We start from the raw sequence: 115,000 nt of genomic DNA, 5'->3' as shown, positions 1-115,000 counted from the left end.
CCCTGAAGATAGGTCCAAATCACTCAGCCTATAAGCAAAACCAATCTGTCGTGGCCGCTGAGACGATATCTGTCCCACTGTATAGCGTACTCGTGTCAAAATGCTTTAACCACTTTAAGGAAATATGAACACAGTACTTAGACACGATCCATTCAAACTGATAAAGTGTAGCCCCTTTATGACAGATGTCCTTCCTTTTTGACTAAGCTCACAGGATTAACCAGGGGTGGCTACGATTAACCAGAAGTTAAATCCAGTCTCCTCTCTCTCTCTCTCTCTCTCTCTCTCTCTCTCTCTCTCTCTCTCTCTCTCTCTCTCTCTCTCTCTCTCTCTCTCTATATATATATATATATATATATATATATATATATATATATATGAGTGGCTGCTGATGACTCAGCAGATAGACAAATAGGCTCCCCCCAAACACACCCATATCCTTAGCTCCTCTCTCTCTCTCTCTCTCTCTCTCTCTCTCTCTCTCTCTCTCTCTCTCTCTCTCTCTCTCTCTCTCTCTCTCTCTCCTGTTAGTCTTGCCGAGCATATATATTTCATAAGGTAAGGTTTCCATTTCTATAATGATAATTGAAACCGACATTTTTTTTCGAAATTTTAATCCCAGCCTCTTTGCCAGTTTTATACTATTGTCGTAATAAGACTCTGTCAGATGGTGAGTTTTAATTCTGATTAACCAGTACATCTTGGAGGTCGCAAGGGTAAATTTATCAGGCAAAGATCAGTGAGCCATATTTAATCCCCGGAATGGTTGATCTTGGAGTATAAAATGCAGTGTTTGAAACTGCATAAGCTATCACACGATTGGAAATTTAACCAACACGTGGAAACAGTACAAAGCATCATCCTCGGACTATGACTGCTCTAGATGGCTTAATTATGTTTAAAGGACAGTGTTAAACTTTTATGCACGAAAGGAAATCCCCCATCTTTGAAAAAAATACTGGTGGAAGGTGGAAAAAAACATTGCATTCAATGGATGCAAAGAATCTCTAAGGAAAATCTACATGATAAATAAATAAATAAATATATATGTATATATATGTATATATATATATGTGTGTATATATATATATATATATATATATATATATATATATATATATATATATACGTATAACTATATGTATATATATGTATGTATGTATGTATATATATATATATATATATATATATATATATATATATATATATATATATATATATATATATATATATATATATATATGTATGTATGTGTGTGTTTATCTATAAAAGATTTTGACGTTATTTAGGTGATCTTGAGCCAGCAAGTACATTTGTAAAGAAAAGGTGAGGGTAAAAACGATGCTTGTCCCAGTATTACTGTTAATTTCTTAATCTTCCTTTATTGTTGTTTTCAAAGGTTTTCGACTTGTCTCTAAAGAGAGCTTCCTTCAAGGAAAAATGAACTAAATGTTTAAGCTCAAACACGATAAGTTCTGCCAAAGAGCTCTTTTCAGCGGCCACCACCGAATGGTTTGACTTTAGTATTTTGTGGTTGTGAAAATTAGATGGGGATTTTTCGTTCCATATATTGTGGAGAATTGACAGCCCCAACAGGCATTCTTACATTTCCGTATTTTCTGTGAAGTCGGTTAGTATTTAAGCTAATTTGTGTATTAGTGTTCCCCTCGTAACATCGAAATATCACTCTTCTACTAGTAATAAGCTAGCTAATTCAAACAATGATGTCTGCCTTGATGTTTTCATCAAAGTAAAGTAGTCTATCTTTACAATGTCTGCCTTTGGCGTTTTTATCAACGTAAAGTACTTTATATTTACAATGTCTGCCTGGGCGTTTTTATCAAGGTAAAGTAGTTTATCTTTACAATGTCTGCCTGGACGTTTTTTATCAAGGTAAAGTAGTTTATCTTTACAATCTCTGCCTGGACGTTTTTATCAGGGTAATGAAATCTATATTTTCAAATTGTTTTTAATAACAGTGTTTTTTTTTTCAGAAAACAAACCACGAATTCAACCTGTTTGATCAAACGTCATCAACTGCTACTTGCCCAAGGTTTGAACAAGTTTATTATGGTATTCAATTCTTTTCCCATCATTGTAGGCAATTTCTTCCCGTATGAGTTTGTAAGGTTCAACAAAGCCCTTAAGATTAAAGCTTCCTTGTCGGCGAATTCAGTACTTTATGAAATTTTAGTTATAACAAGTTATCCGAAGGACATTAATTATCTTAATATTACATATTTCAGAAGATAAAGTAGTCATTGACAAGTGTCATGTAAATCATTTTGGTAAAAATTAGTATATCACGATATACAAAACTATAGATTTATTACTATCATTAGAATTACATTTAATTAAAGAATATTGCTGATCAACACCCCCCTCTAATCACCTTTTTAGAATAAGTAACTTTTTTCTGTAATTTTTTCCCAAAAATGCCATAAAAGAAGAATAAAAAAGACGATTACAAAAAAGAAAGGCAAACAAGCTGTTCGAAGGAAGAGCCAATCAAGTTTGACATGAAATGGAACAAAGGAAAATCGGTTTTAGCAATAATTTTTTTTTTACACATTTCAAATTCTTATTTTACCAGAATTTAAAGAGAGGATTTCAAAAAATTATTTTTTCTTTTCAAATTTGTTGACCAAACTATACTAGTAAAAGATAATTTTTTTTTAAGGGTAAATACTATAATCAAATTCCCTTCTTTAGATTTTGAAAATCCTTTGTAACGTCAATATGTGGAATAGCCGACTTTTTACTTTAATTATATAGTATATAAAGTATGTGGGATGACAATATTTGGCGATATTATTTAATAAAATCTGTTGGGATAACAATATTTGCTGATAATTTTGTATATATATATATATATATATATATATATATATATATATATATATATATATATATATATATGTGTGTGTGTGTGTGTGTGTGGGGATACCTTAACCTGGTGAAAGGGTTTGCGTGTCACCTTGATTAGCAAAGCTGTACTAATCAGGGCAACCCATACTAGGTTGGATGGTTGTGATCCATCAGACTAAGATTTCGCACCATCACCAATCCGCAGTGGCTGGCGTGGTGATGAAAATTGGCCAAACCCCTGGCATGACTATGGACATATCTGGGGCCTTAGTCCTGCAGTGGTCCAGAAACAACTGCATTTGTTTTTTATGTTGTTTATATATATATATATATATATATATATATATATATATATATATATATATATATATATATATATATATAATCTATGGGATGACAATTTCTGGCTGTATTCACATATATTACATAAAATCTGCGTGGATGATGATTCTTGGGGCTAATCATATATAAATATATATAAATTCTGTGGAGATTACAATATTTGGCCTTAATTATAGATAAAATCTGTGCGAGATTACGATATTTGGTACTAACTATACGTAAAATATGTGATGATAACGATATTTGTCACTAATTATATATAGGATTTGTGTGGATGACGATTCTTTGCGATAATCTTATATGAATATATACAAAATCTTGGGGAAGACGATATTTGGGAAAAATTATATATAAAATCTGTGGGGATGGTGATTCTTGGCGCTAAATATTTATATTTATACATAATTATATGTAAAATCTATGGGAGCGACACTTTATAAGTTATGCACTTCAAAGCTCCTAATGAAACAAACCTTAATTGTTTCAAAGTCTCAATTTAATCTGAACCTGTTTTAGAGGAGATATTTTTGCTTTGTAGAGTTTAAATTCTTATATATATATATATATATATATATATATATATATATATATATATATATATATATATATATACATATATATATATATATATATATATATATATATATATATATATATATATATATATATATATATATATATATGGGTATTTATTTATACGCCCCCACCCCCTTCTTAACACCACACGATAACCAAATAGGTCTGTTATTTCCTGTCTGTTAAAAGCAGCCATATAGTGTTCATTGTTTACTGGTTTTACGAAATATGTAATTTTGTAATTGCTGAGAGAGAGAGGAGAGAGAGAGAGAGAGAGAGAGAGAGAGAGAGAGAGAGAGAGGAGAGAGAGAGAGAGAGAGAGAGAGAGATCAACAATCCTTGGCAGACTTCGTTACTAAAACCGTTGTAAATTACCTTTTTATGGAAGTTGTTAGTTTTTCCCCAATTTCCTGAGCCACTTGGCTGAACAACAACTGAGAATAGTTGTTCCAATATCTGACGACTGTGATACTGCTCAATAAAGCACTAGACCTTTGAGTCATTCCCCTCAACATTAAGCTGTGTCAAGTTACAAAAAAAAAAAAAAAAAAATCGGGTTTCCAAGGATTAGAATTTTTCAGAAACAAGGTTACGTCTAGTTTGGTCAAGAAGTTTTAGTTAGGTTAAGAAGGGTCGGATTAGGATAAATTTTTTTAAATTATAGTTTACCTTATGTATCAGTCTATTTAATGTTGTGGTAGCCTGTTGGAAAAGTCCATACTTGCCAATCTGTTGGACGAGGGTTCGAGTTCCGCTCAACCTCTATAGGTTTTAGTAGTGTCTTCAACTTCACCATCCTTGTGAGCTAAGGATGGGAGTTTTGGAGGAGCCTATTGGTCTACCGGCCGAGTTATCAGCAGCCATTGCCTGTCCCTCCCAGGATCTAGGTTGTTGGAGAGAGGGCTTGAGCGCTAATCACACACACACACACACACACACACACACACACACACATATATATATATATATATATATATATATATATATGTGTGTGTGTGTGTGTGTGTGTGTGTGCGGTCAGTCTCATGAACTTTATCCTGTCCCTTATCTCTCCCATTTATGAGTGACCTTAAAATAGTTTTAAAGCTGTCAGAAATGTTCAGACAAATATATTCATGCAAACTTTATTTTTTAAATGAATGGAATTTAGTTAATAGGGGCAATTCCTTAATTAATATAGAACGTTACATTGGGATTTAAAATAAAGCAGGAATCGTTATTGTAATATTGCTTTTATTGGTCTGTTGTGAAAGGGGCCTTTTATTGCTTGGGATTACTTAAATGGGTCTTTTATTGATTGGGATTGTTTAAAAGGGTCTTTTATTGTATGGGATTGTTGAAATGGGCCTTCTACGGTTTGGGATTGTTTAAATGGGTCTTTTATTGTTTGGAATTGTTCAAATGGGCCCTTTATCGTTTGGGATTGTTTAAACTGGCCTTTTATTGCCTGGGATTGTTTAAATGGGCATTTTATCGTTTGGGATTGTTTAAACTGGCCTTTTATTGCCTGGGATTGTTTAAATGGGCATTTTATTGCTTGGGAATTTTTAAATGGGCATTTTATTGCTTGGGAATTTTTAAATGGGCATTTTATTGATTGGGAATTTTTAAATGGGCATTTTATTGCTTGGGATTTTTTAAATGGGAATTTTATTGCTTGGGATTATTTAAACAGGTCTTTTATTGATTGGGAATGTTTAAATGCATCTTTTATTGTTTAGGATTGTTTAAATGGAAATTTTATTGCTTGGGATTGCTTAAATAGGCCATTTATTACTTGGGATTATTCAAGTGTCCCTTTTATTACTTGGGGTTGTTAAAATTTACCTTTAATTGCTTGGGATTATTTAAACGGACCTTTTATTGCTTGGAAATTTTAAAAAGGGTCTTTTATTGTTGGGATTGCTTAAATGGATCTTTTGTTGCTTTGGATTATTTAGATAGATCTTTTGTTGCTTAGGATTATTTAAATAAGTTTTTTATTGCTTGGGAATGTTTAAATGGGTCTTTTATTGCTTTGGAATGTTTAAATGGGTCTTTTATTGCTTTGGAATGTTTAAATGGGTTTTCTATAGCCTAGGATTGTTTAAATGGGCATTTTATTACTTGGGATTATTCAAATGGCCCGTTTATTGTTTGAGATTGTTTCAATTTACCTTTTATTGCTTGGGATTATTTAAACGGATCTTTTGTTGCTTGGGAATGTATATGGGTCTTTATTGCTTGAGATTGTTTAAATGGGTTTTTTGCTGCTTAGGATTATTTAAATAGGTCTTTTATTGCTTGGGAATGTCTAAATGGCTTATTTATTGCTTAGGATTGTTTAAATGGTCATTTTATTACTTGGGATTATTTGAATGGCCCTTTTATTGCTTAGGATTGTTAAAATTTACCTTTTATTGCTTGGGATTATTTGAATGGACCTTTTATTGCTTGGGATTATTTGAATGGACCTTTTATTGCTTGGAAATAGTTAAATGGGTCTTTTGTTGCTTGGAATTGTTTAAATGGTCATTTTATTGCTTGGGATTGTTTAAATTTACCTTTTATTGCTTGAGATTATTCAAACAGATCTTTTACCGCTTTAGATTCTTTAAATGGCCCGTTATTACTTTGGTTTATTTAAGCAAATATTTAATTACTTGGGGTTAATGTATATGTCGTTCTGGGTGTTTTTTTTTAAAGTATACATGTTTACACTTAATTAAAGTATCTTATTTGCTAATGGCTGCCATGAATGTTCATGTCATAATTACCTTTTATATATATATATATATATATATATATATATATATATATATATATATATATATATATATATATATATATATATATATATATTATATATCCAAACCTCATTTGGTGGTATTTGACACACACACACACACACACACGCACGCACGCGCACACACACACACACGCACACACACACACACACACACACACACACACACACACACACACACAAACATAAATTCTGAGGGACATTAAATTGGCCTGCCGTATAAGGCTGTTCTTGTGTCCCTCTTGACAGTCACATCTGGAAAAACTTCTGTTCTCTCTCTCTCTCTCTCTCTCTCTCTCTCTCTCTCTCTCTCTCTCTCTCTCTCTCTCTCTCTCTCTCTCTCTCTCTCTCTCAAGATAACTCCTATTTCAATATTCAACTTGAAAATACCTATTAAGGTGATGTCTCGCTAGGTAGATTGAGGCTCTCTGGTTCAATGAAGATTTTAGCCAATGGAGACATATCATGACCTGACGTCGTGACCTATTCAGTAATCATCTCCAACGATCCCACTATTTATATGTTCATTTGTTTGTAAGACTTAGAAACAAACTGCCTTATATCATTGGAAGAGTTAGGTTTTAGAAGTGAATCCACATCACCCCTTTTGTATTAATTTAACACGATGAATATAAAATACAATATAATTTGACCCCTTTGAATAGTGGAAGATAAATTTTACTCAAGTAGAAAATGAATTTTCGGTATTTCATTCAAAATTAGTACAAAAATCAATAATTAATTGAACATGAAATCATTTCAATTAGAATAGGGTTGACATATAATCGCAGAGTTTAAATTTTAAATAAAGAAGAAGCACATAAAAAATGCCATGTATTTATTACCATATTGTCACTGCTAATATAGGACAAGAAAATTTAGCTTTCACTTTCGTGCAAGGACAAAGAACTTGAGAATTGAGTCTTGGTATCAAAGTCATAAAAACAACACAAAGAAACGAGTATTCTCTTTGTAGATAGTGTAAAGGCATTGAAGGCCTGCTATGTCTTCTTATTTAAGTAAGCATCATAAACTCATAGAATAATCATCATCATCTCCTCCTACGCCTATGGACGCAAAGAGCCTCGGTTAGATTTTTCCAGTCGTCTCTATCTTGAGCTTTTAATTCAATACTTCTCCATTCATCATCTACTTTGCGCTTCATAGTCCTCAGCCATGTAGGCCTGGGTCTTCGAACTCTTCTAGTCCCTTGTGGAGCCCAGCTGAACGTTTGGTGAACTAATTTCTCTTGGGGAGTGCAAAGAGCCCAAACCATCTCCATCTACCCCCCATCATGATCTCATCCACATATGACCCTGGAATAATCTCTCTTATATTTTCATTTCTAATCATGTCCTGCCATTTAACTCTCAGTATCCTTCTGAGGGCTTTGTTCTTACATCTAAATCTATTGGAGATTGTTTCATTGGGATACCATGACTCATGTCCATATAGTAACACTGATCTCACTAAACTGATATATAGTGTGATTTTTATATGTAATTTCAGGCGATTTTATTTCCAAATTTTACTTAACCTAGCCATTGTCTGATTTTCTTTTTTCAATCTTTCACTAAACTCTAATTCTAAAGACCCTGTATTGGAGATCATAGTTCCTAAATACTTAAATGATTCTACCTCATTAATCCTTTCTCCTTCCAATAATATTTCATCTTCCATTGCATACTCAATTCTCATCTTCTCTGTCTTTCCTTTATTTATCTTGAGCCCAACCTCGTGTGATATTTCATACATTCTGGTAAGCAAGCATTACAAATCCTGTGGTGTTCTGCTAACAAAGACAGCACCATCAGTTCCATTCTGTTCGTAATACTAGGCATACAGTTAATTCTCATAGTCAGGCCTTTTCCAGCATGAGGCTCAATACTACACAGTATTCCAGGAGTTTTATTCCAGCTGTGACCAAGTTGTGGAATGATCTTCCCAATTGGGCAGTTGAATCAGTAGAACTTCAAAAGTTCAAAGTTGCAGCAAATGTTTTTATGTTGAACAGGCTGACATAAGTCTTTTTTAATAGTTATATATGAATTATCTGTCTTAATGTTGTTAATGTTTTTTCAATATTTCATTTTGATTTTTCATTACTTCTTATATTGTTTATTTATTTACTTGTTTCTTTTCCTCACTGGGCTATTTTTCCCTGTTGAAGCCCTTGGGCTTATAGCATCTTGCTTTTCCAACTAGGGTTATAGCTTGGCTAATAATAATAATAATAATAATAATAATAATAATAATAATAATAATAATAATACTCTAGGTCTGCTAATTTCCTATCACCAATCCAGTCTAATCCTTCACCTCCATCTTCGACTGTTCTACGCATTACGAAATCCACGAGGAGGATAAACAACATAGGTGATAACACATTCCCTTGGAGTACTCCGCTGCTCACTGGAAATTCATTTGATAAGACTCCACTAACATTCTTTGCACTTTCTATGCTCATGAACAGACTTAATCAAATTCACATATTTAGGAGAAATTCTATAATTATGCAGGATTCCTCACAGAATTGGCCGGGGCACACTATCAAAGACTTTTTCATAGTCCATGTGTGTGTGTGTGTATATATATATATATATATATATATATATATATATATATATATATATATATATATATATATATATATATATATATATATATATATATATATATATATAAAGTTCTCCAAACCTGTAAAAACTTTTTTTTTAGTTGAACTTAAATGCAAATATCCTGCTTTATGTCTTTCTCGTCTATAGCTTGCCAATGTAATTTCATTTTAAACTACATTTTAAAAGTAACCCTTTCAAATCTACTAAGATATGTTTATTTTATTTTATCATAGCATTTAATACAATAATAAAAGAATTAAAAGTGAACTATGTAAGATTTTTTCTTTTCTTAGCAGAAACGTTAATATGGTTCTCAAGTAATATTTTGGTTACTCATTGATTTCTTAACCGTTTTCTTTATAAACAATTAAAAGAAAATTTTAGCTTTAACAATAACTATTATAAAACATTTTGGGTCAATTTCCCCCCCCCCTATTAATTGACTATATACACGATATATATATATATATATATATATATATATATATATATATATATATATATATATATATATATATATATATATATATATATATATATATATATATATATATATACACACATACAATTACACAGGTTTTTTTCTGATTTCCTGACCTTTCTTTTTAAATCTTACGCATTGATGCTTAAGAGGCTGTGTAACCGCTCATTATGCAAGAACAATATGTAAGGTTATTGAAATGGTGAAATCAGTAGAATTACCTGGAAGTAAAGTCGCCGCAAAGATTCCGGATGAAATAAGCCCCACCCCCTGATGATGTCCTAGCCAATCACGTGGTCTCCCACGTTAGCAATGGTCTCAATATATCCCCTTACAAATTTCAAACTATGCTAACTTAGAATCACTTTAAGGGGATGTGTTGTGACTGCTATTAGACAACAATTTAGGCAACATGATTGGCTATGACGTCATCAGTGGGTGGGGCTTATTTTGCCGGGAATTTCTGCTGCAACTATAGGCTACAGAGGTATTAAAGTAAGGGATTTGTATGCTATTAGGCCCCACAGGGTATTCCGAGGATAAGAACCCAATCCTACAACCCATTAGGTTTTTTTTTCATAACATTCTTTTTTTCTCTTTATCTCTTATGGTTTAAAGTTACGGTAATTAATTACGAACCAGCTCCCATAAGGTATTTAATATGGAATCCTTGGAACCCAATTATGAGCTATGGCAATTGGTTCATTGATACAATGAACTGCTTGCCAATGCGGAGAGTAACTAAAGCCGCAGAGTAGTGTGTTATTTTAGCAGTAGTTTACCATCTTTGTTTACAATTTGATTTCGGGATTTCAGTACTGCTCCTTTTGTGGGGGGGGGGTGATATTTTTGTGCCTTTTTGGTAATGTTCCTACTTGGTAATCGCCAAACTGAGGTTCGAGTCCCACTCAGACTCGTTAGTTCCTTTAGTGGCTCCAACCTCACCATCCTTCTGAGCTAAGGATGAGGGTTTTAGGGACCCTTTAGGTCTACCTGCTGAGTCATCAGCAGCCATTGTCTGGCCCTCACAGGTAATAGCTTGGGTGGAGAGGGATCTTGGGTTCTGATCATACCTGTATATGGTCAAACTCTAGGGCAATGTCACTGTCCCGTGCCTCTGCCTTTCATGAGCGGCCTTTAAACCTTTAAACCAAATAAAGCCATATGTATTACAGGAATTGATATAGACTAGTACTTTATATGTGTAGGTACACTGCTGTACTGAATACAGGTATTTGTATGTATTAGTGTAAGCAAATTAGGGTTGAACCTGGAAGAAATTAGCATAAAGACATGTTTGGTACCATTAAAATCATGTTGTTTTGTAGCTTAACCCATTAAAAGCCTTTTTTTTTCTTTACAAATATAAACGTAATATGTTTTCAGGCATTTTTGATTTTTTGGCTGTATCATTATTTGATCAAATGTACTACTTTTAACAGAGATCCTTATATAATTTATATGATATCTTGAAAATAGGTTTTACAGTTTCTTAATACCAACATATTCAAGGAATAACAGATTTTTATTGTAGAGATTCTGTGATTTTGCTGTTTTTAGTGAATCATACCTTGGTGAGAGGGGGTGCATGTGCCTATCTCTGAATATTTAGCAGTAATTTTTTACGGATCGCGTACACTAGTTACATGAATATTGCTGCACTAAATGCAAAGATCCCCAGTCACAACATGAAGATCTCATGACTGTGAAGAAAGTAGTGGAAAAGCTTGTTGAATATAGCAAATCAATAGGCAATTATCAAATGACCGATACGCTTCTGACAAGGAAAGCAAGTGGAGCAATAATTCTTATTCACAGAGATTGCCAAATAAGTGTATACAATGAAATAAAATGATAGTCATGAGACAACTGAGAGCAAGATGGAAATGCGAAAATTGACACCATACAATCTGAACTACCCAAGTGGATATATGAGAAAGATTGTGTTTATGAAAGGAACCTCCCAGATTGCACTGATTGGTGGCATGTTCAAGTACAGTACAGTAGTTTCTGTATGGGAAACCTCACAATCTGCTCTTCTAGAAAGGATCAACTCGCAGAAAATTGGAAAAGGAGGCTATTGGATTTTATTGAATTGGTAGCAGCTGAGGAATGATATCACTCTGAATATCAAAGTGAAGGCTATTGGATTGCATTGATTTGGTAGCAGATGAAGAATAATATTACTCTTATTGTCAAAATTAATTCAAAAGAAATATATCAGCAAGTTCTGCACCTGAAAGACCAAATAATCAAAATAGGATTACTTATTTCAATGTAGTTTGCACTTTATTGGAATCTGATACTAAAATGAAAAAAAGTATGGTTGAGAACAAAGTCAAAGGAAAGGTATGGAGACCACATTACTGTTTTTGAAGGGGAGGTTAAAGGTAGCAAGGTTTGTTTCTGTAACTTGTTGAAATACTTAATTGATGACAGATAATACCCTAATCAAAACTATAGTACTCAGGAGGAGGCTGAAAGAATAATATCAATGGCTGCAAATTTGATATTAGATGATATTCAATCCAGCAATTTCTACTGTGAGTGTCACCAAACAACAGAAAAAATGCAGAGCGCTGAATTGCATTAAAATGGATTCCTTGGAAAATGCAAATGCAGTGTATTTATAAAAGTACATTAAAACACAGCAGCATTGGTCAAGCATTATTTAGTGCCACCTGTCCACAATCATCTCTCCCATCCATACTTTTTGGACTGGGTGTAAATAGTAATGTTGAACATGTCTTACGATCAAGGTGGCTTATTGATCGGCTTTACGAATCAGGGTTTTGTGTCAGCATGGATGAAGTAACAAGATATGAACAATCAGTTATGGAAAATGACAGCTATGACAAAGAAGTTAGCAAATTAGCTGAATCATTTACCCTGTGGTCATGTGACAACGTCGGTCGCAAAGTCGGAACCTTGGATGGTAAAGAGTCTTACACGATTCCCATAACATTCTTGACCACTAGTAAGATTAATTCTTCATATCCTAAAAGTCTACCTTCAATCAAACATAACAAATTGAAGAGGTTAGTAGATGTCTTTAAGCACAAAGGCATTCCAATCATAAACTATTTGTCATCATCAACAAATGGACTGTTGAAACTAATCATCAAGGAAAGGCATATGCTAGATCTCATGCAACACATTCATTCTCCTGTCCAACTACATTTACTCTGGAGCAGTGATATATTCTTGAAAGGTAAAGGAACTCATCCAAACTGGTCTGGCTATAGTTGTTCTAAATCCTTCAGATCTCATGTATATACTCAACATTATTATTCATCATAGACCAACCCAAATGTCTTGAAAGTTCAAACATCCATGGTAACTTTTGATCAGCCAATTTGGTTAAAAGCAATGGAGGTAGTGCAAACAAAATTAATGAATGTGGTTCTGATCTTGGGGGATTTTCATTTCATGATGAGTTTCCTTGGAAGTATTGGTCACGTTATGAAAACATATAGAATTTCTGAGGTACTCAGCGCTGGGTATGGTAACAATGCAGTGGAACACATGCTATCTAGAAAAGCCATTTCAAGGGTTCTTAGAGGTCACTTTAGTATCACCTTAGGACTTTAGTCCAAGCTTTTGTCTATATTTTTTTCAGTTTAGATTGATAGAATTGAAATGAGTACAGAGGAGGACAATTATATAAACAAGATAGTAATATGAACAGCACTAAAATGGACATCTATTAAAAGGGACCCTGTATTTAAATTTGTAGAACCTTTAACTACAGAGCAATTACAAAATCGGGAATTAATTGACTGGAAACTTCATGAGGATCCAGCTACAAAACCAGCTGAAAAGATACAAATATTCCCTTGCAATAAAATCTAAAACAGCAAACTTCTGGCTCTAGTACATTCATTATATTGATGTCCTAAAGCTGTTCCGATGTCAGGATGCCAGAAAACTCAAAATCAATCGGTCATACATGTAGAAAGAACAGAAAACCATAAACAGCATCTAAGTACATTGAGCAAGATGATTGTATCAGTTTGCTGTGACAGGTCACTACAACCTATGCTAAGTGAGCAAGACTTCATTTACAACAGATGCTTGAATTTGAAGCAATATACCCTAGGGTGCACACAAACTTCTTGAAGCACAGTTACCACAAGGTATGAAGAAGTGACCGTTTCTGGGAAGGATTGTGGAAATCTGGTGATAATTATTGAGACAAATCATCAGTTCAAGGAACTGGTATCAACATGTATGCACCTACACCCTGAAACTTTACCTCCAACTAACAATGCACTGGAGTTTCATACATATTGAGTCCACTTTCCAAGTTGCGCAATGGAAAATTCAGTCCTACTGCCTTAACCCTCTGGATTTGGGTGGTAAGAATGAAATTATGACACCTGTGATTCAGTCCTACTGCACTAACCCTATGGAGGCAAAAGAGTGGAATTATGAAACCATCTTGAGTCCTGCCCAAGAGAGAATCTTGTAATTTATGAAATGCAAATGCAAAATTTCAAACCAAAATGATTGTTCATGTGTTCGTAGTGGCCTAAAATGCATATCAGCATGTAGTGGCTGTCAAAGTGAATCATGTTGCAACAGCTCTATCACACCTGAGCTTCCAATAAACAATGCACTAAAATGAAACAAACAGAAATTTGTTTGACTCATTTGTGTAGGGGAAATGGCATGATTTTATTATACATTTTATTCATGTATTAGTCATTGTGATGATAATCACTATATATAATAGTAATCATACCAGGACTATATATATTATGACAAGCTCTTACTAAATGAAAATTTCTTGTAAAATAAGCTCATAAAGATTGTCTTAACAAATAAAAAGAAATTTGTTGAACCCGAGTCGCTACATGTCTATAATGCCCCCCAAAAAAATAAATTAGTGAAAATCTTCTCATGTTTGCTTTTATTATTTGTTTCTGCAAAAGCTATGAAGTGAAACTTTTAGCGAGTTATTCTACAGGAAATTGTGGATTTAATGGTACTAAATATGGCATTTTGCTAATTACTTCTGGGTTTGACTCATTTGTGCTAATTTGCTTAGACTATACAGTATAGGGTGCAGTAATTTATGAAGGGTAAGGATTGTTTTCTCCCCTTTTTAAGTCTATTATACATACAGGTATACAGTATGTATGTATGTTTGTATTTATATATGTATGCCGTAAGAACGGATCCCCGTCGTAACCCAAGGACCTCCTACGGGCAGATGTGAGGATATCATTATTCCAATTTTTAGGCTTGCTTTGCAGGACCTCTAATTGCAAAAACATGAAACCTATCCTTTCCTTTTGACATTTATCGTATTTTGATTTTCACCTACAATAGTACGTATCGCTGTTGCATATTCTCCATGAAAACAAAAGTCATTACATAATAGTTTGACTATCTTCCAATACATGTCAGCTTAGTAGACACAAGAGCTATTTTAAACTCAAGCTCTAGTTACCAAAATTCACCCCATAATCAATACAGTACATTATATTTAATGACTTATTGACATATATGACTGAAATACTATGCTACGAATAAGTACAAAATGCTAAAACAAAGATGCCACAGGATTGTTATTTATCAACAGGTCCATTATGTTTAGTATGAACACATTTGCCGAACACTTTTATTCACAGGTGATAAATATACTTATTTCTTTGAGCACCTTGTAAAAACATAAAAATACTGAGATAGCCGTAAAATGTGAAGTGTTGCGTTGAAAAAAGGTACAAAACCACTTACATACAAAATAACAGATACATGGAACAGGCTTCCAGTGGATGTAGCGAACAGTAAAATGGTAAACGAATTCAAGAATAAGTTACAAAAGTTCATAAAAGCTCTAAACGTTAAAACTAATTCCTCTATCCAAGAGCAAGTGGAGCCCTTATGGATGGACTAAAATGTCTTTGAGAAATCTCAAATCCTTGTAACTACTTGTAACTTGGCTGCACAGCACTTTATCCCTCTTGATAAATCCTATTGCTGATTATAACTAATCAAGGATTTTCTAGTCTCCTAAAATGTTTGACATTTACAGCTTAGTTTTTACTCTTTCCCAATTTCATGCCCTCTAAGAAAAGGGCTTTTACTGTACAGCATTTGCTTATATCTAATGCATCTAAAACCAAAGTGTGCAAAATTATACTTTAGTTAATATTTAGCTTTTATTTTACTGCATTATCTTTCTCAGATAATTGTTATTTATATTTAACTATTTTTACTAGTCATCTTTTACTGTTTTCTTTAATTTGCATCTTTTTTATGAAAGGCTAGTTAGCTTCTTTAGGCCCTTAGGCTTACAGCATTCTGCTTTGCAACTAGGATTGCCGTTCTGCTTGCAATAATAACACGTCAGAAAATGATGAACTCGTGAAGAACTCCATAAAGAGAAAAGCTGATATAAATATGCTTATGATGAATATCCTCCCATTTCAAATAAAAACTGAAATAAAGATGTAATTCAGTAAGTGTAAAACAAAATGAATAATACTATTCGTTGAAAAAATATATGTATTTACGTATATTAATAAAGAAATCTATTTAGATACATATATATTCATTACAAAATTACAGTTATGATGAAGAAGAGTCTGATGCCTTTGAAAATTTTATATCTTGGTGTCGGTGACTCAATCTTGTGGGTTCGCCTGTTCGTAAGTGAGGAACGGGGGGATCCACATCCTTTGGCTTGTCAAATATTGTTGAAATGCGAATAGTGGGCTCCTGATTCTGCTGATTCTGCTTTGCGGAAATACTTTTTCTCGACGCAGACGTAGATGGCATTCCCCAACCCTCGAGCTTCTCTCCATGGTAACTTGAAGAGAAAAAATGCATGTTGATACTTGAACAAAAATTTCATTTCATTTTTTGAGAGAGGGAGAGCAATGAGATATGTTTTGTCACTACTCTCGCTCATCACTCCTTGCATGCAAACACTTCCTGGAAGAAGGGAAATCTTCAATTAACAGATTAAAATCCATATGCTGTTCTTCCTTACTGGCATAATTTCCAGCTTTAAGGCCCCCCCCCAATTTTCAGTGGAAGGTGACTGCACTGTTTCGTGGCGAGAAATCAAACGCATTTGTTTCTATGGCCGAACACGAGCTTAGTTTTAGTGGCAGGGTGTTCACAGCTTCCCTCTCCGCCTTTTCCTTGCACCACGGAATAGTGGCAGCCACTGTCCACTGAAAATTGGACAGTGTAGGATTTGTGTGGGATACAAAATAAGTAAAACTCGTTTGTGTTAATATAAGGGTAAAAATGATATTTTAATTATAAAATAAATTTTTGAATATACTTACCCGGTGAATATATAATAGCTGCAACTCTGTTGCTCGACAGACACATACATAAAAAAACTCGCCAGCGATCGCTATGCAGGTTGCGGGTGTGCCCACCAGCGCCAACTGTCGGCCAGATACCACTCTCGATGTAAACAAAACCTTCAATTTCTTCTCATCCCACTGCGTCTCTATTGGGGAGGAAGGGAGGGTCGTTTAATTTATATATTCACCGGGTAGGTATATTCAAAAATTTATTTTATAATTAAAATATCATTTTTGGGCTCAAGCCATGTCGTCCTGATGGAAGTTCCTTAAAGGCAGCTTCCTAGGGTATATTACAACTACGGCGATATTCCCAGAGAATTTACCTTAAGGTACCCAGAATTCTAACTCCTGGAGCGAGTATCCCTAAAAAAGACCTTAGGGATATCGTAAATATCAGTGGACGTATTCTTGACACGCCTCATAGCAATCTTTACCCCGAATAGAGTTAACACTTCGTAGGGGTCAAATGGCAAGAAAACGAAAACGAGAAAGAAAAAGGGGAGAGCCGTTCGTAAGGCCCTCTCTTCTCCCGTTTCGTAAGCGTGCCCTGCGCCGATTCTGGCGCCATCTGCATTCCTTTTTGCGTAGCTTTACAACTCGGTGTTTTTTCCTGTGTTTCTACCAAAATCTTGGATTTACTCTCATATTATGCTTTCTCCAACTTCTTCTGCTTCGGATAAGTTGAGTACTATTTCTTTTATGTATAAATGTAGGCTCTTGTTTAAAATAAAAGTATTTATAAGAGTTTTCTTGATACAAGAGCTGTTGCCTGCTGGAGGCGTCATGGACGCTGTCGCTCGCTAGAATAGGATTTATTTATTAGCAAGAGCGACGTTCCCAGCCCCCTGCGCTTTAATAATTAGCTGCTTAGCTTATTTAGGAATTCTGTTATGATGCGTTAGTAGTGCGCCTGGCGAAAGTTTTGCCTAGGCTGACCAACACTAGTCTTCGTAGCCTAGTTTTTGGTCCTTGTACTTCCTGCATGATAATTAGTCTTCCAAGTGTGATTTTAGATTGTTTAAAGCGTTAGGCAACGTTATACATACAGCCCTTTTCGAGTAATTTCCAAGATAGTATTGGAGTGAGTTTCGGTGATTTAAGTAATCGATTCTCTTAGTGCCTAGGCTAGGTTGTCTTAGGTCTTGATAATATTATCTGTTTCCCCGTTTGCTCCCTTCTCTTCGGGGAAGGGGCAAACCCTTTCCCTCTGTTTAAGCCTTAGGCTTAACTCTAGTGGTTTGTTTGAATTAATTTTCAAATATAACTATGCTGGAGTAGTACTGTACCTTCCTGCTCCAACTGAATTGGTTCAGAGGGGGACAGTACAGCAGTGTATTAGTCTGAGTCCGTGTTGGTCTAGCATGGGGCAGAGTCTCCCTTGCTGCCTGACACGGGCATAGGAGGTTTATCCTCCTTGATTCACCTTGGAAGGTTTTGGTAATTATGATCCCTTCGCTCGGTGACCCCTCAGACTTGTCCTCTTTGCTGTTCCGGGTTCGGGATATGTTCCCTTTCCGGAATAGCAATTCCTTCCTTGCCTTGGTTTTAGGGAGGCAGCCAGTAGTGCCGGCCTCCCTCCCTGGATCTCTCTGGCTGAGATGAGCTTTCTTAGTTTGGAATGATCCTTAACCAAGGCAAGGTTGGACAGGACCCTCTGTCCTTCCCTTCTAATTTTCCGTTTCCCTTGTGTCAGTCGTCTCACATCCGTACCTAGCATAGGTTGGGATGGGGAGCTGACGTGGTCCCCTGTCGGCCTGCAGAGAGTGCCGACCGGCAGAGGCCCTATCCTTTGAGTGCTGCCCGGTCCTTCCTTGGTCCCTCAACCGCTGCCGTCTGTAGTTTCAGTAAGCTGTGGTTAGGAAGCTTGACTTAGTGTCTCCCCTTCCTCTCGGCACTCTTTCGGGTGTCGGGCGCGGAGGTACATAGCCTCTTAGCCCGGCACCCATTCTGTTGTCTTCTCTTGTGTTGTCCTTGCCGTCTGCCGGCCTAGTGGCTGGCCGCCGGTAGGGGGGTGTTCGCTAGTTCTCTTGCTGTCGGTCGGCGGTGGTCTTATGCCTTTGCTGGCCTTTGCTGGCCGGTCTCCTTGCTCACCTGCCGGCCGCTTTGAGTGGCGGCCGGCAGCCGGGCGCTACCCGGGGTGGATGCCAGCCGGCAGGGTTTACTCACCGCTGCCGGGCCGGCCTGCTACATCACTCGGTTGGCCGGCCACTAAGAGTGATGGCTGGCAGCTGGGTGCCAACCGGGTAGCTATGGATCGGCAACCACTACCGACCGGTTCAGGCATAGGAACTGGAGTTCTCCCCCGTCTGGGTGATCCTAAGTTGTATACTTGAGACCTACCCTTGGAAAAGGGGGGTGGGGGTGCTGACCGGCAAGAGCCGGCCGGCACACCACCCTCATGTACTGTATCAGTTCTTCCCTGTTTAGTGTCTTCTACCAGGGGAGAACATGATGTAGTAGGTTACAACACTGTCTTTTCTAACTTACTTGTGTTGCCTTGTACAATCACTTGGTGTTGCCTTACAGGGATGAAAAGAGAACTCTTTTCATCTTTAGCCAGAATGGTAAAATCTTACCTTAGGTGTGAGCTACACCTAATTTCCCTCGGGAAATATGATCTTTGGTTATTCTAGCAAAGACTAACCATTTGATTTTAATGGCTGGTGGGCTTCCACAGGTGATTGTGGGGGATACACAAGTATGCGTCTTTTCCTTATTCTTTGTGGTCTTGCACGACCCGTTGTTGTTGGCCTTACAGATAAGAAAGTGGGTTCTTTCTTGTCTACTATCCGGTATTTTAAAATCATTCCTTAGGGGGGGCTACACCTTCTTCCTTTGGAAATTTTCCATTGGTTAATCTGGCATAGATTAACTATACGATTTTATGATTTGGAAGGCTACAACAATCGGGTGTGCGGGAAATACAAGGATGTGTCTTTCCGTTTTGTTATGCTACTGTGCATATCCAGTGATACGTAGTTCACTTGATACTCATGGAAATTTCTTCTCTTTACAGGAGGACCATCCGTAGTGCGGATGTATTTCTGCAACGTCCGCAGTAGGGCTTCTGCGGACATGGTTCTGAAGGAGACGTGTGGCATGCGCTGTCTCCACGGATGTTCTCCGGTATTGGGTTCCCCAGGTATGTTTCATATGCACTAACCTATCTATTGAGGTTTTTTCTTTTCGCTTCGCTCAAAATCCGTTTTCGTCTCCCCTACAACGGTGGATTCAAGGGATATAGCTAGGGAGAAGCTTCGTACCTGGGTGAGGGGCTTTCAGAAGATTACCTCTGGACCTTATCTTCCAAATGAGAAGATGAGGGCTTTCTTTTTCTAGGGCATCAACTGTTACAGTGATTCCCCAACCTCAAGAGGAGGTCCCTTTATTTCAGATCCCGTGGATGCTGAAGTCACGGTCGCCTTGCTTAGCATCCAGTTGGACGACAGGATGCCAGACGTGTCCGAACGTCTGGAGGAAGACCTCCTGGCAGAAGGCCAGGATGAAGTTCGAGCTCCGGACAAGGTAGCGGAAGAGGCCGAGAGAGGTCGGCTGCTCCGGTTCAGGTCCTTCAACCTGCTCCCTCAACATCATCTGCTCTCGCAGTAGAGCAGGCCCTCCCTCCATTGTTGGCTTGATCCAACAAAGGCAGAGGGAGAAGAATGGGAAGGCAGCTGCATTGTAACTGCAGGGGCACATCCGGACTGCTAGGTCCGGTGGAAGGAGGTACCAGCTTCAAAGGAAGAGACAGAGCCGAAGGAGGTCGTAGTGATAGACCATGCTAGGCTCATGCCTTGCTTTCTTCTTCGATGAAAGATAGGGGCTTCATGAACTCAAAGGTAGCTGTGTTTGAGTAAGAGGCTCCCTTCCTTTGTGTCCTCTCCTGCCACAGCCTTCTCCCTTTTTCGCTGAAAGGGTTTGCGGCGGTTTTGAAAACAGTCGAGGCTGGCAAGCCTTTCCCCTCCCTGCTGGAGTGTAAACCCTTGTTGCTGGCCTTTAGAAAGGAAGATTTAGTAAGCAAAACAAGGACTGGAAGGACGTCCATCTTACCTTCTCAGTCCAGATGTGGGAGGCGGATTTTGCCGGATGCCGGTTCGGCGAGATCCTCTCTAAGCTGTCTGGCTTTCTTTTGCGGAGAGAACTCTTGACAAAAGAAAGACTGGCTGCCTCTTTGTCTCTTCAGTCCACGTTTGAGACGATGACAAGTGATCCCAGGGTCCATGAAACGTTCATGGTTGTGATCAAGACTCATCTGGCCACTGTGACGAAGGATCTCTACAGCTCCGTCAGGGCGAAGAGAACCTGTAGGGAATTCGTGTTCGCCCGGGCTACGATGAGGCACGAGCCAAGGAAACTAATCTCCTCCAACAGTTGGGACAAAGACCTTTTCCCTAGTGAGTCGGTCAAAAAGGTTGATAGGGCCACCATGGACGATAGAAATCTTCTCCAGGAGTGGGGCCTGTCTACCAAGAGAAATTCTTCCCCGGTTGGGGTCCCCAACCTTGGAGGAAGACTAAAAGGATTAGGATACTTTCTCGGCCAGCTAAGTCAAGTAGACATCAGCAGCAACAGCATTTGCTGATGCCCTCAGTGCCCCAGATGGTGGCAAAAAACCCCGACCACACTTCAGTGGGTTCCCCAATTCGTGTCGACACAGTCTCCGGCATTCAATCCATCGTTCGAAGGTCAGTCAACTGCCTGTCGAACAAGCCTAGAGGAGCAGCCAGAATTTCGTCTAGGCGCCCCTCAAGGAGAAGGGGTTTCATGGGTGGTCGCGGTCAGAGAGGCAAGACCTCAGGACAACAGTCCGAGCGAGATGATATTGGTAGAAGGGAGTCTCCAACGCTTTTGGGATCGGTGGACCTTCGATCCCTGGGTCCACAGCCTACTCAAGAAGGGACTGGGCTGGAGCTGGTACAGCACTCCATCCCCATACCCTCGGCGTTTTCCGATACTCCACCCCCGTTCTGGAGGAGTTCATTCATGAACTGTTAGAGGAAAAGTGATCCGAAGGGTAAAGTCCATCTAATTCCAAGGGAGGCTGTTTTGTGTTCCCAAGAAAGACTCGGAAAACTCGGAGTCATTCTGGACTTGTCGCCACTTAACAAGTTCATAGCGAACTACTGGTTCAAGATGCTAACAATACAACACATAAGGACCTTACTGCCCAAGAGGGCATTTACCGCCTCCATAGTTTTGTCAGACGCCTATCGGCACGTTCCAATCTATTGTCGATTCCCCTCCTACCTAAGGTTAAGGCTACAACGAAGACTATACGTCTTCAAAGCCATGCCTCTCGGGCTTAAAATAGCCCCAAGGATTTTCACGATGCTTGCGAACGTAGTTCTTAGTCAATTACGCCTAAAGGGAATTCAGGTAGTAGCCTACCTGGATTTTTGGCTGGTGTGGGTAGCACCCAGGACAGAATGCTTGCAAGCTTCCCTGTATGTGATCCATTTCCTAGATTATCTAGGCTTCAAGATCAACAGGAAAAGTCTCAACTTCCTCCATCTCTAAGTTCCGGTGGGTGTGAATCCACTGGGACCTAATGTCACACCGTTTTCTCCGTCATGGCGGAGAAAAGAAAGGAGATAGCTGGTTCTGTCAAGAGACTTCTAGATTCCGTATGGATATCAGATGCGAACTGGAGAGTGTACTGGGGTCTCTCCAGTTTTCTTCGGTGACAGACCCGGTGCTAAGAGCACAGCTAAAGGATGCAACCGGAGATTGGAGTAGTTATGCATCAGATGCGCGAAGAGATCTGAGAAGACCAGTTCCGCTTCGTCGAAATACTCTTCTCAGGCCTTGGTCCCAAGCCAGACTCCTTAGGAAGTCGGTTCTTCTTCATCCACCTCCCCCGTCGGTGACGAGTCACTCAGACGCCTCGAAGGAGGGATGGGGAGTTCACTCTCATCAGAAAAAGGCCCAAAGGTCTTGGTCCAGTCTATTCAAGACCTCTCACAGTCATTTTTGAGAGACTATGACAGTCCTTCTTTCCTTAAAGAAAGTCTCCCCGCATCGCTCGATCCACATTAGGTTGATGCTGGACAGCGGGGGAGTTGTGAGATGCTTGAATCGACAAGGATCAGGGTCGCCACCTCTCAACCAGGTGATGTTGGCCATCTTCCGATTTGGGGGAAGAAGAAATGGTACCTGTCAGCAGTTCACCTTTAAGGAGTCCGCAATGTGACAGCGGACGCTCTATCCAGGTTCACACCGATAGAGTCGGAATGGTTCCTAGACGCAGGACCATTCTCCTTCATTCTGAGTCAAGTCCCAGAACTGCGGCTAGACCTCTTTGCGACGAAAGACAACAAGAAGTTGCCCCTGTTTGTGTCCCCGTACGAGGACCCCTTGGCGGAAGCAGTGGACGCGATGTCCCTCGACTGGAACAGATGGTTCAGGATTTATCTGTTCCCTCCTTACAACCTTCTGTTGAGGGTCCTCAACAAACTGAGATCATTTAAGGGAGTAGCGGCAGTAGTGGCCCACAAGTGGCCGAACAGTGTGGGGTTCCCTCTGGCATTGGAACTACGATTGGAGTTTCGACCGCTACCAGATCCAGTTCTGACCCAGTGAGTCCAGAAGTCAATTGTCTGCGCTTCATCACAGAAAACCCGGACCCAGCAGCTCATGATTTCTTTCCTTAACAGGTGAGAAAGTGTTTCGGGATTTCGAAAGCCAGCATGGACTTCCTAGAGGATTATAAGTGCAAACCTTTTATAAGGCAATATGAGTCATCTTGGAGAGAATGGGTAGCCCTTGTCAGACGAAGATTCCGCAGGAGATCACGACGGACTTCTGCTTGTCTTTCTTCATCCATCTCCATGGTTATGGATCGGTAACTAACACGATTTTATCATGTAGGCCTGCTTTGACAAGACCCATTCTATATGCCTTCCAGGTCGACCTCGCTAACGAGATCTTTTATAAAAGTTCCGAAAGCCTGCGCTAGGCTCAGACCTTTAGCACCTCCAAAGCCCAATTCATGGTCTTTAGAAAAGTTCTTCATGTTGCTTCGCTGTTGAACAATAAGGAGTGTGCGTTAAAGGATTTGACCCATAAGTTATCCTCCTTTTTGCACTCGCGTCCGGGGCCAGGGTTAGTGAGACCATACCCCTCTCGAGAGAGGAAGGTCATGTTCAGTTCCTGGATGGGTGAACTGAACCTATTTCCGGATCCTACGTTTCTCACCAAGACCGAGTTACCCACCATCAGGTGGGGTCCCTGAAGAATCTGCCCTCTGAAAGAAGATGCATCTCTATGTCCAGTAGAATGCCTAAAGGTCTATCTTCGTAGAACTTCAGACTTCAAGGATGGCCATCTGGCCAGGGGAGAAACGTCAGGCTCAAAATTTATTACTGAAACAACTCAGGGCGAAAATCACATATATTATTCGCAGAGCGGATCCTGACTGTTCACCCACAGGTCACGATCCGAGGAAAGTTGCTTCATCCTTAAACTTCTTTAGTTGTAGGGATTTTGGACATCTTCGTTCGTACACTGGCTGGAAGTCTTCCAGAGTGTTCTTTCGTCACTATGCGAAGCAAGTGCAGCAACTAAGAGGTTCTGTGGTGGCAGTGGGTTGCGTCGTTAACCCTGCTGTTTAACTCTGCGAGGAACAGTAGCTTAATTGGGACAATTAATTCCAGGGTGAGTATGTAGTCACATGTTGTACTACAAACTATGTGAGGGTACTGGGTGACCCACGTTCACTGTTCCACTTTCAAAGGTGAACCCAGCATAAGTGCAAACATGTGTGCCGAGCGTTTCTAACGCTAATGTGACTGATTAGTAAAACAGACTTTGACTTTGATACTTTGGTATCTTAAAAGTGGCTCCAATGTTTTTTCTTTCAGACAAACAAGTTTCTGTTTACTATCATACTTATGCTTAAAGTTTTAGTTATCCTCCTCTTATATATAGATATATATATATATATATGAGTGTGGTTAACCTGTTTGTTTATTGTCTGTCAATAAACTGGTTCTTGAGAACCTTGCGTCTCCTTCACCTGTGAGCATTCATTCTATGTATATTTACCCGGGGATAGTTCTAATAGAATGTTCCCTTATGCAAGCTAATACTGCATTGGTTTATGCTTCCCCTTAGCTGGAGGACTCCATCCCATAAAGGGATGGTGACGGATTTACGAGTTTCCTCCTAAGCGGATATGAACCTTTGCCCAATACGTGTTTTGAGCGGAGGACTGGTCGATATTTCATATTGACACAGTGATTCTTTTCGAACTTCGCTTACCCAGTATGGGGTGAGACCACTATACTTGCTTGCCTGGGGTTCATACTTAGATATATGTACTCTTCGAGACTTTCCCAGAGTCTAGTAAGACTCTTCCCTGTTGGGGGCAGGAAGCTCTATCATGGTTTATGATTAGTTGAAAAGATGTATGACGGTAACATCTTAGGTCTCTAGGTCGCGTCGACTGGGGGAAATACTTCTGAGGAGTACGGCACATTTTGAGAATCCACAGATACAGTAATGCTCTGGTATACTTCCATCAGGACGACATGGCTTGAGCCCAAAAAACGGATTTTGAGCGAAGCGAAAAATCTATTTTTGGGTAAGATAGCCATGTCGTCCTGATGGACCCGCCCTTCCCTTTCAATGAAAGGGCCGTAGGACCCCTCCCTACATACAGTATCTGTAGCACCTCGTGTTTCGCTACAAGGAATGCAGATGGCGCCAGAATCGGCGCAGGGCACGCTTACGAAACGGGAGAAGAGAGGGCCTTACGAACGGCTCTCCCCTTTTTCTTTCTCGTTTTCGTTTTCTTGCCATTTGACCCCTACGAAGTGTTAACTCTATTCGGGGTAAAGATTGCTATGAGGCGTGTCAAGAATACGTCCACTGATATTTACGATATCCCTAAGGTCTTTTTTAGGGATACTCGCTCCAGGAGTTAGAATTCTGGGTACCTTAAGGTAAATTCTCTGGGAATATCGCCGTAGTTGTAATATACCCTAGGAAGCTGCCTTTAAGGAACTTCCATCAGGACGACATGGCTATCTTACCCAAAAATAGATTTTTCGCTTCGCTCAAAATCCGTTTTTTAAATATTTAACTTAGCCGGTGAATATATAATAGCTGATTCACACCCAAGGAGGTGGGTAGAGACCAGAGTTAAAGGGCGCAAAGAGTAGCTCGGATCTTTGGCATGGCGTCACTCCTGCTGACAGAAAAGAGCACAGAGACTCTCGTTTCTTAAGGACTCCGGACGTGAATGAAGCGGCAAGCTCGTTGGACCCATCACGGACCGCCTTGTCCATGCAGGACATAATGAGTAAGGAAACATCCCTATCGGCAGAAGAGATTTTCCTACTCAGGGCTCCTAAACACCAGTCCAGGAAGTTAAAGACTTCAAACGCCCTAAATATGCCTTTAAGAAGGTGGTCCAGGTCCGAGGGTGACCAACAAATCTTCGAGCGTCTCATGGCAAGGCGGCGGGGAGAGTCTACAAGACTTGAGAAGTCGCCCTGGGCAGAGGCAGGAACTCCCAAGCCGAGAACTTCTCCCGTGGCATACCAGACGCTCGATCTAGACGAGAGTTTAGATGGGGGGAAGGCAAATGCTGTCTTCCCTAAACTCCTCTTGGTCTCTAACCAATCGCCTAACATCCGTAAAGCTCTCTTGGATGAGCGAGAGAGAACGAGTTTAGTAAAGGCAGGCATGGTAGCAGGAACGCCTAAGACAAACTCTGACGGCGGCGAACGAGGAGCCACAGAAATAAAGTGATCAGGGAACAACTCTTTAAAAACAGCCATGACTTTTCTAAAGTCCAAGGATGGTTGAACTGCTTTAGGCTCATCTAGTTCTGAAGGCTGATCTTCAGGCTGTGGTTCAGCAACGTCCTCATCTGACAGTTCCTCATCCGATAACTGATGAGAAAACGGCAAAGGTGTAGGCAACGTTTGACTCGCAGAGTCCGGTCGCACAAGTGCATACGTGACGGAGCCGGACGCAGCGTCCTGGAACTGCTGAACAGTCTGGGAACTGTCCACAACAACAGGTGCGCGAGGACGCACAGCGTCCACCCGAGACTGTTTAGACCGTCTAGGTTGTGCAGTCAACACCATACCGGGTTGCGGAGGTTGACGCACCGCGTCAAAACAAGTCAACTCTGATGGTTGATGAACGTCCTGAACGTCACCAATCGCATCAGTGCGTTGCCTAACGTCAACGTGCGGCTGGAAATCCACATTGGGTCGCATCGGTGGAGGTACCACCCCAACTGGTTGACGCGAGAAAGCTACATCCACGTCAACAGGACGCACAACAGAACGCTTGGATGGCTGATGGCCAGTAGGTTCAACGGTAACCTTCTCAGCGTTGTAGTCCTCCATCAAGGACGCAAGCTTAGACTGCATGTCTTGCAGTAACACCCATTTAGGGTCTACGGAAGCAGGTGCGGTAACAGACGGGGTTAGCGAATGAGACGGCACAACTTTGCCTCTCTTAGGCGGCGAGCAGTCATCAGATGACGGCAACGGGTCCGAACTGTCCCAGTGGCTACATCCGGGATGTTGGACTTGTCCTGAAGGGACCGACTTACGCTTTAAAGGTCTGGAGACCTTGGTCCAAGGTTTCTTACGTGAAACACCTTCGGACGACGAGGTAAAAATGGGCTCTCTCGTCTTACTTAGGTAGGGGCGATCTTGGAGAGATACGCCTGATACCTTAGAGGGAACGTCTGTTCGCTGATCAAGGCCTCTCGAACCCATGAGTCGTACGACATTGCTTCTCCCCTGGGCTTGGGAGCTTGCAAGAGGTCCCGGACTAGGAGGACGACAGGCACGAACAGACGAACCCTCGAGCGCAACACTGTTCACAACACTTTGCGTAACACTAGGCACTTTGACACTATCCTTCGTGGCACTTTGGCACTTGAGTTCCTTTACGTCCACCATGAGTTGATTTCGGTCACTTGCTAAAGCCTCAACTCTCTCCCCCAAGGCATGAATAGCACGCATCATGTCTGCCATCGACGGTTCCTGAGTGCTAGGAGGGGGGTTAGGAACAACCACTACAGGGGAAGGAATAGGTTCAGGGGCTTGTGGAGAGGAAAAATCTACCGACCTAGAAGAACTTCTCCTTACCCTATCTCTCTCTAGTCTGCGTGTATATTTATCAAATTCGATAAAATCGAATTCCGAAAGGCCCACGCATTCCTCACACCGATCTTCCAATTGACAGGTTTTACCCCGACAATTGGAACAAACAGTGTGAGGGTCGAGAGAAGCCTTTGGAAGACGCCTATGACAGTCCCTAGCATTGCACTTTCGAAACTTGGGAACTTGAGAAGGGTCAGCCATTTTGAATTAGTCAAGGGAAAATTCCAAAAACTATCTAAGTCATCAACAATTAATCCGATTCAAAAAAGAGTTCAAGGATTTATTTGAAGAAAAACACCTGTACTGCGAAAGCTCAAAACCATATTAAAGTACTTCACCAAATATGATGGGAAAAACTCCAGGTTCAACAGCGAGTAAATTACGTCTTGTCGACACGTCGACAGAGAAGAAATTGAAGGTTTTGTTTACATCGAGAGTGGTATCTGGCCGACAGTTGGCGCTGGTGGGCACACCCGCAACCTGCATAGCGATCGCTGGCGAGTTTTTTTATGTATGTGTCTGTCGAGCAACAGAGTTGCAGCTATTATATATTCACCGGCTAAGTTAAATATAAGGGTAAAACAACAGATTTATCAGTGATGACTGATGTTATCATTATAAACAATACTTGAATTGATGTGAAAATATTTAGTTGAATAACTTTAAAAGTATATTAAAATCTGATTTAAAATACCTGTGTTGGTATAGTTTCAACTATAAAATTGCTTAAATAAGTTTATCACTTCCAATGTAATACAAAAATAAAGAAATTTACACAAAAACAACTAAAGTAAGTAACTTTGTCTTATTTAGTGGTGAATAAACCATCTTTGTAATTTTTTTTTTTTTTTTTATAAAACTTAGCTCCAACTCAAAGTACAAACCTAGTTCATGTGTGTTTCTTAATTATTTTCAATTTCATTTAAGAACTTTTCACTTCATCCATAATATTTGGGGAAGAAATAGTTGAACTAATGGCCAATTTTTAACATTTAATGGACACCATAATCAATTTTGTGTTAACTGAGCCTTTGTTTATATAGCAACATCACTACAGTAATATCCAATAAGGTAATGTACAGTACATTAGTATATAATCTGACCTTATTAAAAAAGAAGTCTTTACCCTAAACTTATGAATGAAAATCACTGAGTTAGTAAAGTGAAATGTCATTATCAATAAAAAAGCTACAGCTTACCCAAATCCTTTCTTATCAAAAGGTCGTTGACCGTCATTGTCCAGAGCATATGCTAGGCCATCTCCTTTTTTTCCTAGTCCAACTCCATCGGTCCAACCCTGAGATTCCAGCAGTCGTCGGCCAAAACCTCGCGTGTGAGCTTCAAATCTGCCTATTTCAGGTGGAGCACTTGGCCCTAGAACAAAGCAAATCATTATAATTATTACATTCATTTGAGTACAAGAGGCATCTTGAAGCTTTAATGCTAATTTCTATCTTGTACAAAATGTTTAACACAAGCAGTGATAATCTGAAAACTGTAATCTCAACAGAAAGTAAATGTTTAATGATCTTGTTGCACACAATTATTACTACTCTACTGACGTGTACACGACAATGTGTAAGCAGTGGTATTTCAAATGTCATTCATTAGAAATATAATAAAAATTTAAGCACATTATATCCTATTCTATACCTTTTCTTTTTAATTTTCCTTCATCATCCTTCTTCTTGTTTTGGTGACTTCCATCAAGTTGCTTTATTGGCCTTCTGAAAGCTGATTTTGTGAGAGTACCAGACCTAAATTCATTACTCTCTAACATTGCTACGCTATTTTTGGCATCAAGATCCCCAGCACCTGTAAAATTTAATATAAATTTAGTAAAGTTAAATATAACCACATTACCAGCTATTGCCTGGCCCTCCCTGGCTCAAACTTGCAAGGAGAGGGGTATTGGAAACTAATCATAAGGCTGATCTCTAGGACATTTTTCTGCCCTTAGTCTCTGCCATTCTTGAGAAACCTTTAAATCTTTAACGATATACAGTTAACAACTGAAACCTGTCATTACTGTTTATATTTAAAAGACTAATTTATACATATAAGACACCAACCAATGGTTTAGAGCCAACACAGTCATCCACCCACCATATTTTGCTTGTTTTCATCAAAACTATTTTATATCTAGTTACGCTGACAAAAAGAAAAAGCTAATTATAAGATTTTTGACATACTTTAAGATATGTATCAAAGAAATGGAGGCAGACAAAAATTAATGCTTAGAATTGCTACATTATGTATCACTGTCACTTTGGGATCTTTTATTTTCATTAAAAGTTTCATAAAAAAAAATGCCAAATTAAAAGTTTTGTAAAAATGCCAAATTAAAACAAAAAAAATTCATAATGTACAATATTTTGTATGTTCATACAACCCCATGTTGTAATTAATATGATATTTTAATTATAAAATAAATTTTTGAATATACTTACCTGGTGAATATATAATAGCTGCAACTCTGTTGCTCGACAGACACATACATAAAAAACTCGCCAGCGATCGCTATGCAGGTTGCGGGTGTGCCCACCAGCGCCAACTGTCGGCCAGATACCACTCTCGATGTAAACAAAACCTTCAATTTCTTCTCATCCCACTGCGTCTCTATTGGGGAGGAAGGGAGGGTCGTTTAATTTATATATTCACCGGGTAAGTATATTCAAAAATTTATTTTATAATTAAAATATAATTTTTAAATATTTAACTTAGCCGGTGAATATATAATAGCTGATTCACACCCAAGGAGGTGGGTAGAGACCAGAGTTAAATATGTTTACATCGTATAAGCTAAGAGTTTTTTCATTTTGACAGTTATCAATATAACAAAACCAAAATAAATAGGTACCTGGTAAGGAAGTCGACTTAGACGATTACTCTGCCTTGTAAGTACGTCTTCCTTACGGAGCCCAGCGATCCTCTTAGGATGCTGACAGACTCCCAGGAGCTGAAGTATCAAGGGCTGCAACCCATACAACAGGACCTCATCAAACCCCTAATCTGGGCGCTCTCAAGAAATGACTTTGACCACCCGCCAAATCAACCAGGATGCGAAAGGCTTCTTAGCCTTCCGGACAACCCATAAAAACAACATTAAAACATTTCAAGAGACAGATTAAAAGGATATGGAATTAGGGAATTGTAGTGGTTGAGCCCTCACCCACTACTGCACTCGCTGCTACGAATGGTCCCAGTGTGTAGCAGTTCTCGTAAAGAGTCTGGACATCTTTCAAGTAAAATGACGCGAACACTGACTTGCTTCTCCAATAGGTTGCGTCCATTATACTTTGCAGAGATTTATTTTGCTTAAAGGCCACGGAAGTTGCTACAGCTCTAACCTCGTGCGTCTTAACCTTAAGCAAAGATCGGTCTTCCTCACTTAAGTGTGAATGAGCTTCTCGTATTAACAATCTGATAAAATATGACAAAGCATTCTTTGACATAGGCAAGGATGGTTTCTTAACCGAACACCATAACGCTTCAGATTGGCCTCGTAAAGGTTTAGTACGAGTTAAGTAGAACTTGAGAGCTCTAACAGGGCATAATACTCTTTCTAGTTCATTGCCTACGATCTCCGATAAGCTAGGAATATCGAAAGATTTAGGCCAAGGACGAGAAGGTAGCTCATTTTTGGCTAGGAAACCAAGCTGCAGAGAACAAGTAGCTTTTTCTGACGAAAACCCGATGTTCTTGCTGAAGGCATGAAGCTCACTGACTCTTTTAGCCGAGGCTAAGCATACCAGGAAAAGAGTCTTAAGAGTGAGATCTTTCAGGGAGGCTGAATGTAAAGGCTCAAACCTGTCTGACATGAGGAATCTTAGGACCACGTCTAAATTCCACCCAGGTGTAGCCAAACGACGTTCCTTAGAGGTCTCAAAAGACTTAAGGAGGTCTTGCAGATCTTTATTGTTGGAAAGATCTAAGCCTCTATGCCGGAAGACTGAGGCCAACATGCTTCTGTAGCCCTTGATAGTAGGAGCTGAAAGGGATCGTACTTTTCTCAGGTATAAGAGAAAATCAGCTATTTGGGCTACAGAGGTACTGGTCGAGGATACGGAAACTGACTTGCACCAGTCTCGGAAGACTTCCCACTTCGATTGGTAAACTCTAATGGTAGACGCTCTCCTTGCTCTGGCAATCGCACTGGCTGCCTCCTTCGAAAAGCCTCTAGCTCTCGAGAGTCTTTCGATAGTCTGAAGGCAGTCAGACGAAGAGCGTGGAGGCTTTGGTGTACCTTCTTTACGTGTGGCTGACGTAGAAGGTCTACTCTTAGAGGAAGACTTCTGGGAACGTCTACTAGCCATCGAAGTACCTCGGTGAACCATTCTCTCGCGGGCCAGAGGGGAGCAACTAACGTCAACCTTGTCCCTTCGTGAGAGGCGAATTTCTGCAGTACCTTGTTGACAATCTTGAATGGTGGAATGCGTAAAGATCTAGATGTGACCAATCTAGGAGGAAGGCATCTATATGTATTGCTGCTGGGTCTGGAACTGGAGAGCAATAGATTGGAAGCCTCTTCGTCAGCGAGGTTGCGAAGAGATCTATGGTGGGTTGACCCCAAGTCGCCCAAAGTCTCTTGCACACATCCTTGTGGAGGGTCCATTCGGTTGGAATTACCTGACCTTTCCCACTGAGACAATCTGCTATGACGTTCAAGTCGCCCTGGATGAACCTCGTTACTAGGGAGATGCCTCGATCCTTTGACCAGATGAGCAGGTCCCTTGCGATCTCGTACAGAGTCAGTGAGTGGGTACCTCCCTGTTTGGAAATGTACGCCAAGGCCGTGGTGTTGTCCGAGTTGACCTCCACCACCTTGCCTCGAAGGAGATTCTCGAAGCTTATCAAGGCCAGATGAACCGCCAAAAGCTCCTTGCTGTTGATATGCATGCTCCTCTGACTCGAGTTCCACAGACCTGAGCATTCCCGACCGTCCAGCGTCGCGCCCCAGCCCAAGTCCGATGCGTCCGAGAAGAGAACGTGGTTGGGTTTCTGAACTGCCAGGGGAAGGCCCTCTCGTAGGCTGATATTGTCCTTCCACCAAGTCAGACAAGACTTGATCTTTTCGGAAATCGGGATCGAGACCGCCTCTAGCGTCTTGTCCTTTTTCCAGTGAAAAGCCAGGTGGAATTGAAGAGGTCAGAGGTGTAGCCTTCCTAGCGAGACAAATTGCTCCAGGGATGACAGCATTCCTACCAGACTCATCCAAAGCCTGACTGAGCAGCGTTCTTTCTTCAGCATCTTCTGGATGGAGAGCAGGGCTTGATCTATTCTGGGGCCCGACGGAAAAGCCCGAAAAACTTGACTGTGAATCTCCATCCCTAAATACAGAATAGTTTGGGATGGGACCAGCTGTGACTTTTCCAAGTTGACTAGGAGTCCCAATTCCTTGGTCAGATCTAGAGTCCAATTGAGATCCTTCAGACAGCGATGACTGGAAGAGGCTCTGAGAAGCCAGTCGTCCAAATAAAGGGAGGCTCGGATGTCCGATAAATGGAGGAATTTTGCCACATTCCTCATAAGCCTCGTAAACACGAGAGGAGCTGTGCTTAGGCCAAAGCACAGGGCCCGAAACTGGTACACCACATCGTCGAAGACGAATCTCAGAAAAGGTTGGGAGTCTGAGTGAATGGGGATGTGGAAGTAGGCGTCCCTTAGGTCTAGAGAGACCATCCAGTCTTCCTTCCTGACCGCTGCTAGGACTGACTTTGTGGTCTCCATGGTAAACTTTGTCTTTGTGACAAAGACATTCAGAGCACTGACGTCTAGCACCGGTCTCCAACCTCCTGTCTTCTTTGATACTAGGAAGAGACGGTTGTAAAACCCCGGTGATTGAAGGTCCGAGACTTTGACCACCGCTCCCTTCTCTAGCAAAAGAGACACTTCCAGTTTCAGGGCTTGTCTCTTTTCTTCCTCTCAGTACCTGGGAGAGAGATCGATGGGGGACGTCGCTAGAGGAGGTCTGCGTACAAAAGGGATTTTGTACCCCTCTCTGAGCAACCTCACAGATTGTTGGTCTACGCCTCTATTCTCCCAGGCTTGCCAGAAGTTCTTGAGTCTGGCACCTACTGCTGTCTGAAGTTGCGGGCAGTCAGACTCTGCCCTTAGAGGACTTGGATCCTTTCCTCTTCCCTCTCTTCCCTTCGGCACCAGCACCTCCCCTGCTGGAGGCTCTGCCACGAAAGGGCGGGATAAACCTGGACGCAGGAGTGTCTATCCTAGGTCTAGCAGACAAGGCAGGCAAAGGGGGAGCTTTGCGAGCCGAGGACGCAACTAGATCGTGGGTGTCCTTCTGCACTAAAGACAAGGCAATTTCCTTAACCAAGACTTCAGGAAACAAGCACTTAGACAAGGGCGCAAAGAGTAGCTCGGATCTTTGGCATGGCGTCACTCCTGCTGACAGAAAAGAGCACAGAGACTCTCGTTTCTTAAGGACTCCGGACGTGAATGAAGCGGCAAGCTCGTTGGACCCATCACGGACCGCCTTGTCCATGCAGGACATAATGAGTAAGGAAACATCCCTATCGGCAGAAGAGATTTTCCTACTCAGGGCTCCTAAACACCAGTCCAGGAAGTTAAAGACTTCAAACGCCCTAAATATGCCTTTAAGAAGGTGGTCCAGGTCCGAGGGTGACCAACAAATCTTCGAGCGTCTCATGGCAAGGCGGCGGGGAGAGTCTACAAGACTTGAGAAGTCGCCCTGGGCAGAGGCAGGAACTCCCAAGCCGAGAACTTCTCCCGTGGCATACCAGACGCTCGATCTAGACGAGAGTTTAGATGGGGGGAAGGCAAATGCTGTCTTCCCTAAACTCCTCTTGGTCTCTAACCAATCGCCTAACAGCCGTAAAGCTCTCTTGGATGAGCGAGAGAGAACGAGTTTAGTAAAGGCAGGCAAGGTAGCAGGAACGCCTAAGACAAACTCTGACGGCAGCGAACGAGGAGCCACAGAAATAAAGTGATCAGGGAACAACTCTTTAAAAACAGCCATGACTTTTCTAAAGTCCAAGGATGGTTGAACTGCTTTAGGCTCATCTAGTTCTGAAGGCTGATCCTCAGGCTGTGGTTCAGCAACGTCCTCATCTGACAGTTCCTCATCCGATAACTGATGAGAAAACGGCAAAGGTGTAGGCAACGTTTGACTCGCAGAGTCCGGTCGCACAGGTGCATACGTGACGGAGCCGGACGCAGCGTCCTGGAACTGCTGACCAGTCTGGGAACTGTCAACAACAACAGGTGCGCGAGGACGCACAGCGTCCACCCGAGACTGTTTAGACCGTCTGGGTTGTGCAGTCAACACCATACCGGGTTGCGGAGGTTGACGCAGCGCGTCAAAACAAGTCAACTCTGATGGTTGATGAACGTCCTGAACGTCACCAATCGCATAGTGCGTTGCCTAACGTCAACGTGCGGCTGGAAATCCACACTGGGTCGCATCGGTGGAGGTACCACCCCAACTGGTTGATGCGAGAAAGCTACATCCACGTCAACAGGACGCACAACAGAACGCTTGGATGGCAGATGGCCAGTAGGATCAACGGTAACCTTCTCAGCGTTGTAGTCCTCCATCAAGGACGCAAGCTTAGACTGCATGTCTTGCAGTAACACCCATTTAGGGTCTACGGAAGCAGGTGCGGTAACAGACGGGGTTAGCGAATGAGACGGCACAACTTTGCCTCTCTTAGGCGGGGAGCAGTCATCAGATGACGGCAACGGGTCCGAACTGTCCCAGTGGCTACATCCGGGACGTTGGACTTGTCCTGAAGGGACCGACTTACGCTTTAAAGGTCTGGAGACCTTGGTCCAAGGTTTCTTACGTGAAACACCTTCGGACGACGAGGTAAAAATGGGCTCTCTCGTCTTACTTAGGTAGGGGCGATCTTGGAGAGATACGCCTGATACCTTAGAGGGAACGTTTGATCGCTGATCAAGGCCTCTCGAACCCATGAGTCGTACGACATTGCTTCTCCCCTGGGCTTGGGAGCTTGCAAGAGGTCCCAGACTAGGAGGACGACAGGCACGAACAGACGAACCCTCGAGCGCAACACTGTTCACAACACTTTGCGTAACACTAGGCACTTTGACACTATCCTTCGTGGCACTTTGGCACTTGAGTTCCTTTACATCCGCCATGAGTTGATTTCGGTCACTTGCTAAAGCCTCAACTCTCTCCCCCAAGGCATGAATAGCACGCATCATGTCTGCCATCGACGGTTCCTGAGTGCTAGGAGGGGGGTTAGGAACAACCACTACAGGGGAAGGAATAGGTTCAGGGGCATGTGGAGAGGAAAAATCTACCGACCTAGAAGAACTTCTCCTTACCCTATCTCTCTCTAGTCTGCGTGTGTATTTATCAAATTCGATAAAATCGAATTCCGAAAGGCCCACGCATTCCTCACACCGATCTTCCAATTGACAGGTTTTACCCCGACAATTGGAACAAACAGTGTGAGGGTCGAGAGAAGCCTTTGGAAGACGCCTATGACAGTCCCTAGCATTACACTTTCGAAACTTGGGAACTTGAGAAGGGTCAGCCATTTTGAATTAGTCAAGGGAAAATTCCAAAAAACGATCTAAGTCATCAACAATTAATCCGATTCAAAAAAGAGTTCAAGGATTTATTTGAAGAAAAACACCTGTACTGCGAAAGCTCAAACCAAATTAAAGTACTTCACCAAATATGATGGGAAAAACTCCAGGTTCAACAGCGAGTAAAGTACGTCTTGTCGACACGTCGACAGAGAAGAAATTGAAGGTTTTGTTTACATCGAGAGTGGTATCTGGCCGACAGTTGGCGCTGGTGGGCACACCAGCAACCTGCATAGCGATCGCTGGCGAGTTTTTTATGTATGTGTCTGTCGAGCAACAGAGTTGCAGCTATTATATATTCACCGGCTAAGTCAAATATTTAAAAATATATCCTACATAAAGTATGACAAATAAAAACTAAAATGCTACAAATATTTAATACAATTTGTATTTTTTCTAGCTATATAAACCTTTGTCATTTAAATTTGGTCAACTCTGGTGTAGCCTGAGCTAACCTCATTTAAATGATGAAGGTTTGTATCCACGTAGGAACAAATTATTATTAATATGGATTAGTTTCCATCAATGTGATAAATTACCAAAACAATTGAAATTTCCACCAATTTGAGAAAATGTCCTACAGAAGTTTGATTTAATTCTGTTACATGTAACGACAATGCCATAAAATCAGAGAAAGGACTAAATAATTGTCTCTACATAGTCTGCTGTCCCTTTGTCCCACAAGCCCTTCAGAGGTATTACATATGAATGAAAGACTGTTCAGATACTCAGATTAAAGTTCATGATTCATACATATAGTACAGTGGATCTGAGTCTTTCACTGCTTCATACAATGGGTCAAGAAAATTCAGCCAGCCTGTAACCCTGAAATTATGTAGAGACAAAGTTAGGAACTATTGAACTGGTACTTCAGCATCATGTCTCACTTAACATGTCCTCTTTACCTTTGAAATTCAGACCCCCATGAAGATATAGCTGTCTATACCACACTCATCTTTTACTTCCTGTATCTGCACTTGGAAATATCTTCCTTTGATCACTTGGTGCAGTGGCTTTTCTTCATACCTCTCATTTCTAAGGTGAGAAACTCCCTTCTTTCCCACCGTTATCCTTAACATTAAGGGTTCGGTTGCCTGATATGCCCTCTCCAATGCCATCTATCAAAGGCATCTTCTTACACTCATCTCTCTATATCATTTTCCCCTTATCTCCCCATCTAATTCTCTGCCTCCCTCTCTAAGATCTCCCCATACTGTAACAGGTTCCTCTCAAGCCATCCTCACTCCCACCCCACCATCCATCCTCAATACGTGCTCACACCATCTCAGTCGTGATACTATTATCACCTTTGTTATCTTTACTAAGTCTGCCATTCTTCTCATTTCATAATTTTCCAATCTTTCAAGTAGGGACATTCCGTCAGCTAAATTATGAGCCATGCCTGATGCTATCAAAGGGAGGAATGCCCAATTCCTCTGCATTTCCTGATTCATCTACCAGTGCATCTTTTGAAAGCACAATTATGGTTGCATGATAAGAAAACATAAATATACATTTTAAGACTTTCCTTAACCAACTGACCTGACACAAGCAAATATGGCTATGCTCATTTCAATCTCTTTACTAGGTATGCAGTTAATTCTAAAAGTCATGCCATCTCCATCATGAAGCTCAATACTACACAGTATTCTATAAGTTTTATTCCAGTTGTGACCAAGTTGTGGAATGATCTTCCTAATCAGGTAGTTGAATCGGTGGAACTTCAAAAGTTCAAACTTGCAGCTAACGTTTTTATATTGAACAGGCTGACATAAGTCCCTTTTTATAGTTTATTTATGAAAGATCTATTTAAATGTTGTTACTATTCTTAAAATAAGTTATTTCAATTGTTCATTACTTCTCTTGTAGTTTATCTTTTTTCCTTATTTACTTTCCTCACAGGGCTATTTCATCTTGTTCGAGCCCTTGGGCTTATAGCATCTTACTTTTTCAACTAGGGTTGTAGCTTAGTTGGTAATAATAATACAATGAAAATAAGCACAAGGTATTTTTGGTAGGTCAGAGGGAGGCTTCCTTTATGGGGTAGGTTTTATCCCCCTTCTTGTAGTTCTTTACCCCCACTGCATCAAATTATTAGTAATGGTCATACATTTTCAATTTGCAAAAATAATTAGATACTGTACATACATTCAAAATCCATCAACCTTCCTGTTATAATTTTTCATAATAAGTCGATCACACGTCTTTATGTAGAATTACTAAAACCACAAGTCATTCCTTACCTTTATCATAATAGATGGACATGTCAACATCCCATTCATCTGTTGTTTGCTCATCAAAGTCCCCTTCTTGTTCTCTCCAATACTGTGCATCTGTATAAAAGACTAAGCCAGGCCCTCCTTTCTCCCATACAAGCTGTGACAATAAAAAAACTACTTGAAATGGCATAGTAAAAACAAAAATATCACACAGAATAATAAGAGATATTTCAAATATCAGTAAAAAAGACTTCAAATTAAATAAAGTTGTTAAAAAGAGTCATCAAAATTAAATACATTACAGTAATAAAATAGGCCACTTCCCCTAAAAAATAAAATAAATGCTTTAAAGTAAGCATTTAAGAAAAATTCTACACAAAATACAATTAAAAATAAACTGAAATTTAGTAAATATGTTATTTTTATAATAAAATAAATTTTTGAATATACTTACCCGGTGATTATATAAGCTGCAGCTCTGCTGCCCGACAGAAAAACTCTACGCTCAAAATCCGCCAGCGATCGCTATGCAGGTAGGGGGTGTACTTCAACAGCGCCATCTGTCGTGCAGGTACTCAGTACTCAATGTAAACACAGAACTCAATTTTCTCCTCGGTCCACTGGGTCTCTATTGGGGAGGAAGGGAGGGTCCTTTAATATATAATCACCGGGTAAGTATATTCAAAAATTTATTTTATTATAAAAATAACATTTTTCAATATTAAACTTAGCCGGTGATTATATAAGCTGATTCACACCCAGGGGGGTGGGTAGAGACCAGCATTAATTGTTTACATTATTATGAGCTAAGGATTTTGTATTTCATTTTAGCAGTTATTCAAAATAACAAACATAAAATAAATAAGTACCTGGTAAGGAAGTCGACTTGAACAATTACTCTGCCTTTTTTAAGTACGTCTTCCTTACTGAGCCTCGCGATCCTCTTAGGATGCTGAGCGACTCCTAGGAGCTGAAGTATCAAGGGTTGCAACCCATACTACAGGACCTCATCAAAACCTCTAATCTAGGCGCTTCTCAAGAAAAGAATTTGACCACCCGCCAAATCAACCAGGATGCGAAAGGCTTCTTAGCCTTCCGGACAACCCAAAAACAACAATAAAAACATTTCAAGAGAAAGATTAAAAAAAGTTATGGAATTAGGGGAATGTAGTGGTTGAGCCCTCACCCACTACTGCACTCGCTGCTACGAATGGTCCCAGGGTGTAGCAGTTCTCGTAAAGAGACTGGACATCTTTAAGATAAAAAGACGCGAACACTGACTTGCTTCTCCAATAGGTTGCGTCCATTATACTCTGCAGAGATCTATTTTGTTTAAAGGCCACTGAAGTTGCGACAGCTCTAACTTCATGTGTCCTTACCTTCAGCAAAGCATGGTCTTCCTCATTCAGATGGGAATGAGCTTCTCGTATCAACAGTCTGATATAATAGGAAACTGCATTCTTTGACATAGGCAAAGAAGGTTTCTTAATAGAACACCATAAAGCTTCTGACTGTCCTCGTAAAGGTTTAGTTCGTCTTAAATAGAACTTAAGAGCTCTAACAGGGCATAAGACTCTTTCTAGTTCATTTCCAACCATATTTGAAAGGCTTGGAATATCGAACGATTTCGGCCAAGGACGAGAAGGTAGCTCGTTTTTGGCTAGAAAACCAAGCTGTAAAGAACATGTAGCCGTTTCAGATGAAAATCCGATGTTCCTGCTGAAGGCGTGAATCTCACTGACTCTTTTAGCTGTTGCTAAGCAAACCAGGAAAAGAGTCTTTAAAGTGAGATCTTTAAAGGAGGCTGATTGTAGTGGCTCGAACCTTTCTGACATAAGGAATCTTAGTACCACGTCTAAATTCCAACCAGGTGTAGCCAAACGACGCTCCTTCGTGGTCTCAAAAGACTTAAGGAGGTCCTGTAGATCTTTGTTGTTGGAAAGATCTAAGCCTCTGTGACGGAAGACTGCTGCCAACATGCTTCTGTAACCTTTGATAGTGGGAGCTGAAAGAGATCTTTCCTTCCTCAGGTATAATAGGAAGTCAGCTATTTGGGTTACAGAGGTACTGGTCGAGGATACTGATACCGACTTGCACCAGTTTCGGAAGACTTCCCACTTCGACTGGTAGACTCTAAGAGTGGATGTCCTCCTTGCTCTAGCAATCGCCCTGGCTGCCTCCTTCGAAAAGCCTCTAGCTCTAGAGAGTCTTTCGATAGTCTGAAGGCAGTCAGACGAAGAGCGTGGAGGCCTGGGTGTACCTTCTTTACGTGTGGCTGACGTAGAAGGTCCACTCTTAGAGGAAGAGTTCTGGGAACGTCCACCAGCCATTGAAGTACCTCGGTGAACCATTCTCTCGCGGGCCAGAGGGGAGCAACTAACGTCAACCTTGTCCCTTCGTGAGAGGCGAACTTCTGCAGTACCTTGTTGACAATCTTGAACGGGGGGAATGCATAAAGGTCTAGATGGGACCAATCCAGTAGAAAGGCATCTATATGAACTGCTGCTGGGTCCGGGATTGGTGAGCAATATATTGGGAGCCTCTTGGTCATCGAGGTTGCAAAGAGATCTATGGTAGGTTGGCCCCATGTGGCCCATAGTCTCTTGCACACATCTTTGTGTAGGGTCCATTCTGTTGGAATGATTTGACCCCTCCGACTGAGGCAATCCGCCATGACATTCATGTTGCCTTGAATGAACCTCGTTACTAGAGAAAGGTTTAGATCTCTTGACCAGGTGAGGAGGTCCCTTGCGATCTCGTACAACGTCATAGAATGGGTCCCTCCTTGCTTGGAGATGTACGCCAAGGCCGTGGTGTTGTCCGAGTTCACCTTCACCACTTTGCCTTGAAGGAGGGACTTGAAGCTTTTCAAGGCCAGATGAACTGCCAGTAGCTCCTTGCAGTTGATATGTAACGTTCTTTGATTCGAGTTCCAAGTTCCCGAGCATTCCCGACCGTCTAATGTCGCACCCCAGCCCGTGTCCGATGCGTCCGAGAAGAGAACGTGGTTGGGGGTCTGAACAGCCAGGGGCAGACCCTCTCTGAGGTTGATATTGTCCTTCCACCAAGTCAGTGATGACTTCATCTTCTCGGAAATGGGGATCGAGACCGCTTCTAGCGTCTTGTCCTTTTTCCAGTAAACAGCTAGGTGAAATTGAAGGGGACGGAGGTGTAGTCTCCCTAACGAAACGAACTGTTCCAGGGATGAAAGCGTCCCTATCAGATTCATCCACTGTCTGACTGAACATCGTTCCTTCTTTAGCATGTTCTGGATGCATACCTGGGCTTGACTTGTTCTGGGGGCCGACGGAAAAGCCCGAAAAGCTTGACTGTGAATCTCCATCCCTAAATACACTATAGTTTGGGATGGGACCAGTTGGGACTTTTCCATATTGACCAGGAGACCCAATTCCTTGATCAGATCTAGAGTCCACTTTAGATTCTCCAGACAGCGACGACTGGAAGAAGCTCTTAGAAGCCAGTCGTCCAAATAGAGGGAGGCTCTGATATCCGCTAAATGCAGGAATTTGGCAATATTCCTCATCAGCCTCGTAAACACAAGAGGAGCTGTGCTTAGGCCAAAGCACAGGGCTTGAAATTGGTAGACAACCTTTTCGTAAACGAATCTCAGAAAAGGTTGGGATTCTGGGTGGATGGGGACGTGAAAGTATGCGTCCCTTAAGTCTAAAGAGACCATCCAGTCTTCCTTCCTGACCGCTGCTAGAACGGACTTTGTGGTCTCCATGGCGAACGTCTGCTTTGTGACAAAGACATTCAGCGCACTGACGTCTAGCACCGGCCTCCACCCTCCTATCTTCTTTACCACTAAGAAGAGACGGTTGTAGAAGCCCGGGGATTGATGGTCCCGGACTTTGACTACCGCTCCCTTTTCTAGTAAGAGAGACACCTCCTGCTTCAAAGCTAGTCTCTTGTCTTCCTCTCTGTACCTGGGAGAGAGATCGATGGGAGACGTTGCTAGAGGGGGTTTGCGTACAAACGGGATCTTGTACCCTTCTCTGAGCAACTTCACAGATTGTGCATCTGCGCCCCTTTTCTCCCAGGTCTGCCAGAAGTTCTTGAGTCTGGCTCCCACTGCTGTCTGAAGAAGGTGGCAGTCAGACTCTGTCTTTAAAGGACTTGGTACCTTTCTTCTTCCCACGTCTCCCTTCGGCACGAGCACCTCCTCTGCTGGAGGCTCTGCCACGAAAGGGCGGAATGAATCTGGACGCTGGAGTGTCCATCCTGGGTCTAGACAAGGTAGGCAAAGGGGTGGCTTTGCGGGCAGAGGACGCAACCAGGTCATGGGTGTCTTTCTGAATCAAGGAGGCAGCAATCTCCTTTATCAAGTCCTCTGGGAAAAGGCACTTTGAGAGAGGAGCAAAAAGAAGTTCCGATCTCTGACACGGTGTTACTCCAGCTGACAGGAAAGAGCAAAGGTTTTCCCGTTTCTTGAGGACCCCGGATACGAACGAAGCCGCAAGCTCACTGGATCCGTCACGTATGGCCTTGTCCATGCAGGACATAATGAGCAAGGAAGCTTCCTTGTCAGAAGGGGAGATCTTCCTGCTCAAAGCTCCCAGACACCAGTCCAAAAAGTTAAAGACCTCGAAGGCTCTAAACACTCCTTTCAATAGATGGTCTAAGTCTGAAGGAGACCAACATATCTTAGAGCGTCTCATGGCTAGCCTGCGGGGAGAGTCTACTAGACTTGAGAAGTCGCCCTGGGCAGAGGCAGGAACTCCCAAGCCGAGAACTTCTCCCGTGGCATACCAGACGCTCGATCTGGAAGAGAGTCTCGCAGGGGGAAACGTAAATGCTGTCTTCCCAAGGTTCTTTTTGGACTGCATCCAATCTCCTAAAACTCGTAAAGCTCTCTTGGACGAGAGGGCGAGGACGAGTTTCGTATAGGCAGGCGCTGATGACTGCGTGCCTAAAGCGAACTCTGACGGAGGAGAGCGTGGAGCCGCAGACACAAACTGATCAGGATACATCTCCTTGAACAGAGCAAGAACTTTTCTAAAGTCCAAGGAGGGTTGCGTGGTCTTGGGTTCGTCGATGTCCGTATGTGGGTCGTCAATGTGAGCAGCGTCGTCATCATCAGAGAGTCCATCATCTGAAAACTGAGGAGGAAGTGGCAAAGGAGTAGGAATCGGCTGGTCAGCTGAGTCCGGCAGCACGGGTGCACGCGTGACTGAACCGGACGCAACGTCATGGAACTGTTGCCCAGTCTGTGAACTGGCAACAACCATAGCAGCGCGGGGACGCAAAGCGTCTACTCCAGACTGTCTAGTCTGCTGTGGGCGAGCAGAGGTAACCACACTGGGTTGCGAAGGTTGACGCACCGCGTCAAAACAAAACAACTTAGGCTGTTGTTGTACCTCGCGAACGTCAACGGAAGGTTCCGTGCGTCGCTGAACGTCAACATGCGGCTGGCAGGGTACACTGGAACGCATGGGTGGCGGGACTCTCACAGCTGGAGTGCGGGAGAAGGTAGCCTCAGCGTCCACCGGACGCACAACCGTGGGTGGTTGTAGGCTAGAGGTTGGTGCAGCGTCAACCTTCTCCGCACGAAAGTCCTGCATCAATGACGTTAACTGTGACTGCATGGTCTGCAGCAAAGACCACTTAGGGTCTACAGGAGCAGGTGCGGCAACAGACGGTGTTACTGCCTGATGCGGTACCGCTTTGCCTCTCTTAGGAGGTGAGCAGTCGTCGGAAGACTGCAGCGAGTCCGAACTGACCCAGTGGCTACAACTGGGCCGTTGGACTTGCGCGGAAGGGACCGACTTGCGCTTAAGAGGCCGCGAGACCTTGGTCCATGGTTTCTTACGAGAAACCTCTTCCGCAGACGAGGAATAAATGGGCTCTCTCGTCTTCGTGTGGGTGGGGCGATCTTGGGTAGATACGCCCGAAACCACGGAGGGAACGTCTGTTCGCTGATTAAAGCCTCTCGAACCCTTTGGTCGTACGACATTGCTTCTCCCCTGGGCTTGGGAGCTTGCAAGAGGTCCCGGACTGGGAGGACGACAGGCACGAACAGACGAACCCTCAAGCGCAACACTATCCACAACACTACCACTCACTTTATCACTACCCACTGCACTCTTGCACTTCAGCTCCTTGACGTCTGCCATGAGCTGGTTACGGTCACTAGCCAAGGACTCGACTCTCTCACCCAGAGCCTGAATGGCACGCATCATATCTGCCATCGAAGGTTGTTGAGTGCTAGAAGGGGGATCAGGAGCAACCACTACAGGGGAAGGAATAGGTTGTGGGGCATGAGGAGAGGAAAATTCAACGGAGCGAGATGAACTTCTCCTGACTCTATCTCTCTCTAGCCTACGTGTATATTTCTGGAATTCGATAAAATCGAATTCCGAAAGCCCAACGCATTCCTCACATCGATCTTCCAATTGACAGGTTTTATCCCGACAATTGGAACAAACGGTGTGAGGATCGATAGAGGCCTTCGGAAGACGCCTTGAACAGTCCCTAGCATTACACTTCCTGAATTTAGGGACTTGAGAAGGGTCAGCCATTTTGAATTAGTCAAAGGGGAATTCAAAAAACTATCCAAAGTCGTCAACAAATAATCCGATATCAACAAAAGAATGCAAGGATGTATTGAAGTTAACGTCTGCAAAGCGAAAGCTCAAAACTAGAAATGTGTACTTCACCAAAAATATGTGAAAACCAATCCAGTAAGCAACAGCGAATTTAGTAGGTCTTGCCGGTGGCACGACAGAGAGAAAAATTGAGTTCTGTGTTTACATTGAGTACTGAGTACCTGCACGACAGATGGCGCTGTTGAAGTACACCCCCTACCTGCATAGCGATCGCTGGCGGATTTTGAGCGTAGAGTTTTTCTGTCGGGCAGCAGAGCTGCAGCTTATATAATCACCGGCTAAGTTTAATATTGAAAAAAGCAAATATACAAATGCTTAATTGCAGCCTATATATTGTGAGTACTGCACAATTGTTACTAGAAGATAATCATCATCTCCTCCTATCCCTATTGATGAAAAGGGCCTCGGGAGATGACAATTATCTTCTAGTAACAATTGTACAATACTCACAGTATACATGCTGCATTTAAGTATTTGTTTATTTGCTTATTTACTAAATTTCAGTTTATTTTTAGTTGTATTTTGTGTGGAATTTTTTAAAAAGCTTAAAATAATTACTTTTTTTAAATGCTTAGTATTAAATATGTTATTTTTATAATAAAATAAATTTTTGAATATACTTACCCGGTGATTATAATAGCTGCAATTCTGTTGCTCGACAGAAAACTCTAAGGTAAAATTCGCCAGCGATCGCTACACAGGTTGCGGGTGTGCCCAACAGCGCCATCTGTCGTCCAGATACCCAGTACTCAATGTAAACAAAGAACTCAATTTTCTCCTCGTCCCACTGCGTCTCTATTGGGGAGGAAGGGAGGGTCCTTTAATTTATAATCACCGGGTAAGTATATTCAAAAATTTATTTTATTATCAAAATAACATTTTTCAATATTTAACTTAGCCGGTGATTATAATAGCTGATTCACACCCAGGGGGGTGGGTAGAGACCAGCAAAATATGTTTACATTATTATGAGCTAAGAATTTTTATTTCATTTTAGAAGTTATCAAAATAACAAAAACAAAATAAATAGGTACCTGGTAAGGAAGTCGACTTGAACAATTACTCTGCCTTTTTAAGTACGTCTTCCTTACGGAGCCTCGCGATCCTCTTAGGATGCTGATTGACCCCTAGGATCTGAAGTATCAAGGGTTGCAACCCATACAACAGGACCTCATCAAAACCCCTAATCTAGGCGCTTCTCAAGAAATGACTTTGACCACCCGCCAAATCAATCAGGATGCGAAAGGCTTCTTAGCCTTCCGGACAACCCAAAAACAACAATAAAAACATTTCAAGAGAAAGATTAAAAAGGTTATGGAATTAGGGAATTGTAGTGGTTGAGCCCTCACCCACTACTGCACTCGCTGCTACGAATGGTCCCAGTGTGTAGCAGTTCTTGTAAAGAGACTGGACATCTTTCAAGTAAAATGACGCGAACACTGACTTGCTTCTCCAATAGGTTGCGTCCATTATACTTTGCAGAGATATATTTTTCTTAAAGGCCACGGAAGTTGTTACAGCTCTAACTTCGTGCGTCTTCATCTTAAGCAAAGTTCGGTCTTCCTCACTCAGATGTGAATGAGCTTCTCGTATTAACAATCTGATAAAGTCTGACCAAGCATTCTTTGACAAAGGCAAGGATGGTTTCTTAACTGAACACCATAAAGCTTCAGATTGGCCTTGTAAAGGTTTAGTACGCTTTAAATAGAACTTAAGAGCTCTAACAGGGCATAAGACTCTTTCTAGTTCATTGCCTACGATCTCCGATAAGCTGGGGATATCGAAGATTTAGGCCAAGGCCGAGAAGGCAGCTCATTTTTGGCTAGAAAACCAAGTTGTAGCGAACAAGTGGCTTTTTCTGACGAAAATCCTATGTTCTTGCTGAAGGCATGAATCTCACTGACTCTTTTAGCCGAGGCTAAGCATACCAGGAAAAGAGTCTTAAGAGTGAGATCTTTCAGGGAGGCTGATTGTAACGGCTCCAACCTGTCTGATATGAAGAATCTTAGTACCACGTCTAAATTCCATCCAGGGGTAGCCAAACGACGCTCCTTGGAGGTCTCAAAAGACTTAAGGAGGTCTTGCAGATCTTTATGTTTGGAAAGATCTAAGCCTCTATGCCGGAAGACCGATGCCAACATGCTTCTGTAGCCCTTGATAGTGGGAGCTGAAAGGGATCGTCCTTTTCTCAGGTATAAGAGAAAAACAGCTATTTGAGCTACAGAGGTACTGGTCGAGGATACAGAAACTGACTTGCACCAGTCTCGGAAGACTTCCCACTTCGATTGGTAGACTCTAATGGAAGAAGCTCTCCTTGCTCTAGCAATCGCACTGGCTGCTTCCTTCGAAAAGCCTCTAGCTCTCGAGAGTCTTTCGATAGTCTGAAGGCAGTCAGACGAAGAGCGTGGAGGCTTTGGAGTACCTTCTTTACGTGTGGCTGACGTAGAAGGTCTACCCTTAGAGGAAGACTACTGGGAACGTCTTCTAACCATCGAAGTATCTCGGTGAACCATTCTCTCGCGGGCCAGAGGGAAGCAACTAACGTCAACCTTGTCCCTTCGTGAGAGGTGAACTTCTGCAGTACCTTGTTGACAATCTTGAACGGTGGGAATGCGTAGAGATCCAGATGTGACCAATCTAGGAGGAAAGCATCTATATGTATTGCTGCTGGGTCCGGGACTGGAGAGCAATAGATTGGAAGCCTCTTGGTCAGCGAGGTTGCAAAGAGATCTATGGATGGTTTTACCCCAAGTGGCCCAAAGTCTCTTGCACACATCCTTGTGGAGGGTCCATTCGGTTGGAATTACTTGCCCTTTCTGACTGAGACAATCTGCTATGACGTTCAAGTCGCCTTGGATGAACCTCGTTACTAGGGAGAGGTCTTGACCTTTTGACCAGATGAGCAGGTCCCTTGTGATCTCGTACAACGTCAGTGAGTGGGTACCTCCTTGTTTGGAGATGTACGCCAAGGCCGTGGTGATGTCCGAGTTAACTTCCACCACTTTGCCTCGAAGGAGAGACTTGAAGCTTTTCAAGGCCAGATGTACTGCCAACAGCTCCTTGCAGTTGATATGCATGCTCCTCTGACTCGAGTTCCACAGTCCTGAGCATTCCCGACCGTCTAGTGTCGCGCCCCAGCCCACGTCCGATGCGTCCGAGAAGAGAACGTGGTTGGGAGTCTGAACAGCCAGGGGAAGACCCTCTCTTAGGTTGATATTGTCCTTCCACCAAGTCAGACAAGACTTTATCTTTTCGGAAACCGGGATCGAGACCGCTTCTAGCGTCTTGTCCTTTTTCCAGTGAAAAGCTAGATGGTATTGAAGAGGACGGAGGTGTAGTCTTCCTAGTGACACAAATTGTTCCACGGATGACAGCGTCCCTACCAGACTCATCCACAGCCTGACTGAGCAGCGTTCCTTCTTCAGCATCTTCTGGATGGATAGCAGGGCTTGATCTATTCTGGGGGCTGATTGTCTTGTTGTTCAGCAACGTCCTCATCAGAGGGTTCCTCATCCGAAAACTGATGAGGAAACGGCAACGGAGTGGGCAACGTCTGGCTCGCTGAGTCCGGTCGCACTGGTGGATGCGTGACGGAGCCGGACGCAATATCATGGAACTGCTGCACAGTCTGTGAACTGTCAACAACCATGGGTGCGCGAGGAAGCACAGCGTCAACCCGAGACTGTCTAGACCGTCTGGGTTGTGCAGTCAACACCCTACCGGGTTGCTGAGGTTGACGCACTGCGTCAAAACAAGTCACCTCTGCTGGTTGTTGAACGTCCTGAACGTCAACAACCACCTCCGAGCGTCGCTTAACGTCAACGTGCGGCTGGCAACCCACACTGGGTCGCATCGGTGGAGGAACCACCTCAACTGGAAGACGCGAGTAGGTTACCTCAGCGTCAACAGGGCGCACAACCGACCGGTTGGAAGGTTGTTGGCCAGAAGGTTCGGTAGCAACCTTCTCCGCATTAAAGTCCTCTATCAAGGACGCAAGCTTGGACTGCATGTCTTGCAGCAAAGCCCATTTAGGGTCTACGGGAGCAGGTGTGGCGACAGACGGGGTTAGCGACTGAGGCGGTACCGTTTACCATCCCTGAAAGCCTTGTTATGCGTGACATAATTGTACAGCAAAACTTCAAAGGCTCGAAAACAGCTGTGAAGTTGACCTGTAAACAACTTGGAGCGTCTCCTGGCCAGGCGCCAGGGAGAGTCTACGAGAAATGAGAAGTCTATCTGGGCAGAGGTATGAACTCCCAAGCCAAGAACTTCTCTCGTGTCATATCAGACTCTCGCTCTATAAACCAGTTTAAAAGAAGGGAAAGCAAAGGCTGTATCCCCCAAACTCCTCCTGGTGAAAAACCAGTCGCCTAGCCAACGTAAAGCTCTCTAGGAGAGCGAGAGAGCACTAGCTTAAAAACAACGGCTTCGAAGTAGCTAGGCCTAGTGTAAGCTCTGACATTTAGGCGAACGAGGAGCAGCAGTTACAAAAAGATCCGGACAAAGATCCTTAAAAAAATCATCATGATTTAATTAAAGTCCATAGGAGGCTAAGCAGCTTTAGGCTCCTCTCCATCTGACAGAGTCCTCAAGGGAATATCAGTAGGAGGGGGAACAGCAACTTCCTCATCTACAGGAACCTTGTCCGATAAAAGCTGAGTCTCAAGCAAGGGAGAGACCTACCGTGGTGGCAATGCTTTACAAGCAGAGTCCACACTCACTGGTGCATTAGTAGCGGACCAGAACGCAACGTCATGTAACTGCTTGACAGTCTGTGAACTGTCAACAACTGAACTGTCAACCACAACAGGTGCGTGAGGACGCACAGCGTCCACTCGAGACTGCTTTGACTGCCTAGACTGAGCAGTCAAAACAACTCTAGAATGCGGAGGTTGACGCACAACGTCAAAACAAGTCAACTCCGATTGTTAGTGAACGTCTGGAACGTCAACAGGAGCCTCAGCAAGTGGCCTAATGTCCAAATGCGGCTGAAAAACCACACGAGACCGCATCGAGTGTGGTTCTAAACAACCTGACTGACGTGACTAAGCTACGCCAATGTCAACAGTAAGCACAAAGGAACGTTAGGTTGGTTGAAAGCCAGGATATCGATGAGATAAACGGCTAGACTCAACGGACTAATCGGCAGAATAGTCTTCCATAAGGGAGGCAAGCATATACTGCATGTCTTGCCATACAACCCATTAAGGATCAACGGAAATGGTTGTGGTAAGAGACGAGGGTAACGTCTGTGACCGCAACACTTTGCCTACAAAAAAAGACTCTCGGAGTCTGTGTTACGCTTTTGTTAGGCGGCGAGCAGTTATCCGATGACTGCATAGGGTCAGAGCTGTCCTAATGGTTGTAACCAGGACGCTGGACCTGTCCTGAAAGGACTGACTTTCGCTTAAGGGCTTCGAAACCTTGTGACAGGTTTCTTATGCGAAAAGCCTTCGGATGACGAGGAGAAACGACGTCTCTCTCGTCTTATGGTAGGGGAAAACGTCTGTTCGTTGGTCAAGGCCTCTCGAACCCATAAGTCGTTTGACATTACTTCTCCCCTGGGCTTGGGAGCATGTAAGAGGTCCCGGACTAGGTGAACGACAGGCACGAACAGACGAACCCTCGGACGCAACACTGTAACACTTTGCGCATATCACTTTATCACTTCGATTTTCTGTTTTGCACTTATTTCACTGAAATTTTTACTGATTTCTACCTGAAACACGCAATTCTACCCTTCATTAAAAGGTAGTAATTGCGAAATCAGTCGTATAATGCAAGCTCATTAATACCAGCAAAAAACAGAAAACATATTTAAAGATACAAAAATCAGTGGCTGGGAAAGAGACTAAACACTAGTTCATATAACTACGTTTTCAATCTCTCACCGCACATAGCCTGGGGACGAGAATAAAAAACTAAAACGTTTTATCCTTCCTCCCCGTACAGCGACTAGGGACGAGAGTAACACGAGAACAACGTTACCCGCTTGAACGGAACGTTTTCTCTCCTCTCTCTCCCTCCGTCTCTATCTCTCTCTCTCTTTCTCTCTTGATTTCGCACCTAAGAGAAGAGCCCAATTATATTTCGTCAAAAAAACATGTTATTTGACTAAAGGAAAAAACTGAAAGGTTTTTCAAATAAAAAGTTCCTTTAAAATAGAATTTAAAACATTTAAGCTAAGAAAGAATGAACAAAACGTCAGAATTTACTCTTACTGCAAAGTGAAACCGTGATACACTCTCTCTCTATCGTAACGATAGAGCGCATGTTGAACGTCCTGAACGTCAACAACTGCGTAGCATAAATAACTAAACGTTAGTTCATCTTTGAAAACAGTACGAAGACTATCAAAGAAATTCTTTCATAAACTATTACATTTAAAAAGTTTTAAATCCTTAGCTCTTTAAAAGCTAATTACGATATAAAGGCCTCAACGTTGATTAACTTCGGTTTCCAAGTTAGGACCGCCTACTCTCAGGAAAGTCTATATAAACAAAACATTAAAATTATTTTTATATGTTTATAATAAATGGAAAGTTAATCGAAGAGGCCTAATAAAGGCGGAGAGATATAAAATATATAGTGGAAAATCTATAACGTGATATAATTACTAAAAGCCTAAACACACTTCCGCTAAGGGAAGGGTCGGCCATTTAAAAGTGAAAGAAAGTCCATACTCTCTTTGTCATCATAATTAAATCTATCCAAAACGAGTTCAAGATTTAAGATGAAGATAAAACACCTGCATAGCGAAAGCTCAAAACTAGAATAGTGTACTTCACCAATTAGTTGTGAAAACAAATCCAGTTTAGCAACAGCGAATAAGCACGTCTTGTCGGGAGCACGACAGAGAGAAAATTGAGTTCTTTGTTTACATTGAGTACTGGGTATCTGGACGACAGATGGCGCTGTTGGGCACACCCGCAACCTGTGTAGCGATCGCTGGCGAATTTTACCTTAGAGTTTTCTGTCGAGCAACAGAGTTGCAGCTATTATAATCACCGGCTAAGTTAAATATTGAAAAAATACTATATAATTAATACTACAGTATGATTAATTTCATGGCTTGATTTAAGTAGCTTATAGAAAGATCCCTTCATCTGACCCATACATACTGACTCAAATTTTAATTCTGTAGTTGATAGACCTACTTAAAAGGCATGAACTGTATAATCATGCATGATATATCTTTGCTGTCCCAGGTAATGAGATTATTTTTTATTTACCAGTTGCCTGACAATCTCTACCTCTTTCATTCATGCTGCTGCCACTCACTTTTTTATTGCCTTTACAGTCCTTGCTTCAAAGTCCTGTGTTCCAAAATAACAAAAATACTCTACCCCTTTTTTTTTATCATAACAGGGTTGTCAATTCTTCTGTTAAAGGATTAAAGGCTGCTCATGAATGGCAGAGGCAAAGGACAGTGACATATGATCAGCACCCAAGCCCCCTCTCCATCCAAGCTAGGACCAGGCAATGGTTGCTGATGATTCAGCAGGTAGACCTAAAGGCTCCCCTAAACCCCACATCCTTAGGTCACAAGGATGGTAAGGTTACAGACACTGCAAGAAACTATCGAGCTTGAGTGGGTCTCAAACCCCAGTCTGGCAAATCGCTAGGCAGGGACGTTTCCAGTAAGCCAACACAACCCCCATTGTTTCCATTTGCTCTTATTAAACAATTCAAGTATACAAAACCTTTTACTCAATGTAGATTTTACAATTCAGAACACCTTTTGAGACATCATCTTTCACATTCAGTACATATCACACAGTTCACCCCTCACCCCTTCTCCCCAACAGCCGCACAGCCACTTTCTTGTTTGTACTTTTTCCACTGCCTTCTTGCTGGTTTCAAATTGCCTTGATTTTGTTTTACACCATTGCTTTACATTTCTGTCTTATTAAGTCCACTCTCTCACAATTTAAACACTTCCACTACCACTTTTATATTCTTAATCATATTAAAGCCAAACTGTTTCAGTTTCTCCAACCCCATTTTTTATTAATTCACCTCCAGGCCTCTTATACTGTACTTGTTTTCAGCTATTATAATCCTTAACTTTGTCAAAATTATAAAAATTACTTCTTCAGAAATTCTGTGTCCTATTCTATATCTACCCATAATATTCTTAAAACCAGCTCTTTCAGTACTTATAAAGCCATTTATATCTTCTATCAGAATATCATCGGACTATAGCACTAATGTCTCATTATCTAATATTTTTTCTCAATATTGTAGCTTTTCTCTTGAACTTCTTGAAGATGATTTATAGATACAAAAGATGCACACATCATCTTTTCAAAGATCATTTGAATCTTTATAATTCTTTCGACTATTTTAGTCATATCAACCTTGATCAGAATCCCCACTTCATTTTATCTCAATACCTCTTCATCAAAATTAATACTATTCTGTATCATCTCAGATACTTTTTGAGCCCGTTCCTTTGTACTAAGCTACTTCTAGTCAGCATTTCTACAACTTCGGACTTTTCCCACTACTATTCCTATATGTACAGTATAGTGCTCCTTCAGTTTCTATATCACTACAGAAAAGGTAACACTAATCATGTCGGAAACAAAAATTGATGCACTGACCTCAATTTCCTTTTCATATAGACGTTCTTTAATACGATCTTGGCTCGTAACATCTTCGTGAAATGTCTGAAATCTTTCCCACTCTTCCACTTCAGCTCCATCCTGAAATTATGAAAAATTAGAAGAGGATTATAATAATAATCAAAGATTTAAAGTAAGAACTACTGAAGCAAGACTGAGAATCAGCCAATGTATTTTCATTCTTGCTCATTATACAAAAGTAAAATGAATATCATAAAATTGTATAACTTACTTTATAAATTCAACAGACAAAATAGATGAAAGTGTATTAAATGTTTCTGTTGAGACTTATTTACTTGCTGAACCCTTTGGCTATAGCCATCTTTAACTTGAAACACACCAATATCAAAACTCACTATGGCAACAAAGGAGGAACCATATCACTCGCTACCTTGAACAAAAATAATCACAGAAATCTTTAAAAATTGTTTCCCAACCAAGGTCACATGGTTAATCATCATTTTACTATAGATGTGTCAAGAAGTCCCTTCCAGCTACAGTATTTCTTCAAAAGATGTTTGCTTTTGACCTCAAAGATAAATACAGTATCCCTTTGACTCACTATTTCCAAAGTAGAGAGTTGAGTTTGCCCATTTCTGCTTTCTTTACCAATGACAGATAATGAACAAACAAAAATATAAAGGAATGCATTTGTTTCTAAATACTCTTCATTACAATACATTTATTTACGAGCAAAGAGTACTGTAGTTACCTCAACCTCCTTTTCTAGTTCAAGTCTTGGTTTAGACAATTTTAGCTTTTTAGGTTGCGTAGATCTTGCAGTACGTTGTGAGAAATCAACAGAAGCTGGGATAAGGTCCCCTGCAGCTGTAAATACGACAGACTTTTCCTTGACGTCAACATTTCCCGGATAAACACTAGTACCATAATCAAAGGGTACTTGCCCAAACTTCTTTTTGCCCCTGAAATGCCAGAGAATACAGTATAATAATATTTAAGAAATCAATGTATATCTCTCTAAGAGGAAGATAAATAATATAAGCTATTAAAATAAAATACATAAACACAATAGCAAAAAAGGTAAAATAAAATACAGATGCAAAATATTTTTCAATTACACAAGAAACTCATTAGATTAAGGGGTATATTTCTATCTACAGTATTTCGTTATTATGTTATTCATATACAGTGCTATACTGTAGTTCATATTTAGAACCATGAATTCTCAATTATATTGATACATTTAAAAGTACTGTAACATTTCCATTGTTATATATTGTATATTGTACCAGTTTAATAAAATAGACAAATTTGGTTTCATAAAGTAAAGAAATATACTGTATAGGACTGTACAGTATGTAGAAAAATGTATATACCTCAGGATTTAAGTAAAGGAATGATGTTTGTATTCAACATATAATCATAAAATTGTGTGAATCAAAGATATCAGTGAAAATTTTTAATTAAAATGATATTTTGATTATAAAATAAATTTTTGAATATACTTACCCGGTGAATATATAATAGCTGACGTCTCGGACGGCTCGACAGAAACACAAAAACTCGCGAGCGATCGCCATGAAGGTTGCGGGTGTGCCCACCAGCGCCGACTATCGGCCAGATACCGCATATACATGTAAACACCTCCAGTTCTTCTCATTCCGCTGGGTCTCTATCGGGGAGGAAGGGAGGGCCTTTAATTTATATATTCACCGGGTAAGTATATTCAAAAATTTATTTTGTAATCAAAATATCATTTTTAAATATTAAACTTAGCCGGTGAATATATAATAGCTGATTCACACCCATGGTGGTGGGTAGAGACCAGTATTAATACAATAAAGGCGTATATGCTTAGAGTTTTTGACAGTTATATCATAACAAAACCCAAATAAATATAGGTACCTGGTAAGGAAGCTGACTCTGACGATTACTCTGCCTTGTTAGTCCGCTTTCCTCACGAAGCCCAGCCATCCTCTCAGGATGCTGAAAGACTCCCAGGAGCTGTTATATCCAGGGCGACAACCCATACAACAGGACCTCATCAAAACCCTTAATCTGGGCGCTCTCAAGAAACGACATTTGACCACCCGCCAAATCAAAAAGGATGCGAAAGGCTTCTTAGCCTTCCGTACAACCCAAAACAAGATTAAAAACATTTCAAGAGAAGATTAAAAGGATATTGGAATTAAGGGAATGTAGTGGTAGAACCCTCACCCACTACTGCACTCGCTGCAACGAATGGACCCAGTGTGTAGCAGTCCTCATAAAGAGTCTGGACGTCTTTTAAGTAAAATGAAGCGAACACCGACTTGCTCCTCCAAAAGGTCGCGTCCATAATACTTCGTAGAGATCTGTTTTGCTTAAAGGCCACAGAAGTTGCTATAGATAGCTCTTACTTCGTGCGTCTTGACCTTAAGCAAGCAACGATCTTTTTCACTCAAGTGAGAATGAGCCTCTCGGATTAAAAATCTAATAAAATACGATAAAGCATTTTTAGACATAGGCAATGATGGCTTCTTAACTGAGCACCACAAGGCCTCAGATCCACCTCGTAAGGATTTGGTACGAGCTAAATAAAACTTAAGAGCTCTAACTGGACACAGTACTCTTTCAAGCTCGTTGCCTACAATCTCTGACAGGCAAGGTATATCAAACGACTTAGGCCAAGGACGAGAAGGCAGTTCATTTTTGGCCAAGAAACCAAGCTGAAGTGAACATGTGGCTTTATCTGTAGAAAAGCCGATGTTTTTACTGAAGGCATGGATCTCACTGACCCTTTTAGCCGAAGCCAAGCACACTAAGAAAAGCGTCTTGAGGGTGAGATCCTTCAGGGAGGCTGAATGCAATGGCTCAAACCTGTCGGACATTAGGAACCTTAGGACCACGTCTAAGTTCCATCCAGGAGTTGCCATACGACGCTCCTTAGAGGTCTCGAAGGACTTAAGGAGATCTTGGAGATCTTTATTATTGGACAGATCTAAGCCTCGATGTCTGAACACAGAAGCCAACATGCTCCTGTAGCCCTTAATAGTGGGAGCCGAGAGGGAGCGAACATTTCTCAGATGTAGGAGAAAGTCTGCAATTTGGGCTACAGAGGTACTGGAAGAGGAAATGGATGATGACTTGCACCAGTCTCTAAAGACTTCCCACTTCGACTGGTATACCTTGATGGTAGAAGCTCTCCTAGCTCTCGCAATCCCTCTGGCTGCCTCCTTCGAAAAACCTCGAGCTCTTGAGAGTCTTTCGATAGTCTGAAGGCAGTCAGACGAAGCGCGGGGAGGCTTTGATGAAGACTCCTTACGTGGGGCTGCCGTAAGAGATCCATCCTTAAAGGAAGACTCCTTGGAACGTCTACCAGCCATTGAAGTACCTCTGTGAACCACTCTCTCGCGGGCCAGAGGGGAGCAACCAACGTCAACCTTGTCCCTTCGTGAGAGGCGAACTTCTGCAGTACCTTGTTGATGATCTTGAACGGCGGGAATGCGTACGCGTCCAGGTGAGACCAGTCCAGTAGAAACGCATCTATGTGGGCCGCCTCTGGATCTGGGACTGGAGAGCAATAGGTCGGGAGCCTTTTGGTCAACGAGGTGGCAAAGAGGTCTATGGAGGGTTGACCCCAAGTCACCCAAAGACTCTTGCACACGTCCTTGTAGAGGGTCCATTCTGTGGGGATCACCTGACCTCTCCGACTGAGACAGTCTGCCAAGACGTTCAAGTCCCCCTGGATGAATCTTGTCAACAGGGAGATGCCTCGATTTTTTGACCAGATGAGGAGGTCCCTTGCGATGACGAACAGTGTGTGGGAGTGAGTGCCTCCTTGCTTGGAGATGTACGCCAAGGCTGTGGTGTTGTCCGAATTGACTTCTACCACTTTGTTTCGAAGAATGCTCTCGAAACTCGTCAAGGCCAAGTGAACCGCTAACAGCTCCTTGCCGTTGATGTGCATGATCTTCTGATCCGACGTCCAAAGACCCGAACATTCCAGACCGTCCAGAGTCGCTCCCCAACCCAAATCCGACGCGTCTGAGAACAACACGTGGTTTGGGTTCTTGACCGCCAGGGACAGACCCTCTCGCAGACTTATGTTGCTGTCCCACCAGTTCAGGCACGTTTTTACTGGCTCGGAGACCGGGATTGACACAGCTTCCAAAGTCTTGCTCTTGTTCCAGTGTGAGTCTAGATGGAACTGGAGAGGGCGAAGGTGAAGTCTCCCTAGTGAGACAAATTGCTCCAGGGATGACAGAGTCCCTAAGAGGCTCATCCAACTTCTCACTGAGCAACGGTCTTTTTTCAGCATGAGGCGGACTTTGAGCAGGGCTTGCTCTATCCTGGTGGCAGACGGAAAAGCCCGAAAAACTAGACTGCGAATCTCCATCCCCAAATAGAGAATCGTCTGGGAGGGATTCAGTTGAGACTTTTCTAAGTTCACCAACAGTCCCAACTCCTTTGCCAGACCCAACGTCCATTGAAGGTCCTGCAGACAGCGATGACGGGACGATGCTCTGAGAAGCCAGTCGTCCAAGTACAGGGAGGCTCGAATTCCCGATAAATGAAGGAATTTTGCCACATTCCTCATGAGCCTCGTAAACACGAGAGGAGCAGGGCTGAGGCCGAAGCACAGTGCTCGAAACTGGTACACCACATTCCTGTAAACAAACCTCAGATACGGTTGAGAATCTGGGTGAATAGGAATGTGGAAGTACGCATCCTGCAGGTCGAGAGAGACCATCCAGTCTCCCTCTCTGACCGCTGCTAGGACGGACTTCGTGGTCTCCATCGTAAATTTTGTTTTTATAACAAAAACGTTGAGCGCACTGACGTCCAGCACTGGCCTCCAACCTCCCGTATGCTTTGGGACTAGGAAGAGACGGTTGTAAAATCCCGGTGATTGAAGGTCAGAGACTTTCACCACCGCTCCCTTCTCTAGCAACAGAGACACCTGCTGATGTAGAGCTTGTCTCCTTGACTCCTCTCGATACCTGGGAGAGAGGTTTAGAGGAACTGTTACTAGAGGAGGTCTGCGTACAAAAGGAATTTTGTACCCCTCCTTGAGCAACAACACAGACTCTTGGTCTGCACCCCTCATCTCCCAGGCCTGCCAGAAGCTGTTCAGTCTGGCCCCTACCGCTGTCTGAGGACGTGGGCAGTCAGACTCTGCCACGGGAGGACTTGGATCCTCTCCTCTTGCCTCTTTTACCGTCGGCACGAGCGCCTCCCCTGCTGGGGGCTCTGCCACGAAAGGGCGGGATAAACCTAGTCGCTGGGGTATCGATCTTGGGCCTCACGACATAAGACGATGAAGGAGCACCCTTGCGAGCAGAAGTAGCCATCAGGTCGTGTGTATCCTTCTGCACAAGCGAAGCCGCAATGTCCTTGATCAGCTGTTGAGGAAACAAGGCAGCTGATAAGGGGGCAAAGAGAAGTTCCGACCTTTGACAGGGAGTAACTCCTGCCGAAAGGAACGAGCAAAGAGTCTCCCTCTTCTTCAGGACTCCAGACGTAAAGGTAGCGGCGAGCTCATTGGAGCCATCGCGGATGGCTTTGTCTATACAAGACATAATAAGCACGGAAACATCCTGGTCGGCAGACGAGATCTTCCTGCTTAATGCTCCTAGAGACCAATCTAAAAAGTTAAAAACTTCGAAGGCCCTGTAAACCCCTTTAAGGAGATGGTCAAGGTCCGAGGAGGACCAACAAACTTTAGAGCGTCTCATGGCCAGGCGACGGGGAGAGTCTACGAGGCTTGAGAAGTCTCCCTGGGCAGAGGCAGGGACTCCCAAGCCGAGAACTTCTCCCGTGTCATACCAGACGCTCGCTCTAGAAGCTAGTTTAAAAGGAGGGAAAGCAAAGGCCGTCTTCCCCAAACTCCTCCTGGTAACCAACCAGTCGCCTAGCAAACGTAAAGCCCTCTTAGAAGAGCGAGAGAGCACTAGCTTAGTAAAAGAAGGCTTCGAAGTAGCTAGGCCTAGCGCAAACTCTGACGGAGGCGAACGAGGAGCAGAAGTAACAAAATGGTCTGGGAAAAGATCCTTAAAAATCATCATGATTTTCTTAAAGTCCATAGAGGGTTGAGCAGCCTTAGGCTCTTCTCCGTCTGATAAAACACCCAAAGGAATATCAGTAGGCGGAGGATCAGCAACATCCTCATCTGAAGGAACCTCGTCCGACAATTGATGAGTCTCAAGAAAAGGAGAGACCTGCCGCGGTGGCAATGCTTGACAAGCAAAGTCCACACGCAAAGGAGCAGCAGTAGTAGTCAAGGAAGCTATGTCATGTCGCTGCTGAAAGGACTGACCAGCAACAACAACAGGAGTTGATGGACGCTCGACGTCAAGTCGAGACTGCCTTGACTGCCTAGACTGAGCAGTCAAAACAACCCTTGACTGCGGTGCTTGACGCTCAACGTCAAAACAAGGCAACTGAGCTGGTTGGCGAACGTCCTGAACGTCAACACGAGACTGCGGCAGCGGCTGAACGTCAACACGAGGCTGCGGCAGCGGCTGAAAGTCAACACGGGACTGCAGCAAGTGAGGCTCCAAGTCACGTGACTGACATGACAAACTACCGACATCACGTTTCATAACGTCAAAAGGACGAGTAAAGGCTCGTTTGGGCGGCTGACGGCCAGAGTCTCGATCAGCGTAACGGCGAGGATCATCGTGAACCTGCTCAACGGTATACTCCTCCATAAGGGAGGCAAGCTTAGTCTGCATATCCTGCAGGACAACCCATTTAGGATCAACGGGAGTCGGGACGGGCCGAGACGATGGTAACGTCTGTGACGGCAAAACATTGCCTTTACTGAGACTCTCGGAGCCCGTGTTACGCTTACGTTTAATCGGCGAACAGTCTTCCGACGACTGCAAAGGGTCAGAGCTGTCCCAATGGCTACAGCCAGGACGCTGGACCTGTCCTGAAGGGACTGACTTCCGCTTTAAGGGTCTAGAAACCTTGCTCCAAGGTTTCTTTTGCGAGAAGCCTTCGGATGACGAGGAGAAAACAGCCTCGCTCGTCTTATGGTAGGGGCGATCTTGACGAGACACGCCCGATACCACAGAGGGAACGTCTGTTCGTTGGTTAAAGCCTCTCGTCCCCTTAAGTCCTACGACATTACTTCTCCCTGGTGCAGGGGAGCCTGAAAGAGGTCTCGGACTAGGAGAACGACAAGCACGAACAGACGAACCCTCGGTCGCAACACTAAAAACACTTTGCGCACTAATCACTTTATCCCCACGATTTTCTGATTTGGCACTCTGACACTTTAATAAATTCACATCCGACATGAGTTGATTACGGTCCGATGCTAAGGACTCAACTCTCTCGCCCAAAGCTTGAATGGCAAGCAACATATCCCGCATGGATGGTTCATGAGTGCTAGTAGAGGGTTCAGGAACAACTACTACAGGGGAAGGATTAGGTTCAGGGGCATGGGAGGAGGAAAAATCCAACGACCTAGAGGAGCTTCTCCTCACCCTATCTCTCTCAAGCTTACGAGAATATTTATCAAACTCTAGCCAGTCGAATTCCGACAAGACCACGCACTCATCACACCGATCTCCTAATTGGCAGGTTTTACCCCGGCAATTAGAACACACGGTATGTGGGTCGAGAGAGGCCTTGGGAAGACGTTTGTTACAATCCCTAGCATTACATTTGCGAAATTTAGGTCCAGGGATAGGAGAAGGGTCAGCCATATTGAACAGTCAAAGAAAATCCAAAACAAATCCAAAGTCATCAACAATAAACACTATCCAAAAAAGGGTTCAAGAGTTTTAATTGAAGAGAAAAACACCTGTCACTGCGAAAGCTCAAAACAACCAAAAAGAAGTACTTCACCAAAAATGACGAAAACTCCAGGTCAACAGCGAGCGGAATCAACTTGTCGATAAGACCGACAGAGAAGAACTGGAGCTGTTTACATGTATATGCGGTATCTGGCCGATAGTCGGCGCTGGTGGGCACACCCGCAACCTTCATGGCGATCGCTCGCGAGTTTTTGTGTTTCTGTCGAGCCGTCCGAGACGTCAGCTATTATATATTCACCGGCTAAGTTTAATATTTAAAAATTACCATACCTTAAATGGAATTTTTTTTAAGAAAATATTACTGCTATGTTAAGTTTAACAAAGTGCATGTAAAACAAAGCTACATCATGCCTTCTTCTCCAGAAATGATCATTTAACTTTACTAATCTATTCATATAGCTATTCCAACAAAGAAGCAGATAAAAATGCAAGAATTGCAGTTGAGGATTTTACTTCTTATGAGGGAACTTCAGACCAAGTTTTCCAATGATATTTCCAGGCAACTGACAGGCCCTTATGAGCTCCTTAAAGTGTAACGTAGGTGTGCCTACATTCCCTTGTGGCATTATAGATGGAGGCTGAAATTCAATCATCTTCTTGATATCATTTACGCTTGACCACTGCAGCGCAGATTCACGTCTTGTTAAGTATTCTTTATCTGTAGAAAATAAAAATTCCAATATATTTTATTCAAGAAAATTTGGGTACAGATAACAAAAAAGTAATAAATATAAACAATTTTACTTGTTCCATAACAACACAAAACCAAGAGCTGAAAAGTGGAAACTCTCCCTCGGCTAGTTTATTTTTTGTTACCTTCCCAACCAGTCCGGAGTGCAAGTTGTAGTGAGGTTACTCATTAAGAATAGGGCAAAGGATTTTTTTTTTTTAAACTTTACAGAACTTACTACACCTGTAACAAATAATCATGCAGCCCAAATAGAAAGCAACCATAAAACTTTCTATGTTTTAAAAAATAACTAGTGATTGATATGGAATATTATTATTATTATTATTACTAGCCAAGCTACAACCCTAGTTGGAAAAGCAAGATGCTATAAGCCCAAGGGCTCCAATAGTGAAAAATAGCCCAATGAGGAAAGGAAATAAGGAAAAAAATAAATGAGGAGAATAAATTAACAATAAATCATTCTAAAAACAGTAACAGCGTCAAAACAGAAATGTCCTATATAAACTATTAACAACGTCAAAAACAGACATACAGTATCATATATAAACTATAAAAAGACTCATGTCAGACTGGTCAACATAAAAACATTTGCTCCAACTTTGAACTTTTGAAGTTCTACTGATTCAACTACCCGATTAGGAAGATCATTCCCCAACTTGGTAACAGCTGGAATAAAACTTCTAGAATACTGTGTAGTATTGAGCCTCGTGATGGAGAAGGCCTGGCTATTAGAATTAACTGCCTGCCTAGTATTACCAACAGGATAGAATTGTCCAGAGAGATCTGAATGTAAAGGATGGTCAGAGTTATGAAAAATCTTATGCAACATGCATAATGAACTAATTGAACGACGGTGCCAAAGATCAGGAATAAGAAATTTAATAGACCGTAAGTTTGCTTCAACAAATTAAGATGAGAATCAGCAGCTGAACACCAGACAGGAGAACATTACTCAAAACAAGGTAGAATGAAAGAATTAAAACACCTCTTCAGAATAGATTGATAACCGAAAATCTTGTAAGACTTTCTCAATAAGCCAATTTTTTGTGCAATTGAAAAAGACACAGACCTAATGTGTTTCTCAAAAGTAAATTTGCTGTCGAGAATCACACCTAAAATTTTAAAAGGGTCAAACAAATTTAAAGAAACATTATCAATACTGAGATCCGGATGTTTAGGAGCCACCGTCCTTGACCTACTTACAATCACACTTTGAGTTTTGTTAGGATTCAACTTCATACCGCATAATTTGCACCATGCACTAATTTTAGCTAAATCTCTATTAAGGGATTCACCAACCCCAGACCTACATTCAGGGAATGGAATTAATGCAGAAACCACATGTCATGTGTATGTAGTATGAAAAGTAATGGGCCAAGAACACTACCCTGTGGAATACTGGATATCACATTCCTATACTCACTATGGTGCCCATCAACAACAACTCTTTGAGATCTATTACTTAAAAACTCAATAATAATGCTAAGAAACGACCCACCCACTCCCAACTGTTTGAGTTTGAAAACAAGGGCCTTATGATTAACACGGTCAAAGGCAGCACTAATATCAAGGCCAATCATACGAATTTCCCGACCACAATCAAGGGATTTCTGTACAGCATTGGAGATTGTAAGAAGGGCATCACATGCTCCAAGGCCTTTACGAAAACCAAATTGCAAATTAGGAAATAGATGATTACCTTCAGCAAACCTATTAAGACGTTTTGCCAGAAGACATTCAAAAACTTTAGATAATATGGGAGTTATGGAAATTGGGCGGTAATCAGTGGGACTTGAGCTGCCACAAACACATTTACATAGAGGAGTAACATTACCAATTCTCCAACAAGTGCTATAATTAAGTTTGCTTATTTTCCCTTCATGATGCTGTTATATTAAACCCAGCTTATTTTAAAATTAATGCCCAAGGAAGACAATTAGGCCTTTGTACATAACATAGCCTTGGTATGATATAGTAAATTTAAAAACTAGATTCAGTATATTTGTAAGGTTTAAAATGGGCAAGAAAGATTAAATGTCAAAACATCTGACCGTAACAACATTTGATCCTAATTAATCAAATGAGCCTTTTGATCATTTAAAACTAGAATGAAGTGAGCAAAAAATTATACAGTTCTTCACTTATGTATTGCCTGTCTTGCCTAATATGAATAAGGAAAAGGACTATAAATATGGGAGGGTCCACTTCTATAGGTGGGGTCTAGTAGTGGCTATATAAATGGTGACATGACATTCTGCAAATTTCAACAATACAATATGTATCCATGGCCACAACGCTTGTATGTTGCACAACAATTTCTCAAATGCATTGTTTTGTATTTCTACTCATCCTCTATGTAAGGTTAGGTGGCAGGGTCCAGGTTAGGCTAGCTTAGGTAAGGTAAGATTAGGTTGGGTTATGTTAGGTTATGACACAAACCCCCCGTTTTTTACTATAGTCTATGGGTATCATCAATCACTTTGTTTTTAATTCTGTACGTATTGTTTTTGTTATAATTCTTGTTAATCTAGTTTTTAAGTATGCTGTCTCTTTTTTATTTCTATTAATTCTTATGCTGTCTGGAGACACTGAGCGAAATCCGGGACCAGTACGTCCTAGATTTCGTCAATGTCGTCTTCTGTATTGCAATATTCGTGGTCTTCATGCAAATATCCAAGACCTTACAGTTGCGTCCAGACAGTATGATATTCTTTTGTGCTCAGAAACTTTGGTTTCTAATATGAGGCACTCATCTGAGCTCCTTATAACTGGTTTTAAGAAACCAATAATGTTGAAACGTGATGCCATCCCTAGGGCCAGGGGAATGGCGGTGTATATTAGGACCGAGTACCCTGCTTCTCATAAGTCCTGCTATCAATGTGGATGTCATGAGATCCAGGTAATAAAAGTTTGTGGCAGGCATAACAACTTTTATTTGTGTTCGATCTACCGGAATCCAGACTTAGATGATTCTATCTTCGATTGTCTTCTTACCATTATGGCTAAGATACAAGAAGATGATAGAAAGGCTTCTTTTGTCTTTGTTGGTGATTTTAATGCTCACCATAGGGAGTGGTTAAGTTCTATCTCTCCTACCGATCGCCATGGCTTAAGAGCTTTAGACTTTGCCTCTGAATCAGGCTGTGAGCAAATCATAAATGAAGCTACTCACAGGTCTGGTAATTGCTTGGACCTCGTATACACTGACTCCCCTGGCGTTATAACTAGTAAGGTTGGTTCTCCAGTCGGGACATCTGATCATGCCTTGATTTCATTATTAGTGAAGACTGAGCAGCCTGTCCCTGATATATCATATTCTTGTAAAATTTATATGAAATCCCAAGCAGACTGGAATGGGATTTTACATGCTCTTTTGTGCTTGAATTGGTCACAATTATATAATAGTGTAGATCCTGTTGTCCCTTTGAATGAGAATCTAGTCAACATAATTGATAGGCGTATCCCTTCTCGTGTGCTAAGGTACCGAGTGAAGGACAAACCGTGGTTCAATGATGATTGCAGACGTGCTTATTTGGAGAAACAGGAGGCCTATCATCTTTGGAAGGGGAACAGATCAGATTTGACCTGGAACAACTATACTCAGCTTCGAGCTTTTGCTCAGAGAGTTTATGCCTCAACTGAAAAGGAGTACAATTTAACCATAAAAGAAACACTTTCTGGTACAACTCAGGAACATAAATGGTGGTCTACCCTTAAATCTGCACTCTTTGGTGTAGATGCAACAGTTCCTCCTTTACTTAAACCAGATGGCTCAGTCACTCACTGTCCAAAGGAAAAGGCAACCCTTTTGGCTGATGTTTTTGACAGTAAACAGAGTAATGAAAAACTTGAACTTCCTCTTTCCTGTTTTCCTGAGGCTAAACTAACTAGTTTAGCTTTTCGATCTCGTGAGATTAAAGCTCTGTTGATGGACCTTGATGCTTATGGAGGTGTAGACCCAAATGGTATTTTTCCTTTGTTTTTTATAAAGACAGCAGATTTCTTAGCTCCAAAGTTATCTGTTATTTTGCGCAAGTTAGCAAGAAGAGGAGCTTTTAGCACTAGTTGGAGAATTGGTAATGTTACTCCTCTATGTAAATGTGTTTGTGGTAGCTCAAGTCCCACTGATTACCGCCCAATTTCCATAACTCCCATATTATCTAAAGTTTTTGAACGTCTTCTGGCAAAACGTCTTAATAGGTTTGCTGAAGGTAATCATCTACTCCCTAGTTTGCAATTTGGTTTTCGTAAAGGCCTTGGAGCATGTGATGCCCTTCTTACAATCTCCAATGCTGTACAGAAATCCCTTGATTGTGGTCGGGAAGTTCGTATGATTGGCCTTGATTTTAGTGCTGCCTTTGACCGTGTTAATCATGAGGCCCTTGTTTTCAAACTGAAACAGTTGGGAGTGGGTGGGTTGTTTCTTAGCATTATTATTAATTTTTTAAGTAATAGATCTCAAAGAGTTGTTGTTGATGGGCACCATAGTGATTATAGGAACGTGATATCCGGTGTTCCACAGGGTAGTGTTCTTGGCCCATTACTTTTCATACTATATACACATGACATGTGGTTTGGCCTAGAAAACAAACTTGTTGCATATGCTGATGATGCTACTCTCTTTGCATCAATTCCATCCCCTGAATGTAGATCTGGGGTTGGTGAATCCCTTAATAGAGATTTAGCTAGAATTAGTGCATGGTGCAAATTATGGGGTATGAAGTTGAATCCTAACAAAACTCAAAGTATGATTGTAAGTAGATCAAGGTCGGTGGCTCCTCAACATCCGGATCTCAGTATTGATAATGTTTCTTTAAATATGTATGACTCTTTCAAAATTTTAGGTGTGATTCTCGACAGTAAATTTACTTTTGAGAAACATATAAGGTCTCTGTCTTCTTCAATTGCACAAAAAATAGGCTTATTGAGAAAGTCTTTCAAGATTTTCGGTGATCAATCTATTCTGAAGAAGTGTTTTAATTCTTTCATTCTACCTTGTTTTGAGTATTGTTCTCCTGTTTGGTCTTCAGCTGCTGATTCTTATCTTAATTTGTTGGACAGAAACTTACGGTCTATTAAATTTCATATTCCTGATCTAGATATTAATCTCTGGCACCGTCGTTTAATTAGTTCATTATGCATGTTGCATAAGATTTTTCATAACTCTGACCATCCTTTACATTCAGATCTCCCTGGACAATTCTATCCTGTTCGTAATACTAGGCAGGCAGTTAATTCTAATAACCAGGCCTTCTCCATTACGAGGCTCAATACTACGCAGTACTCCAGAAGTTTTATTCCAGCTGTTACTAAGTTGTGGAATGATCTTCCTAATCGGGTGGTTGAATCAGTAGAACTTCAAAAGTTCAAAGTTGGAGCAAATGCTTTTTTGTTGACCAGGCGGACATGAGTCTTTTTATAGTTTATTTATGACATATTTGTTTTTGATGCTGTTAATAGTTTATATATGACATGTCTGTTTTGACGTTGTTACTGTTTTTAGAATGCTTTATTGTTAATTTGTTCTCTTCATTTATTTATTTCCTTATTTCCTTTCCTCACTGGGCTATTTTTCCCTGTTGGAGCCCCTGGGCTTATAGCATCTTGCTTTTCCAACTAGGGTTGTAGCTTGGATAGTAATAATAATAATAATAGGTAAGGATGCAGCTTATAGGTCAAATTAGAGTTTAGATTAGTTGGTGCCAATTTTTTATGCACGCTGGAGGAACTGGCCGCTGATATACAAAGGCTCTAACTTCCTTACTGACAACAGAGTTGTTAGGCATACGGCCTATGGTATGTATCTCTAGTATATATTCTGGATACAAGAATCCGAAGCCTCGGTCTATTAATAAATACCTTTCCTCTCCACTCATTAACCCTAAAACTAGGTCAAACACAGAAACAAACATACCTATTTCATTTTTTTCATTGAAAATATTATGATTCAGATTAAAAATTTTACACTGTTGAGAACTAATTTCACCTTCTTTATTCACCCAGTATTTCATATGATAAAGTTTCTTTAAAGCACTAGCAAAACTTTCTTTTACATCACACACACAACAATTCCCATCTGCAGAGTCGATATTAAAGTCTGATTTGCCTTCCAAAGTACTTGACGTCTCCTTCAAACTAACCGCATCGGTGGATTTTTCGCAGTTAGACAGACTGAAATTACCCTTTCCCCGAGCTTCTTGTGAAAGTTCACTTTCTCTTGGGTTATTAGATTCACACAATTCAGTAACTCTATTATCAAATGAACCCCGCCCAAGCCAACTTTTACTGTGACCAACATGGTTTTCCTTTATAGCTTTCTGTTTCTTTTCTGTAATGAGCGAACTTAACCCCGTTAGACCTGAAAAAAGCCAATGGCTGGAAGTTGATTTCTGCTTTTCGTCGTTATCTTGGCCTGATTCTAAGCATTCAAGGTTACTCGTATTTTCATTTGTGTCATTGCTAGAACCACTTGGACCAGAAGTCGAGCAATCGACATTTTGATCAGGGATGAGACAATCATCAGTGGACTCATGGCTACGGCTTACTGTGCTTGAAAGGTTATTTTTTTCACTCGACATTACTTTGTCAAAATCTGGTTGCTTTTCTAAAAGAAGCGTCATTAGATTTCTATGTGGACGATGGCGGAAATGAAAGCAATTAAATGCCCCTGCTTCAATCATCTCCGAAAAGAAATTGCGTAATTCTGGGGTATGGAATTTTTCAGGGATATTTGTCACAAGCAAATACATTTTGCGAACCTAGATGACACTGGAGTTAAAATAGTATTATCCCTCACAGGTTAGTTAACACAATGCACTAAGGTATTATTGGCTGAAACTAAAGCTATCGTCACTGCAACTTTTTATACAACTATTCCCCAAGTTCGGCACTAAAATTGTTAGAAGAAGAACTGTAAACATTGCCCCAGCAGCCCCACTTAAAAGAAAAACTAGATAGCGTAATGTATTTCTCTCTCTCTCTCTCTCTCTCTCTCTCTCTCTCTCTCTCTCTCTCTCTCTCTCTCTCTCTTCTCTCTCTCTCTCTCTCTCTCTCTCTCTCTCTCTGTCTCACATGATATTGTAAATTGTTAAAGTAACAATAAAAGATACATAAGCAAACACAAAGCCAACATGATCTACACACACACACGAATGTTGGAAATAAAACTTTTATGTGGAGAAATGAAAGTTCTTTGGTATTTGAAACTATGTAACTAATATTTATTTCCACTCATTGTGTGAGTGTGTGTAAGAGAGAGAGAGAGAGAGAGAGAGAGAGAGAGAGAGAGAGAGAGAGAGAGAGAGAGAGAGAGAGAGAGAGAGAGAGAGAGAGAGAACTAAGTATGGTGGTAGGGAAAGATGATGCGAAGATGATATATAAATTAAATGAGAAAGCTAATGCAATTATCAAGAGCCCCGTTTGGTATACAGAGGAAATTAGGATAGAAGAAAACGTAAAACAAGGAACAGTATTTGGACCAAAGTTATGCTCAACAGTCACGGACAAAGTTAATTCAATAAGTGAGAAGACGATAACCCTGATTAGAAACATTAGAATAGAAGCCTTGATCTATGTAGATGACATAATGTTCCATAGTACTAACCTATACAAAGTAGAAACAGCCATTAGCAACTGTCGCAGTTTGGAAGAACTTATGAAATTTACGTTTATTACAAATCCACAGAAGTCTGCGGTGTTAATAATCAGACACAAAATAGGAAGAGGTTAAAAATGTGAATGGAGTGGTTAGAAATGGAAGGATAGAAACAGTTAAGGAATATAAATACTAAGATAAAGGAAACCATAGTCTCAGCATAAGCAAAAGGGAAGCAAAAATTGAATACATGGTACAGGAAGTTAGAAAGTATGGAGACAGTGACAGAGTTGGAGATTTGGCATTGCTAGTGAGAATAAAGATCTATGAGACAGTAGTAGTACCTACAATGTTCGCAAATATTGAGACATGCGGTGTAATAAAGGAGAAAGAAATGAAAGAACTAGAAAGTATACAGTACAAAATTAGGAAAGGAATGTTTGAACAGGTTGCTATCACACCATACTGGGGGCTAATAGCTGAAACGGGAATATGGCCAGTCGAAAATAGAATAGAGTATAAAAAGGTGATGCTATATCATAATATCATAACATCAGATGACAAACGGTTAGTTAAGGAGGTAATTTAAGATCAAATAAGAGAACCATATGGGGAAACAGGTATCATAGAAATATGCAATAAATATGATATTAAAATGGAAAAGTTAAGAAAGTATAAAAAAATTCAGAACTCCAAATAGAAATAAAGAGTAAAGTGACAATGAAATTAAAAGAAAAATAGAAGAAAAGAAAGCAGAGATGACCAAACTGAGGTTTGTGAATAGTAATGGTAGAAGAGATTACATTGGAGAACTTTACAATAATGAGGCTGTAATAGTTATGAAAACAAGGTTAAATATGCTTGAAAGAAAAGAAAATTATGGAAATAGGAATGATAATGATTGGCTTTGTGTGTTGTGTAGGGAGACAGAGAATACTACTTAGCATATTTTAAACTGTAATGAGTTAAGGTAATTTAGAAATAATAACATAGAAATAATAAAAAAAATGTGGAATTTAGAAACCCCTACTAGAGAGAGAGAGAGAGAGAGAGAGAGAGAGAGAGAGAAAGAGAGAGAGAGAGAGAGAGAGAGAGAGAGAGAGAGAGAGAGAGAGAGAGAGAGAGAGAGAGAGAGAGAGATCATTAATGAAATGCTTGTTTATTGCATTTCGACAATGATAATGAATGTATTTTTATTTAATGGATCGTATTCAAACATTTCTACGAGATAAATGCATGCAATTTATTTTCTAACCATAGTTCAGGTCAATTTTTTTTACATTATATCGTAATTGGAGATGACTCGTAAAAGGATGTAGATTAATAAAATACCTTTCGACATTGGCGAAGAGTGTTTAGGATCAACTTTAAGCCTGCCTGACACTTGCGCGCATTTTTGCCACGCACTGGCACGCATTGATGCGCGCCAGTGCGTGCCACTTTGTGGCACGCACTGGTGTTTTTCCTGCACTTGTTCACGACCAGTTCACTCCAGTTCACGCATCGTTCACGCGACGGCATGAATTGGCACGCGTAGTTCACGAGAAGTTCACGACACGTTCACGCGAGTTCACTCATCATTCTGCATCGTTTCCGCATCGTTCACGCCAGTTCACGAATTGGCCACTCCATATAAAAACGGGGCTTCTCCAACCCGAGGACATTCTTGGATTGGCTTCGGAAGAGACAACAATGCTTTCTGTCAGAGACACCATTGCATTGAGGAGAAGAAACGTATCTTTTTCGTTTGTATTTTTTGTTGCCCTTTATTTTTGTTTCAATAAGAAAGCATTTGATTTACATATAAATAGCAGACATAAAATATGTACAAGTATTAAGAAAGCATTTTATTTTAACATTAAAAGCAGCAAACATGAAAAGTTTTTAGGCTGTTGATTTTAAGGTAATAGAGAAAAAAGTGTGTTGAAATAAGAAATCATTTTATTTTTACATTAAAACAGCAAACAGAAAAAAAATTTGTTTTGCTCTTCATTTTAAGGTAATAAAGAAGAATAAGTATGTTGATGAAATAAAACATCATTTTATTTTTACATTCAAACAGCAAACTTAAAAATTTCTCGGGTTTATTTTTCAGTTCATTTTTATTTAAAAGAAAAGTTTTGGGTCTTGATTGGTAATAGAGGAAAATAAGTGTGTGCATGAAATAAGACATCATTTTATTTTTACATTCAAACAGCAAATATAAACAATTATTAGATTTATATTTTTCTTTCCTTTTCACTAATTTTTTTCGTTTCCTTTTTGTTTCTCTTCATTATAAAGTTATAGAAATTGTTTGAAATAAGACATCATTTTATTTTTACATTCAAACAGCAAATATAAAAATTTATTAGGTTTATTTTTCTTTCCTTTTCATTAATTTTTTCGTTTCCTTTTTGTTTCTCTTCATTATAAAGTTATAAAAATAGTTTGAAATAAGATATCATTTTTTTCACATTAAAACAGCAAATATAAAAATTTATTAGGTTTATTTTTCTTTCCTTTTCATTAATTTTTTCGTTTCCTTTTTGTTTCTCTTCATTATAAAGTTATAGAAATAGTTTGAAATAAGATATAATTTTTTTTCACATTAAAACAGCAAATATAAAAATTTATTAGGTTTATTTTTCTTTCCATTTTATTAATTTTTTCGTTTCCTTTTTGTTTCTCTTCATTATAAAGTTATAGAAATAGTTTGAAATAAGATATCATTTTTTTTTCACATTAAAACAGCAAATATAAAAATCTATTAGGTTTATTTTTCTTTCCTTTTCATTAATTTTTTCGTTTCCTTTTTGTTTCTCTTCATTATAAAGTTCACGCCACTTCCCGCATCGTTCACTCCAGTTCACGCCAGTTCCCGCACTGTTCACTCCAGTTGGCGCATCGTTCACGACTATTTCACGGCCATTTAGTGCGTGCCAATGCGTGCCACAAACTTTAAACATTTCAAAGTTCTGGGCGCGCATGGCACGCATTGGTACGCTCTGGCACGCGAGTTCCCGCACTGTTCACGACATTTTCACGGCTCGTTCACGCGAGTTCGCGCATCAATGCGTGCCAGTGCGTGCCACGAATGCGTGCAAGTGTCAGGCAGGCTTTAGCTTACACCGAGAAACTACTGCACCGATTTTGACCAAACATGGTAGTAGTCATGTTGGGTATGACCCAAGGATGAATTTGTAACATTTTGGATAAAGTACATCAAAGTACAAGTACGCAGTGGTACTTTGAAAATAACAACAATGTTAAGTAAAGGGCCAATATGTTTTAGTTTATCTTTTTAACATTACGTAAAATCTACCGAACCAGTTCCAACGAAACTTGGTGGACATGTGAGGTATGACCCAAGGACAAATCCATTATAGTGTAGAGAAAATATATCAAAGTACAAGTACGCAGTCGAGAGTGCAAGAGCCCGTGTCTGGCCGAAAGGGCCAGGCAATCTTCAACAACAAACAACAACAATAGAGTTAGGAGCAACATCAGACTGATTGGCGTGGCGAAAGCATGCTCTTCTCTGAGTGTCCCTCTCGTTACCGCCACCAACAAAGTTTGGAGGAGGTTATATTTTCGCCCCTGTTTGTCCGTTTGTTTGTGTAAATAACTTTATGGCCACAATTTTATTCATAGAGTAGAGAAACATTCAGGGATTAATTTTTATGTTGAGACGTGGTAGTGATTCAATTATGAAAGTCATAGATCAAAGGTCAAGGGAAAAAATATGCTATCGTGGTGGAGGTCTGCGTTTTACTGGGTGCCCCTCCAGTTTTTATCTGTATTACCAGTCAGTCAGGATTTCATTGAATACCACTTACTCTGCTACTCGGGATATGTATTGTGCCCTTACGGACAATAAGCAAGGTAGCTATTGTGTTGATTTACAAATGAGTTCAATTGAATCAGTATTTCCGCTGTTGAATGAGGGAATTTTTGTGGATTTTACAACCTTATTTGATTACATAGTATGACTCAGTGTATGTCATTTATGATTGTGTAGGCTACTATTCAAAACGCGGTTCTTGATTTGAAGCCACAAAGTGTAGCCTACCTATTGCAACTATAATACATAATTGAGATAATGCATTTTTTATACTATTTAAGTAAGAGCCCATGTCAGCACAATATTAAAGTAACAACCCAAACAAAAGGTTATAACATTATTATGTCTGCAGGTGGAAAATTGGGTTAGATGATGTTCGGCCTCATAAATACAGATTTGTTTTCATTCTCAAAATACATATCCTATTTATGATGTATAAATTTCCTGTGATATCATATAGTTGTAAGTACAACTTTGCCTTCATATTATTGTTGGAACTAAAGAGGAGTTCAAGAAACTACAATGAATGATCAAAGCTTTAGATAATGTAGGAAGTAATCCAGCTCATGCTGTAAAGTAGAAAGTAGGTAAAAGTAAAATTTAAAAAACTTTAATTTTGTTATAATGTTTGTTGTTACAGTAAAATATTAATATAATATAAACCAATGAGCTTTGTTCATACTTCTTGAAAGATAAATTAATGACAAACCTTTAATTTTGTTCCTTGGGAACCAAGAACATTGATTACAATGTATCAAAAATTCCACTAATTTGCCTTTTGCATATGGAGTTTAATGCTAATATAGTTCAAGAAATAGCCCAAGTATTCGTAAATATGAGAGTATATTATCAATTCTATTTTAAGGTCAATATAGGTGTCTAATTTCTTTTCAATCTCCAGATTGATTAAAAAAATCTACTTTTCAGGATTAGTGTCGCCATTCACTTGTTTAATGGGTAATTTGTTTATCTCTATCCTTGTTTTGGTTGAAGTTCATTCCCGTCATCCCGTACCACTAATATCCTGATTATTAAGTCTTTTGTGCTCTTTATGTTGTTTTATATTGCACTTGACTTGTTAGTGTGATCCATCATGTGGTTAAGAATCTCTCAAAGGTATGTGTATGCTCTAAAGCAATAGGAGTACAGGTAGGCCTCGTAGGTTTTCATTAATTGTCTTTCTAGGCGATATTTTAAACAGCTAAGGTTTTCATTATTAGGAAAAAAAAAATTGTTAAGAATTTGTCATTTTGAGCCGTAATTATGTACAGTAGTTGAATTAGGTCACACGATGTAATAATATACAAAATTACCTGAATTATATTTTCAGAAGTGTTGACGTATTTCAAATGCCAGGTTGCTGATTAGGCTGACATGATTCTTCAAAATTTATCATTTTTATTTTTTTTTATTGTATTTCATTCTTCCTTTCTTTTTATTACTAGTGCTGTTGGCTTTGTAACACATTTTCTCACTTATTTTGCAACATGTTTTTATATTTACAGAATTAAAGCAATACACATTTAATATTTTTGAAATATATTTAATAAATGATTCTATATTATAATTTATAAATTTTAATTTTAAGCACAAGACTTACCGGTAATTTTGTATATTATTCCATCGTGTGATTTCGCACAAGAAATATATGATTTCCTATAGCAAATAACGTGATTTAACCGATTTTGATGATCATTTCAATCGCAAACAAACAGATCAACCAATTCGGTTAGTTATAAGTTGAATTGGTTGATGTTATTACGGATGAAATGAATGAGAAAACCAGTTAAATCACGATATCTACTATAGGAAATCATATATTTCCTGTGCGAAATCACACAATGAAATACAATACAAATGAACCATATAAATATTAACACTGATGACATATATACTGAGTTAAAATATTTAAACAGATGTAGGGGACGATAATATTAGCAACGGTACCAATGGTTGACAGAACTACCAACGATGACGAATGGTACACAGTGTTACCAACGACACGATGACATTTCTAGAGATAGAAATGCTAAATATTTCCATACGTAAACTAAATAATATTTGCATATAACTATTAAACAATAAATAGAAAGTACCAAAAGGCCACAGAACCTAACAAACCCACCTAACCTTGCCTAGAAGTACCCCGGTCACCAAACTCATATAATAAGCATTGGGGAATGACTTACTATGTTTCACAGTACTACCAACGGTGACGAATGGAACACAGAACTACCAACGCCACGATGACATTACTAGTGGCAGAAATGATAAATATTTCCATTCGAATATTAAATTATTTTTCCATATAACTGATACACAATATATAAATAGTACAGAAAGACCACAGAACCTAACAAACCCACCTAACCTTGCCTAGAAGTACCCCGGTCACAAAACCCGTATAATGGCTATTGAGGAATGACTTACTTTTATGAAGAAAACGTCGAAGAATTCGGAAACCTGGGAACAGAAACTTCTCCAATCGACACTAGTTTTCGAAGATATGTCGATACCATCCCTGAGGGTCTCATGGTCCGAATGTTTATGCAAAAAGTGGATGGCACATAATATTATCTTCCATGGGGGTAGACGACTATTGTCCAAAAAAGGGTTTCATTGTAGTTTATTCCATCTCAATGTAACCTAGGATTCCAACTACTTTTTCTTATAGGAAAAATTACGCTCCCTTCGAAAATAACACTCGTTCCCGTCGCAAATTAATAGTTTCAGAAATATATATACATCTATATCCTCCGATAATGGGGGACCCCCAGTGGGAACTCGGGGTTTTGGGTGGGGAAAACGTACTGGGGAACCGATATATAACCGTAAATCAGTCCTTTTCTTCTCTATACATTTCCTTCTTGTATTTATTATAACCGTAGGAAAATACAAAACAGTATAACTGGATATATTTGGGAGGAGCCGTTTCAAAGGTTATTTCTTGTAGTAATATAGTAACCAGTGCTGCCAACGCCTGATGTAGTTTTAAATGTTAGCATTCCATACCTGATGTAGATCAAATGTTAGCGATCCTTGCTAACATTAGCACCCATTTGTACGTTCGTGCGTTCGCACCTGCGCATATATAACCCCCCTGCGCAGGAGTTTCTCTCCCAAATTACTCTTTTTATTACCGTATTATTTTCTCATTTTATATTCCCATTCAATATTATTTATCATACATTCCATTTTACCTTCCTATATTGGGTTTATTTGTTTGGTTATTTCCTTTCCCATTTGTACGTACGTTCGTTTCATCAGTTTCCGACCTGCGCATATATCCCCCCCCTGCGCAGGAGTTTCCTCTCCCCCATTTCTCTTTTTATTATCGTGTTATTTTCTCATTTTTTATTCCCATTCAATATTATTTATCATTCATTCCATTTTACCTTCCTATATTGGGTTTATTTGTTTGGTTATTTCTTTCTCTCTTCCTGGTTGGACATGAATACTTACTCTGGACTAGTTTTTTTATCCAGTTAATTCTCGGAATGATCATCTCATTTTATATTCCCATTCAATATTATTTACCGTTCATTCCATGTTACCTTCCTATATTGTTTTTATTTATTTTTGTTGGTTATTTCTTTTTCTCTCCTCTGTGTCTTATAAATCCTTTCTCTGGTCTAGTTTCCGTATTTAGTTCATTCATGTTTACCCGTTATAGTTCTTTGTTTTTCCCTTAACCAATCACCACCTTAGGCCTATGCAGATATCTCCCTACCCCCCCCACTTCCTTTATTCCTATTAGCGGTTTTTCATAGCCTTTCCCGTTGTAACCTTTGAGCTGGTGAGGTGTTCGTTACAAGTGCGGTTTCTTTTTTCGTCTATTTCGTTGGAGCAAGTTATAGAGTCGTTCTGTTTTATCTCATAGGCAAGTCATTCACGTGTTTTATTGCTCTTCTGAATCCTTCATTCGTAAAACTAAGAAGAACCGCCGTTGTGGTTATACCTTTACTGCCTATAAAGGTACTTTTTTGGGTAATTTTGTATATTATTCCATCGTGTGATTTCGCACAAGAAATATATGTAACCGACTTACCTGGTAGTTATATATATAGCTTACGTCTGACGTCACGATAGAAAAATTCAAAACTCGTGGCAATTGCCGATTGGATAACCAGGTGTACCACCCTGTGCACCATAGCTAGGTACCTAGGAACTATCCCCTGATCCCTCATTTGTTCCGTAACCGAAATACAAACCACGCTATTTACAAAGGGTTATTACTTTTAGCGTAGCTGAAATGGCGAGCCATTAGAATTTAACGAGGGTGTATTACCCCCGCGCTAGTTAGCGGGGGGTTAGGGGAGTGGTAGCTAGCTACCCCTCCTCCCCCTCACACACAGGTGAATACTCACTTTAACTTTTGGCTCGGACTGTGACAGACGTCTCTGTCTTGGTCCTCGCTTGGCAGCCATTGTCTGTTTTGTCTTTACTTAATCGCTTACTTTTCTTTTACTCAATATATATGTAAACATGTTTTCATGTTTGTATATATATTTGAGTATAGAAATAAGTAAGTTTCCTTTTCAGATGTGTGTGTGTAGTGTACGATATCTACGTGGAGGCCTCGGCAGTTAGGCCACCACGGCGTATTTTATGGGTGGCGATCGAGTTTGACTTATATCTTTCTCTCTCTCTCTCTCTCTTGAGGTCGTTCACCCTTTTACTACGTATTACTACGCCCTTGTAGCCTAGCTTCCTTTCCGTGTGGGGGGTTGCTACGCCGTACGTTTGTATCAATTAGTTATGAATCTAATTGTAGTTGTTTTTTGTTTTTCAGCTTGTAGAACGATTCCTTTCGGGGTTTTCGTTCTTTCTTTAGTGTTCATTCATTTTTAAATTACATAATTACATAGTTACATAATTATAATTGTTATAATTCTGTTTTGGTTACAGCTCTCCTTCCGCGAGTGTAAGTGGTTGTGAGGGCACGTGCCTGTTGTGTAATTCTTGTTCCTTTCCCTCGGGATTCCTCTTCGGAGCCTTCCCGGGGGAATGAATGTGTACTAATATTATTTGTTTTATTTTTTTTACAGTTACCGATCTAGTTCGTTTCTGTAATATAGTAACGGTGTGAGCTGTCTGGTTGAGTCCTGGGGATTCGGCTGTTGCTGCCTCCCCCCTTGTATTTTCGTCAGGGGCGTGTCTCCTTCTACTGGTAGTACTCCCGTGTCGACGGACAGCTCTCCAGTTCATTTTAGAACAGTCAGGAGGCTTGCCTCCTTGGGCGGATAACTTTCCTTCCGAGGGAAGTTTTTCCTGTCCAGGCTTGAGTTTTTTCCCTTTGGGGGGTTCTTCTCTTGCCTTTTTTTCGTGCGACTATGCTCTTGGTGCTGAGCGGTCGCACCTGCAGTTTCGCTCAAGGGGCTGGGCAACTGCAGGAGCTCCTCTTCGGAGGATTGCTCCTTTTAGGTCACTGGCTGACCAGTCGCTTCCACGAAGTGTTTCTCTTTCGTTCGCGATAGAGTACACTCATAGAGACTCCTCTTCGGAGGTTTCTTCTGTTGCTGTTGGCCTCCCTCGCCGTAAGGCCCTCCGTCCGCCTCGTCGTAAGGGCCTCTCATCTCCCTATAAGGGTGCTTGAGGCGCCCTTTTGGATCTCCGTTTGCAGCCTACAGCTCCTTTTTCTCGATCTTCCGCCTTGGTGCAGATGGACAGCAGTCTGATCTCGTCTTCCGACGGGCAACGGTCTTCCCGACGGACAACGGTCTGCCCGATGGACAGCGGTCTTCCGACGGACATCAGTCTCCCGGCGGACAACGATCCCATCGGGGCAAAGGATTGCCCCCACGGGGGTTCTTCCCTTGCGTGTCAGGGTTTCCCTGCGCGCCCTTCTGCTCATCAGCGCTCTCCTGTTCGTCAGCGCTTTCAAGATGATCTTCCCTGCGGTTCCTGTTACGTGCCCTGTGCGCCCACGATCGCCCCCGCGATCTAGAACTTCGGTTCAGGTCGGGGTCAAGGACTCTTCTTCTTTGCGCAGGCTTCCACGCGTAGCCTTCTGCTCGTCAGCGATCATCAGCTCGTCAGCGATCATCAGCTCGCCAGCGATCATCAGCTCGTCAGCGATCATCAGCTCGCCAGCGATCATCAGCTCGCCAGCGATCTCCGGATCGCCCACGTGTGTTACAGCTGGCACGCCAACGTTCTCCAACACTTCTGAAGGAACATGGTTCGCCAGCTACTAGCTCACCTGCGCATGCTGATCGCCATCGCACGACCCTCAACTGCGGATGCTGATCGCCATCGCGCGACCCTCAACTGCGGATGCTGATCGCCATCGCGCGACCCTCAACTGCGGATGCTGATCGCCATCGCGCGACCCTCAACTGCGGATGCTGATCGCCATCGCGCGACCCTCAACTGCGGATGCTGATCGCCATCGCGCGACCCTCAACTGCGGATGCTGATCGCCATCGCGCAACCCTCAACTGCGGATGCTGATCGCACGACCCTGCATGATCGCCCGCTTACGCATGCTGCTCCTCATCGCACAACCCTGAACGATCGCCCTCCTGCGGATGCTGATCACCATCGCACCCTTTCACGCGATCATTCACCCGCGCATGCTGCTCGCCATCGCACAACCCTGCACGATCGCCCGCTTACGCATGCTGCTCCTCATCGCACAACCCTGAACGATCGCCCTCCTGCGGATGCTGATCACCATCGCACCCTTTCACGCGATCATTCACCTGCGCATGCTGCTCGCCATCGCACAACCCTGCACGATCGCCCGCTTACGCATGCTGCTCCTCATCGCACAACCCTGAACGATCGCCCTCCTGCGGATGCTGATCACCATCGCACCCTTTCACGCGATCATTCACCTGCGCATGCTGCTCGCCATCGCACAACCCTGCACGATTGCCCGCTTACGCATACTGCTCCTCATCGCACAACCCTGAACGCTCGCCCTCTTGCGGATGCTGATCACCATCGCACCCTATCACGCGATCATTCACCTACACATGCTGCTCGTCATCGCTTACCATCACGCGGTCATTATCGCCAGCGATCTTCTTCACCTACGCGGCAGCACGATCCCTCGCCGTCACGCCATCGCTTGCGTTCGTCGCCTCGGACACGTGTTCATTTACCTGCCCACCCTCACGCCCACTCGCCTGCTCGCCCGCGCGATCGCTCGCCTGCGCGCCCGCGCGATCGCTCGCCTGCGCGCCCGTGCGATCGCTCGCCTGCGCGCCCGCGCGACCGCTCGCCTGCGCGCCCGCGCGACCGCTCGCCTGCGCGCCCGCGCGACCGCTCGCCTGCGCGCCCGCGCGACCGCGCGACCGTTCGCCTTTGCGCGACCGTTCGCCTTTGCGCGACCGTTCGCCTTTGCGCGACCGTTCGCCTTTGCGCGACCGTTCGCCTTTGCGCGACCGTTCGCCTTTGCGCGACCGTTCGCCCTCGCGCGACCATAGTTCGCGGCGAATTCCACAGCCGGTGGTAGCAGCAGGGACGCGTGCTCCTAGACGGCACTCGGGATCACCTCCATCCAAGCACAGGTTGGTAGTGCAGGACGAAGACAGGTCAGTACAGTATTCTTCCCCACCTTCTTTTCAGGCAGGTACCGTCGTGTCCACTCCAAAGGATCGCCCGATCCCTTTCACCTTAGCGAGGATTTTGGACTCTGTGTCCTTGGAGCAGCAGACATGGTTTGGTCCGCTGGCACGGGCGTTAATGAGGGTTTTGAAACCAGCACTCGCCGGCCAGGGTAACAAACCAGCGGCTGTCTCTCCTACGCTGAAGAGAAAGAGAGGAGTGGACTTCGTGGTGACTTCCCCCAGGGCGAAGTTGGTTCCCAAGAGGTCGGTCTCGAGGGTCCCCTCTCCTGCACGAGTACTCTCTCCTTCTCCCGCCCTGGAAGGATTTTTGGCGGGGGGGCTTTCCGTTCAAGATTTCTCCATCGGACAAGGGGTGACTGCTTACCTCTTCCTCTGGGAGCTTACCAGGTTCTTTCCCTCCTCGGTTACGGCCCGAGGTTTGGTTCAAGGAAGCTACAGGAAGATCAAGGGTACTTTCCTCCTCTCGAGCTCAGGCACCTTGGCCTTTCGTCGTTAAGTATCTACTTGCGGACAAGCTCGATGTTGTACCATCTGGACGCGCTGACTGAAGGCTTCCTTCGGGTGTCTCATCTGCTGTTTGGAGGGCTGGTCAACTCCGGTAGGCTCGGGTTTCGACCTTCTTCAGCGCCGGGACAAGCTTCCGGATGCTGACCATGAGTGTGGGCTCATGGTATTTTGCTTGGAGCCTTCTCTTCCTCTGCCTCAACATCTGGAATATCTGGCCATGATATTGAGTCAACCGCCTTACCACATTGGAAACCCCGCTTCTCGTCAGTCCAGCGAGGTTAAGCAACGTCGGTACTTGGATGGGTGACCACCTGGGGACGCCAGATTCTGTTACCACATCCTCCGAGCCTTCCTTTCGGTTGACTGTGGCAAGACTGAGGAGAGTCGCAGTACCTGTCTCAGTCAAGCAGAGCTTTCAGCCCTACCTTGGAACGTTTCCTAGTTCTTCTTTCCTCATTGACCCGTCTATAGTCCGAACGGTCGCCTCAGGATAAGTTCCATGTGGGGCGATCCAAGTTCCGGTGGCTTCAGGCAATGTTTAACCGGACTCCCTGGACCTATGGGACCAGCGGAACTATTAAACCTGCAATGAGTGTTGACCTATGGAGCCTCTTGATGGTAGTGGATATTCTCGTCCTTTCCCCACATTCTTGATGCGGTTCTCGGACTCGTCAAAGGAAAGGGGGGGGGGGGGCATGTTCCGGTCCAGGCCTATGGTCAAGACCTGAAGGATACCTCTCCATCATTCAGGCAGGCTTAAGGGCCTTAGTCTGGCCCCTCTTCAGATCCTACAGCTCCTGCCAAGTCGCCCCGTTGCGCGTCGACTTCATTCTAACCAGCAGGGGACGCATTTTCACACCTTCACATCTTGCAGTAGAGATACCGGGATGATTGAGATTCTCTCAATTCCACCATCGGCTCTCTCATTCCAGGCAGGGGAATGTTTCTCTCAGACTATCCGAGCAGAGCCTCATAGAGAGAGTGTACCTAGGGGTCTTTGACCTTGGGTAACCAGCAAGTGCTGGTCTGGGGGACCTGATCGCGACACCTTGGAACCTCAAGCTTCCACTAGTCTTCCCCCCAGTCTCAGACCCCGAGACTCTGGCAAGATGCATTCCGGTGATGGTGGGACAACTTCGACGCCTGCGTCTTCCCTCCTTTTTGTCTGCGGACAATGGGTCTCAACAAAACCAGGTTGTCTGTCAACCTTTCAATGGGAGAGCTCCACTGGGACTATGCGCAGAACGGTTTCTGGACCCTCTGCTTCCCCTGACGGAACTCCCGGGAGAGCTTCTCCCACGGCGCAGACTACTCAAGCAACCACACTGCGACATCTCTCCCGAACCGGGGCGTCGCTTCGGCTTCATGCCTGGAGACACTACGCTTCCTCCTCTAGAAGAGACAACCCGCTACAGTCGCGGTACGGAGGTCGCGTCATCTGCGATAGTCATCCACAGGGGTCTCCCAGGCAAAGTGAAGAGTCTAAGGTGGTTGGTGCCGTGGAAGATATACCTCTTCCCGTGAGGCCTCTTCTCCAGCAATAACGGTCTTATTGCCTTTCGGCGGGAGGAAACTCCTTTCCACTCTCGGCAATGAAGCCTGTCGCTCAGCCTTTCCCTGACCTTCAGGCTTAAAGGAATAACTTTTTCCTGCCCGCTGGATCTATCCTCGCTCATGCGAAGCTACGATCGTCCCTGCCCTAGTCAGAGGAAGACCTCCAACTTGGAGCATGGCTCGGACTTTTAGTCCTTTAAGAGATCTTCTCAAGACCCTTTTACAACAGGCCTCGGATTGTATTCCGCCTTGGGTCTTCTGCTCACTCTGGCCATGGCCAGTGTGTAAGCAATCTTCTTGGTCTCTTACTACTCCCCCCTTTCTAAGGAAGAGGGGAAGGCAACATTCAGGCTCGCTCCTGAGTTGTTGGCTAGACTCAGAATCTGAGGGTCCCGACCCTTCGGTCCGATTCATTCAAGATTTTGAGTCTCCATTCTGTGTCTGATGTCCCAAGACCTTCTCTTTCTTGCCAGTAAGGAATCGAGAGGTTAGCGCTGGGAACAGCTGCAGTTTGGCCTCAGTTGCAGCCGATTTGGGAACACAAGGACATGGGGGGAGAGTCACCAGTATACCTCTTCAGCCCGGACTCAAGGACATTCATCTCAACCTGTCTTCAGACCCTCCCCCGTCACTTCGCCCTACAGCACGATGTTGGATACATCGCAACGTCCCTCGCCTTCGAGTAATACTACTCTGTGACGCAGGTGCTACAAGCTGGAGTCTGGAAGCGTCTGATGACCTTCGCAGCCCGGTTCCTGCAGGGCGTGACCCACAGGAGTCTCGATACGTTTTCTATCGCTCTGTGGTGGCTACACAACAGCTGGTCTAACCTCAGGCTCCTTTTTGGACAGGTAGCAGAAGGTTGAGGGCATTGTTATCAGGTTTTAGTCTGCATGAACGAAAGAGGTATGTCTGGCCCTTACTTCTTTCTTCATCATCCCCTCTACGGGGAAGCAGCATCCTGGTCTCTGCATAGCTGACCTCGAACCTCTGCAGGTAAACCATGCTTCCTTGTGTTCCGAGTATTGAGTCAATACTGTCGCGTCCCCCATACCCTGACGAGGTGGTATTGGGAACGTCCTAACCCAGAGTTCCTTCTGGAACTCCAGGTCAACTGCCTAAGACGGGTCACACTTCTTCCTTCACACACAAGCTTACGTAGGCCACATGGTTCCTTGCGGAGCAAGGAACTTGTGAGGTGCAGGGACTCCTTTTCTCGAGTGCGACTCACTCGGATTCTGAGTCCCCGGGTAAAGCCAAAGCCAGTATGGCTGGGGACTTTCCACCCTTCCTAAGGGATAAGTCACCCTTTGTAAATAGCGTGGTTTGTATTTCGGTTACGGAACAAATGACAAATTCGAAGATAATTTGTATTTTTCCTAACCATACAAACCTTAGCTATTTACACATATTTGCCCGCCAGCCCTGTCCCCCAAGACAAGTCCTACCTTTAAGTGAAAGTGAGTATTCACCTGTGTGTGAGGGGGAGGAGGGGTAGCTAGCTACCACTCCCCTACCCCCCCGCTAACTAGCGCGGGGGTAATACACCCTCGTTAAATTCTAATGGCTCGCCATTTCAGCTACGCTAAAAGTAATAACCCTTTGTAAATAGCTAAGGTTTGTATGGTTAGGAAAAATACAAATTATCTTCGAATTTGTCATATTTTCTCTGTTGCCGCTAGCGACAACATTGATGGAGATTCTCCTCGCTTTTTTCCTGATAATATTGCTGTCACTTGGTGAAGTACAATATTTTGGTTTTTGACTCTCGCTTAATTGGATTTTCGACTGGATACTCTTGGTTTATGTTTTGTTATTGATATCTTGACCCTTGCTTGTTGTGATCACTCTAACAATTTTTCAAAATGGGCACCCCCTCTTTAACGTTTAGAGTGTGTTTGAATGGGTGTAAGACTCAGTTGCCAAAGGCCTCCATTGATCCTCATTCATTCTGTGTTAAATGTAGAGGTAAGGTTTGCGAGCTAGATGATATATGTGATGAATGCCTTCCTTTGTCTGATCATGAGTGGCTTGATTACGATCGCTATTCGCGAAGTTTAGAAAGAAATAGGTTAAGGCGTAGCTCTTCTCGCTTTTCAAGAGATTTTTCCTCTTCCTATATCACTGTACCTATTCCTTTCCCTTTAGTGGTAGTACCAGATCTCACTACTAGTACCGCTGATGAGCCTACACTGAAAGACATGATGTTGGTGAATCAGGCGCTGGCCTCGAAGGTAGAGTCTATCACTGCTGATAGAACGCATTTAATGGCTGACGTTAAGCTGCTTAAAAGTGAAAGTGCGAAGAGTGCAGTGGAGGGTGAGCCTGCTCGGGCTTGTCGTTTTCCTAGTCCTAGACCTCTTCCAAGCTCCCCAACTCCTGGGAGAAGGAATGTCGAAAGACGAAAGGAGGCGAGAGGTTTTAGCTCCCGAGCAGACGTCCCCTCGAGCGTTCCTGTTGACATTTCCTAGGACATTCGCCCTCACCATAGGAAAGATGAGGTTAAGGTTTATTCATCCTCGGATGACAATGTGCCTAAAAGAGGCTGGCGTCAAGCATCTAGACCTCTTAAGAGGAAGTTTGATAGTGGCAACCAGCGTCCTGTCAGGACCTCTCAAGGTCCAAGCTGTAGCCAATAGGATAGCCCAGAATGCTTTCATTCCAACGATGAAAGCTCGCCTATCAAGCGTCCTGCTAGGACACTAGATTCTATAGAGAATCTTCCTGTTATTGAGCAGTTAGCTGAATCCAGTATGCCCTCGATTCATGCTCCTCCGCCTCCCTCAGACTGGCCTGACTGATGTTTCGTCACCTGTTTCGATAACAGACCCTAATCTTAATATGTTGAAAGAGATGCAGCAAAAGCTTTCGTTCTTCATGCAAAGCTATCAAGCTACAGAAGCTTCCACTCTGGACGACAAGCGGCGCAAGGCGACGATTCACGAATCGCTTGTAGACGAATGCGTTGAGCGTTCTACTGCGCGTAGTGTCAAGCGTTCTGGCGAACAGGACGTTATACGCCCTTCGTCACGCGACGTTGAACGCCCTGCTTTTCAGGAAGTCAAGCGTCCTTCAAAACGGAGCGCCGAACATCCTACTCTGAAGTATCAAATAAATTTCTTCCCGCCGGTACGCTCCATTTCCACCCAGTACGCTTATTAATTTTTCACAAATCTTCCAACCAGTATGTTTATTCAATACTACCTATCGTACTGGTGGGAAATTATACAAGTACAATTTTTTTTTATTTTCTTAGCTGAAGTAGCAATCGAGATATCTCAAGTCGTAGCGTACATGTAGGTCAAGCGGAAGACGCTCTCTGAACACTACGATACATGCGTTGTCTGATTTCAGTTTCTATAAATAGACGTGCTTTCCCTTTGTGTCTGTTTTCAAACGTCAATTATTTCATGCCAATTTATGATTTAAATGATGTTAAATCACACTTCTATGTTAGATAAACCCTTAGGAGTTTACAGGTATGCAAAACGAACTTTATATCCGAGAATAAATTTACTTTGAATAACGTATCCTAACAGCGTAAGGGCCCGGCCAGACCAAGTGCGGCTAGCGGGGAGGTTAGCGGCTAGAGGTTCCCGCGGAAAATTGAAACCTTAAGTATCTTATGTAGGTGGCCAGATGGGAGGCGCGGGAAGGCTCAAGCCGCTGCAGTTGCCACCAGACTATGTTTCATGTTTTAAAAAATCGCTGCGGCTCGAGCGTCTTCACCCAAGATTACGCCATTTTTCATCAGTTCCTGAAGGGGTACGCGTTCAATTGTTCCTTTCCAGCCATAACTAATCAACAGGGATCAGGGGATGGTTCCTAGGTACCTCACTAGGGTGCACGGGGTGGTACACCTGGCTATCCAATCGGCGATTGCTGCGAGTTTTGAATTTTTCTGTCGTGATGTCAAAGACGTAAGCTATATATATAACTACCAGGTACAGTAAGTATGTTCAAAAATTTATTCGTTCCGTAACCGAAATACAAACCACGCTATTTACATTGGGTTTACCTTTCGGCGTAGCTGAAATGGCGAGCCATTAGAATTTAACGAGGGTGTATTACCCCCGCGCTAGTTAGCAGGGGGTTAGGGGAGTGGTAGCTAGCTACCCCTCCGCCCCTCACACACCGGTGAACTGCTTCACTTCACTTTTGGCTCGGACAATGGACAGACGTCTCTGTCTTTGTCCTCGCTTGGCAGCCATTGTTTGTTTTGTCTTTACTTAATCACTTACTTTTCTTTTACTCAATATATATGTAAACATTTTTTCGTGTTTATGTATATATTTGAGTATAGAAATCAGTAAGTTTCCTTTTCAGAGTTTGTGCTTGTGTGTGTAGTGTACGATATCTCCGTGGAGCCCTCGGCAGTTAGGCCACCACGGTGTAATTTCATGGGTCGTGTTCGAGTGTGACTACGGTCTTTCTCTCTCTCTCTTTGAGGTCGTTCACCCTTACTACGTTCCCTTTCCTATGTCTGAGTAGCTTCCTTCCCGTGTGGGTGGGGTTGCTACGCCGTACGTTTTGTCTCAATTAGTTTATGAATCTAATTGTATTTGTTGGTTTTTCAGCTTTGTAGAACGATTCCTTTCGGGGTTTTCGTTCTTTATTTAGTGTTCATTCATTTTTATATTACATAATTAGTTACATAATTATAATTGTTATAATTCTGTGTTGGTTACAGCTCTCCTTCCGTGAGTGTAAGTGGTTGTGAGGGCACATGCCTGTTGTGTAATTCTTGTTTGTTCCGTAACCTAATACAAACCACGCTATTTACATGGGGTATTATTTTAGCGGAGCTGAAATGACGAGCCATTAAATTTTAACGAGGGTTAACTACCCCTTCGCTAGTTAGCGGGGGTAGGGAAGGGGTAGCTAGCTACCCCTACCCCCCCTCACACACTGTGAATAGCTCAATTCACTTTTGGCTCGGACAGCGATCGGATGTCTCCGTTCCTGTCCTCGCTTGGCCAGCCATTATTGTTGTTTTGTCTTTACTTACCTACTTACATTTCTTGTACTCATATATATATGTAACATATTTTATGTTTATGTATATATGGAAATCAGTAAGTTTCCTTTCAGTGTTCACGCTTGTGTGTGTGTACGATATCTCCGTGTGGCCGCCGGCAGTCAGGCCACTAAGTTGTAGTTTCATGGATCGCGATCTCTCTGGAGTTCGTTCACCTTTACTATTTTTACTATAATTATTACATAACTCCTCTATGCGGGTGGAGTTGCAACGCTGTGCTTTACAGTTATTATTTTATTACCTGTTATAAATCTAATTGTTTTTTTGTTAACTTCAGTTTGTAGAACGTTTTCCCTTCGGGGTTGTTCGTTCTTACTTTTAGTGAACTTTCTTTGAATTGCATAGCGTAACTGTTTTAATTCTGTTTTGTTACAGCTTTCGCCCGCACCCTCCCCCCCTCCCTTCCCATGAGTATAGGTGAGGTGGAGAGCGCTTGCCCGTTATGTAATTCTTAGGTTTTTTCCCTCGGGTTCCTCTTCGGAGTCTTCCCGGGGGAATGAATGTTAACTAATTATTGTTGTTTTTTTCACAGTTAATGATTTGCTTTTCGTTTGCCTATGGGTCTACGAAGCAGAGTTATCTTGTGGGTTGGATCTTCGTCAGGGGCGTGTCTCTCCTCCTGGAAGTCCTCCCGTGATACCGACAGCTCCTCAGTTCATCTTAGAACTCTAAGGAGGCTCGCCTCCTTGGGTGGGGACACTTCCCTTCCGAGGGAGGTTCCTTTCCAAGGTTTTGAGTTGTTTCTCTTTCGGGGGAAACTTCTCTTACCTTAATAATTTATTGATATTGTGCAACTATGCTCTTGGGGCTGAGCGGTTGCATCTGCTCCTACGTTCAAGGGGCTGAGCAGCTGCAGGAGTGTTTCTTCCCCGTGGGGGAAGCTCTCCACAGAGTTCCCTCTTCGGAGGCCTCTTGTTGCTGTTGTTGCTGAAGGCTCAGTCTCCTTCGGGGGGCAGTTGAGTCCTCCGGTCTCTCCTGCGAGTGTTTCTTCCCCGTGAGGGAAGTTCACCATAGAGACTCCTCTTCGGAGGCCTACTGCTGCTGTTGTTGCGGAAGGCTCGGTCTCCTTGGGGGGCCAGTGGAGTCCTACGGTCTCTCCTGCAAGTGTTTCTTCCCCGTGAGGGAAGTTCACCACAGAGACTCCTCTTCAGAGGACGGATGGCCTGTCTTCCTACCCAGAGAGCGCCTTCGCTTCGTCATCTGCGCGAGAGAGGTCTTCCTTCTCCCTACAAGGGAGTTAGGAGGCGCCTCTTTGAATCTTCGTCTCCTCCCCTGTGGAGGATCCGTCTTGTCTGGAGAGGATCGTCACTGCAACTTCCTGCGGATCGTTCGCGATCCCCTACACCTACCAGACCTCCCTTCGCCGTTCCTGGCTGCTGACGTGCTTTGGGCGCCTACGCAGGGTTCCCCTGCGCGCCACCTGCACGCTTGCGTGCAATGGAGCTCTAGCTCTCCTGCTCGCCAGCGCTCTCCAATGCGCCAGCGATCTCCTACTCGCCAGCACTCCCCTGCTCGCCAGAGCTCACCTGGGCGCTCACATCTTCCAGAGAAGTTACAGCGCTCTCCAACGCGCCAGCGATCTCCTGCTCGCCAGCGCTCACCTGGGCGCTCTCCTGCTCGCCAGCGCTCACCTGGGCGCTCTCACCTTCCAGAGAAGTTGCAGCGCTCTCCAACGCGCCAGCGATCTCCTGCTCGCCAGCGCTCTCCAACGCGCCAGCGATCTCCTGCTCGCCAGCGCTCTCCAACGCACCAGCGATCTCCTGCTCGCCAGCGCTCTCCAACGCGCCAGCGCTCTCCAACGCGCCAGCGATCTCCTGCTTGCCAGCGCTCTCCTGGGCACTCTCATCTTCTTGAGAAGTTGCAGCGCTCTCCAACGCGCCAGTAATCTCCTGCTCGCCAGCGCTCCCCTGCTCGCCAGCTCTCTCCTGGGCGCTCTCATCCTCCAGAGAAGTTGCAGCGCCTTCCTGATGCGCGCACTGCGCACCATCATTCACCTACGCTCAAGCACTCGCCCGCGCGCAATCACTCGCCCGCGCGCAAGCACTCATTTGGGCTTGTGCCTGATGCGCGCCCTGTGCGCCCACGCTCGCCTGGTCCTGATGAACGCAAGGATTCTCCTTTGCCTCGCTCGCGCTCTCCTGATCGCCCATTGATGCCTGCGCGCCCAGTTGCTCCTGCGCGCCCAGTTGCTCCTGCGCGCCCTTCTATTGCTGAGCGCCTTCTTAGTTTGGCGCAACCGCGCCCACGATCTTCGGCAGCTCGCCCTTCACGTCCGCATGCCTTGGTTCCTGCAGACCCTAAGAAGGGGCGCTCGCTAACGCGCTCTTCTGGCCGACGTTCTCCTGCGCTTCTGGACTTAGTCAAGAGTCTGAGCGCCCGCACGCCTGCGCACCAGCGCTCCTGCGTGCCTACGCGCATTCACACATGCGCGCACACGTTCTTTCTTGAGTCCGTGCTCCTACGCGCCCACGCTCCCCAAAAATCTCCTGTTCCTGTCCAGCCAACGCCTGCACGCCAGAGCGCCCGCGCGCCAGATGGTAGACTTAGCTGCCAGTCCACCAAGAGGAGAGCACAGCGAGTCAGAACATGCGTTCTGGCAGGTCCTTGGATTGATGAGGGAGCTCAACAAAATCAAGGACCCGGAGACAGCCCCTCGCGAGGGGAAAGACACCGTGCTTGACAAGGTCTTTGGTGTCCAGAAGCCCCCCAAGACTAGTGCGGCTTTGCCCTGGTCTAAAGGGGTGAAAGGCGCCAGAGACAAGGTCAAAGCTCAACTCTCCGGTCTGGCCTCCTCAGGACATTCTTCTGCCGGGTTCAAACTCCTCCCACCTCCTCTAGTCCAACAGAGGAGGTATTTCGAGATCGACGGGGAGTCTTGCATGTCTCTCCCACTCCATCATTCCGTGGAAGAACTAGCAAAGGGAACTTCTTTCGAGAAGCTCTCTACCTGGCAGGTGACGTTTGCAGCGTCAGAGACCCAAAACCTGGAAAAAGTCGCGAAGAGTACCATGCAGGCAACTTCGTGGCTTGATCTCTGGCTTGGATCTCTGGGCATCCTATTGTGATCCGAGGATCTGTCCAAGGAGAGCAATAGGAAAGCTTTGGAGACCTTCCTCCTCTCGGGCACTCGCTCTATAGCCCCACCGGGTCAGTAACCTGTGGGCCAACATGATCCTCAAAAGACGCGATTAAGTGTCCGAGAGGTGCCATCCGAAGATCCCCACTGCAGACGTCAGCAGGCTCAGACACTCCTCTAATTTTGGAGGGGAGTTACTGGAGCCTCGTGACATTGAGCAGACGGCTGAGAGGTGGAGGAGATCGAACCAGGACTCTCTTCTCCAAAAGGCCCTGACATCTCGGCCCTATAAACCTCCAGCCCCTCAACAACAACGTCAACAGCAGGCTCGCAAGACACCTAAGCAGGCTCCGGCAGCTATGACAAGCGTGTCTAAGCCTCAGTCCTTTCAGCCGAAAGACAAGACGCGGCAAGTCCTCTAAGGGAGGTAGAATTCCTAGAGGAAGTGGCAAAGGTCGCAAACACTAGGAGTGGCAGTCCCCCCGCGTGTCCACCTGTGGGGGGATGCCTAAAAAGTTGCGTGCAGAGGTGGCAGCAACTCGGGGCCGACCCTTGGATGGTCTCTGTGATCGGTCAAGGGTATCGCGTCCCGTTCACAACATCTCTACCTCCCCTGACAGCGAATCCAGTGTCGTTGAACTCCTATGCCTTGGGATCGGCAAAGGGGTTGGCCCTCCGGGCAGAAGTCGAGACCATGCTCAAGAAGGATGCTCTCCAGGAGGTCGACGACGGCTCCCCAGGCTTCTTCAGTCGACTCTTTCTTGTAAAGAAGGCGTCTGGAGGCTGGAGACCGGTCATCGACCTCTCAGCACTAAACAAGTTTGTCGTACAAACTCGTTTCAGTATGGAGACAGCGGACACGGTCAGGCTTGCAGTGAGACCACAAGACTTTATGTGCATTCTGGATCTGAAGGACGCGTACTTCCAGATCCCCATCCATCCGTCTTTCAGGAAGTACTTAAGATTCAGCCTAGACGGCAAGACCTACCAGTTCAAGGTGCTGTGTTTCGGTCTCTCCACGGCACCCCAGGTGTTCACCAAGGTGTTCACTCTAATCTCGTCGTGGGCTCACAGGAACGGCATCCGTCTCCTTCGTTATTGGACGACTGGCTAATCCTGGCAGACTCGGAGTTGACCCGTCTGCGACACCGAGACAGGCTTCTGGAAGTTTGCCAAGATCTACGAATCTTGGTAAATCTCGAGAAGTCCTCTCTGCGCCCTACGAAGAAACTGGTATACCTAGGCATGAAACTAGACACGATTCTCCACAAAGCCTTTCCATCAGACGAAAGGATAGCAAGGCTGAGGAAGGTAGCAGAACCTTTCCTCAGACGAGAAGAGCTTCCAGCCCAACTGTGGTTACGTTTCTTAGGCCATCTATCATCTTTGGTTCGTCTTGTTCCAAACGGCCTCCTCAGGATGAGATCCCTTCAGTGGCGGCTGAAGTCACGATGGAATCAGGGAAACGATTCCCCGGACTTCCTAGTTCCCATAGGACCTTCGGAATGGGCGGATCTTCGATGGTGGCTAGACGACGAGAACCTACGGAAGGGAGCAGATCATCTCGTCCTCCCCCCAGATTTGACTCTGTTTACGGACGCGTCAAATCAAGGGTGGGGGGCCCACATTCTGAACCAAAGAGCCTCAGGCCTTTGGTCAGAATCGGAAAGGTGCCTCCACATCAACCTGCTAGAATTGAAGGCCGATTTTCTGGCTCTTCAACAGTTCCAACAAACCCTGGCGGGCCACTCCGTGGTGGTGATGAGCGACAACACCACAGTAGTGGCTTATATCAACAAGCAGGGAGGTACCTACCTTCTCGCAGCAGCTATCCCATCTTGCAGTAGAGATTCTGAGATGGTCCGAAACCTGCTCGATCTCACTGTCAGCTCGCTTCATTCCTGGCAAGAGGAATGTCCTCGCCGACAGCCTCAGCAGGGCGACGCAGATAGTGAGTACGGAGTGGTCTTTGGATCCTCAGATAGCCAACAAAGTCCTGACTTTGTGGGGTTCCCCGACTGTAGACCTGTTTGCGACAGCCTTGATTTTCAGGCTGCCCCTTTACTGCTCTCCAGTCCCGGACCCCAAGGCTCTCTGGCAGGATGCATTTCAACACAGGTGGGACAATATGGATGTTTACGCCTTCTCACCTTTTTGTCTGATGAGAAGGGTGCTCAACAAGGCCAACCTATCGGTCAACCTCTCCATGACTCTCATAGCTCCGCTATGGCATCATGCGGAATGGTTCCCGGACCTTCTGCAACTCCTAACGGAACCCCCAAGAGAACTCCCTCCACGTCACGAGCTACTCAGACAACCACATTGCAACATCTTCCACAAGGCCGTAGCTTCGCTTCGGCTTCACGCCTGGAGACTATCCAGGGACTCCTCATGGAGAGAGGATTTTCTCAACAGGTTGCGGACAGGATGTCTCGACACCTGCGAGAATCCTCTGCCAGCGTCTACCAGGCGAAGTGGAAAGTCTTTTGTGGTTGGTGTCGTGGAAGGGTATCTCTCCGCTCGATGCCACTATTCCAACAATAGCGGAGTTCCTTGTATATCTTCGGGAGGAAATGCGCCTTTCGGTCTCGGCGGTGAAAGGCTATCGCTCAGCCTTAAGCTTAGCCTTCAGGCTGAAAGGAGTGGATATTTCCTCTTCATTGGAACTTTCTCTACTCATACGCAACTACGAGCTTACTTGCCCCCAGTCGGAAGTCAGACCCCCTTCTTGGAACGTGGTTCAAGTGCTCAGGGCTCTGAAAAGAGCTCCCTCTGAACCATTACGCCAGGCGTCTGATCGCCACCTAACGTGGAAGACGGTGTTCCTACTCGCGTTGACCTCGGCCAAACGAGTAAGTGAACTTCATGTTCTCTCCTACGACGTTGCCCATTCAAGGGGATGGAGGGAGGTAACGTTCAAGTTCGTCCCTGAGTTCATTGCTAAGACTCAAAACCCTGGGGTGTCGGATCCAAGATTCGACTCCTCCAAGGTAACGAGTCTACGTTCTGTAACAAGTGACCCAGACCATCTGTTACTGTGCCCAGTCAGGAGTCTGAGGCTCTACCTCAAAAGGACAGCTGCAGCCCGTCCTCATGTGCAAGCTTTGTTTGTGAGCACAGGGAGGACAAAGAGGAGGGTCACCAAGAACTCCATCTCTTCATGAATTCGCAAGGTGATAAGCAGCACCTTGAATCCCGACTCTCCTCCGTCACGTGGTCCCAGAGCTCACGACGTCAGGGGTGTTGCTACTTCCCTGGCCTTCAAGAGAAACTTCTCTGTGACGCAGGTTCTACAAGCCGGGGTCTGGAAACGTCAGACGACGTTCACAGCCCACTACCTGCAGGACGTGACCCACAGGAACCTCGATACGTTTTCTATTGGTCCTGTGGTGGCTGCACAACAGCTGGTCTAACCTCAGACTCCTTATTGGACAAGTAGCAGAAGGTTGAGGGCATTGTTACCCAGTTTTAGTCTGCGTGAATGAAAGAGTATGTCTGGCCCTTACTTCTTTCTTCATTCTCCCCTCTCTTGGGGATAGCAGCAGCCAGGTCTTTGCGCAGCTGACCTCAACCTCTGCAGGTAAACCATGCTTCCTTGTGCTCCCAGTATTAGCCTTAATACTGTCGCGTCCCCCATACCCTGACGAGGTGGTATTGGGAACGTCCTAGCCTAGAGTTCCACATAAAGAACTCCAGGTCAACTTCCTAGGACGAGTCACGTTATTCTCCTTCACACACATCCTAGTATGCCGCACGATGGTCAAACATGATAACGTGCGAGGGTTAGGGACTCCCGTTCTTTGAGTTCTACAACTCGGAATTGGAGTCCCCGGCTAAAGCCGAAGCCAGAAGGCTGGGTACTTTCCGCCCTTCCTAAGGGTAAGTCACCCCATGTAAATAGCGTGGTTTGTATTAGGTTACGGAACAAATGACAAATTTCGTAGATAATTTGTATTTTTCTTACCATACAAACCTTAGCTATTTACGCAAATGTTACCCGCCAGCCCTGACCCCCAAGTCAAGTCCTACCTTTAAGTGAATTGAGCTATTCACAGTATGTGAGGGGGGGAGGGGTAGCTAGCTAACCCTTCCCTACCCCCCCGCTAACTAGCGAGGGGGTAGTTAACCCTCGTTAAAATTTAATGGCTCGTCATTTCAGCTCCGCCAAAATAATACCCCATGTAAATAGCTAAGGTTTGTATGGTAGGAAAAATACAAATTATCTACAAAAATTTGTCATGTTCTTTTCCCTCGGGATTCCTCTTCGGAACCTTCACGGGGGAATGAATGTTAACTAATGATTTTTGTTTTTATTTTTCACAGTTACCGATCTAGTTCGTTTCTGTAATGTGACAACGGAGTGAGCTGTCTTGTTGAGGCCTGGGGATTTGGCTGTTGGTGCCTCCCCTATAGATCTTCGTCAGGGGCGTGTCTCCTTCTTCTGGAAGTACTCATGTGACCATTGACAGCTCTCCAGTTCATTTTTGAACACTCAGGAGGCTCGCCTCCTTGGGTGGGTAACTTTCCTTCCGAGGGAAGTTTTCCTGTCCAGGCTTGAGTTTTTCCCCTTTGGGGGGTTCTCCTCTTGCCTTTTTTTCGTGCGACTATGCTCTTGGTGCTGAGCGGTCGCACCTGCAGTTACGCTTAAGGGGCTGGGCAACTGCAGGAGCCTCTCTTCGGAGGATTGCTCTTTTTAGGTCGCTGGCTGACCCGTCTCTTCTACGAAGTGTTTCTCTTTCGTTCGCGAGGGAGTACACTCATAGAGACTCCTCTTCGGAGGACTCTTCTGCTGGTGTTGCTGTTGGCCGCCTTCGCGTAAGGCTCTCCGTCCGCTATGTCGTAAGGGCCTCCCGTCTCCCTATAAGGGTGCTTAGAGGCTCCTTTTTTAATCTTCTCCGTATGCAGCCTGCAGCTCCTACCTCCTTAGATCTCTCCGGGGATCGATCTCCAACGCCTTCCTGACCTTCCGCCCCTGGTGCAGCTGGACAGCAGTCTGACCTTGTCATCCAACGGGCAACGGTCCCTTCGGGGCAAAGGGTTCCCCTGCATGCCCTTCTGCAGTGTTAGCGCACAGGCGCTCTCCTCAGTGTTAGCGCACAGGCGCTCTCCTGCTCGTCAGCGTTCTCCTGATTGCTAGCGCTCTCCTGTTCGCCAGCGCTCTCCTGTTCGTCAGCGCTCTCCTGATGATCATCGCCCACTGCTGTTGTTCCTGTTGTGCGCCCTGAGTGCCATCGGTCTCCTGAGCGCTCTAGATCTCCTGTCCGTCAGAGCGCACCTGCGCTTCCAATTCCTGATTCGCGCCCTGTGCGCCCACGTTCGCCCGCGCGACCTAGAACTTCGGTTCAGGTCTTGGACAAGGACTCTCCTTCTGCTCGCCCTCGCGATCCGGCTCGTCAGCCTGCTCCAGCGCAGCAACGCTCGCGGTCGCCTACGCGTGCTTCTAAGCTACTGTTCGCTCAGGATTCCACGCGTCGCCCTTCTGCTCGCCAGCGACCACAGACGCGTCAACGTTCGCCTGCTCGTCAGCGATCTCCTGTGCGTCAACGATCGCCATCGATCTTCCACGCGTTACAGGTCCCCTGGACACCATCAGTAGCGATCTAGCACTCGCCTGCTGTGGACGATCTCCGGTAGCTGAGTCTCGCCGTAGATCTTCCTCCTGCTCGCCAGCGCTCACCTTTACTTCTGTCCTTCTGTGCGCCAGCTTTCTTCAATCGCCAGCGCACATCTGCGCGCCCTTTTCTGCCACGCCCCAGTGGGCGCCAACGTTTTTTCCTGACCATCTAGGATCGCCTGATTGACAGCTCGCTTCAGCGCTCACCTTCCTGATGCACCTGCGCGCCTTCTGTTAAGCGCGATGCGCGCTAACCATCCCTAGTCTCTTACGCGTCAGCGATCGCCTACGCGCCCGCGCGATTCTTCGCCTGCGCGCTAGCGTTTTGTTAACACGCCGTCGCTTGCCAACGCGCCATCGCTTGCTGACGCGCCATCGCTTGCCAACACGCCTTCACTCGCCTACGGGCCATCGCTCGCCAAGACGCGCCATCGCTCGTCAACGCGCCATCGCCCGCCTACGTGCCATCGGTCTCCCGACCGCCTGCGCTCACCCGCGCGCCCTCGTGCCGACGCGATCACACGCCCACGTGCCCGCGCGCCTACGCACATGCGCTCTAATGTTCGCCCGCGCACGAACCAACGGTATTCCATCGCGCAGACCAACGGTGTTCCATCGCGCGAACCGACGGTGTTCTGTCGCGCGAACCGACGGTGTTCTGTCGCGCGAACCGACGGTGTTCTGTCGCGCGAACCGACGGTGTTCTGTCGCGCGAACCGACGGTGTTCTGTCGCGTGAACCGACGGTGTTTTGTCGCGTGAACCGACGGTGTTCCATCGCGCGAACTGACGGTGTTCCATCGCGCGAACTGACGGTGTTCCATCGCGCGAGCCTATGGTGTTCCATCGCGCGAACGCCGGCTCGATTCCTACAGTATCCATTGCTCGCCTATGGGTCATCGCTCGCCTGTGAACTTTCGGATTCTGACCACCAGCTCTCGCCCTTCCTACCACGCTCGCCCTCCTTCTGCGCTCCCTCGTACACTTTCGTCTGCGCTCCTGCGTGTCCGTGCATGGGCGCTTCCACGTTCGGCCACGCGCAAACCATTGATTTACCATCGCGCGAGCACCAGGGTGATTGCGACTGCGATTCCCGTCGGGGTTTCACAACATGGCCAGCCTGGCGAGTCTTCTGGAGCGTATTTCCAGAACATGGTCTTCACCCCGTAAACGCAGAGCATGGCACATGCAAGAGCAGGAAGAATCTTCAGGGTCCAGAACCTGGGTTAGCCCTTCCTTGTCATTCCCTGGAAGGGTCTTGCCAGGGAGCTTTCCGTTCGAGATTTCTCCGTCGGGCAAGGGGTGACTGGTTTGGCCCTTCCTCTTCTCCATCTCGTGGAAGGGGCTTACCAGGTCCTTTCCCTCCTTGGTTGTGACCCGAGGTTTTGTACAAGGAAGCTCTAGGAAGATCATGGGTACTTTTCTCCTCTCGGGCTCAAGCACCTTGGCGTATCGTCACCAAGTTTCGAACCTGCGGGCAAACTCGATGTTGGACCATCTAGACCCAGTGACCGAGGGCTTCCTCTCGGGTGTCTCATCCGTGGATGTCGACAAGCTCAGACACTCTTCCATCCTTGGGAAGAGCTTGTTTGTGCCCAAGGACAGAGACATGGACAGCGGTTGTGCGGAGGAAGTCGACTTCTGTTTTCACTTCTCCAAGGCGCTTTCTTCCAGACCCTGCAGCCCTCCAGTGCCTCTTCTTTCAGCCTCGTCGGCCTAAGTTATCGGACCGGCTATGGCAGCTAAGACAGGGTGTCCAATAGCAGTCCCCTCCTGTCAGGGACAGGTAGCACGGGAGGCTCTCCCGGGGGCGGCATAATCCTAGAGGGAGCGGCAGAGTTCACAAACTCTAGGATTGGCAACACCCCCTTGCAGGTCTCACGCTGGGAGGAGGCCTAAGGTTACTCATCTGGATAACAGCTTCCCGATGCCGATTCCTGCACGATCTCCGTGATCAGCCAAGGATATCGCGCCTCGCTCTTACCATCTCTCCGTCTCTGTCAGCGAATTCAGTGTCACTGAACCTCTATGCCATGGGGTCGGCAAGAGTTTTGCCCGTTTGGGCAGAATGATCCATGCCTTAGGAGAAGGTCCTCCATAGGGTCGTCGACGGCTTCACCCCCCGGCTTCTTCAGTCGATCCTTTCTCGTAGGAAAGCATCTGAGACGGGAGTTCTGTCGTCGACCTCTCAGCTCTGATCAAGTTTGTCGAACAAACTTCGTCCAGCGTGGAACAGCAGAATCGATCAGACTGGTAACGAGGCGGCAGGACTCCTTAGGCCCTGGATCGGAAGGACGGGTACTTCCAGTTTCCATTCCATCCATCTTCCAGGAAGCTCTTGGAATTCAGCCTAGACTACAGGTGTTCCTGCTTAAGATGCGGTGTGGCGATCCCGCCGCGGCATCGCAGGTTTTTCCGCAGAGAACTCTCCCTGCTTTCCTCATGGCCGCTCAGGAGCAGGCTTCCGCCTCCTTCGCCTTTTGGAGGTCTGGTCAACTCCGGTAGGCTCGGGTTCGACCTTCTTCAACGCCGGGACAAGCTTCCGGGTCCTTACCAAGAGTGAGGGATCATGGTAATTTGCTAGGAGCCTTCTCTACTTCTGCCTCAACATCTGGAGTATCTAGCCATGATATTGAGTCAACGGCCTTACCACGTTGAAAACACTGCTTCTCGTCCGATCAGCGAAGTTAAGCAACGTTGGGTCTGGTCAGTACTTGGATGGGTGACCGCCTGGGGATGCCAGATGCTGTTGCCTCCTTCTCCGAGCCTTCCCTTCAGTTGACTGTGGCAAGGCTGAGGAGAGTCGCGGTACCTGTTCTCAGTCAAGCAGAGCTTTCAGCCCTACCTTGGAACGTTTCCTGGGTCTCTTTTCCTCATTGACCCGTCTAAAGTCCCAAACGGTCGCCTCAGGATAAGTTCCCTGTGAGGCGGCCCAAGTTCCGGTGGTATCAAGCAACGATTAACCGGATTTTCTGGCCCCTATAGGACCAGCGGAACGTTTAGACCTGCAATGGGTGTTGACCTATGGAACCTCTTGATGGGAGTGGATATTCTCGTCCTTTCCCCACATTTTGATGCTGTTCTCGGACTCGTCAAAGAAAGGGGGGCGGGGCATGTTCCGGTTCAGGCCTATGGTCAGGACCTGAAGGATACCTCTCCATCATTCAGGCAGGCTTAGGGGCCGTAGTCTGGCCCCTCTACAGATCCTACAGTTCCTGCCGAGTCGCTCCGTGCGCGACGACTTCATGGTACTGGCGTATTCCAACCAGCAAGGGACGCATTTTCATACCTCCGCATCTTGCAGTAGAGATGCTGAGATGATCCGAGGTCCTCTCAATACCACTATCGGCTCGCTCATTCCGGGCTGAGGAATGTTCTCTCCGACTATCTGAGCAGAGCCTCGCAGATAGAGAGTACCTGGGGGTCTTTGGCCTTTAGTAACCAGCAAGTCCTGGCCTGGGGGACCTGATCGCGACAGCCTGGAACTTCAAGCTTCCGCTGTTCTTCCCCCCAGTCTCAGACCCCAAGACCCTTTGGCAAGATGCTTTCCTGTGATGGTGGGACAACATCTACGCCTGCGTCTTCCCACCATTGTTGTCTGTTGAGAATGGGTCTCAACAAGACCAGGTTGTCTGTCAACCTTTCGATGGCCCTGAGAGCTCCACTGTGACTATACGCGGAACGGTCTCTGGACCCTCTGCTTCCCCTGACGGAACTCCCGGGAAAGCTTCTCCCACGGCACAGGCTACTCAAACAACCACACTACAACATCTTTCACGAGCCATTGCATCGCTTCGGCTTCACGCCTGGAGATACTACGCTGCCTCCTCAAGAAGAGACAACCCGCTACAGTCGCGGAGCGGAGGTCGCGTCACCTGCGATAGTCATCCGCAGGGGTCTACCAGGCGAAGTGGAGAGTCTTCTGTGGTTGGTGTCGTGGGAGAGATTCCTCTTCCCTTGAGGCACTTCTCCAGCAATAACGGAGTTATTGCTTTTCGGCGGGAGGAAACTCCTTTCCGCTCTCGGCAGTGAAGCCTGTCGCTCAGCCTTTCCTTGGCCTTCAGGCTGAAAGGAATAGACTTTTTCCTTCCCGCTGGACCTTTCTTCGCTCATGCGAAGCTGCGAACGTCCCTGCCCCCAGTCGGAGTGAGACCTCCTCCCTAGAGCATGGTTCGGACTCTTTAGTCCCTTGAGAGATCTTCTCAAGAACCATTACGTCAGGCCTCTGTTCGTATTCCGTCTTGGGGGACGGTGCTCCTGCTCACTCTGGCCTCGGCCAGTGTGTAAGCAATCTTCTTGGTCTCGTACGACTCCGCCCTTTCTAGAGAATAGGGGAAGGCAACATTCAGGTTCGCTCCTGAGTTGTTTGCTAGACTCAGAATCTTGGGGTCCCGGCCCTTCGGTCCAACTCCTTCAAGATTTCGAGTCACCATTCTGTATCAGATGACCCAAACCTTCTCCTTCTTGCCAGTAAAGGAATCGAGGGGTTATCTTTGAGAACAGCTGCAGTTTGTCCTTACGTGCAGCCGGGTTGGGAGCACAGGAAGGATACAGGGGAGAGTCACCAGTATACCTCTTCAGCTTGGACTCAAGGACATTCATCTCGACCTGAATCCAGACCCTCCCCCGTCACGTCGCCCTACAGCACGATGTCGGATACATCGCAACGTCCCTCGCCTTCGAGTAGAACTACTCTGTGACGCAGGTGCTACAAGCTGGAGTCTGGAAGCGTCTAATGACCTTTGCAGCCCGCTTCCTGCAGGACGTGACCCACAGGAGTATCGATACGTTTCTATCGTTCTGTGGTGGCTACACAACAGCTGGTCTAACCTCAGGCTCCTTTTTGGACAGGTAGCAGAAGGTTGAGGGCATTGTTATCAGGTTTTAGTCTGCATGAACGAAAGAAGTATGTCTGGCCCTTACTTCTTTCTTCATCGTCCCCTCTACTGGGGAAGCAGCATCCTGGTCTCTGCATAGTTGACCTCAAACCTCTGCAGGATTCTGAGTCTCCGGGTAAAGCCAAAGCCAGTATGGCTGGGGACTTTCCACTTTTCCTAAGGGGTAAGTCACCCAATGTAAATAGCGTGGTTTGTATTTCGGTTACGGAACAAATGACAAATTTGGAGATAATTTGTATTTTTCAATATTAAACTTAGCCGGTGATCATATAGCTGTCAGCTCTGCTGCCCGACAGAAAAACCTAAGGACAAAATACGCCAGCGATCGCTATACAGGTGGGGGTGTACATCAACTGCGCCATCTGTCGAGCAGGTACTCAAGTACTCCATGTTAACACAGAACCAATTTTCTCTCTGTCGTGCCACTGGCAAGACCTACTAAATACGCTGTTACTAACTGGATTTGTTTTCACAACTATTTGGTGAAGTACACTATTCTAGTTTTGAGCTTTCGCTATGCAGGGGTTTTATCTTCATCTCAAAACTTGAACTCGTTTTGGATAGATTTAATTATGGTGACAAAGAGAGTATAGACTCTCTTTCACTTTTAAATGGCCGACCCTTCCCTTAGACGGAAGTGTGTTTAGGTTTTTAGTAATTTTGCTTAACACGTTATAGATCTATATATTTTATATCTCTCCGCCTTTATTAGGCCTCTTCGATTAACTTTCCATTTATTATAAACATATAAAATAAATTTTTTTATGTTTTGTTTATTTGCGACCTTTCCTGATAGTAGGCGGTCCTTACTTGGAACCGAAGTTAATCAACGTTGAGCCCGTTATATCGTATTTAGCCTTTAAAGAATTTAAAACTTTTTAAATTTAATGTTTTATGAAAGAATTTCTTTGATAGTCTCGTACTGTTTTCAAAGATGAACTAACGTCTAGTTAGACTACGCAGTTGTTGACGTTCAGGACGTTCAACATGCGCTCTATCGTTACGATAGAGAGAGAGTGTATCACGGTTTCACTTTGCAGTAAGAGTAAATCGATTCTGACGTTTCGTTCATTCTTTCTTAGCTTAAATGGTTTAAATTCTAAATTAAAGGAACTTTTTATTTGGAAAACCTTTCAGTTTTTTCCTTTAGCCAAATAACATGTTTTGACGATATATAATTGGGCTCTTCTCTCAGGTGCGAAATCAAGAGAGAAAGAGAGAGTGATATAGAGACGGAGGGAGAGAGAGGAGAAAAAAACGTTCCGTTCAAGCGGGTAACGTTGTTCTCGTGTTTCTCTCCTCCCTAGTCGCTGTACGGGGAAGAAGGTAAAACGTTTCTAGGGTTTTATTCTTGTCCCCAGGCTATGTGCGGTGAGAGATTGTAAACGTAGTTTATTTGAACTAGTGTTTAGTCTCTTTCCCAGCCACTAAATTCTTTATCTTTATATATGTTTTCTGTTTTTGCCAGTTTTAATGAGCATGCATTATACAACTGTTTTCGCAATTACTACCTTTTAATGAAGGGTAGGATTGCGTGTTTCAGGTAGAAATCAGTAAAAGTTTCGATTTCAGTGAAATAAGTGCAAAACAGAAAATCAAAGTGATAAAGTGATATGCGCAAAGTGTTACAGTGTTGCGTCCGAGGGTTCGTCTGTTCGTGCCTGTCGTTCACCTAGTCCGGGACCTCTTGCAAGCTCCCAAGCCCAGGGGAGAAGTAATGTCGAACGACTTATGGGTTCGTCAGGCCTTGGTCAACGAACAGACGTTTTCCCTCCGTGGTTTCGGGCGTATCTACCCAAGATCGCCCCACCCACACAAAGACGAGAGAGCCCATTTACTTCTCGTCTGCGGAAGAGGTTTCTCGTAAGAAACCTTGGACCAAGGTCTCGCAGCTTATTAAGCGCAAGTCGGTCCCTTCCGCGCAAGTCCAACGGCCCAGGTGTAGCCACTGGGTCAGTTCGGACTCGCTGCAGTCTTCCGATGACTGCACACCTCCTAAGAGAGGCAAAGTGGTACCGCAACAGGCAGTAACACCGTCTGTTGCCGCACCTGCTGCTGTAGACCCTAAGTGGTCTTTGCTACAGTCTATGCAGACACAGTTAGCATCTTTTATGCAGGAGTTTCGTGCGGAGAAGGTTGACGCTGCACCCGTTAGCCTACAATCAACCACGGTTGTGCGTACAGTAGACACTGACGCTACCTGCTCCCGCACTCCGCCTGTGAGAGTTCCACCACCCATGTGCAGTGTACCCTGCCAGCCGCACGTTGACGTTCACAGACGCACGCTACCCTCCGTTGACGTTCGCGAGTTACCACAACAACAGGAGGGTGGAGTTAAGTTGCTTTGTTTTGACGCTGTAAGTCAACCTCCGCAACCCACTGTGGTTACCGCTACTCGCCCGCAGCAGACTAGTCAGTCAGGAGTAGAGGCTTTGCTTCCCCACACAGCTATGGTGGTTGCCAGCTCACAGACTGTCAAGCAGTTACATGACGTTGCCTTCTGGTCTGCTACTATGCACCAGTGCTGTATGTCCTCACGCACCTGTTGTGGTTGACAGTTCAGTTTTTGACAGTTAACAAGACTGTCAAGCAGTTACATAACGTTGCCTTCTGGTCTGCTGCTAATGCACCAGTGAGACCCTCACTGAGATAACCTAGCTTTTCTCGGACAAGGTTCCTGTAGATGAGAAAGTGCTGTTCTCCCTCCTACTGATATTCCTTTGAGGACTCTGTCATTTGGAGAGGAGCCTTAAGCTGCTTAGCCTCCTATGGACTTTAATTAAATCATGATTTTTTTTTAAGGATCTTCGTCCGGATCTTGTAACTGCTGCTCCTCGTTCGCCTAACGTCAGAACTTACACTAGGCCTAGCTACTTCGAAGCCGTTGTTGTTAAGCTAGTGCTCTCTCGCTCTCCTAGAGAGCGTTACGTTGGCTAGGCGACTGGTTTTTGCACCAGGAGGAGTTTTAGGGATACAGCCTTTGATTTCCCTTCTTTTAAACTGGCTTATAGAGCGAGAGTCTGATAGGACACGAGAGAAGTTCTCGGCTTGGGAGTTCATGCCTCTGCCCAGATAGACTTCTCAATTCTGGTAGACTCGCCCTGGCGCCTAGCCAGGAGACGCTCCAAGTTGTTTACAGGTCAACTTCTCAACTTTTGTCGAGCCTTTGAAGTTTTGCTGTACTATTATGTCACACATAACAAGGCTTCCAGGGATGGTAAATGGTTCCGCCTCAGTCGCTAACCCCGTCTGTTGCCACACCTGCTCCCGTAGACCCTAAATGGTTTGCTGCAAGACATGCAGTCCAAGCTTGTGTCCTTGATAGAGGACTTAAATACAGAGAAGATCCTTCTGGCCAACATCCTTCCAACCAGTTGGTTGTGCGCCCTGTTGACGCTGAGGTATCCTACTCGCGTCTGCCAGTTGAGGTGGTTCCTCCACCGATGCGACTCAGTGTGGGTTGCCAGTCGCACGTTGACGTTAAGCGACGCTCGGAGGTGGTTGTTGACGTTCAGTGTGTCACTAGGAAGACGTTCAACAACCAGCAGAGGTGACTTGTTGTGACGCAGTGCGTCAACCTCAGCAACCCGGTAGGGTGTTGACTGCACAACCCAGACAGTCTAGACAGTTTCGGGTTGACGCTGTACTTCCTCGCGCACCCATGGTTGTTGACAGTTCACAGACTGTGCAGCAGTGCCATGATATTGCGTCCGGCTCCGTCACGCATCCACCAGTGCGACCGGATTCAGCGAGTCAGACGTTGCCCACTCCGTTGCCGTTTCCTCATCAGTTTCGGATGAGGAACCCTCTGATGAGGACGTTGCTGAACAAGACGATCAACCCCCAGCCCTGCTATCCATCCAGAAGATGCTGAAGAAGGAACGCTGCCCAGTCAGGCTGTGGATGAGTCTGGTAGGGACACTGTCATCCGTGGATCAATTTGTGTCACTAGGAAGACTACACCTCCGTCCTCTTCTATACCATCTAGCTTTTCACTGGAAAAAGGACAAGACGCTAGAAGCGGTCTCGATCCCGGTTTCCGGAAAGATAAAGTCTGGTCTGACTTGGTGAAAGGACTATATCAACCTTAGAGAGGGTCTTCCCCTGACTGTTCAGACTCCCAACCACGTTCTCTTCTCGGACGCATCGGACGTAGGCTGGGGTGCGACATTAGACGGTAGGGAATGCTCGGGATTATGGAACTCGAGTCAAAGGACAATGCATTTCAACTGCAAGAAGCTACTGGCAGTACGTCTGACCTGGAAAAGCTTCAGGTCTCTCCTTCAAGGCAAAGTGGTGGAGGTGAACTCGGACAACACCACGGCTTTGGCGTACATCTCCAAGCAAGGAGGGACCTACTCTCTGACATGGTACGAGATCGCAAGGGACCTCCTCACCTGGTCAAAAGGTCTAGACATTTCACTAGTAACGAGGTTCATCCAAGGCAACTTGAATGTCATGGCAGATTGTCTCAGTCGGAAGGGACAAATAATTCCAACAGAATGGACCCTCCACAAGGATGTATGCAAGAGACTTTGGGCCACCTGGGGCCAGCCAACCATAGATCTCTTCGCAACCTCGATGACCAAGAGGCTCCCAATATTTTGCTCACCAATCCCGGACCCAGCAGCAGTTCATATAGATGCCTTTCTACTAGATTGGTCACATCTAGATCTATATGCATTCCCTCCGTTCAAGATTGTCAACAAGGTACTGCAGAAGTTCGCCTCTCACGAAGGGACAAGGTTGACGCTAGTTGCTTCCCTCTGGCCCGCGAGAGAATGGCTCACCGAGGTACTTCGATGGCTAGTAGACGTTCCCAGAACACTTCCCCTAAGGGTGGACCTTCTACGTCAGCCACGCGTAAAGAAGGTACACCAAGGCCTCCACGCTCTTCGTCTGACTGCCTTCAGACTATCGAAAGACTCTCGAGAGCTAGAGGCTTTTCGAAGGAGGCAACCAGAGCGATTGCTAGAGCAAGGAGAACATCCACCCTTAGAGTCTACCAATCGAAGTGGGAAATCTTCCGAAACTGGTGCAAGTCAGTATCCGTATCCTCGACCAGTACCTCTGTAACTCAAATAGCTGACTTTCTCTTATATCTGAGGAAAGAACGATCTCTTTCAGCTCCCACTATCAAGGGTTACAGAAGCATGTTGGCATCAGTCTTCCGTCACAGAGGCTTAGATCTTTCCAACAATAAAGATCTACAGGACCTCCTTAAGTCTTTTGAGACCACGAAGGAGCGTCGTTTGGTTACACCTGGTTGGAATTTAGACGTGGTACTAAGATTCCTTATGTCAGACAGGTTCGAACCGCTACAATCAGCCTCCCTGAAAGATCTCACCTTTAAGACTCTTTTCCTGATATGCTTAGCCACAGCTAAAAGAGTCAGTGAGATTCATGCCTTCAGCAAGAACATCGGATTCTCATCCGAAACGGCTACATGTTCTACAACTTGGTTTTCTAGCCAAACACGAGCTGCCTTCTCGGCCTTGACCAATATCGTTCGATATTCCAAACTTATCGTATGGTTAGAAATGAACTAGAAAGAGTCTTATGTCCTGTAAGAGCTCTTAAGTTCTATTTTAAAAACCTTTACGAGGCCCGTCTGAAGCTTTATGGTGTTCAGTTAAGAATCCATCTTTGCCTATGTCAAAGAATGCTTTATCCTATTTTATCAGACTGTTAATACGAGAAGCTCATTCCCATCTGAATGAGGAAGACCAAGCTTTGCTGAAGGTAAGGACACACGAAGTTAGAGCTGTCGCAACTTCCGTGGCCTTTAAACAAAATAGATCTCTGCAGAGTATGATGGACGCAACCTATTGGAAAAGCAAATCAGTGTTCGCGTCTTTTTATCTTAAGAATGTCCAGTCTCTTTACGAGAACTGCTACACTCTGGGACCATTTGTAGCAACGAGTGCAGTAGTGGGTGAGGGCTCAACCACTACAATTCCCTAATTCCATAACCTTTTTTAATCTTTCTCTTGAAATGTTTTATTATTGTTTTTGGGTTGTCCGGAAGGCTAAGAAGCCTTTCGCATCCTACTTGATTTGGCGGGTGGTCAAAGTCATTTCTTGAGAAGCGCCTAGATTAGAGGTTTTGATGAGGTCCTTTAGTATGGGTTGCAACCCTTCATACTTCAGCTCCTAGGAGTCGCTCAGCATCCTATGAGGATCGCGAGGCTCAGTAAGGAAGACGTACTTAAAAAGGCAGAGTAATTGTTCAAGTCGACTTCCTTACCAGGTACTTATTTGTTTTATGTTTGTTATTTTGAATAACTGCTAAAATGAAATACAAAATACTTAGCTCATAATAATGTCAACATGTAATGCTGGTCTCTACCCACCCCCCTGGGTGTGAATCAGCTATATGATCACCGGCTAAGTTTAATATTGAAAAATGTTATTTTCATTAGTAAAATAAATTTTTGAATATACTTACCCGGTGATCATATATTAAAGGACCCTCCCTTCCTCCCCAATAGAGACCCAGTGGGCTGAGGAGAAAATTGGTTCTGTGTTGACATGGAGTACTTGAGTACCTGCTCGACAGATGGCGCAGTTGATGTACACCCCCACCTGTATAGCGATCGCTGGCGTATTTTGTCCTTAGGTTTTTCTGTCGGGCAGCAGAGCTGACAGCTATATGATCACCGGGTAAGTATATTCAAAAATTTATTTTACTAATGAAAATAACATTTTTCCTAACCATACAAACCTTAGCTATTTACACATATTTGCCCACCAGCCCTGTCCCCCAAGGCAAGTCCTACCTCTAAGTGAAGTGAAGCAGTTCACCGGTGTGTGAGGGGGGGAGGGGTAGCTAGCTACCACTCCCCTACCCCCCTGCTAACTAGCGCGGGGGTAATACACCCTCGTTAAATTCTAATGGCTCGCCATTTCAGCTACGCCGAAAGGTAAACCCAATGTAAATAGCTAAGGTTTGTATGGTTAGGAAAAATACAATTTTCAATATTAAACTTACCCGATAATCATGTAGCTGTCAACTCCGTTGCCCGACAGAATTCTATGGAGGGATACGCCAGCTATCACAATACTAGAAGGGGGTGTACTTACCAGCGCCACCTGTGGCCAGGTACTCAATCATTTGTTGTTGACACCTCCTCAATTATTCCTCTGTCGTGCTTCCGGCTAGACGTTCTGGGATACGCTTATGGTCTTCGAGTTTATTCATGGATATTTGGTGAAGTATTCTCTTAGATTAACGGCTGTCGCATACTGGAATCCTTTTTATATTAGCTAGATAGCTTTTATATAAATACTGGTTAACGGTTAATGAATTTTTGCTTGTTTTTGGATCACCCTTTGACTAACTCTTTGAAACAAGATGTCTGACGTTTCGCAAGCTCCCTCCCATAGACGATGTAGGTCTTGCAATAGGCGTATTCCGAAGGCCTCGGTAGATCCTCACACCGCTTGTTCTGACTGTAGGGACAGGCCCTGTCTATTAGAAAATCGATGTGAGGAGTGCGCCGGACTTTCGGAATTGGATTTTGTCCGTCTTTTAAAATATTCATCTAAGTTAGAGAGAGGTAGAGTTAGGAGAAGTTCTTCTCACTCTTCTATGTTTTCCTCACCTCATGATCCCCTACCTTTTCCTACCCCTGTAGTGGCTACCCCCGAACCTACTGTGTGCCCTCCGCCTGATATGTCAACTGTTTTGCGTGCTATTCAGGCTTTAGGAGATAAAGTAGAATCAGTGGTAAGTGACCATAAGTCTCTGATGGCCGAGGTTAAAGAACTGAAGGTCAAGAGTGCAGTGGGTGGAAATAGTGCCAGTGCTGTGACGAGTGCTAGTGTCTGTGCAGTGCCAAGTGCTAGTGGTGCCAGTGTGGTGCGTGAGGATTTTTCTGTGCGAGCCAGTCGTCCTCCCAGTCCGGGACCTCTTGCAAGCTCCCATGCCCAGGGGAGAAGCAATGTCGAAGGGCTTAAGGGTTCGACAGGCCTTGTTAGGCGCACAGAATTATCCTCGGTGGTTGCGGGCGTGTCTTCCTTAGACCGTCACTCCCACCTGCAGACGATTGAGCCCGTCTTCTCGTCCGCTGATCTACATGCAGGGAAGAAACGTTGGTCTCAGGTCTCGAGACCGCTTAAACGGAGAGTTCAGTCAGCGAGTGCTCAGCCAGGTTGTAGTCATTGGCTCAGCTCCGACTCGCCTCAGTCATCGGTCGACTGTACTCCGCCCAAGAGGAGTAAGGTTCTGCCTATACAGAGCCCGACTGTGACTTTACCTCAGTCTGTTATCGTTTCTGCCGATCCCAAGTGGACCCTGCTTCAGTCCATGCAAGCTCAGCTTTCGGACTTGATGCGTGAGTGTCGGGCTGAGAGTGTTGCACCTCCTCCTCCGCCTACACTCCCTCCACCTGTTCTCGCTCCGCCTGTGCTCGCCCAGCCTGCACCTGCTCCGCCTGGTCGCAGCACCATCTGCCAGGCGTACGATGTTGAGCCACTTTCGGAGTTTGCTGTTCCCAGTGTTGTTCAGCCTCAGCCTTCTTTAAGGCAACCCTTGCTTTGGGATCAGGAGAGTTATTCCACTCTTCCTCCTCCTCCCCTTGCTGCTCCACCAGTGGTGCAACTCTCGGTTGGGGTACAACAACCTCTCCCCTCCGTGAATCTGTCTGCTCAACCATCGCTGCAGCGAGCTCAACCCTCATCTAGGCAAGCTCCTCTACACCATGGACTTGCGCCTCAGGAGCCTCAGCTTGCGAGAACTTTACCTTGTTCTGCGCAACCTCAACCTCTTCATGCTCCACTCATCTCACAGGAACAGGAACGGACTACTCCGCCTCCGTCCTCCGCTCAGCTTGTGCAATCCTTGGGTTCAACTCTTGCTAGAAGTCAACCTCCTTCACCCATGCGCCTGCCTTCTGCTTCGTCTGTTGTTCAGCCTATGCAGTCTGAGCCTCAGGTTTTCCCTCAAGATGAGGAAACCTCTGTTATTGTTCCTACCCGTTCTGACTCTGCGGTTCAGCATTCTGGTCCTATCGCTTCGCTACCCTCTGCTGATGAAGTGTCGGATGATGAGGAGGCACACCTTGATCCCTCATCAGACGTGGAGGAGTCTAAGCTTTCTCCATTGTCTATTGATTTTAGAAAGGTCTTGGCTCTACTCAGGGAGATTTACCCAGACCACTTCGTCTCTGCTATTCCCCGCTCTCCTCCATCTGAGTTTTCGCTGGGCGTACAACAAGCTAAGTCCAACTATACTAAGCTTGTCCTAGCTAGATCCTCCAAGAGGGCTTTAAGGATCTTAGGGGAGTGGCTTCAGTCTAAACAACACCTTGGCAAGACTTCCTTCATGTTCCCTCCAACGAAGCTCGCTTCGAAAGGTTGCGTTTGGTATGCCACAGGGGAAGCACCAGGCTTGGGAGTACCTGCCTCTGCCCAGGCTGACTTCTCAAGTCTGGTGGACTCGCCTAGGAGGACTGCGATGAGACGCTCGAAGGTTTGTTGGACCTTCTCAGACCTGGATCATCTTCTGAAAGGGTTGTTCAGAGCTTTCGAAATGTTCAACTTTCTCGACTGGTGCCTGGGAGCCCTCAGCAAGAAAACCTCTCCTGCGGACAAAGATTCTGCCATGCTAATTATGTCCTGCATGGATAAGGCCATCAGAGATGGATCGGGTGAGCTAGCGTCGTTATTTGTATCAGGGGTGTTGAAGAAAAGGGAACAACTGTGTACCTTCCTCTCCGCCAGCATTACACCGTGCCAACGGTCACAACTCCTTTTTGCTCCACTCTCAAAGTTCCTCTTTCCCGAGGAGCTAGTTAAGGACTTGTCGGCTGCCCTGATACAGAAGGACACGCACGATCTTGTAGCCTCATCGGCTCGTAAGTCTAAGGTTACCACCTCTGTCCCCAAGACTTCTCGCTCCCCAGTGGCTGATACCCCGGCTACGAGGTTCATACCGCCCTTTCGTGGTAGAGCCCCCAGCCGAGGAAGCTCCCGTCCAGACTCTCACAGGGGCAAGTCTAGGAAAGGACCCAGGACATCTAAGGGAAAGAACTGACTCTCAGATTCTCCAGACAACAGTAGGAGCCAGACTCAAGATCTTCTGGCGAGCCTGGGAGAAGAGAGGTGCAGACGCACAGTCTGTCAGTTGGCTGAGGTACGGTTACAGGATTCCATTCTGCCTCAAACCGCCTCTGACCACATCGCCCATCAACCTCTCTCCCAACTACAAAGAAGAGGACAAGAGGCTAGCATTGCAACAGGAGGTGTCGCTACTTGTGCAGAAGAAGGCAGTGGTTATAGTCCGGGACCATCAATCCCCGGGCTTCTACAACCGTCTCTTTCTTGTGGCCAAGAAGACAGGAGGTTGGAGACCGGTGCTGGACGTCAGCTCTCTCAACGAGTATGTCACCAAGCAGACGTTCACTATGGAGACGACCAAGTCGGTCTTAGCAGCGGTCAGACAGGAGGACTGGATGGTCTCGTTGGACTTGAAAGATGCATACTTTCACGTTCCCATTCATCCAGACTCCCAACCTTTCCTGAGATTCGTTTTCGGAAAGGTTGTCTATCAGTTCCAAGCCCTGTGTTTTGGCCTAAGCACAGCTCCTATGGTCTTTACTCATCTGATGAGGAATGTAGCGAAATTCCTGCACTTATCGAACATCAGAGCCTCCCTCTACCTAGACGACTGGCTGTTGAGAGCCTCCACGAGTCGTCGTTGTCTGGAGAACCTCTCTTGGACTTTAGATCTAATCAGAGACCTAGGTCTATTAGTCAATATAGAGAAATCTCAACTCATTCCCTCCCAATCCATTGTGTACCTGGGAATGGAGATTCAGAGTCGGGATTTTCGGGCTTTTCCATCGGCCCCCAGGATAAACCAAGCCCTAGAGTGCATCATGAGCATGCTGAAGAGGAGCAATTGCTCAGTGAGACAGTGGATGAGTCTCACAGGGACCCTCTCATCACTGGCCCTGTTTGTCGAGCTAGGGAGACTCCACCTCCGCCCTCTTCAATTCCATCTTGCGGCTCATTGGGACAAGGGCTCGACTCTAGAAGCAGTCTCTATCCCTATCAACCAAGAGATGAAGACCACTCTCCGGTGGTGGAAGCACAATCTCCTTCTCAAGGAGGGTCTATCATTGGCCATCCAGACCCCCCATCTTCATCTCTTCTCGGATGCATCGGACTCGGGCTGGGGTGCGACCTTGGACGGACGGGAATGCTCAGGAGTATGGAACAAGGAACAAGGATTACTCCACATCAACTGCAAGGAACTGTTAGCAGTTTATCTTGCCCTGTTGAACTTCAAGTCCCTCCTGCTAGGCAAAGTGGTGGAGGTGAATTCAGACAACACCACAGCCTTGGCTTACATCTCCAAGCAAGGAGGGACCCATTCGAGGAGCCTTTACGAGATCGCAAGGGACCTCCTCATTTGGTCAAGAGGTCTAAACCTCACACTGGTCACGAGGTTCATCCAGGGCGATATGAATGTTTCAGCGGATCGCCTCAGCAGAAGGAATCAGGTCATTCCCACGGAATGGACCCTCCACAAGAGTGTGTGCAAACAGACTTTGGACCTTGTGGGGTCAACCTACCATAGATCTGTTTGCCACCTCCATCACCAAGAGACTTCCGCTTTATTGTTCCCCTGTTCCAGACCCTGCAGCGGTTCATGTGGATGCTTTTCTTCTGAACTGGTCCCATCTCGACCTGTACGCATTCCCTCCGTTCAAGATTATAAACAAAGTTCTGCAGAAATTCGTCTCGCACGAAGGGACACGGCTGACGCTGGTTGCTCCCCTTTGGCCTGCAAGAGAATGGTACACAGAGGTACTTCAATGGCTAGTCGACTTCCCCAGGACTCTACCTCTAAGAGTGGACCTTCTACGTCAACCACACGTAGACAGGTTGCACCCAAACCTCCACGCTCTTCGACTGACTGCCTTCAGACTGTCGAAAGATTCGCTAGAGCTAGAGGCTTTTCGAAGGAGGCAGCCAGTGCGATTGCCAGAGCTAGAAGAATTTCCACTCGTAGAGTCTACCAGTCTAAGTGGGAGGTCTTCCGAAGCTGGTGTAGAGCCAATTCAATATCCTCTACCAATACCTCTGTGATCCAAATAGCTGACTTCCTTCTTCATCTTAGGAATGAGAGATCCCTTTCAACACCTACGATTAAAGGGTATAGGAGCATGTTGGCCTCAGTTCTCCGCCACAGGGGTTTGGACCTGTCTTCCAACAAGGACCTTCAAGACATTCTCAAGTCTTTTGAGACGTCTAAAGAACGTCGTCTTTCCACTCCAGGCTGGAATCTAGACGTAGTCTTAAGGTTCCTTATGACATCTAGGTTCGAACCTCTCCAGTCAGCTTCCTTCAAGGATCTTACCCTCAAGACTGCTTTTCTCGTTTGCCTTGCAACAGCTAAGAGAGTCAGTGAGGTTCATGCCTTCAGCAAGAACATTGGTTTCACAACCGAATCAGCTACATGTTCTTTTCAGCTTGGATTCCTAGCAAAGAACGAGCTTCCTTCACGTCCTTGGCCTAGATCGTTCGAAATACCTAGCCTCTCCAACATGGTAGGTAACGAACTAGAGAGAGTTCTTTGCCCTGTCAGAGCTCTCAAATATTATCTGAAGAGGTCTAAACCTATTCGAGGACAGTCAGAAGCCTTATGGTGTGCCA

General features: G+C 44.2%; 1 protein-coding gene and 1 non-coding gene across 2 annotated transcripts; one reads left to right on the top strand and one right to left on the bottom strand.

The window, feature by feature from the left end:
- Positions 1 to 16,090: 16,090 nt before the first annotated feature.
- LOC137654730 (G patch domain-containing protein 3-like) lies at positions 16,091 to 69,558 on the bottom strand. Its single transcript, XM_068388634.1, has 8 exons — positions 68,572 to 69,558; positions 62,420 to 62,624; positions 54,910 to 55,120; positions 54,177 to 54,278; positions 38,969 to 39,101; positions 29,784 to 29,945; positions 29,330 to 29,504; positions 16,091 to 16,487 (listed from the first exon to the last, which is right to left on the bottom strand). The coding sequence occupies exons 1-8, from the start codon at positions 69,404 to 69,406 to the stop codon at positions 16,247 to 16,249; spliced, it is 2,064 nt and encodes a 687-aa protein (XP_068244735.1). The 5' UTR covers positions 69,407 to 69,558; the 3' UTR covers positions 16,091 to 16,246.
- A 30,517-nt stretch (positions 69,559 to 100,075) lies between these two features.
- Positions 100,076 to 100,194, top strand: LOC137654875 (5S ribosomal RNA). Its single transcript, XR_011046731.1, has one exon. It is a non-coding gene; the product is annotated as a 5S ribosomal RNA (ribosomal RNA).
- The last annotated feature ends 14,806 nt before the right edge of the window (positions 100,195 to 115,000 follow it).

This window comes from Palaemon carinicauda, chromosome 15 (assembly GCF_036898095.1).
Source record: "Palaemon carinicauda isolate YSFRI2023 chromosome 15, ASM3689809v2, whole genome shotgun sequence".
Taxonomy (NCBI): domain Eukaryota; kingdom Metazoa; phylum Arthropoda; class Malacostraca; order Decapoda; family Palaemonidae; genus Palaemon; species Palaemon carinicauda.
This window is presented reverse-complemented; position numbering and strand designations above follow the sequence as displayed.

Coding starts and splice junctions, on each gene's coding strand:
- LOC137654730 (XM_068388634.1), bottom strand. CDS start 69,406: ATGTATTTGCTTGTGACAAATATCCCTGAAAAATTCCATACCCCAGAA. Junction 62,625..68,571: donor CAATGAAAAAAATGAAATAG/GTATGTTTGTTT, acceptor TATTTTCTACAG/ATAAAGAATACTTAACAAGA. Junction 16,488..29,329: donor TTTGATAAGAAAGGATTTGG/GTAAGCTGTAGC, acceptor TTTCTCTTCAAG/TTACCATGGAGAGAAGCTCG.